Source organism: Oncorhynchus kisutch, linkage group LG12 (assembly GCF_002021735.2).
Source record: "Oncorhynchus kisutch isolate 150728-3 linkage group LG12, Okis_V2, whole genome shotgun sequence".
Classification (NCBI taxonomy): domain Eukaryota; kingdom Metazoa; phylum Chordata; class Actinopteri; order Salmoniformes; family Salmonidae; genus Oncorhynchus; species Oncorhynchus kisutch.
In genome coordinates, this window is record NC_034185.2 from 30,745,906 (window position 1) to 30,890,084 (window position 144,179).

The following is a 144,179-nucleotide window of genomic DNA, read 5'->3' on the forward strand; positions in this document are numbered from 1 at the left end:
CAGACAGTCCTAGCAAAATTCTTGCTTGACAAACAAATTGGTCTTTGCAAAAATGTTCTTATATATATTTTAATTTGTTATTTTTCTATTACATTCAAAACCATCACAGTAAGGTATTTAATTGGTTCCCAGAAATGATTAGATATTGAGATACAATTGTCTGCATTGGACATTTAACCATGGTTTGAAGCTATACAACGTTTGTTTATAATTTAATTGTTGAAGAAACAATGGAGCAAAATGAGCTTATATTTTTGGGTTTTGATGGGGCACGACTGTTAAACTAAGCACATGAAGCATTTGTAAATTATATTCTTAAAGAATCAATGGCTATTTATCATTCATTGCAGTCCACAAATGGATGTACCAATCACGTACCCCTTTAAGTAACACCCACACCCCCAAAAACTCTGGTCAAGAGTCAAGTGTAAAGTATTTGTGTTAAGACAAACTCAACGTTGAACTCACCGTCAGAGAATCTCCCAGGGCAGCAATGACTTTAATGTCCGCTGCCTTTACCAACTCAACTAAAGAGCAAGAAGAGAGACAAAGTCAGAGAGAGAGATAGATTTATAATGACCGGCCATAATGCACAAGTTGCTGACCCAGGTGGCCTCCTACACTGTCCACATATCATGTTAAGTTGTAGAGGGCTAATATAAGAGGTGTGTCACTGTGCTTGCCTCCTTTCTTGTCCCTCGCTGGGATTGGACCAGGGACCATGCTTGACAAGCGGTCACGTCTTTGTTTATTACACTAGAAAAGCTAGCGATACAATAGCGTGATTCGATTTCAAGCTAGCGATTCGATTTACAGCTGGGGAGGGAGGTTATGAATCCAACATCATTACACTAACAACATTGATTCAATTGTTCAACTCCCACAAGGAAAACATACACCAGGGTTCCCCAACTGGCGGCCCGCGGATGATTTTATTTGGCCCCCCGAGTTTACTGTGCAAAAACAATAATAATAATACAAAATATATATATTAAAATATTGCTTCACGCAAAAGACTAAAACTCCAGCAAATAACCTCCAAGTGATTCAAATTTTGGAATCTGTTCCAAAGTATTCCCAAGTATACATGCATAGCAGAGAGATATACAGTGCATTCGGAAAGTATTCAGACCCCTTGAATTTTTCCATATTTTGTTACGTTACAGCCTTATTCTAAAATGTATTAAATTGTTTTTGTCATCTCATCAATCTACACACAACACCCCATAATGACAAAACAAAAACAGTTTTTTATAAATTTTGTAAATGTATAAAAAAAAATTTTTTTAAATAAATATCACATTTACCTAAGTATTCAGATCCTTTACTCAGTACTTTGTTGAAGCACCTTTGTCAGTTATTACATCCTTGAGTCTTCTTGGCACACCTGTATTTGGTCTGAATACTTTCCGAATGCACTATACGTGATCATATACAAATGCAAGCAAGGTTTGAAATTATAAAATTTTTGTCAAATATAATATCTGTTGGGCGTCTTTGCAACCAATTTAGTCTACAAATTATTTGTAATTATGTTCCGGGCCCCTGACCATCCACTCAAGAAAATCTAGTTGATGATCTCTAACATACAGTATTTACTCAGAGAGAAGGCAGTTGAAGATGTCTCTAAGGACTGGTCTAGGATCTGCCCCCAAAACCCTAGCATTGCAATGCTGCCTGATTCCACATGCTTACAAGTTAGAGAATTAGACTGGCCTGGGATCAGTTCACATATTGACTTTCTAAATCAACTCTAATGGATGGTCCCATCTTACCTGATGAGGGGATAGCGGGCGAGCGACTCATGTCAGGACATTGAAAAGGAGAATGTGTGAAGTTCACCGGTCTGGTTTTCTCTGGAAACTCCTGAAACAAGAATGAGCGTGAAGGAGAGAAAAGAATAGATACACAGATAGAAAGTAGAACGCAGTAAATATGTCTGTACATATTTCTGATTATAATGGGGGAAACGATGGTCCCCTGGTACCAATACGAGTTGCAAGGGAACAAGAATCCACATCAGACCAGAAAGATGTTCCAACCTCTAAGATACAACTGTATGTGTGTGTGTGTGTGCATGTGTGCACGTGTGTGTGTGTGCGTCAAATGCTATCAATACCGAACAAACATCTACAAACATTCAGATAACCTGACATGACACTGAATATTAACTTGAATAACAAACAACCAAGGTCATGTAGTCATAGCAGAATCAGTCAGTCATGTCATTAAAGAGATAGTTCACCCAAATTACAAAATTGGTTTTCCTAACCTGTAAGCAGTCTATGTACAAGTTATGACAGCAATCCATGCTTTGGTGTAGTTTCCCTGGCAGTGGCTGGCACTGTTACCAAATGCTAATGTTTTAGCATGTGGCAAAAATCCCATTCAAGTCATGGGACAAAAATGAGCATTTTTCACACATCATGTTCAAATCATGCTAATATTGGTCCAATGACTTAAATGTGATTTTTGGCACAAATGCTAAAATGTAAGCATGTGGAAACAGTGCCAAGGAAACAAACCAAAGCATGGATTGCTGTCATACCTTGTCCATAGACCGCTTACAGGGAAAGGAAACCGATATGTCATTTTGCAATTTGGGGTGAACTATCCCTTTAACTGTAGCATGATGTACAACACATACCAATGTGTAAGTGATGTACACAAAGACCAATGAAGTATCTTCAGGTAATTCAAGTCAGGTAACAAATGCTTAATTAACATACTGTAGATCAATATCTAGCATAGGTCTCCTTGATGTGAGATGACATAACACACTTATAAGCACTAAATAACCATTCAATCAAAATGCCATTGATGAAAGAGAATTTAAACTTGTTACATTCATTGCTATGAATGTGTTTTGAAGGCCTTTACATTACCAAAGGTAACCGAAGGCGCATACTGAAAATAAAAGCTCTGGGGTGAAGTTTCCCCTAGGTACAAATCTAGGATCAGCTTCCCCGCCCCCAATCCTAACCTTAACCATTAGTTATGTAAATGTAAACTGCTCCAACATCAGCGTCTAGGGGCAACTTCACCCTAGACCAATCCTACACCAAGATGATAAAAGGGTCAAATGGGACAGTACCTTGTGGAGAGCCTCCTGGCTGTAGTGTCGTATGCCTTCCTCATACTGCCACCACCACTTGTTGCCTTAGAAGGAGACAGTATCCATGAAGGGGTGTCTTCCCAGCAGGCAAAACCGGTTGGAATGATGTCATTACAACAACCAGAAACAGATTGAAATGACATCATTATGATGTCATTACAAACAGTTTTGCCTGCTGAGTTTGTCCTGGTGCTTACATAACCCAGCCAATACAAAGACCAAGTGAAACTGAAGTCAGGTTATGAGGAAAGCATATTTTATCTGTTGTGATTACGATCTACTTCTGTAGTCTTCATCATCACCGCTGCGGGCTGCCAAACTTTTATATGTCTAACTTTTGAAACCAAAAATCCCTGATGTTCCTTTTTAAACAGGTCCTCCATTATCTAAACCAACATCGACCTACCCAAGCCAGGCCCCTCTTTCAGAAAAAACTGCTCGCCCCAACAATGTGGCCACAGTAACTGACATGTGTGTGGAATGTGTGTGGAATGTGTGTGTGTGTGTGTGTGTGTGTGTGTGTGTGTGTGTGTGTGTGTGTGTGTGTGTGTGTGTGTGTGTGTGTGTGTGTGTGTGTGTGTGTGTGTGTGTGTGTGTGTGTGTGTGTGTGTGTGTGTGTGTGTGTAAAATGTGAAATATGCACAGATAGGGACTCTGTGCATGCTGTTCTCCTGCTGGTTCCAGCACTTACCTTTGGCCGAGGAGACTAGCGCACAGGTTGCCACGGCAATCAAAAGCCACCCCATAGTGGCGTGTGGTGTGTGGGGACAGCACAATGTGATGCACGGCCAGAGGGCACGGCCATTATATGAGGCCAACCTTATCTCCCCCACCCAAAACAGCTGAGTGACAAAGTCCGGGCCCAGTTATACAGAAAGCATAAAGGATCGGTCATAGAGCTAGTAGCACAAGGGAACTGACCTCCACACACAGCCAATTAGCCATTATTATAGACAGGACCGGCTTTAGTCTTTTGGGGGCCCTTAGCGTAATTTGGTTGCGAGGCCACCCCACCAAGTGGATACATTATTATTATTTTTTTTACATTTCCTGCAATTCTACACATTTTTGCCATGGGGTGTAAAGAAAATGTTGCACTGTTAAAGCAAGCTTTCTGCAGTTCTACGCATTTTGCCATTGGGCGGAGAGACAATTTGGGAATTTTTTAACAAATGTCATGGAATTCTACTCAATTCTACTCACACAGAGACATTTTTGCAGTTTTAAAGCAAATTTCATGCAATTCTACACATTTTCCAACATATCCCATGATATGCTACAACAAAGATCATGTTATATGATCCCATGACATTTGGTTTGAAAAACTGGGCCCAGGTTATACAGTGTCTAGGATAAAGCTGGGGGAGTACCATTTCTACAGGTACGGGTACTGACATGGACTACGAGACCGCTGTCATCCACTATAGGCTGGCCTCGGAGCAGCAGCACAGCGCTCAGGCCATGTTCAACTTGGGCTACATGCACGAGAAAGGCCTGGGCATCAAACAGGTGGGCACACGCACATAAACAAACTCATTCATACACACATGCAACCCTATAAGTCTAACCCCTTACTTTCCCCCCTCCTGTAGGATATCCACCTGGCCAAGCGTTTCTACAACATGGCTGCTGAGGCTAGTCCCGAAGCTCAGGTGCCCGTATTCCTGGCTCTGTGTAAACTGGGCCTGGTCTACACCCTGCAATACCTGCACGACCTTAACGTGAGTATACAGTACAGAGCACTTCCTGGACCCAGTGCCTCTGGGAGTTTAATTTCCCTGGTCGTTTCGATTTCAACTCATGGGGGCCAGGCTCAATGTTTGAGGCTAACTTAATTTATTACATTTGTACAGGATTCATGGGATTGTTTGGTCAATGTAGTCAATGCTCTCTCTCTTTCTGCTCCCTCCGACCGACCCTCTCTCTTTCTCCCCTCCCACCCTGTATCATCTCTCTCCCCCCTCCACCAGATGAGTGAGGTGGTCAGTCAGGTGGACCTGGACCAGCTCCTGGGCCCTGAGTGGGACCACTACCTAAATTTTTTCCGCTTTTCCTTTTCAGATTTGATGTACGAGTTTAAGGTTACAACTCTACTTATCGGAAAATAAGATTCCAGATGTCTACATAAACCTTGCAATACCAACATATTCGTCAGGTGGCAGCAATCAGAACTGGGCATGTGAAATCATCTTCATCTCCTTGTCTTTAGTGAAATATTTTTCACAAATACTCTTTGTTAGGAACATGTTTTGTAAGCATGTTCTGTTCATAAACAATGATTCTTTATAAAGCTAGTGTTTTCCAGCATGCTTTTGTCAGCACATTTGCTTGATTAGCAAGCGTTAAAACTTTTTTTGATCAAATATTTTTTTAGCAAACATGCATTGTTTGTCTTTAAATGTAGACGTTTTCTTCAGGATCTTATTTTGCTAGCGAATATCCTTAGTTAGCACAAATGTTGAACTAATGAAGTAAACATAAACGTGCTCATTTATTTGACATCCAGTTCAAAATCTTTCAGTACGTAGCTGAACTTTGGTCAACTTACTTGTTTGAGTGGACCAAGTAATGAAAGATATTGTTGTCAGTCATTTCAGCTCTGCTATGGTATGGTCAAGGATCAGAATGAAGAATAGAGAATCCTTTGCTACCCCTTCACTAGCTACCCCATTTCCTTCCTCATTGCAGCGCATGATTCTGTGTCTCAGATAAAGTTTGATTCTTGATATATTATCCATATAGCCTAATACAGATTATATCCTTATGATTATATTATAGGGATATTGTAGAATGCTGATCCCCACCATAGATGCTCCCTTACACCAAAATCCTGAGTGAATGCTAAGTTGAAGAAATCTGTTAAAGAAAACTTCAGTCTCTACACCGTATGTGCCTGATAGTGGTGCACACTGCTAAACTCTTAAAGGTACACTTAGCAAGATGACATCATCATTAGACAATGGCAACAACAGAATTCAAATCTGCCAAGAATACAGTTATTAAACCTATGTAACAATCTAGGATCAGTTTAGCCTTTTAGATCATAATGAATAAGACTATTATGAACAGGAGGGATCTGATCCTAGATCAGCAATCCTACTCTAAGAATCTTAACATATATGGCCTCAGATCTTCGTATTTGAGTATATGGTGGCAATGGGAAATGCTGTGTGCCAAGGTAAAAAACAATAGAGTACTTTCAGCAAGATGAGGTATAATACCACTGAGAGAAAGAGAACATTTTCACCATGCATGTACTATTTCCAATGGAATATGACCCCTATTTTATTGCCTACGGAGGATCTACCCTTTGCATAATGTACAGAGAAATACACATGTTTATTAGCAATACATAACATTCAATGTATGAACTTATATAAGATGTAAAGAGAATGATTCTGATTTTTAATGAGAAGATGTTTCAAGTAAGATCACTCACCATAACATACCAATGATGTTCTCCATGCTCAGTTTGGTTTGAATAGAATATCAACACAAGGTACGATATAATAAGTCACACACTATTTCCTTGTCTGCAATTAAACATTGTCCCCTGTCATCGAAAGACTACAATGGGGATCGTAATAAATACCAAAACTCCCCACTGTACACAAAACATTAAGAAACCTGCTCTTTCCATGACAGACTGACCAGGTTAAAGCAATGATGCTTTATTAATGTCACTTGTTAAATCCACTTCAATCAGCGTAGATGATGGGGATGAGACGGGTTAAAGAAGTTTTCTTGAGCCTTGAGACAACTGAGACAAGGATTGTGTATAATGTGCCATTCAGAGGGTAAATGTGCAAGACAAAATATTTAAGTGCCTTCCAACAGGGTATGACAGTAGGTGCCAGGCGCACAGGTTTGTTTCAAGAACTGCAGTGCTGCTGGGTTTTTCACGCTCAACAGTTTCCTGTGTGTATCAAGAACGGTCCACCACCGAAAGGACATCCAGCCACCTTGACACAACTCTGTGAAGCATTGTAGTCAACATGGGCCAGTATCCCCGTGGAACGCTTTCAACACCTTGTAGAGTCCATGTCCTGACGAATTGAAGCTGTTCTGAGGGCAAAGGGGGGAGTGCAACTCAATATTAGGAAGGTGTTCTTAATGTTTTGTACACTCAGTGTATGTTATGGTTACAGTGACTTTTAACTTGACTTTTCTGTCTTGGCTGACATAGCACTGTCATAATAATGACAGTACAGGTTATAAACGCATTGGGAAGTTGATGACAACTGACTATACAGCTGTTACAGAAACCAATTTAGGAAAATGTGTTTGTTTTTGGTATTCCTTCGCCATCTACTTAAGTGTAATGTCCAGGGCATTTGGTATTTATTTTTCAACAAGGAGTTTTCTATTCCTGAATTAAATTCCAATCCACTCCCTGAATTGAAAGAAGTGAAATAAATTGAGCCCCCAACCCTAGGTATGTAAGGGTATGTAAGGACAATGGTAAAGTCAGCTGTTGGAATTCTGCTATGTCATGCTCATGATATTAGGGGTAGACCTGAGGACATTGGTGTCAGGTGACTTATTTTTGGACAGTGTATAAGGAAGTTATTTACTTCATTTCATATTAATAATATTTGAATTTAGTATACATTTTTGTTAAGGTTTAAACAGTTGTGAATGAAATTGACATACTGTACTTCTTAAACATATGGACTGAACAATGATTCAACCCCCCAGACATATGTCCATTACTTTATAATCAGGCATAAGTGGTCACTTAGGGCCCCTGGCCGCTATGGGGCCCCCGACCAGTCGGGGTCTCAACTTACTTAGGATAGTATAATACACAAGATGCAAGTTCAAAATTTGGTTGTGCATCAGCAGCTTTTCTCTTCTTTTGTCTGCCCCTCCCCCTGTAATTCACCACAAGATGTCACCCAATTATTTTCCCAACATTTCCCTAACATTTCCCTAGCTGCCACTGCTCTTGCTAAAAAACAAATTCCTCTGTGTCATCACAACTGTGAAGGTGAGTTAAAAAGAGGGACACATTAAATCTCCCCATAGTGCAGATATTAATGGTGACATGTGCAACACCATTGCCCCCCATATTTTATTTCAATAATTACAACTTCCCCAGTAATTTTTAAAAACACTCCTTTTCTAAAAACAACATTTCATGAAACACCTATAACATGTGCATCAAATGTTGCTTTTTTTGTGTCAGCAATTAGACATTGTTCTTAGGAGGGGCTAGTTACCCCCTAGTACCCTACAGACAGAATTATGTTATTTCCATCCTCACTATGTAAACAAGGCTGATTTCAGTAAAAATGTCTCCATTTAAACAAGTTTTGTTTAGCTAATAAGATGCTAAACAGGGTTAAGACACTTTTTTGTCAGAGGGGCACTATTTGGCATGACAGGTCATAAAAAAAAATGTAAGAAATATTTCTGGATCATTAAATATCCATTATCCATTGATAATTTTGAGTTAAGGATTATATTAATTTATAAGGCAGTTTTATACAACAGGTGTAAACCTTACAGTGAAATGCTTGCTTACCTTATACAACAATGCAGTTAAATAAATATTTACTAAATAAACAAAAGTAAAGAATAAAATAAAAGTAGTGGAATAAATAACAATAATGAGGCTATATACAGGGGGGCTGTAGCTGTCACGACTTCCGCCACATTCGGGTCCTCTCCTTGTTTGGGCGGCGGTCGGCGTCGCCGGTCTTCTAGCCATCATCGATCCACTTTTCATTTTCCATGTGTTTTGTCTTGTTTTTCCTCACACCTGGTTTCAATTCCCTCAATCACTTGTTGTGTATTTAACCCTCTGTTCCCCCCATGTCTTTGTGTGGTATTGTTTATTGTAAGTGCTTGTGGACATGTTTATTGACGGGTTTTTGTACCCAATATCTTGTTATTTTTATGCCGTTCCGGCTATTACCAAGTTCTGCTCTCCTGCGTCTGACTTCCCTGCCACCGGTTACGCACCCCTTACAGTACCGAGTCAATGTGCAGGTGTAATTTGTACATGTAGGTAGGGGTATAGTAACAGCGAGTGGCAGCAGTAGAAAAACAAAGACATGTGCGGGGGGGGGGGGGGGGGGGCACTCCGGTACTCCGGTACCACTAGCCATATCGTTTTAGTCTCCTAAGGGGGAAAAGGTGTTGTCATGCCCTCTTCTCGGCTGTCTTGGTGTGTTTGGACCATGATAGTTTGTTGGTGATGTGGACACCAAGGAACTTGAAACTCTCGACCCGCTCCAGTACAGCACCGTCGATGTTAATGGGGGGCCTGTTCGGCCCTCCTTTTCCTGTTATCCATGATCAGCTCCTTTTTCTTGTTCACATTGAGGGAGAGGTTGTTGTCCTGGCATCACACTGTCAGGTTTCTGACCTTCTCCCTATAGGCCGTCTCATCATTGTCGGCGATCAGGCCTACTGTTGTGTTGTCAGCTAACTTAATGATGGTGTTAGAGTCGTGTTTGGCCACGCAGTCGTGGGTGAACAGGGAGTACAGGAGAGGACTAAGTACACACCCTGAGGTGCCCCAGTGATGAAGATCAGTGTGTCAGATGTGTTGTTGCCTACCCTTACCACCTGGGGTAAGAAGAAGAAGTTCAGGATCCAGTTGCAGAGGGAGGTGTTTAGTCCCAGGGTCATTAGCTTAGTGATGAGCTTTGTGGGCATTATGGTGTTGAATGCTGAGCTGAAGTCATTGAACAGTATTCTCACATATGTGTTCATTTTGTCCAGGTGGGAAAGGGCAGTATAGAGTGTGCTTGAAATTGCGTCATCTGTGGATCTGTTGGGGCGGTATGCGAATTGGAGTGGGTCTAGGGTTTCCAGGATGATGGTGTTGATGTTAGCCATGGCCAGCCTTTTAAAGCACTTCATGGCTACCAACATGAGTGCTATGGGGCGGTAGTCATTTTGGCTGGTTCTTTGCTTTCTTGGGCACAGGGACTATGGTGGTCTGCTTGAAACATGTTGCTATTACAGACTCGGTCAGGGAGAGGTTGAAAATGTCAGTGAAGACACTTGCCAGTTGGTCCGTGCATACTCTGAGTACACGTCCTGGTAATACGTCTCGTCTGGCCCCGCGGTCTTGTGAATGTTGACCTGTGTAAAGGTCTTGACCTCATAGGGAGGATCTACTCCAGGGATCATCAACTAGATTAAGCTGTGGGTATGGATGTTGATTTGATGGATTTTCAAGGGGCCGGAACATTATTACAAATCATTTGTCGACTGCAAATTGACTGCAAGAAGCCCAAAGACATATAATCACATTCTCTCTCTATTATACGTGGGAATACTTTGGAACAGATTTCCTCAAATAAAATCAGATTTACTAGTGGGAGGGTTTTTCTGAGAAAACATGGGGGGGGAGCAAATAAAGTCACCCGCTGGCCGCGAGTTGAGGAACCCTGATCTACTCGTTGCTACCGAGTTTGTATGCTATCTTGGTAGCTAGCTCAAGTTGGCTAACAATAGCCACACCTCATGTACAAGGTAATATTACTTTTATATTGGATATTTGGTGGATATTCTGTTTTCAATCTTCAATAGCTCTTACGCAAAGCGTGCCATGACTATGAAGACACTATACTCTGAGTTAGGGGAGGATGAACAAAAATCCACAGCTTTCTTTTTTGTTATATATATTTTGATGTTTTGTTGTTGCTTTAAATCTTCAACAGCTCTTACACAGAGTGCATCACTATGAAAATTATATATTCAGGGGGGGTGGCACTGGATTTTTGACCATACTTATCTAAATCAGCAGGCGGAAGACAATTAAGTGGTAATGTCCGAGAAGCCGGTGTTTGGATAATGTATTGGCATGGGTGTTGTTAGCCCGGGGAAGATGTATTGGCATGGGGGTTGTTAGGCCTGAGAAGAAGTCGAGGGCCAGAAAACCGTGTCAAGATATCCTCCAAGCACTGTCTTCGAGGGCACTATCACTTTTATACAATGGGTTACCAACATATTCAAATAATGATTGACATATTTCCTGTAAAACTTTACTTTCGTGTATTTATTCATACTATTTCATCCTTCCTCAAGATATAGTCCCAACACAAATCTAGGGTTGCTACCCAAGCCGGCTGGTCATTCGTTCTATCGGTTCGGTTGCCAGACACGATCCAGTTGTTCAGTCTTTTTGTTCTGTATCTATGGACGCAACCCAGTTGTTCATTTGAAATGTTCCTTTGCAATAATGGCTGGCAACTGTCACACTGGTATAAATTATTCAGGAGACAGGCGCAGGGAAACCGTAATAGTTTTTTTTATTACGCCCAAAATTACGGCGTGCCGTGTAAAGGCACGGGGACAAAGACCAAACAAACACAAAAACACAGGGTTGAAATCCAAACAAAAGGGCGAGGAGAACCTTGAATAAATAACACTAGCGCACAATGATTATCACACGGGATGAGACCCGTAATCATCTGCGCAATCCACAAGGGTACGAAAGCCCAAAACACACAGCACAGGTACTTACACGCACTAAAGGACATAGTAACAATAATCGACAGCACCACGGTGAACCAAGGGCACATATATACAAATACAATCAGTGGGAATAGGGGCCAGGTTTGCGCAATGAAAGTTCCAGAGGAATCCGTGACAGCAACGTTCATGTCCCTTGCTTACAGTCAGAATAACAAGTAGCTGCATTTGCATTTGTTTAAGTTGTTTTCTAGTGACATTTATTTGGATACATCCATAACAATGACCTAATGAGGCGTGATTTCGCCTGGCATAGAAAATGTGCTCACTTGTCAGGACACTGTTGTTCAGAGAAGCTAGTCAACAACACACTAACACAATCACTTCAAACTGAAGCTGGAAGACTGCAAACTAGCTGCACTTCCTTTTGTTTGACCTTTTTTCAATGATGCCAGCTGATTCATGATTTCGACTGGCTGAGAAACGCTGCCTGTCTGTCTTGTCCCGACTCCTGACACGTTCATTACTATGGGACAGCTGAAGATCGAATTTGAATATCGAAACAATGTTGAAAATGTCAGAGAGACAGACAGGTTTATACAAATCTCCGCCTTTGAAAACGAAATGTTAGTCGAAAAGAAATGTGAAATAATGTCTAGATGCTTTTTATAGTGGTTATAAGATGGAACAGAGTAAATAGGCATTTTAACGTCATGGATTTAGCCGGTGGTAACTTGTGGAATAGACATCGGCTGGAATGCGGGTTTAACCATATTCTAGAATATCACACAATGTCTTGCAGACAAACTGCTTGCAATTCCGAAAAAATTATTACATGTTTTCTATGTTGCTGCAGTCCTATGTAAATACAGTGAAACAACGTAACATACATTACCATCCCCTGGGAAAATCATTATATTAGGTCATACATCACATGCACCCAGTCATTTATTCAGTTATTAACAATATACAGTACAACTGAAAGCAAATAACAGTTCAAATGCAATAGATTTTAAATATAACTCAAAGTAGTGTCTTTACAAATCCAAGCAGCTGCCAGTCTAAATTCTCGTTAACCCTTATTGTAGTTAGGCAAAACCACGTAACTCATGTGGAGTCAGAGCAAAGACTAGTATGGCATTGTCACTCTTTTTTTTTAAACATTTGTTTATTAACAACAAATCAATACATGAAGCACATGAGGGAACACAAGCATACATAGATTACAAACAATAGACAATCGAGCTAGGGGGTACAATATCACATTACAATTACACAAGGACCTTAAGGGACATGCATATACTTGCAATTCTAACAACTTTTTTGTTAGTAGAGCATTTAACCGTCTTAAAATACGGTTCAATTTCTTTTTGTAGGGTATGAAAATGTGGTTTTCAAATGTACATTTGTGTATATGAAATTTGGCCAAAAGAATAATGAAATTAATTACATAAAAATGTTTCCGCTTATTTCTATTGTATGTAAAGAATCCAAACAGTACATCTCTCCACAATAGTGTAAAATCTTCATAAATGTGTTCAATTATAAACCTACTGATGTCTTGCCACAGTTTTCTTACATGCATACAATGCCAAAAAAGATGCAAAACTGTTTCTGGGTGGTCATTACAAAAGGAGCAATTTGAGTTGATGTTTTCCTTAAACTTCTTCATATAGTGCTTGGCAGGATAATATTTATGAATAATTTTAAAGGAAACTTCCTTAATTTTGTTAACAAGTAGCTATGTGTGTGGCAACATCCAAACTTTTTTCCAACAGATATTATCAATAAATTCATTCCAATAAGGCATGACATAAGGTATAGATACAACATCCTGCTGAAACAAGGATCGTATCGCTCTGTTGTTGAATGGACCAAAAGAGAAACAAACCTTTCCTACTGATGAGTCAACAGGGTCAATAGAAGGTAGGCTCTGAGGGTCAGGTCTTGACACATTCCTGAATAACATAGCAACACCTGAGGGAATGGCATCTAAAACAATTGCAAAATCTTTAGGTGTTACAGGAACCTTGTAAAGTGATAAGAATTTTTTATAACTGAGTAAAAGACCCTCTGCATTTACCAGTTGGCTCACCAATAGGATATTATTTCGGAACCAATATTCTAAAAACAGAGAGGTATTTTTATACAATATATCCCGATTATTCCATATATAATATCTGTGTGGAGAAAAATTGTGTTTATAAATTAAGGACCATGACAAGAAAACCTGCCTATGAAAAGCAGAAAGTTTCACTGGAACTTTGTCAATATTATAATTGCAAAACAACATGAAGTTAAGGCCACCAAAAGTAGAGAAGACATGATGAGGAATAAAATTCCAGATAGAAGTGGGTCTTCTTAGGAATTGTTTTATCCAATTGATCTTAAAAGTATTATTTAAAGTAGTAAAGTCCAGAAAATTCAGTCCACCATTTTTTTAAATAAAAGGGTTAAAATTTTGTAAGCCTCTAGACGTCTGATCCTTTGTAATGGTTATGCCTAAATATGTAAGTTCTTCTTTTACTGGAATACCATAATATGAAGGTGTCACACAATCTTTGACAGCTATGAGTTCACATTTATTAATGTTAAGATATAGACCAGATGCTTTGGAAAAGGATTGTATCACATTGATCGATATGGGAATTTGGTTAGCGTCTTTCAGAAAAAGTGTAGTATCGTCAGCCAGCTGGCTTATAATACTTTCTTTACCAGCTATGGAAATACCTTGTACAGGACTATTATTTAAAGAATTTGCAAGAAGTTGGGTGATTAATAAAAACAGGTATGGAGAGATAGGACAACCTTGCCTAATTCCTCTCTTTAAATCTAGGTGAGGTGCCATATTTCAATTTGATAGAGGTATGGCATTGTCACTCTTCATCTAGAGTTGAAGCTCACTGACGTCACTGGTACGTCATTTCCGGTCACAACTTGCAGACTTGTTTACGTGTTGCTCCGCGTTTTGTTGCCAACCTACTTTGCTACCTAACAACTTTACGGTTTTTACTTTTTAATTACCGTTTATATTTTTGTTTTTTCCCTCAACTTTTTCACTCCGGACGATTTATCTGGACATGGTTCGTCAGGACCTCCAACAGCCGAAGCTAAGTAGTTACATTAACATGATGCCTTCTAATTGCAGTCGCTGTACTCATAATACACAGGCGAACGATCGCCTTATGGCGAGGATAGCTGTGCTACAAGCCCAGCTTCGGACGCAATCGTTAGGCAAGGGTAATTTCAGTGTAGGAAAGGATGAAACAGCGTCTGTGCCACCAGTAAGTACAGATAGTAACGTTAGTATAAATCCCCTTGCACGGTCCCCGCAGCCGGACAACTTTCTCACGATTTCTGGAAGGAAATGCTGTAGGAATGCTCAACCGGTGTCGCTCATTCAGCTGACAGAAACTTTCAACCGGTTTTCCGAGTCGGAGTCAGCGAGTCGGAGTCAGAGGCCGAGCCTTCTCTTGTCTCTACTCCTCCCGTTACGGGGTCTGAGACGCCGAAGCTTCCTACCATTAGCTCTGACAAAACTCTAGTCATTGGCGACTCCATTACCCGCAGTATTAGACTTAAAACAAATCATCCAGCGATCATACACTGTTTCCAGGGGGCAGGGCTACCGACGTTAAGGCTAATCTGAAGATGGTGCTGGCTAAAGCTAAAACTGGCGAGTGTAGAGAGTATAGAGATATTGTTATCCACGTTGGCACCAACGATGTTAGGATGAAACAGTCAGAGATCACCAAGCGCAACATAGCTTGATCTGTCGGCATCGAGTAATTGTCTCTGGCCCCCTCCCAGTTAGGGGGAGTGATGAGCTCTACAGCAGTCTCACAACTCAATCGCTGGTTGAAAACTGTTTTCTGCCCCTCCCAAAAGATAGAATTTGTAGATAATTGGCCCTCATTCTGGGACTCACCCACAAACAGGACCAAGCCTGACCTGCTGAGGAGTGACGGACTCCATCCTAGCTGGAGGGGTGCTCTCATCTTATCTACCAACATAGACAGGGCTCTAACTCCTCTAGCTCCACAATGAAATAGGGTGCAGGCCAGGCAGCAGGCTGTTAGCCAGCCTGCCAGCATAGTGGAGTCTGCCACTAGCACAGTCAGTGTAGGCAGCTCAGCTATCCCCATTGAGACCGTGTCTGTGCCTCGACCTAGGTTGGGCAAAACTAAACATGGCGGTGTTCGCCTGAGCAATCTCACTAGGATAAAGACCTCCTCCATTCCTGTCATAATTGAAAGAGATCATGATACCTCACATCTCAAAATAGGGCTACTTAATGTTAGATCCCTTAATTATAGTCAATGAACTAATCACTGATCATAATCTTGATGTGATTTGCCTGACTGAAACATGGCTTAAGCCTGATGAATTTACTGTGTTAAATGAGGCCTCACCCCCTGGCTACACTAGTGACCATATCCCCCGTGCATCACGCAAAGGCGGAGGTGTTGCTAACATTGACGATAGCAAATTTCAATTTACAAAAAAAAAAGATGTTTTCGTCTTTTGAGCTTCTAGACATGAAATCTATGCAGCCTACTCAATCACTTTTTATAGCTACTGTTTACAGGCCTCCTGGGCCATATACAGCGTTCCTCATTGAGTTCCCTGAATTCCTATCGGACCTTGTAGTCATAGCAGATAATATTCTAATCTTTGGTGACTTTAATATTCACATGGAAAAGTCCACAGACCCACTCCAAAAGGCTTTCAGAGCCATCATCGACTCAGTGAGTTTTGTCCAACATGTCTCTGGACCCACTCACTGTCACAGTCATACTCTGGACCTAGTTTTGTCCCATGGAATAAATGTTGTGGATCTTAATGTTTTTCCTCATAATCCTGGACTATCGGACCACCATTTTATTATGTTTGCAATTGCAACAAATTATCTGCTCAGTCCCCAACCAAGGAACATCAAAAGTCATGCTATTTTTTAACCTTTATTTAACTAGGAAAGTCAGTTAAGAACAAATTCTTATTTTCAATGACGGCCTAGGAACAGTGGGTTAACTGCCTGTTCAGGGGCAGAACGACAGATTTGTACCTTGTCAGCTCGGGGGTTTGAACTTGCAACGTTTCGGTTACTAGTCCAACACTCTAACCACTAGGCTACCCTAGTGGTTAGATTCATAGACAACACAACACTTCAACTTCCTTGAAGTTCTGGCCTGGTTTAGATCTTATCTGTCAGAAAGATATCAGTTTGTCTCTGTGAATGGTTTGTCCTTACGGTGTTCCTCAAGGTTCCGTTTTAGTACCACTATTGTTTTCACTATATATTTTACCTCTTGGGGATGTCATTCGAAAACATAATGTTAACTTTCACTGCTATGCAGATGACACACAGCTGTACATTTCACACAGCTGTACATTTCAATGAAGACATTTCAACTTTCTACTTTTAAACTCGGACAAAACAGAGATGCTTCTTCTAGGTCCCAAGAAACAAAGAGATCTTCTGTGGAATCTGACAATTAATCTTAATGGTTGTACAGTCGTCTCAAATAAAACTGTGAAGGACCTCGGCGTTACTCTGGACCCTGATCTCTCTTTTGAAGAACATATCAAGACCATTTCAATGACAGCTTTTTCCATCTACGTAACATTGCAAAACTCAGAAACTTTCTGTCCAAAAATTATGCAGAAAAATTAATCTGTGCTTTTGTTAGGTTTGACTACTGCAATGCTCTACTTTCCGGCTACCCGGATAAAGCACTAAATAAACTTCAGTTAGTGCTAAATACGGCTGCTAGAATCCTGACTAGAACCAAAAGATTTGATCATATTACTCCAGTGCTAGCCTCCCTACACTGGCTTCCTGTCAAGGCAAGGGCTGATTTCAAGGTTTTACTGCTAACCTACAAAGCATTACATGGGCTTGCTCCTACCTATCTCTCTGATTTGGTCCTGCCGTACATACCTACACATACGCTACGGTCACAAGACGCAGGCCTCCTAATTGTCCCTAGAATTTCTAAGCAAACAGCTGGAGGCAGGGCTTTCTCCTATAGAGCTCAATTTTTATGGAATGGTCTGCCTACCCATGTAAGAGACGCAAACTCGGTCTCAACCTTTAAGTCTTTACTGAAGACTCATCTCTTCAGTGGGTCATATGATTGAGTGTAGTCTGGCCCAGGAGTGTGAAGGTGAACGGAAAGGCTCTGGAGCAACAAACCACCCTTGCTGTCTCTGCCTGACCGGTTCCCCTCTTTCCACTAGGATTCTCTGCCTCTAACCCTATTACAGGGGCTGAGTCACTGGCTTACTGGGGCTCTTTCATACCGTCCCTAGGAGGGGTCCGTCACTTGAGTGGGTTGAGTCACTGATGTGATCTTCCTGTCTGGGTTGGCGCCCCCCCCCATGGGTTGTGCCATGGCGGAGATCTTTGTGGGCTATACTCGGCCTTGTCTCAGGATGGTAAGTTGGTGGTTGAAGATATCCCTCTAGTGGTGTGGGGGCTGTGCTTTGGCAAAGTGGGTGGGGTTATATCCTTCCTGTTTGGCCCTGTCCGGGGGTGTCCTTGGATGGGGCCACAGTGTCTCCTGACCCCTCCTGTCTCAGCCTCCAGTATTTATGCTGCAGTAGTTTATGTGTCGGGGGGCTAGGGTCAGTTTGTTATATCTGGAGTACTTCTCCTGTCCTATTCGGTGACCTGTGTGAATTTAAGTGTGCTCTCTCAAATTCTCTCTTTCTTTCTCTCTCTTGGAGGACCTGAGCCCTAGGACCATGCCTCAGCACTACCTGACATGATGACTCCTTGCTGTCCCCAGTCCACCTGGCCGTGCTGCTGCTCCAGTTTCAACTGTTCTGCCTTATTATTATTGGACCATGCTGGTCATTTATGAAGATTTGAACATCTTGGCCATGTTCTGTTATAATCTCCACCCGGCACAGCCAGAAGAGGACTGGCCACCCCACATAGCCTGGTTCCTCTCTAGGTTTCTTCCTAGGTTTTGGCCTTTCTAGGGAGTTTTTCCTAGCCACAGTGCTTCTACACCTGCATTGCTTGCTGTTTGGGGTTTTAGGCTGGGTTTCTGTACAGCACTTTGAGATATCAGCTGATGTACGAAGGGCTATATAAATAAATTTGATTTGATTTGGTCATCTGAAAAAGTATTTTTTGCAATGCTCTGACGATAACTCTACTCCCTTCCAAGATTAAGAAAGTTCAGGAATGAGGCCTCCAAAACTGGGCCAACAAGGAGGAGGAGAGCAAGGCCAAGGGCGACTCTCCCACGCACCACAACTTTCTGTATTGGAATCATAGAGTCCAATGTGCAGAAGGGGTCATGATGAAGAGGTAACTTTCCCTTAAAACAACACAGAACATGCCTACTGTCCTCGTACGACAATATTCTCCCAGGAAAACCTATTTTTTTAATCAATTCATTTCTGCCTCTTACTGGTTGACCATAATAAAGGTCATACCCACTCCACATATTTATATATATATTTTATATAATTGTCAGATATTCTATTAGTTAATACACTTTTACAACATTTCTGAAAAGTTAGATTTTTGGCATTATGAGGCTACTCATACAATTGACGTCACATTGATATCAAATTTCTAGCGCTTGTAAGGATCTGTCCTTCAAAAGTGGGTAAATCTTTTTTTATTGGACTGTTTACCGATCTGTACATACAAACACATTCTGTGATAGCAAATCTAGTCTCAAAATTATCAAATGGCCAGGTTCAGTTGTTTGGATGATTTCAAAACTATGTAGAGTTTCAAACAAAGCAAAGAAACGGAATGAAAATGTGATTAATATGACAACAGAATATTCCAGCTACAGTCCCAGAGGGTGGCTTGTCACTAAATCTGGACTGTCATGTGTGTGCATTGTACAATCACAACCTTTCTTTCACAGATCCCTTTTAATTCATTCCATGCTTACTTTGCAACTCCTTTACTCCACATGTTTTACCTTATTATATAGTTTCCTTATGTCATTTCCTTATTTGTTGTTATTCATCTGTATTTCTATCATTTCAGATTCCTTTGGAGTATGTGACATGGTTGTTTTACCGTGCAACTTGGGGGAAGAGGATTTTATAAAAAATATAAAGAGAAACATTTCCACAAATACAGGGCAAGCCGTTCGAGCTTTGTCAGGCAGATTGCCATCACAGGGTGTATGCCCTGACATTACCACAGATGTGCCCACAGGCGATCAGAGACAGCCAGCAGCTGAATAGGTCAACGCTCTACGTCCGTGTGATGGTAAATGTAGTAGCATAACTTAACCTAACAAGAGACCATGTTCCTATAGACCCGGGGTTCTCAAATTAGGGTGTGAGGTACTGCAGGGGGTCTGAGGCCAGATCTCAAAATATATAGTATACCTTGTTTTTGTACGTCATTTTTTTTAAGGAATATTACTGATTACAGATCAAACACATTTTTGCCAAGGGATCCGAGGAATAAGTTTAGAGGGTGTAATACAAAACAATGTAATATTACTAATCTACCATTTAATTGATGTGCTTAACCCTGGCCAACATGGGCCTGGGAGGCTCACAGGGATATTGGATTCCTCAGTACTCCACTGATTATCAATTATTTCAACTCAACACAATTTAGTAAAACAATTAAATCACTGGTAATTTAAGCTTTAAAACTGCTAAGTTTGCTCTCTCCCTTGTGGAACAATGTGCAGGAAATTAGCTTTAAAAAGCTACCTTTGAAATATTTCAATGTATGCTCATTTTATTTCAGTATAGTTGTGTTCAGATTATGAGGGGGTCTCTCGTAACATACTTCATAAACAACAGGTGCTGACTAACAGCGAAATGCTTACGCGCTGGCCCTTCTCAACAATGCAGAGATAAATCAAATAAAGGAGATAATGGAACATTTAAAAAAGGAATGATAAAAGTAATAATAAATACACAATGGGGAACAATAACTTGGCTGTATACACATTGATGTGCAATTGAGGTAGATACAGTTTAAGTTGGAAGTGTTCATACACTTAGGTTGGAGTCATTAAAACTTGTTTTTCAAACACACCACAAATTCCTTGTTAACAAACTATAGTTTTGGCAAGTTGGTTAGGACATCTACTTTGTGCATGACACAAGTCATTTTTCTACCAATTGTTTACAGACAGATTATTTCACTTATAATTCACTGTATCACAATTCCAGTGGGTCAGAAGTTTACATACACTAAGTTGACTGTGCCTTTAAACAGCTTGAAAAATTCCAGAAAATGAATTCATGTCTTTAGAAGCTTCTGATAGGCTAATTGACATAATTTGAGTCAATTGGAGGTGTACCTGTGGATGTATTTCAAGGCCTACTTCAAACTCAGTGCCCCTTTGCTTGACATCATGGGGAAATCAAACGAAATCAGCCAAGACCTCAGAAAAACAATTGTAGACTGGTTCATCCTTGGGAGCAATTTCCAAATGCCTGAAGGTACCACGTTCATCTGTATAAACAATAGTAGGCAAGTATAAACACCATGGGACCACACAGCCATCACACCGCTCAGGAAGGAGACGAGTTCTGTCTCCTATAGATGAACGTACTTTGGTGCAAAAAGTGCAAATCAATCCCAGAACAACAGCAAAGGACCTTGTGAAGATGCTGGAGGAAACAGATACATAAGTATCTATATCCACAGTAAACCAAGTCCTATATCGACATAAACTGAAAGGCCGCTCAGCAAGGAAGAAGCCACTGCTCCAAAACCACCATAATAAAGCCAGACTACGGTTTGCAACTGCACATGGGGAGAAAGATCGTACTTTTTGGAGAAATGTCCTCTGGTCTGATGGAACAAAAATAGAACTGTTTGGCCATAATGACCATCGTTATGTTTGGAGGAAAAAGGGGGAGGCTTGCAAGCCGAAGAACACCATCCCAACCGTGAAGCATGGGAGTGGCAGCATCATGTTGTGGGGGTGCTTTGCTGCAGGAGGGACTGGTGCACTTCACAAAATAGATGGCATCATGAGGTAGGATAATTATGTTGATGTATTGAAGCAACATCTCAAGATGTCAGTCAGGAAGTTAAAGCTTGGTCACAAATGGGTCTTCCAAATGAACAATGACCCCAAGCATACTTCCAAAGTTGTGGCAAAATGGTTTAAGGACAACAAAGTCAAGGTATTGGAGTAGCCATCACAAAGCCCTGACCTCAATCCCATAGAAAATTTGTGGGCAAACTGAAAAAGCGTGTGCGAGCAAGGAGGCCTACAAACCTGACTCAGTTACATCAGCTCTGTCAGGAGGAATGGGCCAAAATTCACCCAACGTATTGTGGGAAGCTTGTGGAAGGCTACCCAAAACGTTTGACCCAAGTTAAACAATTTAAAGGCAAAGCTACCAAATACTAATTGTGTATGTACATTTCTGACCCACTGGAAATGTGATGAAATAAATAAAAGCTGAACTAAATCATTCTCTCTACTATTATTCTGACATTTCATATTCTTAAAATAAAGTGGTGATCCTAACTGACATAAGACAGGGAATCTTTACTTTGATTAAATGTCAGGAATTGTGAAAAACTGAGTTTACATGTAAACTTCCGACTTCAACTGTATGTACATATAACTAGGAATAAATTGACAGATAATAAACACATTTTTGGTGCAAAAAAGGTCAATGCAGGTAGTCTGGGTGGCTATTTAGCTAGCTATTTAACTAACTATTTAGAGGTCATGTCTTGTGGCTCAAGTCTTTGACAATATTTACGACCTTCCTCTGACACCACCTTGTATAGAGGTCCTGGATGGCAGGGAGCCGTATGCACTACCCTATGTAGTGCCTTGTGTCAGATGCCAAGCAGTTGCCATACCAAGTGTTGTGTTCGATGGAGCGACCTTCCGTTTCCTGTAGTCCACAATCAGCTCCTTTGTCTTGCTGATGTTGAGGGTGAGGTCGTTGTCCTGGCAGTCTTGACCTCCTCCCTATAGGGTGTTTCATCATCGTCAGTGATCAGGCCTACCACCGTCGTGTCGTCTGCAAACTTAATAATGGTGTTGGAGTCATGCAGGGCCACGCAATTGAGGGGGAACGGGGAGTACACGAGGGGACTAAGCACACATGTGTTGAGGGTCAGCGTGCTGGGTGTGTTGTTGCCTGCCCTCACCACCTGGGGGCGGCCCAACTGGAAGTCCAGGATCCAGTTGCAGAGGAAGGTTTTCAGTCCCAGGATCCTTAGCTTAGTGATGAGCTTGGAGGGCACTATGGTGTTGAACGCTGAGCTGTAGTCAATGAACAGCATTTCCACATAAGTTTTCCTCTTGTCCATGTGGGAGAGAGCAGTGTGGAATGCAATAGAGATTGCTGTTGGGTCAGTATGCGAATTGGAGTGCATCCAGGGTGTCTGAGATGATGGTGTTGATGTAAGCCATGACCAGCCTTTCAAGCATTTCATGTCTAGAGATGTGAGTGCTACAGGGTGATAGTCATTTGGACAGGTAACCTTGGTGTTCTTGGGCACAGAGACTATGGTGGTCTGCTTGAAACATGTAGGTATTACAGACTGGGAGAGGTTGAAAATGAAAACACTTGCCAGCTGGTCAGCACATGCTCTGAGTACACGTCCTGGTAATCTGGCTGGCATTCGGCCTTGTGAAGGTTAACCTGTTTAAAGGTCTTACTCACATCGGCTACGAAGTGAGTGATCACACAGTGTTGCTTGCCTCAAAGTAAGCTTAGAGGACATTTAGCTTGTCTGGTAGGCTCGCATCACAGGGCAGCTTGCGGCTGGGTTTCCATTTGTAATCCATGGTAGTTTGCAAACCCTGCCACATCCGATGAGCATCAGAGCTGGTGTAGTAGGATTTGATTTTAGTCCTGTATTGACACTATGCCTGTCTGATGTTTTGTCGGAGGGCTTAGCGTGATTTCTTATAAACGTCGGGATTAGTGTCCCACTCATTTTGAGTGCTTTTGCCGGGACTAAGGAAATGGCCAGCAAGATGTTCTCCCTCCAGTGCCAATTTTTAAGCAACCTTGGAGGGGAGCATAGCTCGAAATGGACTGACCCAAGCCTGCACTATATATGTGTTGTGGTCAGGGGGGGAAGTAGAGGTGAGTGAATGACACTTTCCATCATGTGTTTTCCATCCAGAGGTCATATACGGTCATGTTATTAACACAAACCTGTACTGTCTTATGTGTTTCATGAAATTAGTGCATCTACTATGTCAGCTCCATCCCACAGACACTCTACAGCCCGCAGCATATCTCACTCAACGTGCAGTCACTCTCCCCCTGCCAGTAGGCCCTCTCCAGCACCCAGTCGCCATCCGCCTGCCTGCAGGCCCTCTCCAGCACGCAGGCCCTCTCCCCCTGCCAGCAGGCCCTCTCCAGCACGCAGGCCCTCTCCAGCACCGAGGCCCTCTCCAGCACGCAGGCCCTCTCCAGCACGCAGGCCCTCTCCAGCACGCAGGCCCTCTCCCCCCTGCAAGCAGGCCGTCTCCAGCACGCAGGCCCTCTCCCCCTGCAAGCAGGCCGTCTCCAGCACCCAGTCGCCATCCACCTGCCTGCAGGCCCTCTCCAGCACGCAGGCCCTCTCCCCCTGCAGCAGGCCCTCTCCTGCACGCAGGCCCTCTCCCCCTGCCAGCAGGCCCTCTCCAGCACCGAGGCCCTCTCCCCCTGCCAGCAGGCCCTCTCCAGCCCCAGTTGCCATCCGCCTGCCTGCAGGCCCTCTCCAGCACGCAGGCCCTCTCCCCTGCCAGCAGGCCCTCTCCAGCACGCAGGCCCTCTCCAGCACGCAGGCCCTCTCCAGCACGCAGGCCCTCTCCAGCACCGAGGCCCTCTCCAGCACGCAGGCCCTCTCCAGCACGCGGCCCTCTCCCCCTGCCAGCAGGCCCTCTCCAGCACCCAGTCGCCATCCGCCTGCCTGCAGGCCCTCTCCAGCACGCAGGCCCTCTCCCCCTGCAGCAGGCCCCTCTCCAGCACCGAGGCCCTCTCCCCCTGCCGCAGGCCCTCTCCAGCACCCAGTCGCCATCCGCCTGCCTGCAGGCCCTCTCCAGCACGCAGGCCCTCTCCCCCTGCCAGCAGGCCCTCTCCAGCACCCAGTCGCCATCCGCCTGCCTGCAGGCCCTCTCCAGCACGCAGGCCCTCTCCCCCTGCCAGCAGGCCCTCTCCAGCACCGAGGCCCTCTCCCCCTGCCAGCAGGCCCTCTCCAGCACCCAGTTGCCATCCGCCTGCCTGCAGGCCCTCTCCAGCACGCAGGCCCTCTCCCCCTGCCAGCAGGCCCTCTCCAGCACGCAGGCCCTCTCCAGCACCGAGGCCCTCTCCAGCACGCAGGCCCTCTCCAGCACGCAGGCCCTCTCCAGCACGCAGGCCCTCTCCCCCTGCCAGCAGGCCCTCTCCAGCACCCAGTCGCCATCCGCCTGCCTGCAGGCCCTCTCCAGCACGCAGGCCCTCTCCCCCTGCCAGCAGGCCTTCTCCTGCACGCAGGCCCTCTCCCCCTGCCAGCAGGCCCTCTCCAGCCCCGAGGCCCTCTCCCCCTGCCAACGGCCCTCTCCAGCACGCAGGCCCTCTCCCCCTGAGGAAGAGTATGTTTTGGGGGAATTTTTGTTACATTTAAATACAATACTAGGTTAGTCAGATGATAAATCACACTTATGGTGTAGCATGTATTTTTGTGCCCTCTTTAGCAAGTTGAAAAATAGCATTCAGCAGTCAGTTAGTCCTTGCATCCAGAGCTACATAAATGGATTTGTGTGATACAATTTCTCAAAACCCAAGTTTTGGTACTATGTATGACGGGACTGGAATTATTTAACGTTACGATTAAGGATTGTAACTTTATAAATATACAAAACCAGTCATCTTGTTGACAGAACTGTGATGCTTTTGTTTCAAACCAGACCTGAAGGATTTGCTGATGGCCCTGAGGTCAAAAGTAGATTTCAACAAAGAGGCACCTGTCGGCAATGTTGTCAATGTGGTCAGGGCAATGGTGCTGGAAAGTGCTAAACGGACTTTCAACTGGCGCACATTCGACCCCTGCAGGAAGCTAAATGTTATTCTTGTAGACACGTGTGGAAAGGGTGAAGGAGCAATGGAGGCTGGTGGGCCGTCCCGTAAATTCGTCAGGCTTCTTATTAAAGCCATTCTGAATCCATTTTTTATGTTGGACCAGAGGACCAGAAAAGCCTGGCACTTGACTCCATAGTTATGGTCATCATCATCTGTCGAAATGTTGGACATAAATATTTTTGCATCTGAGCTCCTAGCGTGTGCGTCTCTCCTTTATTTTTTTAGGGGTGGGGCCATGCGCCTTCTCCGATCGACTCTTCTGCCAGTTATCAGAACTGACCCCACCGTGCACACTGGCAGAAGTGGATGATGAGGAGCTGCGTGCAATCTATATGGGTATGTATGACGGTGCCCACTGCTGTTTGAAGTGTTGTACTAAAACATGCTCTTCATTGGCAGCCTCTAACTCTATTGGTGATGCATTGTGTGACAGATGCCAAGCCCAGAAGCGGCACCTTCAATCTTAGCGTCAGTTTCATATCAACATGGCCCAAGCAGTGGCGAGGCAGCAATGTTTGTATTCTGTTGATTTTGGATAGCAATTGGCTGTCTTTGTATTGTAAAATGTCACACTTAACAGTGATTCTGCTTTGTTAACATGCAATATGGTTGAGGTGACTAAGTTCCATTTAGAATCACATTTTGAATATCAAATTCCTAATTGTACTTCTCAATCACAGTTCAAACGGACTAAATGACTCAGTGGTGGATCATAGTGTAATCTCAGGTATTTGTGGAGAATTGCATTCTGCAATTTGTCATCTATGCTAATGATCACATTTGCTCTTTTAAAAAGGTTTAAAGAGGGTCTAATGACCCTTAGTGTCCTCGATACGTTACAGTCCAGCACCTCCGCAATGAGGAAAGAAGAGGAGTTGGTGGTGGGCTTCTGGAAGGACTGGCTGATCGATGTCGAAGGTGAGTTTACCTAGAAGTAGTTGAAGTAGTAGGTTTAATTGGCAATTTCGCTGTCAGACATCATTCTACGCCAATTTACAATCATAGATAATAGCGAAATAGTAAAATTGTACACTACCACAAATCTTGTAAAGAGATTCTATGGGAGTTTGGCGACTACCTAAGTATTTTTTTTTAACTCCCACTTTGGGTTGGATGTGCAAATGTGTAGTTCATACATGCATAATCTATGCGCATAATGACTGTTTTACCTCAGTTGGCCACAAAATCCCAAGTTTTAAAGGAACTACTTTCTGAAAGATGTGCAGCGCAATTTTCAGTACATTTTCCCATCGTAGGCCAGGCCCCTAGCAATTCAAGTTCCTTCCAATGGGCTTCAGCCCCACGCCATTTGAGTGACAGTTAGTTTATTTTTATTTTTTTTTAAATTTTTTATATTTTTTTTATTTTATTTTTATTTTTTATTAACAACAAATCAATACATAAAGCACATGAGGGAACACAAGCATACATAGATTACAAATAATAGACAATCGAGCTAGGGGGTACAATATCACATTACAATTACACAAGGACCTTAAGGGACATGCATATACTTACAATTCTAACAGCTTTTTTGTTAGTAGAGCATTTAACCGTCTTAAAATACAGTTCAATTTCTTTTTGTAGGGTACGAAAATGTGGTTTTCTGTTTGTAAATTTACATTTGTGTATATGAAATTTGGCCAAAAGAATAATGAAATTAATTACATAAAAATGATTCCGCTTATTTCTATTGTATGTAAAGAATCCAAACAGTACATCTCTCCACAATAGTGTAAAATCTTCATAAATGTGTTCAATTCTAAACCTACTGATGTCTTGCCACAGTTTTCTTACATGCATACAATGCCAAAAAAGATGCACAACTGTTTCTGGGTGGTCATTACAAAAGGAGCAATTTGAGTTGATGTTTTCCTTAAACTTCTTCATATAGTGGTTGGCAGGATAATATTTATGAATAATTTTAAAGGAAATTTCCTTAATTTTGTTAACAAGTAGGTATGTTTGTGGCAACATCCAAACTTTTTTCCAACAGATATTATCAATAAATCCATTCCAATAAGGCATGACATAAGGTATAGATACAACATCCTGCTGAAACAAGGATCGTATCGCTCTGTTGTTGAATGGACCAAAAGAGAAACAAATCTTTCCTACTGATGAGTCAACAGGGTCAATAGAAGGTAGGCTCTGAGGGTCAGGTCTTGACATGTTCCTGAATAACATAGCAACACCTGAGGGAATGGCATCTAAAACAATTGCAAAATCTTTAGGTGTTACAGGGACCTTGTAAAGTGATAAGAATTCTTTATAACTGAGTAAAAAACCCTCTGCATTTACCAGTTGGCTCACCAATAGGATATTATTTCTGAACCAATATTCTAAAAACAGAGAGGTATTTTTATACAATATATCCCGATTATTCCATATATAATATCTGTGTGGAGAAAAATTGTGTTTATAAATTAAGGACCATGACAAGAAAACCTGCCGATGAAAAGCAGAAAGTTTCACTGGAACTTTGTCAATATTATAATTGCAAAACAACATGAAGTTAAGGCCACCAAAAGTAGAGAAGACATGATGAGGAATAAAATTCCAGATAGAAGTGGGTCTTCTTAGGAATTGTTTTATCCAAATGATCTTGAAAGTATTATTTAAAGTAGTAAAATCCAGAAAATTCAGTCCACCATTCTCATAAGTGTTCATTACAACAGTTTTCCTAATGTAATGGGTACGGTTTCTCCAAAGAAAGTTGAAAAGCATCTGGTCTATCTCCTTGCTTATTTTACGGTCAAGATATAAAGATAGAGCACCATATGTTAGTCTAGAGATACCTTCAGCCTTGGTTATCAGGACTCTACCTTTTAAAGATAAGTCCCTCTGTAGCCATTGATTTAGTTTCTTCTGGGTTTTTTTAATAAGAGGGTTAAAATTTAGTAAGCCTCTAGACTTCTGATCCTTTGTAATGGTTATGCCTAAATATGTAAGTTCTTCTTTTACTGGAATACCATAATATGAAGGTGTCACACAATCTTTGACAGCCATGAGTTCACATTTCTTAATGTTAAGATATAGACCAGACGCTTTGGAAAAGGATTGTATCACATTGATCGATATGGGAATTTGGTTAGCGTCTTTCAGAAAAAGTGTAGTATCGTCAGCCAGCTGGCTTATAATAATTTCTTTACCAGCTATGGAAATACCTTGTACAGGACTATTATTTAAAGAATTTGCAAGAAGTTGGGTGATTAATAAAAACAGGTATGGAGAGATAGGACAACCTTGCCTAATTCCTCTCTTTAACTCAAATCTAGGTGAGGTGCCATATTTCAATTTGATAGAGCTGTTACCATTTGCATAGAGAGTCTTAATAGCCTTACAGAAAAAATCCCCAAAGCCAAGTCTCTCAAGGGAGTGGAAGAGAAACTGATGCTCTACTGTGTCAAATGCTTTATAAAAATCTAAAAATAATATGAAGCTATCCTCAGTTATTAGGTCTGAGTAGTCAAGTACGTCTAATACTAGTCTGACATTGTTAGAAATATGTCTGTTCCTCATGAAGCCAGACTGTGTTTCATCAATAATTGCATCCAGAACTTCTTTAATTCTTTTTGCAAGTAGTGAGGCTAATATCTTATAGTCATTATTAAGAAGACAAATTGGACGCCAGTTATCGTTGAGCAGCACTTCTTTTTTAGGTTTAGGTATCAGTGTTATTAACCCCTGACTCATTGTAGGAGGGAGAACATTGTTTTTAATACTCTCTAAAAAGACTTCAAATAGGAAGGGAGCTACTTGTTCAGAAAATAATTTGTAAAATTCTGATGTAATTCCATCAACACCTGGTGATTTATTGTTCTTTAGATGTTTGATAGACTCTATAATCTCTTCAACTTTGATGGGTTCATCACACTGTTTAGATTCTATATCACTGATAGAGTGAACATTATTCAGTGAGTTAAAAAACATATCTGTGGATTCCTGACAGTACGTAGAGCTATACAATTTTCTGTAAAAATTGCTGCAGTATTTAGCGATTAATTTTTGGTCATCTGTAATAACACCATCAATGTTTAACTTATGGATAGTGTTATTTTTAGAGTGAAATTTCTCAAGTCTAAAGAAATAGGATGAATTCTGTTCTCCCTCCTCAATCCATTTTTTCCTAGATCTAATAAAGGCTCCTTCTGCTTTTAATTTATATATATTATCCAGTTTATTTTGTAACTCAATTAGTTCCATCTTCTCCTCCCCCAAGAGGTCAGCTGGGGACCTCTGAGAAAGGGATGAGTGACAGTTAGTAAGATGCACACACACCAGAGCAATGACGTCCTGCACATATCTGCACAGATTAGGCGTAATACGCCATTTTCGGGGACTAATTTAGGCTCTTGGGCACTACTTTCAGAACTACAGGCAAAATAAGTATGCAAATCTGACAGAGAATCTCTTAATATAATGTAGTTTAAAATAAGTAATATATACAAAACAACAAAGTTTGGAAAATGCAATAGTACTTTGGTAGACATTAACCTTACATTGTCATTTAGCAGACACTCTTATCCAGAGCAATTTACAGGAGTAATTAGGTTTAACTGCTTTGCTCAAGGGCACCCATTTGATTTCCCACCTTGTTGGCTCAGGGAATTGAACCGACAACCTTTCTGTTACTGGCCCAACGCTCGGCTACCTGTAAGGCTTAAGCCCCTGTGGTAAATGGTGTGTGCATTGATTCGTTTAGTGATAGCAGCCTGTCCAGATACCTTGGCTGGTTGGAAGAAGCCAGTCTACAAACTGGGAGCTATGCAGGGACTTAGCTCACAAGGGACATGATTGGGTTTCGAGGGCTTCACGATAGCTAGTGTATGACACGCCTACGATTATTATTCTGGTCCCGTTGAGCAGTCAAGGTTTGAGTGAGGCCATTTAATTAATTTAATTTAATTAAAACAAATCTGGCTCACATTATGGTTTGGAGTTGTCACAGCCATGAGGCATGTGATTATAATTGAGATACTGACGATAAGCAGAGTGTTAAAAAAATATATATCTCAGCACTTTAAAATGGTGGCTTTAAAACAGCCGTGTTTAAGACATGTATAGGCATTAATCTAGGTTGTTTAGTTGGCGCATTTAAAAGTAAAAATGGCTTCATTTCTAATGTTTTATTTCGTAGGGAGAGATGCATTCATCGAGCCAGAGGAGGGGGGAGAAACTATCCCTCTAACTCTTGAAGATGTACTGGTTTTTGCCACTGGGACATCAAAGATCCCACCATTTGGTTTTGATGACAAGCCAACCATTGAGTTCCTACACTAAAGTGCTGCAGGAACAAAAAAGGATCTTCCCAGAGGCCAACACATGTGCGTTAAAGTTGTGGCTCCCTGTGCATGCCACTTTTGAGTACTTTATGAAGTGGATAACCTCCAGTATCCAACAGTCACCAACCTTTGGAAAGGCCTGAAAGAGGCACAGACAATCTGGGCAGGAGTTGCTGTGTGTCTTTCAATATCTGGAAATGTTGTTCCAAAAACAGACAGCAGAGGGAGTTATTTGCTTGTATCTACATCTGTTGTTTTGTTGATGGGAAAAATAGCAGAATGAATAATATGTGAATGCTTGGTCGAATAGAAACGTGAAGAAAAATGCACTAAGGAACATAATATACACTGTGTACAAAACAAGGACACCTTCCTATTATTGAGTTGCACACCCCTTTGCCCTCAGAACAGCCAAAACAGCATCATCACGGACAGCAGAAGTCTTCGCATCGACCATTCTGGAATCACGCACCGAGAAGACACTTGTTTTTCCTTATGTCTTGAAGATATGTTGTATCCTGTGATTACACTAACAGATGTGCCACTCTATGTCATTGTTGTGTCACTAAGATATCCTGGCATTTCCAACCTGTAGTGCGTGATCTTCTTTGAAATCTTAAAAAGAAACAGGATATAAAAAAAATGAATTTGTTATTCCACAACGAAATATGGGGTATGTTCAACCCATCATTTCACAATAATGAAGGAGTTCAGCACTGATTATGTCTGTGGTTATGTTGACCCATATACCCACACTGCAGACAAGAATGTTTTTGCTTGGTCATTTGTCTGCTTGGAGGGGAATAGAGATGTCTGCCAAGTGAATGTTGCTAAAGTAAGAAATATTGATGCCGTTTATCTTTAAGGAAGGGAGTCGATCAGCAGCCTCCTGTCCCTACACCCTTTACAGAACTGTTACGTAACGGTCTTAAATTGTTGTGTTTAGTCCTTGTTATTGCTAGAAGGGATACATTTGGAGATCAAATGGTACAATGTTTATAATGAACCACTATGGAATTTATGCATGTCCACAGAAGTGATATTTCCTTTTGCCGTAGCTCTTTGCCTTAGCTAAAAAAATGGTCCTGCTTCACAACAAAAGCTATGTTGTTGTATCTGTAAATATAGTACAGATACAAGTTCTGTTTGAGGAGTTAAAGTTTGCAAAAGTAAAAAAAAAAGTTTGAACAAACATTGAAGTATTATTACAAAAAGGTAACATGTATGCAGTAAGATGTTTCCTTTGGTTTTTGTTCATACCACAAAAAAGGTCACTATTACAGTTGTAATGTTGTAAACATACTGTAATCCAGGCCTTGTATTTGTACAGAAATACTCAAATTGCATGTTTCACTAGGGACATATAAATTGTGCTTGGAAGCCCTGTGAACAACCATTGTAATGCCAGCATACCCAGAGTATTTCAACTAAAGTATGTCAGACCTCAGTTCTTATAAGCATAAGTAATCAAACATAAAGACGGATGTTACAACAGTGAGGAATGATATTCAATGCACAAATGTGAAGAGAGCTACATTTCTAGAACATAGTTGAGGGAAGCCAATTCTTTGTCAGATTGGTGCCAGAGCTGACATGTCCACTAATCCCGAGCAGGATCAATCTAATCCCAGAGAATGAGTTCACACCCTTGACAGAGCACTAGAAAACACACCAACCCTCCTGAATTGTCACAGTACTGAACAAGGATGCTGTACTGTTATCTTACCACTGTTTCTGCCCCCCCCCCCTACCTCTAGTTGTCTTTCTCTTCCCTCAGATTCCCTGTAGAGGGGAGGGAGGGAGGGAGAGAGGCAGCAGCTGGCAAATGTAAACCATTCCCACTGAGGGTAGCTACATGTTCTACTGAATGCATCATCCTCCACCCAGGTCACCGCTACATTATCCACTGTATTGTGTTTTGGCACTTTACCTTTTCCACTTTGATAAAATAGATTATCTCTTTCTCTCCAACTGATGTCTGATGAATTCTCTGGCTCTAAATGGTATTACATATTACCCAGGTGGGCGCTACGCATTGGTGGTGAAAGCGGAGAGTTTATGCTGCATGCGACGTAAAAACCCTTTGAGCACCTGGTGAAAGACCAGTATGTAAATCCAATCCATTATTGACGGAATGTTTAGGAAGTGTAACTCTAAAATGCACTACAACACCACCACTTGGCCTACCGGTATATTGAGCTAAATTACAGAAAAGCATTTATTTGAATAATTCAGTTTTATTTAGTGGCTATTATTAGACCATGCTTCTTGATTTTTTTTTTACAGAAAATTGCTTCTGAAAGGAAACACTGGCTAAACCTTTTACTGGTGAGAGAATTTCTAAATCGTTGATGAAGGCCTGTGTGTGACTGTCAGATTATTTATGGCAGGGGTACTCAAGTACTATTTAAGAAGGTCCGGTCACACAAATTTCCTAGGTTGCAAAAAGGTGTCAATTATCGGCATAGTAACAACCCCCACCCACCTCACAATTCATGCGACCCGAAACTTCACACCCTTCGTTGGCGAATAAAACATTTAGCAGTTGTAAAGCTAATTTCCGGTAATCTACACACCCATGTCATGTGTGTTCATTTGATACCAGGGGTCGAAGCTCTACCGAGTTCAATATTGACCCCGTTCTGGGTCCGCGCTCCTTATTGACCCCGTTCTGGGTCCAGACCACGGTCGGCCAGTTGAGTATGGGGGGGATTTATGGTAGATCTTATTTAGTTTATTATTTATTTGGAGGCCGCAAAACACTCCGAGGCCCATTCTTTGCCCTCTTTCACACAACCGAGCAATGCTCGTTTTTTTTAAAAGATCCAATACAAATGGATTTACTCCCTTCACAGCAGAAATAAGTGCCTCATTGAATTGTTTTACAAACAAGGATACTGATTCCTCGTCTCATAGAGCATCATTATTTTCATAGGAGCCTTGCTTGGGAGAGATAGTGGTGGAGTAGTTGTTGTGATGGCCAAATATCAACCGAACACGTGCTATGATTAGTACAAGTTTTAATAACTGGCTAGAATAATTTACCAAACTAAAAATTGTTAGCTGACATGGGTAATTGAGTGACTGACAAAATAAACTGCTGATGCACAACCACATTTTGAACTTGCACCTCGTGTACCATTCTAACTTAACGGTAAATTGAGACTGGTCGGGCCCCCCATAGCATGACATAAAATAATTCTCATGTCCAACAGCTGACTTTACCATTGGGCGCTACGCAGGGTGGATTGGAAATCAATCTTTTTGGAAAAAATAATAATAATGGTGTCCCACCAAATCTGGTCATGTTCATTACACTTAAGCAGATGGCTAAGGAATACCAAAAACAAACACATTTTCCTAAATTGGTTTCTGTAACAGCTGTATAGTCAGTTATCAATTGCCCAATGCGTTTATAACCTGTACCTTCATTATTATGACAGAAAAGTCAAGAGTCACTATAACATACACTGAGTGTACAAACCATTAAGAACACCTTAATATTGAGTTGCACTCCCCCTTTTGCCCTCAGAACAGCCTCAATTCACTTGGCCTCTAAAAAGGTGTCGAAAGCATGCCACAGGGATACTGGCTCATGTTGACAACAACGCTTCAGTTGTGTCAAGTTGGCTGGATGTCCTCTCGGTGGTGGACCATTCTTGATACAGAGGAAACTGTTGAGCGTGAAAAACCCAGCACCGTTACAGTTCATGACACAAAGCAGTGTCTTGCCCATTGCATAAATACACAATCTGGTAATCCTTCCGAGAATTGAGAAATATGTGTAAAACTTATTTGAAAATATAATAGAATCAGATTTCACTTAACACTAGCTGACTGTACAGGATATCCATAGAAATGCTGGAAAACTGAAATCATTAAAAGGGTTGTACTTCCACTACTCTTCCCTTACAAATAAATGTAGAGTCTGGCCCTATTACTGATAACATTGATAGAATGAATTTAATCACCATTTTATTTCTGCAGGTTCTCTGTGTCTCCCTCACTGTGAAAATGTACTAGATGTTAATGGGGGAATTTTACAGAATCATTTTGGCAACTGACAATGAAGTCCTTGATGTGCTGTTGACATAAGACATGAAGAAACATACAGGGGCCGACCATTTGGATCCAGGTCTGCTCAAGTGTACAGCGTCCCTCATTGTGGGCTCAATAACCCACATCTTTAATTTAACACTTATCAGGAAATCTTCCTAAAGTGTGGAAATCAGCTTATGTGATGCCACTACATAAGGGAGGCGATTGCTGTGATATTGACAACTTAAAGCCTGAGCCGAGGGAACCAGAAGCTGGAGAAGCAAAGACCTGCTCCATAGGGGGGGGGGGGTCGGGCCAATAGTCACACCCCTGAGTGGAACCATGTATAACAAAGTCAAATAGTCAGTGCTTTCTCCTAATGAGTCTTGACAAAAAGGCTGTGCATGAAATCTCTTCCTGTTGCAGTTCAACTTATCAAACCAAACCGTTTAAAAAGGATTAAAAATGAAACATGGTTCCACAAACTATCAATTACTAATAGATGGAACAAGCGTCAATGCATTCACTCAGGATGTTGGTGTAAGGGAGCATCTATGGTGGGGATCAGCATTCTACAATATTATTTAAAGGATATTCTCTGTATTAGGCTATATGGATAATATATCAAGAATCAAAACTTCTGAGACACAGAATCATGCGCTGCAATGAGGAAGGAAATGGGGTAGCTAGTGAAGGGGTAGCAAAGGATTCTCTATCCTTCATTCTGATCCTTGACCATACCATAGCAGAGCTGAAATGACTGACAACAATATCTTTCATTACTTGGTCCACTCAAACAAGTAAGTTGACCAAAGTTCAGCTACGTACTGAAAGATTTTGAACTGGATGTCAAATAAATGAGCACGTTTATGTTTACTTCATTAGTTCAACATTTGTGCTAACTAAGGATATTCGCTAACAAAATAAGTTGCTGAAGAAAACGTCTGCATTGAAACAACTCATGTTTGCTAAAGAAATATTTGCACACAAATAGCTTTAACGCTTGCTAATCAAGCAAATGTGCTGACAAAAGCATGCTGGAAAAAAACTAGCTTGATAAAGAATCATTGTTTATGAACAGAACATGCTTACAAAATGTGTTCTTAACAAAACTTATTTGTGAAAAATATTTCGCTAAAGACAAGGAGATGAAGATGACTTCACATGCCCAGTTCTGATTGCTGCCACCTGACGAATATGTTGGTATTGCAAGGTTTATGTAGACATCTGGAATCTTATTTTCCGATAAGTAGAGTTGTAACCTTAAACTCGTACATCAAATCTGAAAAGGAAAAGCGGAAAAAAAATCTGGCCATTGTTTCCGAAGCCCAATCGCTACTAGAGCGCACAAAACAAGACAGTTTCATTCCCAGATCGGACGATAATTAAGAAGATGCCTCGATCGCCCCACCTGGCTAGTTCTGAGAAGTGATTCTGCTGCCGGTACCCTGAGTCACACTCTAAGAGGTTTCGAGTCTATATTGTCTTTTCTACAACCTCTGTTCCATGGCCTTGTCCATCAACCTACTCCACTCTCCCCCTCACCGATTCCTTTCTTCATTCTTCAACTTGGAAGGTCTGAGAGCATTGACAGAGACAGAGAGTTAAGTAGGGCGAGTCTGGCCTGTTCAGTAGCCTACAGTCTGTGGTCAACATGCCGGAGTCAGGAGGGAAAAGGTGGTGCCCAAGATGGGAGCATGTTAGTCTGCCTTTACCCACCCCACCAACCCCCCCAGAGAAGAGGGTATGGGTCAGGATATCACCTTCCCTTTCCCTCTTCCCACTCCATCTCTATCGCTCACTGCTGCGCCTCTTCGGCCTCAGGCTGGGCCTGGGCCTCAGGTTGGGCCTCCGGCTGGGCCTGCTCCTGAGCAGGCCTGGCTGGGGGAGGAGGGGGCTGCGGGGGCATTGCCTGGTGTTGTCTCTGGCGGTAGGCGATGACGGTGCCTAGCAGCAGGGCGATTACCGTCATTAGGTAGAGGTCCCACTCAGGGCCCAGGAGCTGGTCCAGGTCCACCTGACTGACCACCTCACTCATCTGGTGGAGGGGGGAGAGAGATGATACAGGGTGGGAGGGGAGAAAGAGAGAGGGTCGGTCAGAGGGAGCAGAAAGAGAGAGAGAGCATTGACTACATTGAACAAACATAGTACAATCCCATGAATCCTGTACAAATGTAATAAATTAAGTTAGCCTCAAACATTGAGCCTGGCCCCCATGAGTTGAAATTCGAAACGACCAGGGAAATGAAACGGCCACAGGCACCGGGTCCAGGAAGTGCTCTGTACTGTACACTCACGTTGAGGTCGTGCAGGTACTGCAGGGTGTAGACCAGGCCCAGTTTACACAGAGCCAGGAAGACAGGCACCTGAGCTTCGGGACTAGCCTCAGCAGCCATGTCGTAGAAACGCTTGGCCAGGTGGATATCCTACAGGAGGGGGGAAAGTAAGGGGTTAAACTTATAGGTTTGCATGTGTGTATGAATGAGTTTGTTTATGTGCGTGTGCCCACCTGTTTGATGCCCAGGCCTTTCTCGTGCATGTAGCCCAAGTTGAACATGGCCTGAGCGCTGTGCTGCTGCTCCGAGGCCAGCCTATAGTGGATGACAGCGGTCTCGTAGTCCACGTCAGTACCATAACCATAGAAGTGGTAGTCCCCCAGCTTTATCCTAGCCACTGTATAACCTGGGTAACAAAGTTGAACATACAGTACACACGTTAGTACCAGTGGTGTAAAGTACTTAAGTAGTACTTTAAAGTATTTTTACTTAAGTAGTTTTTGGGGGTATCTGTACTATTTCTATTTTTTTACAACTTTTACTTTACTACATTCCTAAAGAAAATACTGTACTTTGTACTCCATAAATTTCCCCACACAACCCAAAGTACTCGTTACACTTTGAATGCTTAGCAGAACAGGACAATTGTGAAATTCACACACTTATCAAGAGAACACATGGTCATCCCTACTGCTTATGTTCTGGCAGACTCACTAAACACAAATGGATATTTTGTGCACACTCAGACATGATTCACATGGCTATCCTTACATTTTTTTAAAAGAAGGGCACTGTCTATATTAAACCCTTTGCTTAATATAAGGAATTTGAAAGTATTTGTAATTTTACTTTTGATACCGAAGTATATTTTAGCAATTACATTTACTTTTGATAGTTAAGTATATTTAAAACCAAATACTTAGACTTATCAAGTAGTATTTTACTGGGTGACTGTCACTTGAGTAACTTTCTATTAAAAAAGGTGTCAATACTTTTTCTCAAGTATGACAATTGGGTACTTTTCCCACCACCATAACTGTAGAAGTGGTAGTCCCCAAGCTTTATCCTAGCCACTATATAAACCGGGCCCAGTTTTTCAAACCAAATATCATGGGCTCATATACCGTGATCTTTGTTTTAGCATATAATGGGATCCTTCCATTTGGTCTTAAAACTGCATCTAAAAATGAGGGACCACATCTGAAGGGGAAGCAGAATTTAACACAACTCAGGATCATTTGGATTTGGATGAAATGTTTTGAAAAGCTTGGCCCTGGGCAACACAGTTGAAGATACAGTCTCCCCAAGCTTCATCCAACTGTCCTCCCCTACAATTACTGAAGGGTACAAAGACCAGCTCAGTACAGCAAAAATATGGAAGGGTGATTTATGAAGGAGGCTCAACCAACCCTGTGCTGCTGCTCTGGTCCAATGGAGGAGGGCTCGAGGGTATGTCTCGTTCTCGTTGAAGATCTGCGCCTCCTCTACTTAAAACGAAACACGCACGCACACACAGTTCAAATACAAAATGGCACCAACCGGTTTAACATCATCGTAAGTGCTTATTAAATGCATTCACAAAGGTCATGTCTGTAAATAGATATCAGAAGGGCTGCACAAAGAAATGGATTGTTTTGGCATGGTGTCGCAATTTCTTCATATCTAAACAACCACAGGGGATTCATTGCCTTCCAGTGATTAGCATTCTGAACACATTACAACAGATGGCGGGCCACAGACAGTCCCCAGGCCATATGCTTGGTCCACATGTTACAGGGTCACAGTGCTCTCTGGAGACAGAAGTAAGTGGAAGCACTGGTGTCTGTCTTACCAATGTACATAGAAACAAATGTCATCCCGGAGCGTGTAGTTGTTCCCCTCTCCTCATTCATTTAAAAAGGAAGGATCATGGCTCCCTTATGCCCATGCTTATCGCAATCCAAATGCTTTTGAAGCCTTGCAGGGGAGTGAACAAGTGCACAGTTCAGGGAGAAGGGGGAGAAATAGAACTGGGCTGAGGTTCTAAGATGGTTGCTGCTAAACAGAACAGAACTCAAAACTGTTCCCCTGTCAGCTATCTAGGGGATTCTTATGACAAATATTGTGTATTTGTTCTTACTCTGGTCCAGGATGAAGGCCACGTTGCTCTGCGCCACTTCGTAGCCCTGCTCGGCCAGCAGCAGGTACTGCACCAGTGCCCCATCCATGTCGCTGTCCTTGAAGTTGCCGTAGGCTGCCATCAGCCTGTCCGACCAGCGCCCACGCTCACACACATTCTTGAAGAGCTGCCCGCAGACATACATATGAAGACACAGAGACAGATGCAGTTAGAAACACAGAGAGACAAGAACAAAAGGCAATTTGAGGTGGAAATTGCACATAATCACAGATCTAGGATCTGATTACACAACGCCTGATTTGAACTTTTACCATTGGGAGGATAAAAATTAACCCAAACCTGGTTGTGGATCAATGGCTAAAGAATGGGTAAGTAGGTTTTGGATAGACAATGACTGACACAGAGTAGCAAATGGCTAAATAATTAACTAATGGATGACAGCTAATGGAGGACAAATAGCTAAACAGGTGGCTAATTGGTTCATGCCTAGCTAGAGGACGGATTAATGCATTGATCTAATGGATAAAGGTTAACAGATGGCTTATTTAAGCAATAAGGCCCAAGGGGGTGTGGTATCTGGCCAATATACCACGGCAAAGGGCTGTTCTTAGGGACGACGCAATGCGGAGTGCCTGGATACAGCCCTTAGCTGTGATATATTGGCAATATACCACAAACCCTGGGATGCCTTATTGCTATTATAAACTGGTTACCAATCAAATCAAATCAATTTATATAGCCCTTCGTACATCAGCTGATATCTCAAAGTGCTGTACAGAAACCCAGCCTAAAACCCCAAACAGCAAGCAATGCAGGTGTAGAAGCACGGTGGCTAGGAAAAACTCCCTAGAAAGGCCAAAACCTAGGAAGAAACCTAGAGAGGAACCAGGCTATGTGGGGTGGCCAGTCCTCTTCTGGCTGTGCCGGGTGGAGATTATAACAGAACATGGCCAAGATGTTCAAATGTTCATAAATGACCAGCATGGTCGTATAATAATAAGGCAGAACAGTTGAAACTGGAGCAGCAGCACAGTCAGATACCAATGTATTTAGAGCAGTAAAAACAAATGTTGTCATACCCATGATATATGGTCTGAAATACCATGGCTATCAGCATGCAGGGCTCGAAACACCCAGTTTATAATGACGATTAATACACAGCTAACGAAAAGCTAATTAACTGTGAAAGGCTAGCTAACGGCTAGCTCCAAGGTGGCTAGTGTAGCAGGGTTGCTTGATACTTATTGGCTAATTAACTGAAGCACTGGGAGTGTGAACTAGCTAGCTAATTGCTAATCCTACAGCTTTCCAATTATAGAGTGCTATCTAAATGGCTAGTTAATGGCTAATGCTGTAGCTAGCCAATTACAGTGCATTCTGAAAGTATTCAGACCCCTTGACTTTTTCCACATTTTGTGGTTACAACATTATTCTAAAATTGATCAAATATTGTTTTCCTCAATATCTACAAATGTATTAAAAATAAAACAAATACCTTATTTACATAATTATTCAGACCCTTTCCTATGACACTCAAAATTGAGCTCAGGTGCATCCTGTTTCCATTGATCATCCTTGAGATGTTAATACAATTTGATTGGAGTCCACCTGTGGTAAATTCAATTGATTGGACATGATTTGGAAAGGCACTCACTTGTCTAAATAAGGTCCCACAGTTGACAGTGCATGTCAGAGTAAAAACCAAGCCATGAGGACGAAGGAATTGTCCATAGAGCTCCGAGACAGGATTGTGTCGAGGCACAGGGTACCAAACAAACGGCATTGAAGGTCCACAAGAACACAGTGGCCTCCTTCACTCTTACATGGAAGAAGTTTGGAACCAGCTCTTCCTACAGCTGGCCACCTGGACAAACTGAGCAATCGGGGGAGAATGGCCTTGGTCAGGGAGGTGACAAAAAACCCGATGGCCACTCTTACAGAGCTCAAGAGTTTCTCTGTGGAGATGGGAGAACCTTCCAGAAAAACAACCATCTCTGCAGCACTCCACCAATCAGGCCTTTATGGTGACGGAAGCCACTCCTCAGTAAAAGGCACATGACAGCGCCCTTGGAGTTTGCCAAAAGTCACCTAAAGACTCTCAGTGAGAAACAAGATTGAATGCCAAGCATCACGTCTGGAGGAAATCTGGCACCATCCCTACGGTAAAGCATGGTGGTGGCAGCGTGGGGATGTTTTTCAGCGGCAGGGACTGGGAGACTAGTCAGGATCAAGGAAACGATGACCGGAGAGAGATCCTTGATGGAAAACTGTTCAGGACCTCAGACTGGAGCGAAGAATCACCTTCCAACAGGACAACGACCGTAAGCACACGGCCAAGACAACGCAGGAGTGGCTTCGGGACAAGTCTCAACATCCATGAGTGGCCCAGCCAGAGCCCGGACTTGAAACCGATCTAACATCTCTGGAGAGACCTGAAAATAGCTGTGCAGCAACACTCCCCATCCATCCTGACAGAGCTTGAGAGGATCTGCAGAGAAGAATGGGAAAAACTCCCCAAATACAGTGGTGACAAGCTTGTAGTGTCATACCCAAGAAGAATCAAGTCTGTAATTGGTTCTAAAGGTGCTTCAACAAAGTACTGAGTAACGGGTCTGAATACTTATGTAAATGAAATATTTCTGTTTATCAAATTTGCCAAAATGTCTAAAAAAACAAATTTTTGCTTTGTCATTATTGGGTATTGTGTGTAGCTTGATTAGGGGGGAAAAATCTATTGAATACATTTTAGAATAAGGCTGTAATGTGAAAAGGGGTCTGAATACTTTCTGAATGCACTGTTAGTACAGCAGCTAGCTAATGGCTAGCTAGCTCACCTCCACGGCAGTGTGGCAGGAACGCAACACGCCGGTGCCTGTGGCGTGCATCTGGGCCAGGTTGTAGAATGCCAGAATGTGCCCTGCCTGCGAGGCCAGATTGAAGAACTTGAAGGCCTGCTTGTAGTCACGCTTCACCCCGATGCCATCTGGTGAGGAAGAGGAGGAATGGATAGACAAAAGTGAGTGAGATACCCAACAAAGAAAAATGGTGTGCAAGAGGAGAAAAATAGCATTTCTAGGATTTTGTTTATGGGGTGGCCAAGGGGGGGACCAAAACCAGTCATGGGTGGCCATGAGAATTCAGCTAATTGTATCACAAATAGCATTGAAAATTGGCTTAAACTACAATGCATTTTATTTAATAGTCTAGGTGCCTACTTTGTTTCATGTTTAACAAAAGGCTGCCCAACAAATTTAAGCTCACAGATCAAATACAGGGCCAGAGAAAACATGTCAAATGGGGGTATGTACTGGTTAAAAAAAGAAAGACTTAGCTGTTTAATGTTGTTACTGTATGTCTCAACTCTCATTAGAAAAGGGAATAACACCCTGCTGAGACAGGAGCAAAACGGTGAACAGTGCTATTGACGAGAAAGGCATCCGATACAGTAGTGCGAGTCGCGGCTCATAATGGAGAACACATGATTTATTTTAGAAAATGACCTCGCAACTCAAGTAGACAATTGACAATGACTGCATATCATCAGCAATAATTTCTGTAAATCAGCTGTTAACGATGATGTGCGGAGCGCTTTATATCCGTAGAAAATCATTTATGCCTGTACTAGACTATGGGGATATTTTATCTATGAATGCTTCCACTCAGTGTTTGAGATCAATTGACACCCTTTACCATGGCACTTTGAGATTTATTTTAAACTGCAAAACACTTACGCACCACTGCACTTTGTATACCAGGGTTGGCTGGCCTTCTCTAGGTCACTCGTAGGCTCAGGCACTGGTATACTTTTATTTACAAAACCATTTTGGGTTTACTACCTTTTTATTTGGGCATTTTTATTGTTCAGAAATGTGGTGAGTACTCTCTTCGTTCGCTGGATTTTATCCTGCTAACTGTTCCAAATGTCCCAACTGAATTTGGTAAAAGGGCTTTTATGTACTTTTATGAACTTGTCCCGATTGGTATTTTTAAATCACTGATGAATGATGTTGAGACTGATTCCCTGACCTGTCAATGTTTTTAAATGGGCTGTTATTGATTTTGTTATACTCTTGTGAATTCTGTGGTTTTTATTAGATTACTTGTAGTTTTTCATGTTGTTTGTCTGTAATGTTTGTAATGCCTTGGTGCTGCCCATCTTGGCCAGGACGCTCTTGAAAAATATATTTTAAATCTCAATGAGCCCTTCCTGGTTAAATAAATATATTTGAAAAGGTGTATATCCCATCTTACTAACTTCACAGCATTGTTGCGTTAGACAGGCGTATTTGTTCAAATGTTTTCACTTTGATGATTAGGACCTGTTAGTGGTAGTTTTGTGAAGAGAAAAACAAGACATCGTTTTCCAGTGAGGGAATTTTTTCTGAAACAGATTGACAGCACTCTGACCCAATGAGAATGGGGTGGCACTAAGGGTGGCCAATCATATTTCATGAGTAGCCGTTGACACCCCGCTGATAACACCCCTGCTGCAAAGAGTGCAGAGTTGGGAGCAGAACGTTGGTGGGCAACTAACATTGCACTTCCAGGAAACCAAAAGGGGTAAGGCTGCTTTATACAACAACAGAAATAAAGGGGTGGTCTATACACACAAACACACAGTCCCACACTCACTGTAGTACATGGTGCCCAGCTGAAGCTGTCCATCCACCCAGCCCTGCTCTGCTGCTTTCTGGAAGTACTTCAGTGCCAACTCGTAATTCTGGAGGATGGACACACACACAAGACTGTGTAAATCACACAGGAAATACCGACGTACAGTGCATTCTGACGCCTTCACCTTTTCCACATTTTGTTACGTTACAACCTTATTCGAAAATGTATTCAATTGTCCTCCCCGCCCTCATCTATCTATATACAAAATACCCCATAATGACAAAGCAAAAACAGGTTAAGAAATTTTATATAGACTGATGTATACCAATAAAAAAAAAAAAGGAAATATCACATTTCCATAAGTATTCAGACCATTTACTCAGGACTTTGTTGAAACACCTTTGGCACCAATTACGGCCTCAAGTCTTCTTGGGTATGACGCTACAAGCTTGGCACACCTGTATTTGGGGATTTCTCCCATTCTTCTCTGCAGATCCTCTCAAGCTCTATCAGGTTGGATGTGGAGCGTCGCTACACAGCTATTTTCAGTTCTCTCCAGAGATGTTCGATCGGTTTCAAGTACGGGCTCTTGCTGGGCCACTCAAGGACATTCAGAGACTTGTCCCGAAGCCACTCCCGCGTTGTCTTGGCTGTGTGCCTACGGTCGTTGTCCTGTTGGAAGGTGAACCCTCACCTCAGTCTGAGGTCCTGGAGCAGGTTTTCATCATGAGCTTGCTGTACTTTGCTCATCTTTTCCTCGTCCTGACTAGTCTCCCAGTCCCTGAAAAACATTCCCACAGCATGATGCTGCCACCACCACGCTTCACCATAGGGATGGTATTAGCCAGGTGATGAGCGGTGCCAGGTTTCTTCGACGTAACGCTTGGCATTTAGCCAAATGAGTTGGCATTTAGCCAAACTTTGGTTTCATCAGACCAGAGAATATTTTTTCTCATGGTCAGAGTCCTTTAGGTGCCTTTTCGCAAACTCCAAGCGGGCTGTCGTGTGCCTCTTACTGAGGAGTGGCTTCCGTCTGGCCACTCTACCATAAAGGCCTGATTGGTGGAGTGCTGTAGAGATGCTTGTCCTTCTGGAAGGTTTTCCCATCTCCACAGAGGAACTCTGGAGCTCTGTCAGTGCCCATTGGGTTCTTGGTCACCTGCCTGACCAAGGCCCTTCACCCCCAATTGCTCAGTTTGGCTGGGCAGCCAGCTCTAGGAAGAGTCTTGGTGGTTCCAAACGCCTTCCATTTAAGAATGATTGAGGCCAGTGTGTTCTTGTGGACCGTCAATGCTGCAGAAATCCCGTCTCGGCGCTCTACAAAAATTCCTTTGACCTCATGGCTTGGTTTTTGCTCTGACATTCACTGTCAACTGTGGGACCTTATATAGACCGGTGTGTTCCTTTCCAAATCATGTCCAATCAATTGAATTTACCACAGGTGGACTCCAATCAAGTTGTAGAAACATCTCAAGGATGATCAATGGAAACAGGATGCACCTGAGCTAAAATTTCAAGTCTCGTAGCAAAGGGTCTGAATACTTTCCAAATGCACTGTAAACCTAAAGTACACGGCTGCTGGATTCTATTGCCTATGCCAAGGTCTACAAAAGCTCAATTTAGGAATGTAACCACAGTGCAAAACAGGGACAGGCAACTGGCGGATCGATCAATTCCACCCCCCCAAAAAATGTAAAATTAAAGTGGGGGTCTCAACCTTACTGTTGAGAGTTACAATAGTAAAATATTTAAAAAAGTGCAAATTTGGTTGTGCATCAGCAGTTCTCTATGTCAGTCAGTAGGCAGGTTTCCATTGCTTGTGTCAAAATAAACCTGGGTCAATGTCACAAAAATAATAATTGCATCATGGTAACAGCAGACATAGGAGAAAGTTTGTAAAGATCAACAGCATTTTTATTCATTTGACAGGGGTGTACTTTTCTTTTGTTAAACTTGCGACAAATGGAAACTGTTTATCGAATAAATATTTGCTGAATACTTTAAGGTACGTGATATCACGTGATATCATTTAACTGTAAGCTACACTCCACATTTCCTTCCAAATGCCTACTGCTTGCAAAATAAAATGTAACTATAAAAATAATGTTTCTTTGCAGGACGAGGACTTTCAAGAATGCCTGAATTGCTTTGCTTTTCTGGTTGGCTGAATGAAAGTTTCACCATCCAATTATTACAGATCTACGATACGTTGCCACATGATAATTATTAGAATATGGCAAATATTGGTCAATTATAGTATTCTATCCATGCTGGCTCTCGCAGGTTACCTGAGACATGAAAGATCGGTGGGAGGGCACACAGGCAGTCGCCAATTTATTAATACGCAATTTGACTAAACGGGTAATGGCAAACACTTCAACTACTCCATTTTTATTTGTTTTTGCGTGTGACGTTATTACGTCCAGTTGTTTTTATCAACACAACATAGTTCAAATGGAAACGCACCCTAACAGGCAATTGTCGCCTATATTCTCTATGCCAATGTTCTAAGTGTCTACAAAAACAAACACACATATATATATATATATATACACACAGGTTCATGGAAACATGGCTACTGACAGCTAATATTTTTTAGATTGGTTAAGTTAGTCTAGCGGCCAGCTATATAAACTTGAAGTAATCATAGTCGAAATACCAACCGGGGGCCCCGATTGATTTTGTTTGTCACTCTCACGCAGATATCATATTAAAAACTGCAAACATTTGTCTCCACCCCATAGCAAAATGTGTAGAATTGCAGAGGGAGAGCGGTCACTCACCACTGGCACACCTCTCCCATACAGGTACGCCATGCCCAGCCCACTCTGCCCAACAGGGTTACCCTGGGGGACAAGAACAGCGACATCACAAAGAGACAGAAACCACCCAAGACACAACAATAAGTATTGAAAATAATAGTGCACTCTTGTAAAATCCATATATATAAACCTGTTAAAATGTACTATTAATATAACAGATTGATCCTGAAATAGCATGTACAGTATAGGAATGTTTCTGTCCAACAGTTTGACCACGATAAGTAGTGGATTGTTACATTCAGTACAGGCACTGTGGGCTATGTGCAAGATATCCATAGGAGTGAATGGTTTGATATTAGTAAAAAGGAACCAAACAGAGCTATATAGATATTATTATGGATGCCTAACAATCCATGGTTGGACCACAGATATAGAATGTCAATTCTAGTCAAGGTTTGGTTACTCACCAGGTCAGAGGCCTTCTTGAAGTACTGCAGGGCCGTCTCATTGTTCTGAGACAAGTACTCACTGCCCTCCGAGTACATCTGAAAGAAAGAGAGAAAAAGAGAGTGAAGAGAACAAATGAAAACAGAGTAAGAGAAACCACTGAACGGTAGCACAGCCACAGAGTAAGGTAGAGTTACTTGCTTATTTCTCCACAGTGCTACAGGCCTATAAGATCATGTAATAATCTTACCTTCCCAAGGAAGGCCATGGCGTGCGTGTTCCCAGCATTTGCGGCCTGGTTGAAGTAATCGTAGGCCCGCTGTCGACAAAATAAAAACATCTCCACACATGAACTTCACACTAAATACAGGAGTCAGCATAACAGAGCTACAAATGTAGGAAAATAATTATAACGGTTTTTTAGGGTTGATACATTTTTTGTTAGGGAAAATCAAGTCTGAATTTTTTTAAGTGGATATGACAAACTTCAGAAGCCTTTTTAAACTTCAAATACACTACAAGTTCTACATTTCCTGCACAGGGTGATCAAATTAAGATCCTACACATGTAGTGTTTGAACAAGGTTGAAAATGGGTCAGGGAAAGGTTACCTGGTGGTTCTGCTCCACCCCCCGACCACCGTGCAGATGCAGCTGGCCCAGTCCCACCTGTTGGGAGCAAAGCATGGGGTCATAGCACAAAACACCACGTCGGAGTACCAAATGGCCCCCTAAACCCTACATGGTGTACCACTTTTGACCAAGGCCCAGCTTTTCAATCATTACCCGCTAACTCATTATCATGCTATATTCATGCAATCACCAGAGAAACTTTCAAATTAGATAATTAGAATATTTCCATCAACTCCCACGAGGAACGGCATAATGCCTTGCTGCCAAATATACTCCTGAACTCATCATTTACAGAATTTTTCATTCTCCCTGACTGTCTAGCTCACATGTCTCAGCCTCCAGTATTTATGCTGCAGTAGTTTGTGTGTCGGGGGGCTGGGGTCAGTTTGTTATATCTGGAGTACTTCTCCTGTCCTATTCGGTGTCCTGTGTGAATCTAAGTGTGCGTTCTCTAATTCTCTCCTTCTCTCTTTCTTTCTCTCTCTCGGAGGACCTGAGCCCTAGGACCATGCCCCAGGACTACCTGACATGATGACTCCTTGCTGTCCCCAGTCCACCTGGCCATGCTGCTGTTCCAGTTTCAACTGACCTGAGCCCTAGGACCATGCCCCAGGACTACCTGACATGATGACTCCTTGCTGTCCCCAGTCCACCTGGCCATGCTGCTGCTCCAGTTTCAACTTCCACCTGACTGTGCTGCTGCTCCAGTTTCAACTGTTCTGCCTTATTATTATTCGACCATGCTGGTCATTTATGAACATTTGAACATCTTGGCCATGTTCTGTTATAATCTCCACCCGGCACAGCCAGAAGAGGACTGGCCACCCCACATAGCCTGGTTCCTCTCTAGGTTTCTTCCTAGGTATTGGCCTTTCTAGGGAGTTTTTCCTAGCCACCGTGCTTCTACACCTGCATTGCTTGCTGTTTGGGGTTTTAGGCTGGGTTTCTGTACAGCACTTTGAGATATCAGCTGATGTACGAAGGGCTATATAAATACATTTGATTTGATGTCAGACACAAGGCCCACGGGCCATCTGGCTAGTGACATTTATATATCATTGCGCAGGCTGGATTTGGGTTGTCAATTCATTTTGGCCCACTTACATACAGCCACCAACACACTGTACTACAAGTTCCAGCAAGCACTGCCAACATGCTGCGCACCAAATGGAAGTGTATTGACACATACCCCTCGTCCCAGACCCACCCACCTACGAGCCAGCCAGTACGCGTTCATATTGTACGTTTATAAGTGGACATTATGAAGAACCATTTATTTATTTTTAAGTCCAGTTTTGGTGGCATTTATATGCATGTTGTTTTTCCCCCAATATGGCCCGTGCTGCGATTGAATTCGACACCCCTGTCCTGGCTTTTATTTTATATAGTTAGTTCTTAAATATCACATCATAAGAAAAAATATATATTAGGTCCATTAACTTTTTCTACATACTTTATACTTAGTTTTAGTCATTCAAGTTGACAAGGAATGCCTTTTCCATCGCAAAGAATCCCCCCAAAAATTCCTTTGCAGAAAAAGAAAAAACCTCATAAGAGCAGTATGCCCCATCTGAACCCTAACCTGGGCCTGGACATCTCCCTTCTCAGCCAGGAACTGGTAGTATTGGATCAGGTCTTCCTCCAGCATGCCGCTGGTAGAGCCCGGGTTCTCCACCTCGTCCAGCAGACGCACCCTCTGCACCGCACTGCCCCCAGTCAGGGACACGTCACTGGCCACTGGAGGTTAAGGAGAGAAAGAATGAAAAAAAAAAAAAAAAAAAAAAATTTAAAACTCACTGCGCTTTGCATAACGCCTAAGGAAAGCCTCAGGACTCAAATCTTGCTGCCATAAACTTGCACTGTGAATCAAAAAGTTACTTTTTTTGAATGCAGCCTTTCCTTTCCTTTCGTCAGTTTGCAGCACCTACAATGTAGGGCTTTTCAAATGCAGGTCTTCTCAATTCAAAACACTAACCAGGTTTCCATCCAACCTTTTTATGCGAGTCAAGTACATGTCAGATAAAACATTTCACAACAGGCCTGATGGAAACAGCAAATTTGTCAGTAAACACTCCAAATGTCAACAAAATGCTTTAGACAAGATGGGATCTTTTTTTGTGTCTGTAAAATGTATCATGCTAAGTAAACTTGGAGTCATGCGATGATATGCTGCGTGGTTCTCCCACTACGACTCTGGAAAGGATGTAGTTTATTAGGCAAACAGAGGAAATAAAATTACGAGAAAGTCACAGGGTGGTAAAAATGCACCGTGATGAGCTTGACAATAAATAGGTTATTATTCTGGTGACATGATGATCAATGCTTGCCTGCAATTTCATAAAAATAATCTTGCTCTTTTTTTCATAATCTCATCATCCGCACTGTATCCATGAGCTGTTGGCTAGAGCACACGTGCCAAGACCATAGTGAGCACATTTGCTAAATTACACAACATTTTTGGTGGCAGAACCATCAGTAGAGTTGAAAATGCGATGGGAATTTAACCGCAACAGTAAAAAAAAATGTATGCACTTCGTTTCATCCGCAACAAGGCAATATGATGAAAATATTTAGAATATTCACATGAAAATCTTTCACCTATTGTATAGAAACCTAGCTACTGAGACAAACTCATCTGAGACAGTGAAAGACGTTCATTGGTTGAGAGGGGGTGGCCTCCTACCGTGATTGGCCACCAGTCTGTAGTGCGTCAGTGCTGATTCGCAGCTCTGGGGTACGCCCACACCACCCCAGTATCGGTATCCCTAAAGAGAGAACGGTAGCATTGGACAGAAAGGTCAATCATTATATCCAGAAGGAAGAACAAGAGACATTATAAGGCTTCTCTACTCAAAGATACAAAGAGCAAAAGTAGCTCACCAGAATCATATGAGCCACCAGGTTTCCGCCCAAAGCCCCAAAGGTATAGTAAACCAACGCCTGAAACAGAGTTGGAGGGTTATGCTTTACATTCCAGGCTTAGCAGCCAACTTTGACATTATCTAGGAAATAGAGCTGGGACGATAAACCAAAGATAATCAACACCAACCAAACTGACAACTTATTGTGGACTTTCTGCTGATATCATTCATTACGATAAATAACCTATCGGGCCCTACTAGAGTAATATGAAGTAAGTTTGCTAATATCAGTAATTGTTAAATGGGACAATTGATAGCTACAACATTTAAAATAGTAGTAATAGTTAGGGGTTATATTTAAGTTATAGTTAAGGGTTATATAAAAACAAGTAAAAGAAATTGTGGTGCACTGTAATGTTATAAACTCATAGTTGTACTTATTATAATTCAGTCAATTTATTGTAATATGGATGAGTGTCTATGTTGCTTTGCTCTACTACAAAAGCTACCTCTGAACAAACAGAGCTTTTGATCAGTATATAGGCTACGTGGAAAAAGGAGAGTTTTGGGGAGAGAAAGTAGAGAGGCTGGGTGTTGGTACCTTTGCTTGACTGGAGTTCACGCCTAACCCAGCAGCGTACAAGAAGCCAAGTGCCTATAGGAAGTACAGGGTGGAGCGTTAGGTTACCTACAACCACACAGAGACGCATGAACACGAATTAAATCATATATGCATTCATCAATTGTCCGTTTTTGTCCGTCAAAAGTTCAATTCAAGTCTGTCGACTTCTTTTAAGCGAGTTGCATAGGTAAAAAGACTAATTGTGCATTATTTGATGGGCTATCAACTCTGTTGTTCATCAATGAATGACTCCCATTGAAAAACCAAGGTCAAATCAGTAATTTTAACAAAATCTACATGCCGGTAGCCTTAAGTAGCTACAGAGAATGTGTAAATGGCCCAATAGGACTACAGTTGTAGGGATAGTGCGAGATTTGGGCAATTAATTAAAATGGTAGGAAGCATGAGATTTTACTCACCAAAGTAACAGTGTGGTCAAACACTCAGTAACTTAGTCGTAGTCACGATCTGGTTACCTATAACTTTTTTTATTTTTTTAATATTTATTTTTAAATGTGTATATTTGTTTCCGGACACCTTCTAAACTACCCATAATGCACTATTTCTCAACGTCATATGGAGAATCTACTCTGTATTAGCTAGCCATGCAGACCAATTGTTGGCAGTGGTGAGCTACAAGCGACCAAATCACGTGGTGGTGGGATGTAAACAACAAATCAGATCCCCCACACGTGAGGGACGCATGATCTAGCGTTACACAATGACTGGAAGTCAATGGGATCAGCTAGCTGATTGCGTCAACGCTATCTTATCTGTAGACTTCCAGTCATTGTGCCAATGCTTGTTAGCAATCGCCACAGAAACTACCTTCAAACTGCATGAGACTAAAAATGGTATATTCAAGTGTTCATCTGACTGTGGATAAGTAGAAAATAATTGCCCCAGTCTCGCACTATCCCTTAAAAAAAAGGGGCATGTTGACATCTTAGACAATTCCTGGAGACAACCTGAAACTCCATTGTCTCAATGACCACGTTTAAATGCAGACCAATATCCTCTTATTGTGATGATGTTTTCATCTTTGTCAAACAAATCACTAAAGAAAGTAGGCGACTTGCGCAGTTCGGTCCACCAGAATTCCATAATATATTTTGCTCATGCTCCATACAGCCTACTTTCACCCCTAATTTAGACAACTTATGATTTCCGACATTTGGTAGGCCATATTATATTTTCTGGTATTTGGTAAGGCCATTCGTTTGTCAACTACAGTTAGATACATGCAGCTTCTCTTCTGTCATAACTTGTTGTCCTAGAAGACTAAATAAAGTAGTGCTCACCAGAATGTCTTACATTGATAGAATGAATGCATTAGTAACCTATTTAACACAGCTAAATTTGGCTTTTTCATTGAGGGACCAGGGAGTCCAAAACAATTTCTCAAGTGACGCTAAATGGGGGGGGGGGAACATTTATCTTCTGTAGTATCATTTTACTGCAAGTAATATATAATTCTGCAGGAGTTAATATTATATAACGCAACATTTTTCAGTAACTATTCCATTTAACCCATATGAACATCAATTAGGAATATTCTGTTTATTCATGGATACTTGAACAGCTTATTCCCGAATAAGACATTAAGCGGGATATGAGTTATAACCCGGAATACGATGCACATGTAAAGTGGTCAATGAGACTACCCTGGATCCAAGTTTAAATAGGAATGTTCCATTACCATCTGAGCTTTGGGGGAGCCCTCCAGGGCCAGTTTCTCAAACAGCTCCTTGGCCTTAGGGATGTTCTGGGCCAAGTAGTCCCCAAACAGCATGGCGTAGGCCACCTTCTCCATGGCCTTGTGGTGGCCCTTGCCGGCAACCTTCAATAGCTTCTCATACAACCTGGTGAGGAATGAGATGAAGAATAGGAGGAAGGTTGTATTACAGTCTGAAATTAAAATATATTAAATTGGCATTTTGTGTCACTGGACAGATAGACACAACACCCCATAATGTTAGTGGAATTATGTTTTTAGACATTAAAAATGAAAAGCTGAAATGTCTAGAGTCAGTAAATATTCAACACGTTTATGGCAATCCTAAATATATTGAACAAAGATATAAACTAAACATGTCAAATGTTGGTCCCATGTTTCATGAGCTGAAATAAGAGATCCCAGAAATGTTTCACATGCACAAAGGCACCAATTTGCTTACATCCCTGTTGGTGAGCATTTCTCCTTTTTCAAGATAAATCCATCCACCTGACATGTGTGGGATATCAAGAAGCTGATTAAACAGCATGATCATTACACAGGTGCACCTTGTGCTAGGGACAATAAAAGGACACTAAAATGTGCAGTTGTCACCACACAATGGCCACAGATATCTCAAGCTGGGGGAGCGTGCAATTGGCATGCTGACTGCAGAGATGTCCAACAGAGCCGTTTTCAGAGAATTTAATGTTAATTTCTCTACCATAAGCTGCCTCCATCGTCATTTTGGAGTATTTGGCAGTATGTCCAACCGGCCTCACAACCGCAGACCATGTGTAACCACGCCATTTCAACTGTGCTGGGCAGACTGCGTGTAATGGTGTCGTGAGGGCGCGCGGTTTGCTGATGTCAACGTTGTAAACAGTGTCCCATGGTGGCAGTGGGGTTATGGTATGGGCAGGCATAAGCTATGGACAACGAACACAATTGCATTTTATTGATGGGAATTTGAATGCAAAGAGATACCGGGACGAGATCCTGAGGCCCATTGTCGTGCCATTCACCTGCCGCCATCACCTCATGTTTCAGCATGATAATCCACGGCCCCATCGTCGCTTGGATGGGTACACAATTCCTGGAAGCTGAAAATGTCCCAGTTCTTCCATGGCCTGCATACTCACCAGACATGTCACCCATTGAGCATGTTTGGGATGCTCTGGATCGACGTGCACGACAGCGTGTTTCAGTTCCCACCAATATCCAGCAACTTTGCATAGTCACTGAAGAGCGGGACAACATTCCCATAGGCCACAACCAACAGCCTGATCAACTCTTTGCGAAGGAGATGTGTCGCGTTGCATGAGGCAAATGGTGGTCACACCAGATGGTTCTGATCCACAGCCCTTACCCTTTATTTTAAAAGGTATCTGTGACCAACAGTTGCATATCTGTATTCGCAGTCACGTGAAATCCATAGATTAGGACCTAATGACACTAACCTGCAAAAAAAAGAAAGTCATAGCTGTATTGAAATGGGGTGTTTTTAGTGAATCTCTTAAGCAAGAGGAAGAACGATAAGACTACCGTAATTTCCGGACTATAAGCCGCTACTTTATTCCCACACTTTGAACCTCGCGGTTTATACAATGACGCGGCTAATTTATGGATTTTTCCCACTTTCACAAGATTCATGTCGCCAAAAAACTGAGCACCGTCACATAATGTGACAAGCGCGCTCAAACTTCCCATCATTCTGATTACGGTAGTAATTTTGTCACCCTCATCATGGCAAAGACACGGAGAAATGCATATGATGCAGCTTTCAAGTTGAAGGCGATCGATCTGGCTGTTGGAAAAGGAAATCGAGCAGCTGCATGGGAGCTTGGCCTTAATGAGTTGATTATAAGACTTTGTAAACAGCAGCGTGAGGAACTGACTCAGTGCAAAAAGACAAACCTTTCAGAGGGAAGAAAAGCAGATGGCCCAAAGTATTTGCAGCCACTCGACATCAGTGTAAATCGTGCATTTAAGGTGGCGCTCCATGTTCAGTGGGAGGCTTGGATGACAAGTGGGGAGAAATCCTTCACTAAAACGGGCCGCATGTGAAGAGCAACTTATGGTCAAGTCTGCCAGTGGGTCCTGACAGCGTGGAGCATTGTCAAAAAATCCACTATCAACGGGTTTCGAAAGGCTGGACTGCTGCGTGTTGAAGGGGCAGCATGAGCTCAGCGGGGTATTTGCCTCCGGATGAAAGTGACGAGAGCGACAATGAAAACGATCCAACATCGGATGAAGCAATTCTGAGGCTATTCAACTCCGACACCGAAGGAGATGACTTCAGTGGTTTCAGTGCACAGGAGGAGGAAGATAGTGACCAATGACTTTCTTGGTAGGCTACTGTTTTAATTTTTGTTACAAGCCGTGTTTCGTTAAAGCCTATTTATTTTTGTTACAAGCCGTGTTTCGTTTAAAGGCTGTGTAAAGTTCATTTGTTTCAATGTACCGGTAGGCACCTGCGGCTTATAGACATGTGCGGCTTATTTATGTACAAAATACATATTTTTTTATAATTCAGTGGGTGCGGTTTATATTCAGGTGTGCTTAATAGTCCAGCAATTACGGTATGTGAGATTTCTAGAGTGTTCTTGCTGTCAGCAAGCACACTCATGAACATTAAAGGTGAACACTGTAGACGAGACAATGAAGAGGAGAAGAGGGAGAGCTCACTCTTTCTTCTGGCTCTTCCGGTTGGTTCCGTTGATCATGCGGAGGGCTGTCTGGTACTCCTTTTCGGTCTCCTCCGCTAGATGCCTCTGCTCCACCTGCTCTTCCGCTACAATATACAACACAACTAGAGTTGTAAAGAGGGTACATTTCTGGTAACTTCCTAAGTTTACCAGTAAACTACCAGATTTTTGTGTAACTTTCAAGGTTTTTGGGGGAATTTTATCAAATGGCATCTAGTGGCCTTTTTTGGTACTTCAAATTATCACAAGTATCTTATTTCCAGCCCTCTATGTGGCCTTATCACATGCAAAATATAAAATAAAATGATTCTTAAAAAATAGAATGGCAAAGCTGTAAAACATCCTAAATATACCATTGGTGTTGAATATGAAGGTTTCATTATGAAATATCCCTTATAATTACACACTTATTTTACTATGTACAAATGTCTTTGTAAATGTTTTGGCGCCAAATTGGTGGCAGTTATGAAAAATTACAATAGCTGGAAGAGTTGCTTAATTGAAAAGTGAATAGAAAATAATTCGGCTATTTACTCTTTAAGAATAAGGTATTTCCACTAGAAACTCAAGACAATATGGACAGATATAAAAAATGAACACACAAATGCATAATTTTAAAAAAGGTATTCAACTATAAAATCACCAAATGTATAAAGATTCTAGTAACTTTGGTAAATTGCAGGTATTTTTGCAACCCTAAACACAAAGCAACTTTATTCATCCGCCAAGAACAATTTGTTTCAGCCATGTAAGTAGTGTGTCCATGTCTGATTCCCTCTAAGACAGAGAAACAGGAAAAACATAATTTATTTTTATTTTTACACATGTATGCTTTAAGGGAGACTTACTCTCACAGAAGCCCCATCTCTTGTCCCTGTCGTAGTCGTAGGTGGTGGCGCACCACAGGCGGTCGTCCCCCCGGCCATCGGTGGTACAGTCCACATACTCCTTCCCCAGGAAGAGGAAGGGGAAGAGACAGGGCTTACCATTGGCTGTGCCGCCATTCACCACAGGAACTGCATCAACCAAAAATCACAGGGGCAGGGTGGTATGTTTAAGCAAAAACACTGACAGGAAGCAGATGGCTGGTGATTAACATGTGGCAAACATCAACAAATTGAAGCTCAAATCTGTTTTAAGTTAAGCTAAAGACTGAACCAGTCTGGTTAAATTATGAAAGAAACCCTACAGTGCAGTGGCCAAATGGTGCATATACCCTTCACCAGAGTTCTTTGAGAGACGTCACAGGTGCAAGCGTGTTTTAATTTCCCATGAGGGCCAACAGTTTCACTGAGTGCAAGTTCAAAAAGACACCGCATTGTTGCCATGCTCAAGGCCAGGTGTCAGCAAAGCTTAGTTTGTCCCAGTTTCTCAAAATGCTTCCTCAATGTTCTCAGCCAAGATGTTGTCACTACAAACATGTTCCCAGTTCTAGAGGTATAAATGTGGGGTAGCTGAAATCTATGGAGTGAAACTGTCAGTGGATTGCAGACAAATATAATTAATTACTACATAGATATGAAACATCTCCATGTAACATTCCACAATTACTTTATTAGTCAAGACAGACATGTCATAGAAATCAAACTGCAATGGCCACTAGTGACACCTGGCCAATAAAGGCTATCTTACGGATCCTTACCCTCTTTAGGCCTTTCCTCGATGGGAGGAGGTTGAGTGGGCAAGTCCTCCTTCTCTTCCCCCTCCAGCCCACCTTCCTGGACCCCACCATCGGGTCTTCTCTCCCCCTCGGCCTCCCTGGGGGCAGTCACCATTCCTGCTACAATCCTGGCACCTACTGGGACCTCATCCTCCTCAGAGTTGGGCTCATGGTAAGACTAGAAGGGGAAAACAAGCAATATGAGAGGATTGAGGGGTTACATGATGTAATTACTTATTATATTGTCATTAGCTTGAAGGTTAGTGGATTTGAGTGAGTTTAAGGCTATACACGTGTTTTCTTATGGTTGGTTCTTCGCAAAGCAAATCTGCTTTTGCCATTTATAAAGCTAACCTATACTTTTGCTTGCATGATACCAAACAGCTTCTTATATAAAATTTGAAAAACCTAGGTAGGCCTACTTTCACGTCTAAATGCAATAGAAAAGGGCACAGCAGGTTCATTTTTAAGTTACTGCTAGTTACCTTCAATTCAGGAGCATGATCATTATTCCCCTCTGGCTCTTCATCTGCAGAAAGACAACATCAAAGAAAAAAGTAATTGATTAGGTATTGTGCATCAGCTGACAAACAATATTCATCTAAAGAACAAGACTACGTAGAATAAAGCACTTTCCTGCTGACAGTAATGATAACTGACGTTAGTGCCTCAGAAAATGACAAGCTTGCTAGCTAATGCAATGCTAGCCAGCACTAGCGTTACACAATCTGTCAAATAGTTAATGTTGACATCTACCGGGCTGACTTTTTTAATTTTTTACTTACCAGCTGTTGTTCCGTGTGAGAAAACTATTAGGAGAATCACCATAGGCAAAATCATCCTTGTATTATTTAATGACCCTTTCGACAACAAGCTAACGATTGCTAGCCAGCTAATTAACCAAATTAGCTCCGTGGCTAATGTTAAACATTAAATTACAGGATTATTCTTCTCGTGCATACGCTTCTAACTAACATTCATTAGGACAAAGCCCACGAAATGAGGATAAAGCCCACAAAATAAATAATAATTGAAAGGAAGGTGCAGCTTAAAAAATATATATATAATGATTTCTAACAGCTAAAGTTAACATGCTAGCTAAACAAAAGCTATAACGTTAACGCCGGTAGGCTTCACTATGCTTTGATATAAATATTTCTTCAGCTAGTTATATGTACGTGTTCCTGGTCTTTGAAGCTTGTTAATAAATAGCAACGATCAGCTGTACTTAGCTAATATCGTTCGCAGTTTAAGACAACAGCTAGCAACCCCTGACCCTTGAACACCACTTCCTAATCCCTCCGATAGACCAATCCTAGACCACGATGACTGACATTGACCAATCGTTGATGGTAGAGGACATGTCATCCAATCGGGTGTGCACACACACGTTTCTTGCTTGTACAGTAGACAGATTCGTCCACGACAGTCGAAACACCTTCTGACACATATCGGGATCTTCTCTCATGCAAATGTGTGTGGCAGGCAATACAATGTACTTGGGAGCCCCCAAAGAGCAAATACTGAAGAACTACTAGCAAATTTTAGCATAATGTGTATAGTAAGCTACTGTTATCTGCCAAAATTAAGGAAACACTTAAGTAAATGAGGGATACAAAGTATATTTAAAGCAGGTGCTTTCATCCACACAGGTGTGGTTCCTGGGTTAATTAAGCAATTAACATCCGATCATGCTTAGGGACATTGCTGTACAACAGGATCTTGTTGCCATCTAATGCACTGTCCTATGCCATGCCTTGGTGTTATTACTGTTGATGATATCTGGAAATGTGCATGTACACATTTGTTAACACTAGAATATTATTACCTAAAATGGATCAATTGAAAGTGTGGGTTCACAGCTCCAATCCAGATGTGTTGGTCATTACTGAGATGTGGTTAAGGAAGAGTGTTTTGAATACTGATGTTAACCTTTCCGGTTATAACCTTTTTCAGCAAGACAGATCTTCCAAAGGTAGGGGAGTGGCAATCTTTACCAAGCAACACCTTCAGTGCTCGGTTGTCTCCACCAAGTTTGTCCCCAAACAATTTGATTTGCTGGTTCTAAGTATTCAACTTTCAAATAGCACTTTGTTGCCTGTTGCAAGGTGCTATCGTCCTCCATCAGCACCGGCCTGTACCCTACCTGCCCTAAGCTCTCTCCTGGCCCCTTACACTAAGTCTGAATTTGTCCTGCTAGGTGACCTATACTGGGACATGCTTCAACCACCTGACCAAGTCCTAAAGCAATGGGACTCCCTAAATCTTTCTCAGATTATTACCAATCCCACAAGGTATGGCTCCAAACACCCAGAAAAGTCAGAAAATCATCAAAAGTAAGTGAATATTTATAATGTTATTTCTGACTTCTGTTGACTCCACAACATGGCGGATATCTGTATGGCTTGATTTGTTGTCTGAGCGCTGTACTCAGATTATTGCATGGTGTGCTTTTTCGGTAAAGCTTTTTTTAAATCTGACACAGCGTTTGCATTAAGGAGAAGTGTTTCTATAATTCCATGCATAATAGTTGTATATTTTATAAATTTCTATTATGAGTATTTCTGTAAATTGATGTGGCTCTCTGCAAAATCACCGGATGTTTTGGAACTACCAAGCAAAATGTGCCAATATAAACTCAGATATTTGTATATAAACTTTATCAAACATAACATACAGTGGGGAGAACAAGTATTTGATACACTGCCGATTTTGCAGTGGTTTGCCTACTTACAAAGCATGTAGAGGTCTGTAATTTTTATCATAGGTACACTTTAACTGTGAGAGACGAAATCTATAACAAAAATCCAGAAAATCACATATGAATTTTAAGTAATTAATAAAATGTTATTGCATGACATAAGTATTTGATCTCCTACCAACCAGTATGAATTCCGGCTCTCACAGACCTGTTAGTTTTTCTTTAAGAAGCCCTCCTGTTCTCCACTCATTACCTGTATTAACTGCACCTGTTTGAACTTGTTACCTGTATTAAAGACACCTGTCCACACACTCAATCAAACAGACTCCAACCTCTCCACAATGGCCAAGACCAGAGAGCTGTGTAAGGACATCAGGGATAGAATTGTAGACCTGCACAAGGCTGGAATGGGCTACAGGACAATAGACAAGCAGCTTGGTGAGAAGGCAACAACTGTTGGCGCAATTATTAGAAAATGGAAGAAGTTCAAGATGACGGTCAATCACCCTCGGTCTGGGGCTCCATGCAAGATCTCACCTCATGGGGCATCAATGATCATGAGGAAGGTGAGGGATCAGCCCAGAACTACACGGCAGGACCTGGTCAATGACCTGAAAAGAGCTGGGACCACAGTCTCAAAGAAAACCATTAGTAGCACCCTATGCCGTCATGGATTATAATCCTGCAGCGCACGCAAGGTCCCCCTGCCCAAGCCAGCTCATGTCCAGGCCCGTCTGAAGTTTGCCAATGACCATCTGGATGATCCAGAGGAGGAATGGGAAAAGGTCATGTGGTCTGATGAGACAAAAATAGAGCTTTTTGGTCTAAACTCCACTCGCGTGTTTGGAGGAAGAGGAAGGATGAGTACAACCCCAAGAACACCATCCCAACCGTGAAACATCATTCTTTGGGGATGCTTTTCTGCAAATGGGACAGGATGACTGCACCGTATTGAGGGGAGGATGGATGGGGCCATGTATCGCGAGATCTTGGCCAACAACCTCCTTCCCTCAGTAAGAGCATTGAAGATGGGTCGTGGCTGGGTCTTCCAGCATGACAACGACCCGAAACACACAGCCAGGGCAACTAAGTAGTGGCTCCGTAAGAAGCATCTCAAGGTCCTGGAGTGGCCTAGCCAGTCTCCAGACCTGAACCCAATAGAAAATCTTTGGAGGGAGCTGAAAGTCCGTATTGCCCAGCGATAGCCCCGAAACCTGAAGGATCTGTAGGAGGTCTGTATGGAGGAGTGGGCCAAAATCCCTGCTGCAGTGTGTGCAAACCTGGTCAAGAACTACAGGAAACGTATGATCTCTGTAATTGCAAACAAAGGTTTCTGTACCAAATATTAAGTTCTGCTTTTCTGATGTATCAAATACTTATGTCATGCAATAAAATGCAAATACATTTCTTAAAAATCATACAATGTGATTTTATGGATTTTTGTTTTAGATTCCGTCTCTCACAGTTGAAGTGTACCTATGATACAAATTACAGACCTCTACATGCTTTGTAAGTAGGAAAACCTGCAAAATCGGCAGTGTATCAAATACATTTAAACTCCGTTTTTCACAATTCCTGACATTTAATCCTAGTAAGAATTCCCTGTCTTATGTCAGTTAAGATCACCACTTTATTTTATGTGAAATGTCTGAATAATAGTTGAGAGAATGATTTCTTTCAGCTTTTATTTCTTTCATCACATTCCCAGTGAGTCAGAAGTTAACTTACACTCAAATAGTATTTGGTAGCATTGCCATTAAATTGTTTAACTTGGATCAAACATTTTGGGTTTCCACAAGCTTCCCACAATAAGTTGGGTGAATTTTGGCCCATTCCTCCTGACAGAGCTGGTGTAACTGAGTCAGGTTTGTAGGCCTCCTTGCTCGCACACGCTTTTTCAGTTCTGCCCACAAATGTTATATGGGATTGAGGTCAGGGCTTTGTGATGGCCACTCCAATACCTTGACTTTGATGTCCTTAAGCCATTTTGCCGCAACTTTGGAAATATGCTTGGGGTCATTGTTCATTTGGAAGACCCATTTGCGAACAAGCTTAAACTTCCTGACTGATGTCTTGAGATATTGCTTCAATATATCCACATAATGTCCTTCCTCACGCTGCCATCTATTTTGTGAAGTGCACCAGTCCCTCCTCCAGCAAAGCACCCCCACAACATGATGCTGCCACCCCGTGCTTCATGGTTGGGATGGTGTTCTTGCAAGCCTCCCCCTTTTTCCTCCAAACATAATGATGGTCATTATGGCCAAACAGTTCTATTTTTGTTTCATCAGACCAGAGGACATTTATCCAAAAAGTACGATCTTTGTCCCCATGTGCAGTTGCAAACCGTAGACCGTAACTTTTTTATGGTGGTTTTGGAGCAGTGACTTCTTCCTTGCTGAGTGGCCTTTCAGGTTATTTCAATATAGGACTCGTTTTACAGTGGAAATAGATACTTTTGTTCCTGTTCCCACCAGATTTTTCACAAGGTCCTTTGCTGTTGTTCTGGGATTGATTTGCACTTTTCGCACCAAAGTACGTTCATCTCTAGGAGACAGAACACTTCTCCTTCATGAGCGGTATGACGGCTGAGTAGCCCCATGATGTTTATACTTGCCTACTATTGTTTGTACAGAGGAACGTGGTACCTTCAGGCGTTTGGAAATTGCTCCCAAGGATGAACCAGACTTCTGAAGGTCTACAATTGTTTTTCTGAGGTCTTGGCTGATTACTTTTGATTTTCCCATGATGTCAAGCAAAGAGGCACTGAGTTTGAAGGTAGGCCTTGAAAAACATCCACAGGTACACCTCCAAATGACTCAAATTATGTCAATTCAGAAGCTTCTGAAGCCATGACATAATTTTCTGGAATTTTCCAAGCTGTTTAAAGGCACTGTGTTTGTTTGTAAACTTCTCACCCACTGGAATTGTGATACAGTGAAATAATCTGTCTGTAAACAACAGTTGGAAAAATTACTTGTGTCATGCACAAAGTCGATGTCCTAACCGAGTTGCCAAAACTATAGTTTGTTAAGAAATTTGTTGAGGTTGAAAAACAAGTTAATGACTCCAACCTATGTAGACTTGCGACTTCAACTGTATAAAATCAGAAAATCTGCTGTCTCACCAAGGGAGTATCCCAAGGCTCAATCCTAGGCTCCACGCTCTTCTCAATTTAAATCAACAACATAGCTCAGGCAGTAGGAAGCTCTCTCATCCATTTATATGCAGATAAGTCTCAAACTCAGCTGGCCCCTCCCTGGATTTTGTGTTAAATGCTCTACAACAAAGCTTTCTTAGTGTTCAACAAGCTTTCTCTGCCCTTAACCTTGTTCTGAACACCTCCAAAACAAAAGTCATGTGGTTTGGTAAGAAGAATTACCCCTCTCCCCACAGGTGTCATTGCTACCTTTGAGGGTTTAGAGCTTGAGGTAATCACCTCATACAAGTACTTGGGAGTATGGCTAGACGGTACACTGTCCTTCTCTCAGCACATTTCAAAGCTGCAGGCAAAAGTTAAATCTAGACTTGATTTTATCTATCGTAATCGCTCCTTTTCCACACCAGCTGCCAATTAACCCCCCGATTCCGATGACCGTCCTACCCATGCTAGATTACCGAGACATAATTTATAGATCGGCAGGTAATGGTGCGCTTGAGAGGCTAGATGTTCTTTTCCATTCGGCCATCAGATTTGCCACCAATGCTCCTTATAGGATACATCACTGCGCTCTATCCTCCTCTGTAAACTGGTCATCTCTGTATACCCGTCGCAAGACCTACTGGATTATACTTATTTATAAAACCCTCTTAGGCCTCACTCCCTGCCTGAGAAACCTACTGCAGCCTTCATCCTCCACATACAACAGCTGTTCTGCCAGTCACATTATGTTAAAGGTTCCCAAAGCACACACATCCGTGTCGCTCGTCTTTTCAGCTCACTGCAGCTAGCAACTGGAACGAGCTGCAACAAACACTCAAATGGACAGTTTTCTCAATCTCTTCATTCAAAGAATCAATCATAGACACTGACAGTTGTGGCTGCATTGTGTGATGTATTGTTCTCTGTGCACTGTTTATCCCATGTTGCTGCCTTGCTATGTTGTCATCTTATGTAGTGTTGTCTCTAGTCGTGATGTTTTTTGTCCTATATTTATATATTTTTTAATCCCAGCCACAGGAGGAGCCTTTTGGTAGTCCAGTGTTTTCCACCACCATCGACAAATCAATTTATAAAATTTCTCATAGAAGAACGTTGTCGCATCCCTCCGATAAAGTTCCAGACACTTGTAGAATCTAGGCATTGAAGCTGTTCTGGCTCGTGGTGGCCCAACACCCTATTAAGACGCTTTATGTTGGAGTTTCCTTTATTTTGTCAGTTACTTGTATATCCAGTGGGATAATATATCCCCATCCATCCGTCTAGATCTTGTACGATTGTATCCAAAGGACTGTCTTCTGGATGTGTTAGCTGAACTATATTATTGATGCCAAAACCTTTTGTAATTAAATGTATCCCTTGCTGTCCATTTTTTCATGTGTAATGCGAATTGTTTGACATCTTAATTTTGTTAAAATATGCATGCTTTTTATTTATTCAGACTAAGATTATCAGGCTTGAGAGCAACCATGTTTCCATACAATTTTTTCCAGAGAAACATCACCGGACATAGGGTAGCCATCGAGCAACAGTATTAACAAGCATTCTTTTAATCATTTGTCTTGCAGTTAGTCGTCATTAAACCCCCAAAACATAATTCAGTAAAAATGTCATTTATTTCAGCATGACACACTTCAAATGTGCAGAATTGGAGATTGAGAATGCTAATAGTTAATTCCAAATATACTGTCAATCGAGTAATTGTTTCTACATCTCATTTTGCCTATAGACTCAGTAAAGTAAGCACAGACATCAAAGAAAGCCTTGAACCAATGACCCTTACACGGACTGCCAGTCTTCCAAGTGGAAAAGGCACCGTTTGTCTACGCACGATGTAGGGCTGGTGCTACCAGAGACTGCACTAAAGAGAGTATTCATCTACATTAAATAATCAGGTTTTTTTTTTCTCTTTTTTTTTTAAAGACATTCAGTAGAGTCGGGCCCCGAATCCAAAAGTCTGTTTGATGGCTTCAAAGTAGTGTCTCTTCCAACCCTCTTTTGTCCGATCCTCCTCTACCGTCGGGACTCCTTTAAATTCTACCTTCAGCTCAGTCTCATTGCCTCGATCCTTCATGTTCAGGGTAATAGTTGCATAGTGCTCTGGAAAAGGGAAATCAGAGCCAGTTTTAGAATCACTTGTTGCTAAAACAATAATATATCCAAGCCAGTTATGTTACTATCCAAGGTTTCTCAAGTCCAGTTGTGGGCACCCAACAGGGTATGCACGGTTCTGCCAAGTAGCAACACACTGGATCCAACTAATCATCATGCCTGTAATTAGTTGAGTCAGGTGTGTTCATTGTAGGATGGACCAAATCCTATATACCCTGAGGGTGCCCAGGAGCAGAGTGGAGAAAGCAGCTAAGAATTGTAGAAATGACCCGGATAAAAAAAAAGACCTAAGTAGAGAAATGCTGAAAGTTGCCCAGGAACACACACAAATCAAGGGCCCCACTGGGCAAGGTGGGGAAACCTACCACATGGCCAGGTCTTGAACCTCCATTTCATAACTATCTTTTCATCTGGGACCTAAGAAGTGGAAACCAAAACCAGTTAGATTTGGTATTTCTCCACCAATGGGTCATGATCAACAGAACATGAGCTCAAGCAGATGCATGTCCTCACCAGCTCCAGAAACTCTCCGTTGACGCTTCCCTCTAGCAGCTGAAACTTCCCTCCTTTGTCTCCGTCGACCACTGCTGCAGCATGGGTGAATGCCTGGACCATCTGCATTACGAGAGAGGAGACCATAGATTAGTCAAATCAGCACTGATTCCTATGCCCTCAGCCAATTGTAGGCATGATTCAAAAGAGTTATGGGACGACAATTTAAAAAGTAGGTAGGCGTTATATTATAATAGGCAACATTTTTAAAGCGGAAGTAATCCACTGAGTTAAAGTCTAGTCTATTGAGGTTGGTCTTCAATCCCTATTAAAACCAACAGATACAGTAAAATCCAACATAAGGGTATTGGAGTGAATAAAAAAAAATTTGCGCTGAAAATTATTTGCAGTGGTGAAATTATTTGCACTAGTGAAGTACAGGAGAAAAACAATAGCAAATCAATTCTATCAAAACCTTGATAGAATACTTTCCATTGAAGGCAAACAAACACATGCACTCAAATATATACTTACTGGTTTTCTGTGCAAATTGTATTTATGCAAATTGTGTCAATTCAGCTTTGTTGCTATTGATACTTTAATGTCAAATTTGTGAATTAAACCATTCTCTACCGACTAGGGAAAGTACTGGAGTGTATTCATTAGTGCACACCGTAGAAAAACCTTTCGCAACGGTAATGTTTTGCAATGAAAACCAAATTAAAAGTTTATTTCAAATGCTATTAAACTTGTTTTTCATCAGAAATGATTGCCTATGGGTACCTTCATGTGTGTTAAATATTACACATCTCATTTATAGATTTTAGATATTAATTAAAGAATTGTTTTTGGAAAACGCTGTATTATGGTTAGCTGGAATGGAATGTTTGTATCCTGTATATTTGACTCCTGATATGTGGTGGTCTCACCTAGCGATCGTAAGATGAATGCACTAAGCTAAGTCGCTCTGGATAAAAGCATCTGCTAAATGACAAATGTGAAATGTAAATGTTTTATATACAGATCTCATATGACAGTATTTCATTATGTTTTATGTCACAAAGCTGTATTTGTTATGTTTGACTGTAAAACCTGAGGCGGATATACAGCGGCTTGCTAAAAATCCTGATTTGTCTCTCTGAAATGAAAACATTAAGTGGTAGATCTTAAACAAATAGATGTCTGTCATTACACAACCCAATGCCATGATTAGATTGTGAAAAAAAACTTGTACATTCTTGAAACAATAAATGTTAATTTACCAACATTTCTGAAAATGGATATAGCTTTTTGAATATAAACTCTTCCAAGTGTTTATTGGACAAGTTCAGGTTAGTCCCTCCAGTTTCTGCCCTTACGCGTTTGTTTGGTTCCTTGTGAATTCATCCCTGAATTGGTTTCCAAGCATATTACTTCAGCCTGTCATATCTGGCCCAATCAGTGATGTTGGAGGAAAGGACAAGGAAGGGAAGCTAGTATTTGACTACTTTACTACTCACGTCCTGGTTGATGAAGGTTCTGTACAGCTCGTCAGGTGAGGTGAGGAAGGTCTCCTTGAGACTAAACTTGCAGGTGGGGATCTTGACCCCTGTGCTAGGAGAGGGGGCTGATACGGAGGAGCCAATCTGGGGACATAGACAAGCGTGATCATCCTGTTATTCAGAAATTCTGATTATGAATACTTAAAATCCAGAACGTGGGAAGTTCAGTAGATGGATTACGTATTGGATTCATTATGTGGCGCTTTACATCAATAAGGGGGATGGGGAAATCACTTAATTCACTACCCATGTTGGAATTCTACTTGAATGGACACTTATCAGTTGAATTCTTGTCAATAAAAAAAGCATTCCAATTTCTTTTTTCTTCAACATACAACATGTATGAAACATTTCCTACACGGTTTGTTATTGCTAGTAGGGTTTTAATCATGCTCATTAGCCCCTTGATACAGGGGTTCTTTGTCTCAATTCTTCCCCCTTCTCCTTTTGTGTATGGGATTGAAGTAAATATTAGCTGGAGAGAGTTTCCACCATTGTTAAATCCATGACGGATGTGAAATAGAAAGGAGAAAGGTAGATAATGGGGACGTAAGGTGAGAAGGCAACTGCCACCCACCTGGGTTTTGTCCACTTTGACCTTTGTCTGCGTTGGCTGTGGCTTGCTCGCCACTCCATTCGCCGTTGGGAGGATCATGCCCTGAGTGAACTCTGCATTCATCGGAAAAGTTCAATTTCAATCAGTATCAAGCTCAACTATTAATATCTGTTTAAACAGGCACAAGGGTTAAATTGACTTTAATAAATAAAGACCTCACCGGATTTGAGGTGGTCCACATAGCTCCCCAGGGCAGCGCGCACTTTCTTCGCTCCCTCCTTCTTCATGAGTTCGGTGAGGGTTGTGTTGGGTTCATCTTTGCAAAGTGACACACTGATCTGTGCCCGGGGGGGGGGGGCAAAGATAATACCCAATGTTAGGTGTGGTCTTGTTCTTTTTACCATTACAAAAGTAACGCAAAGAAATAACATTACAACCAATAGCCTTCAGCGGTCGATGTGCAAATTAGCATTCTGTCATAACCTACATCTAGGTCGTCCATGTCATTTTCATCGGAGAGGTTGGGAACTTCGATGTTCCCTTTGTACTTGATTCCGGTTTTTGATGTTCCTGGGACAGAGCGAGAGAGAAAGAGATGTCATGAAACCTACTTTGAAGAGACACTATGACAACCCACCCACTTCTCACTGAACCCCTGGGGCTTTGTGTGCTGGAGAATATAATTACAGTCTCATTGCCATGGAAACAAGGGCTATGCTGCTCTTTAGTAGGCAAAACCCTCTGCTTCAAACAAAATGTAGGATACATTTCGTAGAAAATACACTGTCAGAAAACCTATGTTCAACATGAGTTCCATATAGAGTGATGTGTGTGTGTGTGTCTGCTAGTGGTCACGAGGCCAAGTATCATGATACCACGGTAGGAAAAAAAATTGCCTAGCCGTCCCCTTTGCCTTGTCCCCCGGATGCTTGTTCCTGTTTTCTTAATCTTCTGAGCATGTGCTACGCAAAAACCTGTCAATTAAATTCACACTTCCACTCAATACAATTCACACTTCTACTTGTATAGAATACGGCATAGATCGGTTGATTTACTCATATTTGCAAAGGCCTACCTTTGGCTGCAGGAATATACGGGCGTGAGCTGCATGTCATTGTGGCAGGCTTCAGTTAACACACCTCCCTCCTTCACACGGTCTCCCCCAAACACACCACTCTCTCTCCCACAAACACTGCTCCCAACTTTCAAAACACTAAGCACCAAACAGAACTTAAGGAGCACCAGAAAGAGATCAGTTTTTGATGTATTTTAGGCTTCCGTTAGGCCTATATGAATCACATCTCATGAGTAGCAGACCCTTTTCCTTTCTTCCTGTGCCAATCAAATTTACCTAAACCAACTTTTAAGGTTGTTAGCTAGCTAGGGTACATGACTGAACACTGTTATCAAACCAATAATTAGCGACCCGGGATTAGTTTAAAACGGCCTGCGACATGGTTTGTGAAACGATATAAAATGCACGCGAATACCGATAGAAAGAATAAAAGGAATCTCTGGTAATATGGGTCTTATTTGAACCGTTTAGGCTAGAGACAAGGGGTTTTCTTTGCTGTAAAGCTGCACGCATGCTTGTCAATTTCCCCTCTCTGGCACTCACGAGGCTGCGTGATAGCGAACTGGCAGTCTACTCAGACTGGCCTGTGCTTATGGCTTGTAACAGCCGACTAAATGAAACAATGTATCAAATCTTGCGCACTGCTCCAATTGAACAAATCTACAACCATAACAGAAGACTCATCAGGGCCTGTGCACCCCCACCACGTCTAAATGATATATTTTTTTAACTGATGGAGGAATAGATGTGCATGAAGAGTGGACAGAGAGAAGCGGTGAGTGAGGGCTGGAAGAGGATGTGGTTGGCTGATTACAGCTACCACAAGTGATATGCGCATACAAGTGAAGTGGATATTATTGAACCGGAGCTTACTTGTGGCCGTTGCTTAAATTCCACTGAATGTATTAACAAACTAGGCGCCAGCAGGTTCATTTGATCGGTAAGGCCGAAATATTCAGTAGTATTATATGAAACGGTACTACGGTATTCTAAAAAGTTGGCATCCGTATCATGACATTTTAGTGCCGTTATACCGTATAATTATTATAATTATACCGTTCAACACTAGTATCTGCTGCACTCACCAGTCCACGTCGCCTTGACGTTCCACTCGTAGAAGTAGATGAGCTTCCCCTTGCGGTTGTTGATGGATGCCTCACCATCCAGATTGGGGATGTCAGTGACCTCGCAGCTCCCCTCTGGGCCCTCCACGCGCAGCCCCAATAGAAGCTCCTTCAGCTTGTCTGTTGACCAGCCGGTCACATCTCGTTCGGTCCTGTAGGGACAAACAATGAACATATTCAACTGGGTCGCGTTCATTGGGAAACAGTCACTAACAAAGCATTCTGTAACAGAATCAAGCATTTGCTATTGGAGGATTTCCCCATTTCAAGGGCTTTTTCTAGAGGGACTCAAAAGTCAAGCTCCTTTAATAACATTCATACGCAAGTGAATTGTTTCCTGTAAAAATATAGTTCAGTTGTAGTTAAGGGGATTCGTTGACAGTGTTTACTTAGCTCGCACCATGATCACAGTGAGGCAGACCATTATGTAATTTCCCCTTAATAAAAGTAATGATCAGGTAGAGAAAACATTTCACTCTCACACTCGTAGCTCTTTTCAGTTCAGAGGGTTGTGATCATTGCTACCGTTTGGTGTCAAGTGTTATAAATATCCCCCATCTGCACCACAGTTGTACCCTGTCCCCGGTGCTCCAGAAATAGCTTTGCTTAAAACCCTTCAGTCAGTGCCACCAACTAGAACATTCCAGAGGCTTCTCGACAGACCATAGGGGAAGAAAACCAAAAAACCTGGGAGCCTAACACTCCATACGTTTTGATAACCGTGTGAATCTCTCTGACAAGGTGACTTATCAATATAGCGTGCTCTATTTACCCAGATTTGAAAATGATAATTACCATCAAAGTAGCTATCATGCAAGACCCTGCACATCATCTCTAGCTGACACCGTCACTACTTTAAAAAAAAGTGTATTTACTGTTCTATATCTTACTGAACTAATATTTGTTTATGCATTTGGTCTTGTATAGAACACTATCCTAGTAGCAGTCTAGTATTTATAACATGCCATGAATACTAAGATTCTCTGCAAAAAAGAACTAGCTATCTAGTTGATATTAGCCTAATAACCTTATTTCAGCTAACCAGATCCTCTTCTCCTTCAGCCAGTGTCAGTCTTTCCTTAACTATATGAAATCTATTTCAATTCATGGTGTCAGAATGCACTGCTGTATGAAAATAAATTCAGAACTAACTTGTTGACATGTTCTGTTGCAGAATCAAACCCAGATCAACTCATTGCAGAATGTATCCATTATGGATAAGTGTATTTGACAATGCACCTCGTCACCCATCAAATGACGTCAAACACCTGAAGTCCAACAATTACATCGTTTAAGAAATCAAAATAGTAAACAATGCATACATATAAACCTCTGAATTTAAGCCAACATTAAAATGATTTAGTCAATGTCACAAACCTGGAACGTCAAAGAGCACCATATGAACTATTATCATCATCATCCGAGAGCGCACAGATTCTGCTTTTCCATTTTAGGAATTAGACCGGCACAAATAAGTGTAAAACAGAATATTGTGATTTTGGTAGGCAAGTTACAAATTGAAATTTGATATTTTTTATCAAAGCTAGCCAACTCCAGGAAAATGAGAAACACACATACTCAAAACAAGGAAGCAATGCCTAATCGCAGCTATATCAACACACTTCTTGTCAATTTAACAGGTCCATGTTGCTGCTGTCAATTGTGAGCAGATTATTTACCACTGCATTCAGTCTGAACCCCAGAATAAGCAGCAGGAGGACAACATTACACAGATTAAAAAAAGGTAGCAAAAACAATACACCACAACACTTAAACATGTTACTGAGTCTAGATGTTATCAAATCAGGAGAAGAACAAGTGAAGGAAGCAGCATAGGGAAAATGGGCGAAGGTAGGGTGGGTTTATAGAGATCAGATTTAAACTTGAAGTGTTGAAAGACCATAAAAGGGTATAGTGTGGAGTAATGGTTAACTAGAGAGATGGTTGACCATGGAATAAACATAAAATGGGGTGCTTGTGTGCTTCTGCAGCACTTTTAGGCCCATGTCCAGTCATACTCTGGGTCTCAGTATGTGTCCCTTGACGTCATTCCATCTCAGTTGCAGCATTCAATTCATGGTCATCGTGTGCCTATGAATCACAACATTAAAGACAATGAGTGATCACAGCATTTCCACATATTGAGCCATAGGCAATACAACTTCAGCATTGAGGACAGCATTTTGTTGACAACATGGTGGTTTACGCTGTCTACTGTGTGTAAATGATGGCAGAATCTTACAATCAAATGGACCTACAGCTGGTGTATGTGCTTCCTTAGGCCTGCACATCAACCAGTACCGGGAACACTGTAGACTTGGAATGCTTGCTCTCAAAGTGCTGCTTGAACGTCTTCGGGTCTGCATCTATAAACATCAAGTACAAAATGGAGAAAGTTCATCTGTGGCTTAGATTGAAATCAGAAATTGACGAATTATAAACTAAGCAATACGATGCAAAAAACAACTACCCATATGAAAAGACTGTACCACAAAGGCCAGTACAATAGTCTACACATGGAGAGAAACCTAAAGGCACGCACGGTACTAACCAATACTACTCAACCGACAGACAGGGAAGGTGTGGACCTGAGCTGCAGTCTTCTGGTTCGCAGCTGCTGCCGTCTTAGCAGCCACCGCCATGGCATCAGTCACCAAGTTCAACTTGAGAGTGGAGCATGCGTTATATATCAATAAACCCATGCAACGTCTTCCTGCCATGTCAGAAACAGACCAAAGCAGGAGAATAGTGGTCCAGGTTGAAACAGCTTACCTAGTTGAGAGGTGGCAAGACTCAGGCACACCCACTGGTTCTGGAATAAAGAAGGTGCAAATAAGGTTTGCAATTTGGCATCAATAACATGACAGTAATTCTACCTCAAATAAACATGCGAGTACCAATTACTTTAAAACCCACCATAGTAGGAAGGACTAAATAAGGTTACATAACATTGCATACTAGCTATACTAATGATCTGTCCAGACTATAACAGCAAACAATGTTTTCCCACAGTAAATTAAGCACACTGTTGACTCAAGAGGATGCTAATCAGTCCATCTCTGAAACCTCCCAAAAAGCAAGACTAAAATAATACAGCTAGCTAGGGTAGCTATAAGTCAAGTAGGCTACCCACCCCTCACCCACAAACACACAAAGAATGCCTAGCCCTAGCTTCACCATCTAAGTTAAGTAGCAAGCTAGACTTAGTTTATAAAGCCAAAGACAACTAAACTTGTTTTAATTCATGTATAATTAATTTAAATGGCTAGAGAAACAAACGGTTAATATAGCCACCTAGCCAGGCTAATGTTGCTAACTAGATAGGCTATTTCAATTTAAAACTTGCCCAAGACAGTTAACAATTGTCAATTTCTGATTGACTAAATGAGGCTAACATTAGATAGCTAATCCAGAGATTCTTACCTTTGCCTCAATTTGACAGTATCGTCCAGATCTTCAAGGCCCTCGTGAGTGTCGTTAAGCTTGAGACAGGCATTTGTAGTTCTAGATGATATCCGCATTAACAGCTAATTAGCATAGTTATCAAAACGTACCGGCAGGGTAAACCTACATGAAAACACAGCCCTTAATTGAAGCGTTTCTAAAATCCACAATGGCTCAAACGAACGGTGGAAAAACGATTGGAACCATTTCTGTGTTTGACCGCTAGGTTTTATATGTATTACGACTAATACTGACGAAGACTATAAGTAAGTGGATCGTCCACCAAAGTCACAGAGTTACAGATCTTTCACTCTCATTGAAAGCAAGTCTAAAAAGCAGTAGATATGTTCTATATGCAGTATTTCTATTGCTTCCATTCCTTAGATTTCGTTTTTGTATCTTTTACTTTTGGTAACGTTATTGTACACCAGCTATATTTTTGGTCATGGGAAATATTTCATAGCGGTTTAGAAAGTACAATTATTCTCTACACTATACTTGCTTGTTTTGTCAGATTAACTGAAATGAGGCTAACTATTACAATTTTAGCAACCAAGAAATGGCGGAGCTGTTTCTGCATAGTGCATCTTTAAAACGCAGAAATAGTCTAGGGTAGAGAGCTACGGAACGCTCAACTCCGATCTCATTAAAAAACGTAGATGAACGTTTCGTTCTCATAAGAGAACGTAGGTGAGCGTTCCTCGGCTTATGGACAGTACAGCTCAGATGCTGCTGTAGCCTCTCTCAACCCCTCACTTGATAACGACCTGCCGACAAGCACCCTCATAAGAACAGAAACGGAGGTGCAGGTTATGCAATGTATACGACAGCATAATCGAATCCCACAAAACATGCGATATTTGAAAAAGGCCTTTTGCCGAGGTCTGCTGAGACAGCCCATCTAGCTGAAGAAAGCACACTAACGTTACTCACCAATGCCAGTTATTGACGTTTGTTGCATCGGCTCTCTCCTCCACGATCCAGCGTGGATCCCCTTCTCCCCATTTCGCCATGATGACAGCGGTGTCTAGTTAATGGGTTAGCTACAGTAGCTAATGTTATTTGCTAGCTACTACCAAAAAAAAACTGTTCAAAATGATTTCCTAAAGCTGGCTAACGTCAGCTAACTAACTAGTTAAATGAATTACAAATGCTTATAACCAAAAAGGATGAAACGTGACGAAAAGCTACGTTAGCTACACAGCTAGCCACAGGCTAACGTTGGTAATATCAACCTAGATGGCAAAGTGTAGCTACTATGTATGTATTTTTAACTGACAAATTCGATTAATCGCTAACCAAAACATTAACTTTAGCTAAATCGACTGTAAATCCTTTGTATTTCATCTATCTAAAACTGCGTTATGGCCGTAGAAATGTACCTGAGCGCCGGTGTGCTTGGTTTTAGGACCCTGGTTTTTCTCGAAAACTCGTTTTGAAATGCAAGGAGCTTGCGCACTCGCCGTAGAAATTACTAGAAGCGGACTAGAAATGACTGGAAGGGGAAAAGAAGCGGATGTAGCTACATGCGGAAGTTCCTGTCAAAAGGAAATGGTCGTCACTAGTTCCCAAAGCCACACACCTTGCCTATTTCTACCATTTATCTTCTTTAACATTATGCCTTACCTTCAATTAAGACAAAAATAATAGTTTTTTTTCATGAATTATTACGATATAGCGTCTTTGTGGCAACCAGTTTATTTATTTTTACATTTAAAAACAAATAAAGCCTATATTACAGTACTAACAGTATTTGATATCAAGACACGTCTTAATACTAAACATATTGCTTTGTTTGGGAAAATGTGTGACAGGAAAGTGATTCCCCTCAGTCTCTCTACGATCCATTGGTTCCACAATAGGATGTTATTAAGAAATCATAACATTGTCCCTATTTGGACGTTTTAATTAAAATTAGTTATTGTGAATGATTCAAATGACAATATCAGGTTGGCAGTAAAAACAATATTACTCGTGAATAAAAACAACCAATTTAGGGGACACGGAAGTAAAACAATTGAGGATACATGAAGATATTACGTTTGTAGTCTTTTTGTGGTTGTCCTTAATTCTTTGAGGCATATGGTAAATCACAAGCGCACTACATTTCCCATCAAAAGTTAAGGCAGATTGACCAAGAGACGTCTACTGCTACCGACCAGCTGTATAGCTACATTTCTGAAGGTAATTATTCGTTTATGATCTTTTAGATCCATCATTTACTAATTATCCTTCACTCTTCCACAGCCCTGAAATATGTCGATATTTCCTGACATGGTGATGTCATGATAGAACATTTTCCTTTCCCTCTCTGCCTCCATCAAAAATACCTGCCATCAATTACCACAATCATAGCCTAGCTACAGGCTCACAAGAATAATACTTACCTGTTGTCTAGCAATCGAAAACCCTACTCTCCATAGGGTTTTTAGCGGTTAGCTTCCACACAGCTGGCCATCAAAAATCAATAATACTCGCTTGTGAAACGGTTTTTAGAAACATGTGGCCCCTGTCTTCCATATTAGCGAGAAATAATCTCTCTTTTTTTTAAACGACACACTTACTATAACTAGCATATTTGCACAGATCCATACTCTGTGTCTGCCTCCAGTTGACAAACTACATTTCATCCCCAGTTAAGTTTACAGGAAACATACACAGAGGTGTTCGACGCAAGCTAGATAGCTAATTAGAACAGGTCTTCCGTAAACAAGCACTGAGACATGGCTGTGTGGGAACACTAACCCTAAAAAGGTGTGTAGTAATTTAACTTTAGTTTTTTGTTTTTATTATTTCTAGCTGAGATGAAAGATAAGTTCCTTATTTCCAAAACCAAACCGCAAACAACGCGTTTTAACGTTTAGAACAAGCTTCGAGGCTATTAACAAAACTTCCCGGACAGAATATACTATTATCAATAAGCGCTTAAGGTAGTTTGTGTCTGATTGGGCTATCTGTTGACAGAATTGCTTGCAATATATATATATATATATTTTATACCATGTTAGTCATGAGTGTGCAAATCTAACAATCGTGTCAGAAGCAAAAGTAGCAGGGGAAAACATATCCCAATATATTAGACCTCCGATTATTTAATGAATTAATAAGACAAGGTCTAAGGGAATTCCATAGCGACTGCGGTCGAAATAACTAATAGTCCAATGACTGTACCTGCTAGCAGCATGTGTCCAAAGCTACATACATAATCTATAGATGGTTCTGATTGTTTTTAGATGTACCCCCACCCACCCAAATCAAAATATACACCAAACAAAAATATTAACGCAACACAAATATATTTTATTTCACATTTTGTACACACATTTGTTTACATCTCTGTTAGTGAGCATTTCTCCTTTGTCAAGATAATCCATCCACCTGACAAGTGTGGAATATCAAGAAACTGATTATACAGCACGGTCATTGCACTCTAAAATGTGCAGATTTGTCACACAACGCAATGCCACAGATGTCTCAAGTTTTGAGGGTGCGTGCAATTGGTAAGCTGACTGCAGGAATGTCCACCAGAGCTGTTGCCATATAATTGAATGTTAATTTCTCTACCATAAGCTGTCTCAAACATCGTTTTAGAGAATTTGTTTTCGAAAATTTGTCACTACGTCCAACCGGATTCACAACCGCAGACCATATGTATTGTGTCGTGTGGGCGAGCGATTTGCTGATGCCAAAGTTGTAAACCGAGTGCCCCATGGTGACAGTGGGGTTATGGTATGGGCAGGTATAAGCTACGGACAACGAACACAATTGCATTTTATTGATGGCAATTTGAATGCACAGAGATACCGTGACAAGATTCTGAGACCCATTGTCGTGCCATTAATTCATCGCTATCACCTCATGTTTCAGCATGATAATGCACAGCATAATGACACAAGGATCTGAACACAATTCCTGGAAACTGAAAATGTCCCAGTTCTTCCATGGCCTGCATACTCAGACATGTCACCCATTGAGCATGTTTGGGATGCTTTGGATCAATGTGTACGACAGCGTGTTCCAGTTCCCACCAATATCCAGCAACTTCACACAGCCATTGAAGAGGAGTGGAACAACATTCCACAGGCCACAATGAACAGCCTGATCAACTCTATGCGAAGGAGATTTGTCACGCTGTATGAGGCAAATGGTGGTGACACCAGATACTGACTGGTTTTCTGGTCCACTCCTCTACCTTTTTTAAAGTGACCAACAGATTCATATTTGTATTCCCAGTCATGTGAAATCCATAGATTAGGGCCTAATGAATTTATTTCAATTGACTGATTTAACTGTAACTCATTCAAATCTTTCAAAATGTTGCATTTATATTTTTGTTTAGTACAATATGGATGCCAATGTTTTGTTTTTGCTTTGTGCGCACACCTGTCTGGTTCACACCTGTTTCTTGTTAGCTAATGAGTCCCCCAAAGCAGGCAGGTCCTGCCCCAGAAGGGTAGTAAAGGAAACGTGTGCGCATTGGTATTCATATTTGATTTTGATTTGCGGAGGGGGGTATCATCTAAAAACTGGACTTAAGTTTCTTGTTCACTGCTCGGCAACGTAAACATGGTTCTGATTGGAGAATCTATCTACCAATTATGGATGTGGCTTCAGACGCGGGACACAAGCAGCTAGCAAGTAGTCATTGGACCAAGGATAAAATTGAATGGAATTCTATAATGTGAATGGAAATCTACAGTTTTTCATTTAAATGTTTATAGGACAAAGTTACATTTATTTAAGTATGTTTTTGTTGTAATGGGGACAGTAACGTAAAAAAGCTCACATAATATGATTTAAAAGTATGGATTAAGGTGTCTGTCTACATTTGTTTTTGGCAAATGTATTATATTACATTCATAAATGCCTTTCTATAGCTTTTTTACAACGGTAGGGGCGTGCCAAGATGGAGGTACGGTGGCTTCAAAACAGTGTCCACCGGTAGTCATCTAGTGTACATATAAATCATTGCATTAGACCATGAGTTATCTGGAACGCAGTCGCTATGAAATGCCCTTAGACCTTGTCTTATTAATTAATTAATTAATTAAATAATTAGTCAAGAGGTCTAATATATTGGGCTAGGGGAAACAAAGTGTACAGTACATGCTGACACTGACCAAGTGTGTCAGCTACAATCTCAAGAAGCATTTCAGTTAGGCCTCCAGCAGGGGGAGGCAACCCTGTTCCTGGAGTGCCATATATACTGCAGGATTTTGTTCCGACTAGGCACAACACTTGACCAACTGAGCTTTTGATCAGTTCAATGATTGTCTAAATTCAACACACCTGGTCTTCCAGGTTGGTAAAATCAAAAACACGAAGTACCTGTGGCACTCCAGGACCAGGGTTGTCTACCCCTGACCTACAGGCTAGTGAAAAGACTATATTTGAATATTATATGACAATTTGGATACAGTAGTGAATTCTGGAGGAAGCACGGCTGGGACTTGAACCAGCAAGCCTAGCTTCTGTTTGTCCTTATACAACATAGTCATCGACATGGCCACAGTGGAGAAAGTCAAATGCTTCAAGTTCCTTAAATGGTCCCTTCACACCAACATTGTGGCAAATAAGGAGCAGCAGCGCCTCTTCAACCTCAGAAGGCTGAAGGAATTTGTCTTGGCCCCTAAGACCCGCACAAACTTCATCAAAGCTGGAACCGAGAGACTGAAAAACAGCTTTTATGTCCATCACTAGCTGGCCTCCGCCCAGTACCCTGCCCTGCACCTTAGACACTGTCACTAGCCAGCTAAAACCCGTTATCCTACCCTGTACCTTAGACTGCTGCCCTATGTACATAGTCATTTACTATTTTAGTGATGTTTATTGTTCTGAAATCATTTCTGTAGTTAGAAACCGATAAGATTAGCATTCCTGCAGCATTATTTTGTATACATTTTGATTTGATCTCTGAGAAATTAAGCTAAATGTTTACTAATTTTATATATACATACTGTATTCTCGGCATACAGTAGCTCATCCTATATAACTACTGCTGGGCATACCTTTTCCTACTTATACAGTGCATTTAAAAAGTATTCAGAACCCTTTACTTTTTCCATGTTTTGTTAAGTTACTGCCTTATTCTAAAATAAAAAAAATCCTCAGCAATCTACACACTACCACATAATGACAAGTGAAAACAGATTTTTAGAAATGTTTGTACTTATGGAAAAACCAAGCCATGAGGTTGAAGAAATTGTCCGTATAGCTCCGAGACAGGATTGTGTCGAGGCACAGATCTTTTTAAATGGAAGAAGTTTGGAACCACAAAGACTCTTCCTAGAGCTGGCTGCCCGGCCACACTGAGCAATCGGGGGAGAAGGGCCTTGGTCAGGGAGGTGACCAAGAACACGATGATCACTCTGACAGAGCTCCAGAGTTCCTCTGTGGATATGGGAGAACCGTCCTGAAGGACAACCATCTCTGCAGCACTCCACCAATTAGGCCTTTATGGTAGAGTGGGCAGACGGAAACCACTCCTCAGTAAAAGGCACATGACAGCCTGCTTGGAGTTTGCCAAAAGGCACCTAAAGACTCTCAGACCATGAGATACAAGATTCTCTTGTCTGATGAAACCAAGAGTGAACTCTTTGGCCTGAATGCCAAGAGTCACGTCTGGAGGAAACCAGGCACCATCCCTACGGTGAAGCATGGTGGTGGCAGCATCATGCTGTGGAGATGCTTTTCAGTGGCAGGGACTGGGAGACTAGTCAGGATCGAGGGAAAGATGAACGGAGCAAAGTACAGCGAGATCCTTGATGAAAACCTGCTCCTTCCACCTCACCTTCCAATAGGACAACGACCTTAAGCACACAGCCAAGACAACACAGGAGTGGCTTCGGGACAAGTCTTTGAATGTCCTTGAGTGGCCCAGCCAGAGCCTGGTCTTGAACCCTATCGAACATCTCTGGAGAGACTTAAAAATAGCTGTGCAGCGATGCTCCCTATCCAACCTGACAAAGTTTGAGAGGATCTGCAGAGAAGAATGGGAGAAACTCCTCAAATACAGGTGTGCCAAGCTTGTAGCATCATACCCAAGAAGACTCAAGGCTGTAATTGCTGCCAAAGGTGCTTCAATAAAGTACTAAGTAAAGGGTCTGAATACTTATGTTAATGTGATATTTCATTATTTTTTTAATTAGACACTTATTGCACTGCTGAAGCTTGAAACATAAGCATTTCATTGCACCTGCTTTAATGTCTGCTAATCTGTGTAATGCAACAAATGAACTTTGATTTGATAGCCATTAGGCTATGCCAAGAAGTCACAACTTTCTGATAACATTCCTGGTGTTGTAAATGCACGCCTCTTTATAACTACCTCATGGATCCAAATTATGTTTCCACTGATCTCACTGTAGCACCATCCCACTTCTGAGACTAATGTAGCAAATTCTGGAGGACTCAAACCTGCAGCCTTATGTCTGAAACCGCTTGATGATGTTGCTGTTGTTGTACAAAGGACGCTGCCGCAATGGTTGTATAAACAATAGAGTTATGATATATCCTTCTGTGGTATAAACCATGTGCAGTAAATTTAACTAACTCTGTTCCAGATGATAAGGGGTAAACCAGATGAGGATGACTACTGGAACAATTCGAAGTTCAAAGCTTTCACATTTGATGATGAAGATGATGACTTTACCAGGGTAAATAACTTGAAAGTCTTAGGGGTGTCCCAAATGGCACCCTATTCCATATATAATTCCCTACAAGCTTTTTATAGTAAACTGAAACTAAAACCCATGAAATAAAATAATTCACAAACCGGTTTGAACTTTTAAGTTAGCTGACTTAATTTTTTTTACATTCTAAAGTTAACAATCGACCACAGCGGGGCCATGTGTACAGCTGTCCCGATGCTCTGTCTAACTCTTAATAATCACTGTGCAATACAGTTATGGAACCTCAGAAATTCTACTTTTATATCACCCCAAATAGATTTTACAACTACAAAAGATACATGAAATCTCTGGTAAAACCGCTAACAGTAAGTGTATCTTTTGTATTTGTCAAGTCATTTTTGTATGATAATTAAGTTGTGTTCAAGGTTTCCAATGGCAATCAAAGATCAATTGTTTCTAGATAGTGTTTCCCACTTTACCAAATCACCTCAGCTAATCAAAAGGGATGTGGAATTAGTCATGAGAAGGGCTTTCCTAACCTATGACCTGACCCACTGTTAAGGCACCATGAATTGATGAGGAATTGGAAAACTGTATGGTTGAAAGAGATGGGGCAAAAGGAGTGCCTAAAAAGTCTGGCTGCACATCTGACTGGCTGACCTATTTCAAATTGAGAAATGATGTGACTAAACTCAACAAAAATGTAACTGTATTATGAATCCAAGATCTATGACATAAAGAACTTTGGAGTACTTTAAATGGAATTATGGGCAGAAAGACATTCAACTCCCATCTTTCATCGAATAAAATTGTATTTGTCACATGCGCCAAATACTACAGGTGAAATGCTTACTTACAAACCCCTAACCAATAATGCAGTTTAAAATATACAAATAAAAGTTACAAGTAATTAAAGAGCAGCAGTAAAATAACACTAGCGAGATTATATACACTGGGTACCGGTACAGAGTCAATGTTAGTCGAGGTAATATGTACATGTAGGTAGAGTTATTAAAGTGACTATGCATAGATAATAACAGAGAGTAGCAGAGGCGTAAAAGGGGGGATGCAAATAGTCTGGGTAGCCATTTGATTAGATGTTCAGGAGTCTTATGGCTTGGGGGTAGAAGCTGTCTTGGTGTGCTTGGACCATGTTAGTTTGTTGGTGATGTGGACACCAAGGAACTTGAAGCTCTCAACCTGTTCCACTACAGCCCCGTCAATGAGAATTGGGGTGTGCTCGGTCCTCCTTTTCCTGTAGTCTACAATCATATCCTTTGTTTTGATCACGTTGAAGGAGAGGTTGTTGTCCTGGCACCACGCAGCCAGGTCTTTAACCTCCTTCCTATAGGCTGTCTCGTTGTTGTCGGTGATAAGGCCTACCACTGCTGTGTCATTGGCAAACTTAATGATGGTGTTGAAGTCGTGCCTGGCCGTGCAGTCATGAGTTAACAGGGAGTACAGGAGGGGACTGAGCATGCACCCCTGAGGGGCCCTGTGTTGAGAATCAGCGTGGCGGATGTGTTGTTACCTACTCTTACCTCCTGGGGGCGGCCCGTCAGGAAGTCCAGGATCCAGTCGCAGAGGGAGGTGTTTAGTCCCAGGGTCCTTCGCTTATTGATGAGCTTTGAGGGCACTATGGTGTTGAACACTGAGCTGTAGTCAATGAATAGCATTCTCACATAGGTGTTCCTTTTGTCCAGGTGGGAAAGGGCAGTGGAGTACAATAGAGAGTGCATCATCTGTGGATCTGTTAGGGCGGTATGCAAATTGAAGTGGGTCTAGGGTTTCTGGGATAATGGTGTTGATATGAGCCATGACCAGCCTTTCAAAGCACTTCATGGCTACAGACGTGAGTGCTATGGGTTGGTAGTCATTTAGGCGGGTTACCTTCGCGTTCTTGGGCACAGGGACTGCTTGAAACATGTTGGTATTACAGACTCGGACAGGGAGAGGTTGAAATTGTCAGTGAAGACACTTTCCAGTTGGTCAGTGCCTGCTCTGAGTACACTTCCTGGTAATCCGTCTGGCCCTGAATGTTGACCTGTTTAAAGGTCTTACTCACATCGGCTGCAGAGAGCGTGATCACATAGTCGTTCGGAACAGCTGGTGCTCTCATGCATGTTTCAGTGTTATTTGCCTCAAAGCGAGCATAGAAGTAGTTTAGCTCATCTGGTAGGCTTGTGTCACTGGGCAGCGCTCGGCTGTGCTTCCCTTTGTAGTCTGTAATAGTTTTCAAGCCCTGCCACATCCGATGGGTGTCAGAGCCGGTGTAGTACGATTCGATCTTAGTCCTGTATTGATGCTTTGCCTGATGATGATGGTTCGTCGAAGGGCATAGCGGTATTTCTTATAAGCTTCTGGGTTAGACTCCCACTCCTTGAAAACGGCAGCTCCGCCTTTAGCTCAGTGTGGATGTAATCCATGGCTTCTGGTTGGGGTATGTACGTATGGTCACTGTGGGGACAACATCATTGATGCACTTGTTGATGAAGCCAATGACTGATGTGGTGTACTCTTTAATGCCATCGGAATAACCCCGGAACATATTCCAGTCTGTGCTTGCAAAACAGTCCTGTAGCTTAGCATCTGCTTCATCTGACCACTTTTATATTGACCGAGTCACTGGTGCTTCCTGCTTAAATTTTTTGCTTGTAAGCAGGAATCAGGAGGATAGAATTATGGTTAGATTTGCCAAATGGAGAGCAAGGGAGAGCTTTGTACGCATCTCTGTGTGTGGAGTAAAGGTGTTCTAGACTCCCCCCCCCCCCCCCCCCCAGCCTCAGTCTGTGGTGTTATGTAGACAGCTACGAAAAATACAGATGAGAACTTTCTAGGTAGATGGTGTGGTCTACAGCTGGTCTATCAGCCACGACTCCGTGAAGCATAAGATATTACTGTTTTTAATGTCCCGTTGGTAGTTTAATCTTCCTCGTAGGTCATCAATTTTATTTTCCAATGATTGCAAGTTAGCTAGTAGATCGGAAGGCAGCGGGGGTTTATTCGATCGCCTACATATTCTCAGAAGGCAGCCCAGCCTCCGCCCTATTTATCTCCATCTTTTTAACACACGAATGACGGGGATTTGGGCCTGTTCCCGAGAAAGCAGTATGTCCTTCACGTCGGACTCATTAAAGGAAAAAAAATCGTGCTGAGTAATCGCTGTTCTGATGTCCAGAAGTTCTTTTTGGTCATAAGAGACGGTAGCAGCAACATTATGTTCAAAATAAGTTACAAACAACGCAAAAGAAAAAGCAAAAAAAAACAGTTGGTTAGGAGCATCTTCTCGGGCACCATGCTATATCATCACAAAACCATTTGATGTTACCAATTATTTTAATAATTACTTCATTGGCAAAGTGGGCAAACTTAGACAGGAAATGCCAACAATGAACAGTGAGCCATCGTACTCTGCATGAAAAAACAAATAATGAAAGAAAAGCATTGTCGTAAGTTTGAATTTTGTCGAGTTAGTGTGGGAGAGGTGAAAAAATAATTGTTATAGATCAACAATTATCAACAGTATTGACAACTTAGATGGAAAGCTACTGAGGATGGTAGCTGACTATAGCCACTCCTATCTGTCATATCTTTAATCTGAGCCTAGAGGAAAGTATTTGTCCTCAGGCCTGGAGGGAAGCCAAAGTCATTCCGGTACCCAAGATTAGCAAAGCAGCCTTTACTAGTTCTAACAGCAGACCTATCAGCTTGCTGCCAGCTCTTAGTAAACTGTTGGAAAAAATGTATTGACCAAATACAATGCTATTTCTCTGTAAACAAATTAATAACTGACTTTCAGTATGCTTCGAGAGAAGGGCACTCAACATGTACTGCACTGACACAAATGACTGACTAGTTGAAATAAATTGATAATAATAAGATTGTGGGAGCTGTACTGTTAGATTTCAATGCAGCCTTTGATATTATTGATCATAACCTGTTGTTGAGAACATATGTGTTATGGCTTTTCAACCTCTACCATATCGTGGATTCAGAGCTATCTATCAAATAGAACTCTGAGGGTTTTCTTTAATGGAAGCTTCTCTGATGTAAAGTGTGGTGTGCCGCAGGGCAGTTTTCAATTTTTACCAATGACTTGCCACTTGCATTAAACAAAGCATGTGTGTCCATGTATGCTGATGATTAAACCATATACACATCAGCTAATGTAGTCACTGAAACCCTAACAGATTTGCAGTCAGTTTTGGAATGGGTGACCTGTAATAAACTGATTCTGAACATCTCTAAATAGAAGAGTATTGTATTTGGTATAAGTTCTAGACCTCAGCTGAATCTGGTAATGAATGGTGTGGCTGTTGAACAAGTTGAGGAGACTAAATGACTTGGTGTTACCTTAGATTGTAAACTGTCATGGTCAAAACATATAGATTCAATGGTTGTAAAGATGGGGATATATTAATACTATGCATGTCAGTCTCTCTTGGTGAAGAGTTGAGGAAAGACTGACTGCGTCACTAGTTTTTATTATAAACATTGTGTTGACGTTCCAAATTGTTTGCATAGTCAACTTACACACAGCACTGACACACACACACTTACCTCAACAGACATGCCACCAGGGGTCTTTTCACAGTCCCCAGGTCCAGGAAAAATGTATGGAAACGTACAGTATTACACAGAGACATGATTGCGATGGAACTCCCTTCCATGTTATATAGCACAAGTGAACAGCAAATCAGGTTTTACAAAATCGAATAAAGCAACACCTCACGGCACAAGGCCTCTCCCCCATGTGACCTACTCCACCATGTGACATTTGTACTGACATGTATGTGTAACTCTCTCACACACACACTACATGTTAATGTTTCTAAATGTATGTCAATTGTGAAGTCTTTTGTCAGTAATGCCTTTTTAGGTTTTGTGTCAGACCCCAGCAAGACTAGCTTTCTCCATTGGCATCGATCGGCTAATGGGGATCCTAATAAATCAAATCCATTACCTTATGTATTACTGGTCCCCAGTTACAAGAACTGACATCCCTAAAAACCAAACAATATAACCCAAATGGCTCCTTGCCTCCCACGCACGCTTTAATACTATAATAAAATATAGAAATAATATAACTACATAAAAAAACTAAAATGCAAATCAGGTTTGAAAACGAACTGAATTGCATATTGTTTGTGTGGAAAAACTCATAGAAATATAGAAATAAAACACTAAACCATATAAACCTTGATGCACTACTTTTTACCAGGGCCCATAGGGGTGGTACTATGTAGGGCAGTGTTACCCATCTCCGGTCCTCGAGTATCTCCAACAGTACATGGTTTTTTTAGTGGCCCCAGGCCGACAACAAAAATATGGGCTGTTGGGAGTACTCCGGGGCCTGATTTGGGAAACACTGATGTAGGGAAGGGCTCTCCAAACCTGTTTCTGGAGAGCTAACCTATAGGGTTTCGCTCCAACCCTAGTTGTAACTAACCTGATTCAGCTGATCAACCAGCTAATTATTAGAATCGGGTGCGCTAGATTAGGGTTGGAGTGAACCTACAAGAACTTAGCTCTCCAGGAACAGGGTTGGAGGGCCCGATGTAGGGAATACGATGCCATTTGGGACACAATACTTTTATGCCAGGCGGTTGGCCAATCCTCTTCCTGTTAAACTACTGAGTATGCAGGTTTTTGCTCCAGCACACTTGATTCTATTAATCAGCTGCACATCAAACCGGTGTGTTTGAGCAGGGCTTGAGCAGAAGCCTACATACCCTAAATATCTTCAAGAGGAGGGTTGGCCACCTCTTATGTATGTTACATTTGGATACTTTAACTAGCTTACCCTATCACACAAGGGTAGGACACCAAAGAAAGACAATGGTGGAAACGTTTAGCAAATGTCAACAGCGGCTGGGTATGTGGCATCTGAAGTTTGGAAACATACTTGCTCACATTGGACTGTCAAGGTACAGAAATGTGGCGTGAACATAAACATGTTTTTTCTATTTCGAATGTATTTAAGCTAAAGGAATCCAAGCGGGCTGTGAACAGTATCCGCAGCCTGGTAGAGGAAGAGGATGAAGAAGATGATGTGGAGAAGGTCAGCTGGAGTGGAGAGCCTGTTGGAAGTAAGAGAACTGTCCATCATATGATGCAAAACACATCATCATCAGTTTTTTTCTCTGTACTGAAAGTGCACTATAATGAAAACTTGACTACTGAGATTGTATTAACCTTAGACTAATGAACAAAATATTAAAAGCTTTTCAAGTGAACTATTCTTTTAAAAAGGTGCAGTCTGTATGTTCTCTTTCCTGTAAAAAAAAAAGTGGTGAGCTGACAATTAATGAGTGCCAAGATGAGGTTGGTGCAGTCATTGGTGTAAACCGAACAATGTAAAGTGCTACAATAGAAATATACATTGAGTGTATACAAAACATTATGAACACCTGCTCTTTCCATTATACAGACTGACCTGGTGAATCCAGGTGAACGCTATGATCCATTATTAATGCCCTTCAATCAGTGTAAATGAAGGGGGAGGAGACACGTTAAATAAGGATGTTTAAGCCTTGAGACAATTGAGACATGGATTGTGTATGCAACTCAATGTTTTGAGGCGTCCTTAATGTTTTGAACTTAATGTATTTTCCTAAATGAAGCCACAGACACTGTGTGTTTATAATTTAGGTTGATTCTTTGTAATTTGGATCGTTGCCACAAGGGAAACAGAAAACGTATGGTCTGTGCCTTTTTAAGTTTTGTGATAAGTTCACTTAGGACCAGTACGTTTGCTAGTAACTTGAATGGTTCTGGGCCTAAATGTTGTACGTTGTGGCCCTAAATGTTGGTGTTCCCTCAGGCATCTCGTGGTCGGTCAAGGAGACAGAATCCAGCATTCGCTCCACAGGAGAGGTGCGGGACCAGAGCTTCCCCAAAATCCACACTGCCCCTTCGTTGCCCAAGAATAGTTCTGGCTACTCCTTAAGCTCCTTATTCAAAGGTACAACTCAGTCCACCTCTTGACAGGTTTTTAAGGCCATTTCCGTTGGGTGTATTTAGATTGGAAGTGTTGTGTTGTGGGTCGATTTTTGAGTTTGGGATAACCGATCTTGTGACCTTTGCATTCGACCCAATCAAAATGGGTTCGCTTCATTCTGTCAAACAGATTTGCCCTCGGTACAGTTTTGAATCTATATAAGAAACACCAATGAGCTCTAGCTATACACTAACCATTGTCCATAGTTTTGCACATTCTCAATGCGAATACTAATGTCAACATAAGTATTTCCTTATCAATTAATAACACACACTCTCTCATTTCTTTAGGAAAGGCCAAAACTGGGAGCTTCCAGTCCTTCTCTGAGTGTGGGTAACATTTTAGCTAGAGATGTTACTCCATTTTTGCCATATGTGTGTGAAAATTGCTATTTTGAAATGTGCGGTTCTCAACTCCTCTACTATTTTATAGCTTTCGGTGATCCATCCATCCGAAATTATGCCCCGGAGCTTCGGAAACCGAAATCTGAATACAAGGTAAGATATGTTTTATGTTACACATAATCCGTATATTTCAGAGCACTCTGAAAAGTTATTAACATCACTAATACTTTATTTACTGGACTGCCGTTGGTCTGTTCATGATGACGTCATCTTGTTGTGGCAGGACTACGTCAGTGACTGGACCCCTGAGGAGACTGTGAAGAGGATGCAGCAGGGAAAGGTAGGATCAATGGTGTAAAATCCACATTTATTTGTCTTCAAACTGACTGTAAATTGCAAGCTGACTGTTGTTATGCCTACTGTTAGTCACTTTGGATAAAAGTGTCTGCTAAATGGCAGCTTATTAGGTTGTTATTATCATCTGTTTTCTAATGCTCCAGCAATTACTCTGCTTTATGTATTTTACAATTCTATGGACTGTGATGTAATATTAATATTGTATTATTCTAACTCTGTCCATGATTGTATTTTCTCATAGGTCTACTCTTTGGAGAAGTTCCGCTCCTTACAGGACAAACTGCTGCTATTGGACGAGGCTGTGAATGCACATGATGGAAACGTCATCACTGCGGTACAATTTGATTTGACTCTAGTTGAAAAATTAAAAAAATTATTACAATGAACAAAAATATAAACGCAACATGCAACAATTTCAAAGATTTTACCGACTTACAGTTAATTTAAGGAAATCAGTCAATAGAAATACATTCATTAAGCCCTAATCTATGGATTTCACATGACTGGGAACACAGATATACATCTGTTGGTCACAGATACTTTTTTTTTTTAAGTTATGGGCGTTGATCAGAAAACCAGTCCGTATCTGGAGTGACCACCTTTTGCCTCATGCAGCGCGACACATCTCCTTTGCATAGAGTTGATCAGGCTGTTGATTGTGGACTGTGAAATGTTGTCCCACTCCTCTTCAATGGCTGTGTGAAGTTGCTGGATGTTGGCGGGAACTGGAACACACTGTTGTACACGTCGATCCAGAGCATCCCAAACATGCTCAATGGGTGACATGTCTGGTGAGTATGTAGGCCATGGAAGAACTGGGACATTTTCAGCTTCAAAGAATTGTGTACAAATCCTTTCGACATGGGGCAGTGCATTATCATGCTGAAACATGAGGTGATGGCGGCAGATGAATTGCACGACAATGGGCCTCAGGATCTTTTCACGTTATCTCCGTGCATTCAAATCGCCATTGATAAAATGCAATTGGGTTTGTTGTCCGTAACTTATGCCTGCCCATACCATTACCCCACCACCACCTTGGGGCACTCTGATCACAACGTTGACATCAGCAAACTGCTCTCCCACGGACAGTTGTGAAGCCAGTTGGACGTACTGCCATATTCTCTAAAATTATGTTGGAAATGGCTTATGGTAGAGGAATGAATATTCAATTCTCTGGCAACAGTTCTGATTGACATTCCTGCAGTCAGCATGCCAATTGCAAGCCCCTTCAACTTGAGACATATGTGGCATTGTGTTGTGTGATAAAACTGCACATTTTAGAGTAGCCTTTTATTGTACCCAGCACAAGGTGCACCTGTGTAATGATCATGCTGATTAAACAGCATGATCATTTTCTCGATATGCCACACCTGTCAGGTGGATTGATTATTTTGGCAAAAGAGAAATGCTCACTATCAGGGATGTAAATAAATTGGTGCACCACATTTTAGAGAAAGCTCATGAAACATGGGACCAACACTTTACATGTTGCGCTTATATTTTTGTTCAGTATACTTATACTGTTCTGTAACCTCTCATTGCAGGTTTTAATATATTTAAAGAAGTCATTAAGTAAAGGTAAGGCTTTTAATCTGTTTTTTTTTGTCCATTAGGTTGAACTTTTTTTTGTATACCTTATTCTATTCTGGTTGAGTTACCAGGAATTTACACCAGTGCAAATGTTGCACCTTTTATTTTTCTATTTTCTTCGTCTTCTACATTTAGTTCTACCTTTTTCATTTATTATTCCCAGGTGTTGAAAATGTATGCATGCTGACAAAAGCATCTGCTAAATGGCATATATTATTCCTTTAGAACAATAACAGTTGCAAACTTTGGATGTTGCAAAAGTTAAGTGCACATGGCAAATATTCTGCAAATAATGACAGTTCACTGTGTTTCTGTGCAGAGATTCTCTTCCGGGAGTTGATAACAAGAGAAATAGCTCTTAGGCATTATATCCACTACCTGAAGGAAATAGGAGAACAGAAGCTTTTGGTGGAGCTTTTCAAGTGAGTAACAATTCACTAAAATACAGTGCATTCGGGAAGTCTTCAGACCCCTTGACTTTTTCCACATTTTGTTACGTTACAGCCTTATTCTAAAATTAATTCATTCTTTTTTTCTCATCAATCTACACACAATACCCCACAATGAGAAAGTAATAATAATATACATTTTTGCAAATGTATTAAAAGCAAAAACAGAAATATCGAGACAGGATTGTGTCGAGGCACAGATCTGGGGAATGGTACCAAAAAATGTCTCCAACATTGAAGGTCCCCAAGAACCCAGTGGCCTCCATCATTCTTAAATGGAAGAAGTTTGGAACCACCAAGACTCTTCCTAGAGCTGACCACCCGGCCAAAGTGAGCAATTGGGGGAGAAGGGCCTTGGTCAGGGAGGTGACCAAGAACCTGATGGTCAGTCTGACAGAGCTCTAGAGTCCTTTCTGGTAGAGTGGTCAGACGGAAGCCACTCCTCAGTAAAAGGCACATGACAGCCCGCTTGGAATTTGCCAAAAGGCACCTAAAGACTTTCAGACCATGAGAAACAAGATTCTCTGGTCTGATGAAACCAAGATTGATCTCTTTGGCCTGAATGCCAAGCGCCACGTCTGGAGGAAACCTGGCACCATACCTACGGTGAAGCATGGGGGTAGCAGCATCATGCTGTGGGGATGTATTTCAGCGGCAGGGACTGGGAGACTAGTCAGGATCAAGGTAAAGATGAACGGAGCAAAGTATAGAGAGATCCTTGATGAAAACCTGCTCCAGAGCGCCCCAAACGGTGGTGAAGGCCAAGACAACGCAGGAGTGGCTTCGGGACAAGTCTCTGAATGTCCTTGAGTGGCCCATTCAAAGCCCGGATTTGAACCCATCTCTGGAGAGAACTGAAAATAGCTGTGCAGTGACGCTCCTCATCCAACCTGACGGAGCTTGGGAGGATCTGCAGAGAAAAATGGGAGAAACTCCCCAAATACAGTTGTGCCAAGTTTGTAGCGTCATACCCATGACTCAAGGCTGTAATCGCAGCCAAAGATGCTTCAACAAAGTACTGAGTAAAGGGTCTGAATACTTATGTAAATGTGATATTGAAAAAAATATATATTATATATACATTTGCAAACATTTCTAAAAACCAAAAGGCCGTTTTTGCTTTGTCATTATGGGTTATTGTGTGTAGATTCATGAGTGGGAAAAAAACTATTTGAGTCCATTTTAGAATAAGGCTGTAATGGTAACAAAATGTGGAAAAAGTCAATGGGTATGAATACTTTCCGAATGCACTGTATCCTTTAAGCCATAAGATTGTATCAATGGAGTTGTCATGTAACCTTGTTGGACTGGTTTTCACCGCTGCTGTTCAAGTGTAGCATCTGAGTTGTGTTTATAAGGCGCCAAAGGAAATACAACAGACTGAAACAGGGAGGGACTGTCAGGATTGGTCCATTTTAAGAATTATTTTGTAAAAGATTTTAAATATTTTCCATTGCTTACCCAAATGATGGTACTGTCTGGTCAACTTGCTACTTGTATGCAGGCATCCTGATCAGTCCTCTTTTCTCTCGTGTCATCAAGGTCCATGGACAGAACAGAAGACATGGCGGTATGTACTTCCTATGAACTGCCAAGCCATTCTGGGGGGGACAGTTACCTCAAAAGTCTAATTCAGTTACATTTCAGTCCATCCTAAAATGTGTCAAACAAGTGCAGGGGCAGCACTTTTGAGTTGAAATAACCTAATGTAGCAGGTGTCAAATAAATGCATGAGCAGGGTCTCCACGTCTGGTTTTCAGGGGAAAAGGAAGCTCTGTTGAAGATACTGTATCCCTGAAAACTGTCTGACACCGCTGACGGTGGAGTTGAAATGAACATTACAGATTGTGCCTTTAATGCTCTGCACTCATTGGTTGTTGATGGTTTTAAATCTCAATGCACCTTCCTCTGTTTCCATGTCCATATTCAGCTCATGCAGTACAGAGATCACCTCAATGTCAGAGACGAGAACAAGAGGAGGGACTTTCTGAAGAACTGCCTCAGGTAAAGATCCACTCCACATTACCTCACGTCTCAGGGTCGTGTTCATTAGGCACAAAACGGAAGAAATCGTGCAGACACAGGAAGGCACCACATGAACGCGTCCAAAAAGAAGTGCTGATTTCTGTTTTCTGTTGCAAAATGTTTTCCGTTGCGTACCCTAAGGAACAGAACCAAGGTAAAGAATCGTGAACAGCATCTTTTTCTTTTCCCATTTTCCTGACACATTTTGATATTGTTGACTGAGGTGTTTTTAAATCCTCCAAGGTCGTACAAACCTTTTCCTGAAGTAAGGTCATTTAACACATTTGAATGTTACCTACTCCTGGAGTCAGAGATACTACATAGCAGTATTAGCTTTGGAGAACAGGACTAAGGACTAATTAGCACCATGGACTTTGTTGCAGTTTCCCCTTCTCACCAGACGATGCCACTCACGTTCAAGACCACTACACACTCCTGGAAAGGCAGATTATCATCGAGGTGAGAAACCGCTGCTATTTTTGAAACATACTCGACTGAAGAACACCAATGTCTGAATCTCGCTCATGGTACAGTAGTAACATTTTATTTTGAGCTTTAAATAAAATCTTGTTTGAAATCTGTTAAAAAGCATGGCGCACTAACATGGTCTCCATAAGGTTTCTATGTGTAATTTGGGGGAACAGTTTTGTCACAGATACCTACGCTATGACATATTTTGTCATATACTCGATCATTGCATAATATGTCAAATCCTATGTCATGTTTGACATGTTTATGTAGGCTTTAAAACCAAACATTCCAAACCTTCCCTTCTCTGTTTCTTCAGGCTGACCCTATGTCATATCAAGCCATAAGTCATGCTTATGACAGCCTTATGTAGGTTTTAAAACCATAAAATTCCATCCCCCGTTCAGGCGAACGACAAACAGGTGGAGAGTAGCGGCCAGGCGGACATCTTTAAGAAATACCCGCGGAAAGCCTCCATCCTCAACATGCCCATCATCACTACTCTCTACTACTCCTGCTTCTACCATTATGGGGAGTCTGATGTGAGTTCTGGAACTGAAGTGGCCCTCAAACCTGGTCCTGGAGAACCACAGGGTGCGCAGGCTTTTGTTCCAGTACGAGCAAGTGACCCAGATTTGGCATGATGATAAGTTGATCAGGTGAATGTGGTGTTAGTCCTGTTAGGGCTGGACTGGAGCCAGAGCCAGCACACCCTGTAGCTCTCAGGTTTGATGACCACTGTGCTACGGAGAGTTTTTTTCTAACTGTAATTCACTATTGCAACCACAAGATGGAGACAGAGATTGTCAGTTACCTGGCTGTAGTAGGGAACCTAGTGTTAATCAGTGTGACGTAAAAATGCATTCATCTGTGCATTTATCTATCAATCTTTTATATTATAAATACTGCCATTATATCCAAACTTAATAATTAGTCTTGTTGTTTATTGAAATAACATTATGGTTGGAGTTGATTAAGGTCTGTTTGTGCGTGTTTGCCTGTATGTGTGTGTGTCTGTATCTGTAACTGTGCACAACATCAACTAACTAGCCCAGTCTCTCCCACAGGGCACATTCAGCAGTCCCGCCAACATACGGAAGACCTTCAGGGTAAGAGAGGGAGAGAGAAGCTCGGACTACACATGAGTATTTGTTTGTCCATTTTGTTTTTGAATTAACTGGGCCTTGACTTTATTACTAGGTAAATGTGTCTGGCTTGAGTCACTGTTGTGAATCTTTTCGCTCAACAATATTCTGGCTCCGTTTGCAATGAGACCATATGTATATTTTCGTTATTCATGCCAATCCATCTGTCCAACTATTTTAAAAGCTTGAGCTGAAGTCGTCAGAAAGACATCGATTTGCCTTCAACCCTATTTCCCAACAGAGTTAAGGAAAATGTGTGTTTCCAGGTTAAACAACATTCAATGATTGTAATAACTCCCAAGTTTTGTCATCATCCAGATTTCAGATAAACAGTTTCTCCTCACATGTCTGGGTGCGAGGGCGAAGCTGAAAGCCTGGTTCGATGTGGATGCTCTGTTCACCACCAAGAACTGGCTGGGCTACACCAAGAAGAGGTCTCCCATTGGCTTCCATAGAATAGTGGACATCCTTCAGAAAAACAACGCACCAGTACAGGTAGGTAGGACAACTCCAGCTGCATTTCCCCAGTCTGAACACCAGGTGGTACTGTGTTTTTAAAATCACCTGAGTGCTGGTCTCTATTCCCATTGTTTTCAGTATTCTGCAGATATATTGGGTGTGGCACATTACATGCAATGCAGTTGAATTGGACAATTCAAAATTCCATAAGCATAATAGCTCAAATTAAACCATAAAATGGCACTAAATATAATTTTATTTCATAGCTAGATGCTGTGTGTTTTAATTTCTAGGGATTACACTGACTGTTATGCCACATCATGTAGATGTGTTGCCACATTTATTTTAGTCGCTCATCCCTTCCTCATCTTTCTGTCCCTCTTCTCCTTTCTACTCCTAGGTGTTGCAGGATTACGTCAACCTGGTTGAAGACGTGGAGCAGAAGATCAGTTTGGCGCAGAAGTATAAGTGTCACGACGTCATCATCAATGTGAGAGATCTGACAGACACACATGTTATAGCTCAATGTAGGAGTCACCCCTAACCACAGATCTTGGATCAGATAATGCAATCCCAAATCCTAACCTTAACCCTTAGAGGCATAGAAAAATGGTCTGACCCTGGATCAGTGGTTAGAGGTAACTTCTACTAACTTCCATGTTTTAAAGCACTATAATAAGTATTGATTATCTATTTAATTTTTATTTCAACCATTTTTTTTAACCAGGCAAGTCAAATTCTTATGTAGAACTACATCCTATGTCTCTAGCACTACTGTTACAGTATTTTGACATAACTTACATTGGTAACAGTACTGCAGTTTAATACTATGCCTACAATGCCTAGTGCGCAAGAACTCGAACAATTGTGGCAAATGATATCATTGACAGTACTGATAACATTTAATCTCTTATCCTGGCATCACATGTGATTTATCATTATGTGGCATGACGATTGATTGGCGGTTCTTTTGCCCAATCAGACGTACAGGGACCTGAAGGACCGGCAGCAGTTGATTGTGTACCGGGGGAAGGTGGAGAGAAGCTCATCCGAGTACAGGAAGATCGAGGAAATCCTCAGCAACTCGGTAAGGCTCTGGGGTGAAGTTTCCCCGAGGTACAGATCTAGGATCTGCTTCCCCTCCTCCAAACTTAACCTTAACCACTAGTGTGGGAAATGCACCCTACACTGTAAGATAGTGTCACCACAAGTCGGCTTCAGTGTGTGCAGGCTTTTGCTCCAGCCCATCACTAACACACTTGAGTTTACAAATCGGTTACTCAAAAAAACTCAATGAGGTCAATCAGTGGTATAAGTGTCCGAGTTGAAAGAAAAAGCCATACACCCTTTAGGTCTCCAGGGGTCAATGACCAATGAGTTAACCTGTACACTGGAGGACAGACGTGTGTGCCGGCTTTTGTTCCAGCCCTGCACCCCCGATTCGGCTAATTAAAGTCTTGATTAGCAGTTCGTATCAGGTGGTAGAGGGCGAAGCTGGAAAGTACAGCCTTTACGTATAGTGACCCTCCCAGGTCCAGAAGTGAATAACACTTATAGGCGTTTTTACAACACAAATACAACACAATTTGGCCCTAAGGAGACAGAAAATTTGATTGTAAAGCGCGAGGACATTAAGCAAAATGACGCCTTTCAACACCCAACAGTACAAGACTCCTTTGCATCAAATGGTTTCTTGAGAACAATATTGTGCAGTAGATTGCCTAAGTATGTGCAACAGACTGCGTTCCCCATGTGAACTGGGTCATTTTCATTGTGGCGCACAACGGAAATGTTTTTTAAACATTTTGCAATACAAAAATGTCCAGGTAGCCCCTCCCTGTTTCAGTCTGTTTTTCTTCCATTTGGTGCCTAATGAAAACAAACCTGTCTGAAAGTGTCACGTTTCATCTAGCAAGACGGGAAGTCTTGCTTGTGTAAGGAAGTGGTGAGGATCAGATAAGGTGAACATTTAGTCTCTCGCCTGTTCCTCTTGTAATGATAAATATGACAATCATAAGAGGATGGCTCATAATAAGACACTGTGATGATGTCTCTACTTCACCTGAAGTGGCTGGTCATTGTCAGTTTTAAGTGGAAGGCTAAAATTGACAGCCCTATTTTCTTATGGGGCATGCACTGTTGTGTTAACACAATCTGTTTTCTCAGTCTGGTTGTGTTTTTATGGAAAGACAGTAGTTCCTCTTCAAACTTGGTTCCTTTCTGTGTTGATACTCATGACCAGACAATGTATTTAACCTTCAAAAACACTTCCACTTCTCTTTTGTACATCTCAACAGAACTACACTTGTGCATTGTAAAATCAGAGTTACGTAATCAGATTAGTCAAGTCGAAGGGACATTTTCACACACCCATATTCTCCAGCCTATTCTAAACTGCATTATAGTCAAGACCAAACTTTAGACAGGCAGCCCAATTCTGATCTGTTTCCACTAATTGGTCAAAATACCAATCACATCAGATCATTTCACATCAGATATTTTGCAAAGATGTATGTATGTATGTATTACGTAGTAATAAAGTAACTATCTTCAAAGTGTTTTCATTTCTTAATGATAAAACCGATATGTATGAAATTACCCTCAAATGAAAGGTGACATTCTGTCGCCTCATAAAAATGTTGATCTCAAATCCAAAATGTTGGAGTATAGAGCCAAATTAAAAGTTTAAGCTTCACTGTCCAAATAAATACGTAGGGGAGTGTATATATTTCAAAAATAAGTTTGAGTCACAGAGTGACTTCTGGCGATGCAATGGAGGACTAGTTTGTCGCTCAGATGCACTGTGTGAACTTTTTGCATTTATTTGTCAAATTATCCTCTAAAACTGTGTTAACCCACTTTGAAAAGTGAACTAAACCCTTGGTCTGAGCAAACTGGTCTGAGCTTGGCAGGTAAACTTCGAAGACAAAAGAAGTTCGAGTCACAGTATTTAGTCCCAGCTCTAGTCCAGAACAATTCATCCAAGGGTAATCAACTTTGAGGAAATCACATTTTTACTTCTCCATTAAATAATTAGATCTGCCTTTGGATTTATTCAATCAGAATCTGTGGAACAATTAGATAGTTGTTTGATATCAAATCATAATTCAAAATGGTTAAAGTCAGAGTTGAATCATCACTAACAGGACTTTGGCTCTTTTCTTGCAGCAACTCCGATGGAAAAACTGACATCCATTTCTAGAAGACTATGACAACACTGCTTCAAATGGACATTTGTTTCAGATGAGACATGATGTGTGGGAGAAATTATTTTTAAGTAACGGCTGCTGGAGCAAAGATGCAGTTGACGGTTTGACTGCAAGACGAAGTTCACCTTCCATACTATGTTAGCTCTGGTCCATGGGCATTAGTTTGCATTCCTCCACTAACCATTAGTAGAGGAACACACACTAATGCCCTGGACAAGAGCTAGCTTTAAGTGTGACAGCAGAGGAGAGAGCAAGTGGCCATGCGAATGAATGAGCCAAAACCTTCAATTTTCATGACTTTTTTTTTGTTGGTTTGCAGTCTTGTGTAATGCTTGCTCGACGTGCGTATCCATCTTTTCGCCAACCCTGTTAGCTGTGCTCTTTACACAAGCCGAAGCAGAAGGTGCAACAGTGGTAGTAAAAGTCTGAACAACAGTATATAGACATGTATTCCTCTGACCCCCTGATCTAATTTATGTTTTTATAAACATGAAAATAAAACTTTAATAAGAACGGCTGAAACACGTTCTTGACTTGCAACTGTGGTGGTACCTACAATTTAGAGCTCATTTACCTTTTTGGTGTACCATTTTTTTATTTATAATTTTTTTATCTAATTTGTTATTTTTTTCAAAATGAGATATTTCAACAGATGGTTACCAAATTATTTACAAAATGGTGAGTTGCAGTCAGATTGTTGCAGTCAACATCAAATTCATCATCTCCAGCTCGACTGCTACAATATGTCAACATATGTGAAAATGACAAGTTTCTAATATTGTAGTAAAAAAGCTAGAAGATAAGGGACAGTTGGAAATGTACTGGGGTGGGGGGGTTGTCAAAAAACATTTTTGAGAGAGGGTAGTGTTTTTTTTTTACTGCTTTACTTTCAGCCTTTTGCAGGTTTTACTATATCATTTATCCAACCTAGCCACATTTCCTCAGCTGCTTGCATGTGCACCCCTATATCAAGGTGTTTTGGTACTTCCCTTATGCACTACGCTTTGCCGCACACTAACATGCTGACCAGACCAGACACGTCGCGTGCGCGAGCGTTGCAAAATAAAATTAGAAATCGCATGTTATTAAATTATTGCACTCACACTGCTCGTGCGCGCCAACGAGCGTCTGCGTTGCCAAAGGCTAAATAGTCATTCCTATTTCTGACGCAGATCGTGCTGCAACTCCTGCCTCCCCCATCTCCTCATTGGTTTATAGAAGCAGGTACCCACGTGCCATCTCCTCATTGGTTATATCCACGTGGGTGATTGAAAGACGAACTGTTTTGCCGGTCGTTGTGGTACTACTATGAAATTTTAGATGCGTTCAAAGATGAAAAAGCCTGGAAGGAGGAGAGATGACTAGAAACGATTCGGTTGACCTTTTCATGTGTGGATTAATTGTCGGAGTAGAGGACCTTGTGTATTTCAGGTAAAATAACAACTCAATGTTTATATATATCAGGACAAATTAGCTAGCAACAGCAAGCTAGCTAGCTAAATTGTCATACATGTTTAATGCTTTTTGACCTGTCCCCAAATTAATGTAATTGGTTCAGAGTTTGTTTTGATATTTTAACCTGCGTGTCGTAATCCCGTTTGGTGTGGGGGTACAAAATAAACGTATGCACGATGGGGCACGCTCGCAGCCGGTTAGGGTTCCGTGTAACTATACCACAGGTCAATATAGTCTACCTGTCTGTCTATCCTGACCTCTTTCCACCATTCATAGTGACAATAGTGATAGGTGGATCATTTGTCCACATCTGCAATAGGCTAACTAGCAATCACACCGCACATAAAATCATTCAAAGCTGCACCAATTTTATACATAAGCGTAGAGGCCAGGTGCATCATTGTGCATGAAAGGACAGTGAAGACATGAGACACACAGCTCAAAAGCTCCCCTATTGATCTTGTTCAGGTACAATACAATTATCCTACCTAGGCCTACAACACCAGCATGCAATCAATAATTAATTGACGACGCGACGGTGATAGGCCTGATCACCGGCGACGATGAGTCTACAGGGAGGAGGTCAGTGACCTGGCAGTGTGGTGCCGAGACAGCAACCTCTCCCTCAATGTCAGTGAGACCAAGGAGCTTATTGTCGACTACAGGAAATGGGGGGGGGGCGAGTATGCCCCTATCCACATCAACGGGGCTACAGTGGAGCGGGTCGAGAGCTTCCTTGGTGTCCAAATCACTAAGGACTTAAAATGGTCCACTCACGCCCACAGTCATGAAGAAGGCACGAAGGTGCCTCTTCCCCCACGGGAAATTGGAAAGGTTTGGCATGGTCCTTCAAATTCTCAAAAAGTTATAAAGATACACCATTAAGAGCATCTTGACTGGCTGCATCACTGCTTGGTTTTGCAACAGCACCGCCCTCGATCACAAGGCGCTACAGAGTGTGGTATGGACAACCCAGTACCATCCAGGACCTCTATATCATCCCGCAAAACACCAGTCTCAACGTCAACAGTGAAGAGGTGACTCCAGGATGCTGGCCTTCTAGGCATTGTTCCTCTGTCCAGTGTCTGTATTCTTTTGCCCATCTTAATCTTTCCTTTTTATTGGCCAGTCTGAGATATGGCTTTTTCTTTGCAACTCTGCCTAGAAGGCCAGCATCCCAGAGTCACCTCTTCACTGTTGCTGTTGAGACTGGTGTTTTGCGGGTACTATTTAGTGAAGCTGCCAGGTAAGGACTTGTGAGGCGTCTGTTTCTCAAACTAGACAATCTAATGTACTTGTCCTCTTGCTCAGTTGTGCACCGCGGCCTCCCACTCCTCTTTCTATTCTGGTTAGAGCCAGTTTGCTCTGTACTGTTAAGGGAGTAGTACACAGCGTTGTACAAGATCTTCAGTTTCTTGGTAACTTCTCGCATGGAAAAACATCAATTTCTCAGAACAAGAATAGAGTGACGAATTTCAGAAGAAAGTCATTTGTTTCTGGCCATTTTGAGCTTGTAATCGAACCCACAAATGCTGATGCTCCAGATACTCAACTAGTCTAAAGAAGGCCCGTTTTATTGCTTCTTTAATCAGGACAACAGGTTGCAGCTGTGCTAACATAATTGCAAAAGCGTTTTCTAATGATCAATTAGCCTTTTAAAATTATAAACTTAGATTAACTAACACAACGTGCCATTGAAACACAGGAGTGATTGTTACTGATAATGGGCCTCTGTACGCCTATGTAGATATTCCATTAAAAAATCTACTGTTTCCAGCTACGATAGTCATTTACAACATCAACAATGTCTACACTGTATTTCTGATCAATTTAATGTTATTTTAATGGATACATTTATTTTGTATTTTTTCACAAACAAAGTCATTTCTGACCCCAAACTTTTGAACGGTAGTGTATGTTTTTCCAGCAACAGACAATAGCAATAATGTCAAAAGCCACACTGGAGTCTAACAAAACAGCACCCACAATCTTTTTATCATCAATTTCTCTCAGCCAATCATTAGTCATTTGTGTAAGTGCTGTGCTTGTTGAATGTCCTTCCCTATAAGCGTGCTGAAAGTCTGTTGTCAATTAGTTTACTGTAAAAAAGCATTGTATCTGGTCAAACACCATTTTTTCCAAAAGTTAGTAACAGGGTTGGTAACAGGCTGATTGGTCGCCTATTTGAGCCAGTAAAGAGGGCTTTACTGTTCTTAGGTAACGGAATAACTTTTGCTTCCCGCCAGGCCTGGGGGCACACACTTTCTAGCATATATTTTATTGAATTATAAATAATGCATAAAATTATGAGAATCTGATTTCTACCTAGCTGAGCATTGTCTGCAGCCGGCTCTGATTTGTAATGTAGCCTAATGAAGCAGGCAGGGAGCGTTATCTTGTCTGTGGTGGTCGGCGAACCCTCAACCTTCTGGCCTGTAGCCCTGCTTGGCATCGACTGCGCCACAAAAGCATGCTGAAGTGGCAAAATCGATATCCACGTTTATAAACACAGTGTCGCTACAGTTATTGTTATTTGTGGTTGTAAACATTCATTTTGAGTCAATTCTATGAGTATGGGGGTGGAGCTTCTTTTTTTTTTACCCCACACATACAGCTGAAGTTGGAAGTTTTCATACACCTTAACCAAATACATTTTAAAATTCCCTGTCTTAGGTCAGTTAGGATCACCACTTTATATTAAGAATGTGAAATGTCAGAATAATAGTAGAGAGAATGATTCATTACAGCTTTTAGTTCTTTCATCACATTCCCAGTGGGTCAGAAGTTTACAAACACTCAATTAGTATTTGGTAGCATTGCCGTTAAATTGTTTAACTTGGGTCAAAAGTTTTGGGTAGTCTTCCACAAGCTTCCCACAATAAGTTGGGTGAATTTTGGCCCATTCCTCCTGACAGAGCTGGTGTATCTGAGTCAGGTTTGTAGGCCTCCGCTCGCACACGCATTTTCAGTTCTGCCCACAAATGTGTTCTATAGGATTGAGGTCAGGGCTTTGTGATGGCCATTCGAATAACTTCACTTTGTTGTCCTTAAACCATTTTGCCACAACTTTGGAAGTATGCTTGGGGACATTGTCCATTTGGAAGACCCATTTGCGACCAAACTTTAACTTCTTGACTGATGTCTTGAGATGTTGCTTCAATAAATCCACATAAATTTCCTACCTGATGATGCCATCTATTTTGTGAAGTGCACCAGTCCCTCCTGCAGCAAAGCACCCCCACAACATGATGCTGCCACCCCGTGCTTCACGGTTGGGATGGTGTTCTTTGGCTTGCAAGCCTCCGCCTTTTTCCTCCAAACATAACAATTGTCATTATGGCCAAACAGTTCTATTTTTGTTTCATCAGCTCAGAGGACATTTCTCCAGAAAGTCTTTGTCCCCATGTACAGTTGCAAACCGTTGTCTGGCTTTTTTATTGTGGTTTTGGAGCAGTGGCTTCTTCCTTGCTGAGCGGCCTTTTAGGTTATGTCGATATAGGACTTGTTTTTACTGTGGATATAGATCCTTTCGTACATGTTTCCTCCTGACTTGTGGAGGTCTACAATTTTTTTCTGAGGTCTTGGCTGAATCCTTTTGATTTTCCCATGATGTCAAGAAAAGATGCATTGAGTTTAAAGGTAGGCCTTGAAATACATTCACGGGTACACTTCCAATTGACTCAAATTATGTCAATTAGCCTATCAGAAGCCTCTAAATCCATGACATAATTTTCTGGAATTTCCAAGCTGTTTAAAGGCACAGTCAACTCAGTGTATGTAAACTTCTGACCCACTGGAACAATGAATTATAAGTGCAATTATCTGTCTAAACAATTGTTGGAGAAAATTACTTGTCATGCACAAAGTAGATGTCCTAACCGACTTGCCAAAACAAAACGTTGTTAACAATAAATTTGTGGAGTGGTTGAAAAAATTTTTTTATTGACTCCAACCTAAGTGTATGTAAACTTCCGACTTCAACTGTACAATTATCTGTAAGATCCCTCAGTCGAGAAGTGAATTTCAAAAACAGATTCAACCACAAAGACCAGGGAGGTTACCCAATGCCTCGCAAAGAAGGGCACCTATTGGTAGATGGGTCAAATTTAATAAAACAGACATTGAATATCCCTTTGAGCATGGTGAAGTTATTAATTACACTTTGGAATGTGTATCAATACACCCAGTCACTACAAAGATAAAGTTGTCTTTCCTAACTCAGTTGCCGGAGAGGAAGGAAACTACTCAGGGATTTCACCATGAGGCCAATGGTGACTTTAAAACAGTTAGAGTTTAATAGCTGTGATGGGAGAATACTGAGGTTTGATCAATAACATTGTAGTCACCCCACAATACTAACCTAATTGGCAGAGTGAAAAGAAGGGAGCCTGTACAGTATAAAAATGATTCCAAAACATGCATCCTGTTTGCAATAAGGCACAAAAGTAATACTCCAAAGTAATTAACTTTTTTCCTGAATACAAAGTGTTATGTTTGGGGCAAATCCAATACATTACTGAGTACTACTGTCCATATTTTCAAGCATATGGTGGCTGCATCATGTTATGGGTATGCTTGTAATCCGTTAAGGACTTTTTTTCAGGATAAAAACATAACTGAAGGGAGCTAAGCACAAGCAAAATCCTCAAGGAACACTTGGTTCAGTTTGCTTTCCACCAGACACTAGGATCTGAATTCACCTTTCAGCAGGACAATAACCTAAAACCCAAGGCCAAATCTACATTGGAGTTTCCTACCAAGAAGACAGTGAATGGCTGATTAAAAAAAAATATTTTAACTTAAATCTGCTTGAAAATCTATGGCAAGATTTAAATGGTTGTCTAGCAATGATCAACAACCAACTTTGACAGAGCTTGAATCATTTTGAGAAGAATAATGGGCAAATATTGTACAATCCAGATGTGCAAAGCTCTTAGAGGCTTACCCAGAAAGACTCACAGCTGTAATATCTGCCATAGGTGATTCTAATATGTATTGACTCAGGGGTGTTAATACTTATGTAAATGAAATATCTGCATTTCAAAACTGTAAATAAAAATAAAAAAAATCAATTTTGAATTTGGGCCGTAGCATAACAAAATGTGGAATAAGTTTAAGGGTATGAATCTGGTGCCCGATGACACTGTCAATGACATGGCATTGGTTGATGATGCAACGCAGGGGAACACAACCACTGATGACATCTAGTGTGCATCATGTGATTTTAAACAAAAAAGCTCATTTTAAACAAATCACATGATGCACACCAGATGATGTCATCAGAAACTTTTCTTCTTCCCTATAATGCTAGAGACGTGGTTTTGTTTATCAGATACTGTAGCTCAGGGTTTCCCAAACTCGGTCCACAGCTGATTCAAATGTAAATGTTTGAAATATTAACCTTTTATTTAACTAGGCAAGTCAGTTAAGTTCTTATTTACAATGACAGCCTACCGGGAAACAGTGGGTTAACTGCCTTGTTCAGGGGCAGAACAAAAGATTTTTACCTTGTCAGCTCGGGGATTCAATCCTTTCGGTTACTGGCCCAATGCTCTAACCATTAGGATACCTGCTGCCCCATAATGAAAGCTTGATGATGAGTTGATTATTTTAATCATCTGTGTAGTGCTAGGGCAAAAAACTAAACGTGCACCCAGGGGGGGCCCCAGCACCGAGTTTGTGACACTGCTGTAGGTCACCAGAAAATTCTGAAGTAACAACAGGTTTGAAACCACTGATGTACAGCCCTGACAAGAACCCTTAGGCTCACCGCTTCCCCCTAGGCAATTGTGTTCAACTGAAAGAATTTGATAGGCAATTTCAATTTAGTACTAGCTCCATCTTTTCCCCAAATTAGTTAGAATTTTGTCATAGTTCCTCACATCTATCCAGTTATCTCAGATCTCCAAAATTTCCCAGGGAAGTTCCACACCCACAGTTTTGGGTCAACAAGGGCAAAGGGAAGCTGGGTCGTGTTCAGTAGTGCATGCAACAAAAACCTTTTCAAACTTTTTGAAACGTAAAAAGTAAATTAGTATTTATTAGTGATCACCGTAGCAAACATTTTGCAATGAAAATGAGCTTATTTTTGGACATGTTTAGGCATTCCCTCCCCATTTTGGTCAGTTATTTTCTATTGAATACAACTCTGGTCTCCCCTGTCCAGAGGGAAGATGAGAGAGAAGAAAGCTATGGTTCTAAAATATGACAACTACACCCCTGAAACTATCACCTCACCTGAAGTCCCCCTTTTTTAGGGGGATTTGGATTCTGATATCCTCATGATTATATTGATATTTTTTTTTATTTAACCTTTATTTAACTAGGCAAGTCAGTTAAGAACAAATTCTTATTTACAATGACGGCCTACCAAAAGGCAAAAGGCCTCCTGTGGGGAAGGGGGCCTGGGATTAAAAAATTATAATAAATACAATATAAATATAGGACTTAACACACATCACAACAAGAGAGACAACACTACATAAAGAGAGACCTAAGACAACAACATAGCAAGGCAGCAACACATGACAACACAGCATGGTAGCAACACAACATGGTAACAACACAAAACAAACATTATTGGGCACAGACTACAGCACAAAGGGCAAGAAGGTAGGGACAACTATACATCACACAAAGCAGCCATAACTGTCAGTAAAAGTGTCAATGATTGAGTCTTTGAATGAAGAGATTGAGATAAAACTGTCCAGTTTGAGTGTTTGTTGCAGCTCGTTCTAGTCACTAGCTGCAGCGAACTGAAAAGACGAGCGACACAGGGATGTGTGTGCTTTGGGGACTGACAGAATGTGACTGACAGAACGGGTGTTGTATGTGGAGGATGAGGGCTGCAGTAGATATCTCAGATAGGGGGGAGTAAGGCCTAAGAGGGTTTTATAAATAAGCATCAACCAGTGGGTCTTGTGACAGGTATACAGAGATGACCAGTGATGTGTTAAGGAGCATTGGTGGCACATCTGATGGCTGAATGGTAAAGAATATCTAGCCGCTCGAGAGCACCCTTACCTGCCGATCTATAAGTTACGTCTCGGTAATCTAGCATGGGTAGGATGGTCATCTGAATCAGGATTAGTTTGCCAGCTGGTGTGAAAGAGGAGCGATTACGATAGATAAAACCAAGTCTAGATTTAACTTTAGCTTGCAGCTTTGATATGTGCTGAGAGAAGGACAGTGCACCGTCTAGCCATACTCCCAAGTACTTGTATGAGGTGACTACCTCAAGCTCTAAACCCTCAAAGGTAGCAATAACACCTGTGGGAAGAAGGGCATTCTTCTTACCAAACCACATTACCTTTTTCTGGAGGTGTTCCGAACAAGGTTAAGCACAGAGAAAGCTTGTTGAACACTAAGAAAGCTTTGTTGTAGAGCATTTAACACAAATTCTGGGGAGGGGCCAGCTGAGTACAAAACTGTATAATCTGCATATAAAATGGATGAGAGAGCTTCCTACTGGCTGAGCTATGTTGTTGATGTAAATTGAGAAGAGTGACAGGCCTAGGATCGAGCCTTGGGGTGCTCCGTTGGTGACAGGCAGTGACTTTATACACTGCCCTCTTTGAGAGAGGTAGTTAGGAAACCAGGCCAAAGACCCCTCAGAGACACCAATATCCCTTAGCCGGCCCAAAAGAATGGAATGGTCTACCGTATCAAAAGCTTTGGCCAAGTCAATAAAAATAGCAGCACAATAATGCTTAGAATCGAGGGCAATGGTGACATCAGTGAGGACCTTAAAGGTTGCAGTGACACATCCATAACCTGAGCAGAAACCAGATTGCATATCCGAGAGAATAATATAGACATCAAGAAAGCCAGTCAGTTGATTATTGACTAGTTTTTCCAACACCTTTGATAAACAGGATGATAAAGGATGAACTGTGGCTGCCTTCCAAGCAATGGGAACCTCCCCAGAAAGGAGAGACAGGTTAAAAAGGTTGAAGATAGGCTTGGCGATGATAGGGGCAGCAACCTTAAAGAAGAAAGGGTCTAAACCATCTGACCCAGATGTTTTTTGGGGGTCAAGTTTAAGGAGCTCCTTTAGCACCTCGGACTCAGTGACTGGCTGCAGGGAGAAACTTTGTATCGGGTCAGGGGGAAAAAGAGGGAGAAGCATCAGGGATAGTCACATTAGAAATAGTGAGAGATGAGGAAATGTTGGACGGGCAAGGAGGCATGGCTGAGTCAAATAGGAATCCTGACTTAATCAAGTGGTGATTAAAGAGCTCAGCCATGTGCTTCTTGTCGGTAACAACCACATCATCAACATTAAGGGACAATGGCAGCTGTGAGGAGGGTTTATTCTCCAGGTCTTTAACTGTTTTCCAGAACTTCTTGGGATTAGACCCACAGAGAGAGAACTGCTCCTTAAAGTAACTATCTTTGGCCTTCCAGATAGCCTGAGTGCACTTATTTCTCATTTGCCTGAACGATAGCCAGTCAGCCTGAGTATGCGTGTGCAGAGCCTTTCCCCAAATGCAATTCTTGAGGTGGAGTAACTCTGCAAGATCACGGTCAAACCAAGGGCTGAACCTGTTTTTAATTCTCATCTTCTTTATGGGGGTGTGTTTACAATACCACTGAAAATATCAAACATTTTACAGAGGCCAGTTCATGAAGGAAGGCTTGCTCATTCAGGTTTTTTATCAAGCGTCTATGACAAATCAGGACAGGTCGTTTAACTGAACAGCCATTACAAACACAGGCTGTAAAACAGTGATCATTAAGGTCATTACAGAAAATACCAGACTGATACCTATCAGGATTATTTGTGAGGATAACATCAAGGAGAGTAACCTTTTCTGGGTGTTTGAAGTCATGCCTTGTGGAATTGGTAATAATCTGAGAAAGATTTAGGGAGTCCCATTGCTTTAGGACTTGGTCAGGTGGTTTAAGCATGTCACAGTTTAGGTCACCTAGCAGGACAAATTCAGACTTAGTGTAAGGGGCCAGGAGAGTGGTTAGGGCAGGTAGGGTACAGGCCGGTGCTGATGGAGGACGATAGCATCGAGCAACAGTCAACAAAGAGCTATTTGAAAGTTTAACGCTTACCAGAAAATCAAATTGTTTGGGGATAGACTTGGTGGAGACCACCGAGCACTGAAGGTGATCGTTGGTAAAGATTGCCACCCCCAACTTTGGAAGGTCTGTCTTGCCGAAAAAGGTTATAACCAGGAAGGTTAACGTCAGAATTCAAAACACTCTTCCTTAACCACATCTCAGTAATGACCAACACAGAAGTCTTTCTTTCGCCTTTTATCCTTTCAGTTTCTCTAGAGTTTAGGTTTTGAAAACATGGCTCAGGGTGGTCTTGTTTTTGGCCACGTTTTGTGCAATTCAGAACATCCCTAGCAGCTTTCCCACTAATCATTGCTATAGCATAAAGGCTATGGAATTACTCAATGTCATGGCTTTGGCTAAATGTTAGCATTGTTGCCAATTATGACTGTGCTGGCTTACTCATTGTATTCCCTTCTGTTTTTACACAGAAGATTTAGTAAATGAATCATCAACAGATTACATTTTTTTTTAAGTATTTTAAAAATGGTTTGTTTTTATATATATATATATATATATATCTCCTGCTCATGTGTGTCTTTTTCAAGAAGTCAGTGCAATATATTTTTTAAGGTGGTAAGAGTACACTGGAGCAATACATCAATGATTTGTCACTTGTGGTATTACTATATTCTAACCACGTGACATTTCAGAGCGGGATCTTCCCCTGCGCACGTACTACAATCGTAGCGGATGTTTAAACAGCACTTTAACAGTATGCTTATGAATGTAGAATGAATGACAAAGGTGGAAGAAGCATGCTCTCTTTCAGGCAGTAATGAATGAAGACTGTTTACGGATTTCGAGAGATGTTACAGCAAAACGGTGAGTTTCTCTGACAAATGCTGAAATGTGTGATTGAGATAATTGTAACTTTTAAGAAATTATTGATTTAGCTAGCATTTTGCTCTGGTCCAGGTCCTTAGTGCGCCTTCCTCCGTAGTGAAAGGATACGCACTAACCGCCCTGATCCAGAGCTGTCATGCAGCGTGCACTTCTGGATATTATTATTTGATATTATTATTTGACTGATATTATTATTTGCAACTTAGTTATCAGTTCAGTTTTATGGTATATCGTGCAGTGATTGGAAGTGTCGTTTTATATTTTGGTGATCGACTAATGAGAAAAACTCTCTAAAAATGTTGTGATTTTTTTTTTGTCTTAGAGGATCATGCGGGGAAATGTAGGTACATTTATAGGTCACCTCAGTTACTGGTAGTTTGCTGTTATTGTAGCCTACATTTGCGTAAGGACATGAAATAAAATTGTGAGTTTATTGTTGGTTATTTGTTATTTATATTTTATTATAATAATATTTCAAAGCAACTGTGATGAATCATTCCTGACGGCTATGCATTATTAAGTGTTCAATAAGCAAAGCATAGCTGTTCACCTTGTTCGACTCGGTGGGTAGTTAAATGTTGTATACATTTTTTTTTGTAAACAACGAGATGATCAATATTGAATGAATAGTTTAAATGGTGAAAATTTTAAAATATTTTCATGAGCGCTCACGCACACTCAGCCGGTTATATCTCAACCTTATTCTCAGAATATTGTGTGTAGGCTACGCTAGCCTAGACATAATAATAAGATAGTGTAGCACAACACGACCCACTTAGGTTTCCCATACAAACTGTCAAGTGAGTTGAAAGAGACGCCTCCTCAAAAGTCCCCTGAGCACCGAGATTAACAGGGGTGAAATGAATGTGCGCTACCGTCACTAATTGCAGGCGACACATAGGGCAAATGTTTCATTTTCTCGTAAAGTCATCGTGTTCATCCTTAACATAAATGTGTGTCAGGAAAGAGGGCATGTGACACAATGAAGACAAAGCCTTACAGCAGGCGGAGGAGCCAGGAGGAGCCAGCCCCTCTTTCAATATCGATCAAAAGTGTCTAGTCGGGTGGTAGATTCCCTTTCAGCACACAAACTCAGTTTCAGAGAAAATGGTCCAATATATATATATATATGTGTGTGTGTGTGTAGTCTATGCACTTACTGAACCAGTATTTGCATTTGTTTTATATAGCCTATCTCCTAGTCTCGTTTGTCAGGCAGCAGTTCCCTGATGCCTATTTTCCCAACCTGGTTTCATAGACTAGACGAACATAGTAGACGACACATGGTAAATGTAAATCTGAGATACTCAATCTCATGACTGACAATTTTAGCATTTTAGCTAATAAGCAACTTTTCAACTGCTTACTGTTTTTGGGCTACTTTGCAACTACTTAGCATGTTAGCTAACCCTTCTCCTAACCCTAATTTGTTACACTATAATACAGCATTTAATTTGTAACATATCATACCAAATGGGTGATGGACATCCAAAAAGTAATACATACCATACGAAACACAACATATCATATTAAATGGAGTGTCTTGGATTTACGTACAGAATAATACGGAATGCTCTGAGACCAGGTTGATTTTCCCAGTGCTCTAGTGATCCATTCATTCACCCCTCTCATCATAAATGTGACCAACCAGCTTGATTCGGTCTTATGTAGCAAAATGTGAAATTGTGTTTTTACATTGGATAAAAGTAGAGACTCAGAGCTAGAAAATTGTATATCATACACTACAGTTAAGGAACAATGGGAAAGTAATTATGCTTTGAAAGTTGATGAACTTGTAACCCCTTAAATATTTTGGTGCTCCTACTGGAGTGCTCTTCTTTGTCTACACACATTCAAATCAAAATCAAATCAAATCTAATTGTATTGGTCACATGCACCGAATACAACAGGTGTAGACCTTACAGTGAAATGCTTACTTACGAGCCCCTAACCAACAATGCAGTTTTAAAAAGTATGGATAAGAATAAGAAATAAAAGTAGCAAGTAATTAAAGAGCAGTAGTAAAATAACAATAGCGAGACTATATACATGGGGGGTACAGGTACGGATTCAATGTGTGGGGGCACTGGTTAGTTGAGGTAATATGTACATGAAGGTAGAGTTATTAAAGTGACTATGCATAGATAATAACAACAGAGTAGCAGTGGTGTAAAAGAAGGGGAGAGTGTGGGGGCCCCAATGCAAATAGTCTGGGTAGCCATTTGATTAGGTGTTCAGGAGTCTTATGGCTTGGGGGTAGAAGCTGTTTACAAGCTTCTTGGACCTAGACTTGGTACTCCGGTACTGCTTGCCGTGCAGTGACAGAGAGAACTTTGACAATTTTTAGGGCCTTCCTCTGACACTGCCTGGTATAGAGGTCCTGGATGGCAGGAAGCTTGGCCCCAGTGATGTACTGAGCCGTTCACACTACCCTCTGTAGTGCCTTGCGGTCGGAGGGCGAGCAGTTGCCATACCAGGCAGTGTTGTAACCAGTCAGGATGCTCTTGATGGTGCAGCTGTAGAACCTTTTGAGGATCTGAGTACCAATGCCAAATATTTCTCCTGTCTCCTGAGGGGGAATAGATTTTGTTGTGCACTCTGCACGACTGTCTTGGTGTGCTTGGACCATGTTAGTTTGTTGGTGATGTGGACACCAAGGTACTTGAAGCTCTCAACCTGCTCCACTACAGCCCCGTCGATGAGAATGGGGGCGTGCTCGGTCCTCTTTTTCCTGTAGTCTACAATCATCTCCTTTGTTTTGATCACGTTGAGGGAGAGGTTGTTGTCCTGGCACCACACGACCAGGTCTATGACATCCTCCCTATAGGCTGCCTCGTCGTTGTCACTGATCAGGCCTACCACTGTTGTGTCATCGGCAAACTTAATGATGGTGTTGGAGTCATGCCTGGCCATGCAGTCATGAGTGAACAGTACAGGAGGGGACTGAGCACGCACCCCTGAGGGGCCCCAGTGTTGAGGATCAGCGCGGCGGATGTGTTGTTACCGACACCTACCACCTGGGGGCGGCCAGTCAGGAAGTTCAGGATCCAGTCGCAGAGGGAGGTGTTTAGTCCCAGGGTCCTTAACTTATTGATGAGCTTTGAGGGCACTATGGTGTTGAACGCTGAGCTGTAGTCAATGAACAGCATTCTCACATAGGTGTTCCTTTTGTCCAGGTGGGAAAGGGCAGTGTGGAGTGCAATTGCATCATCTGTGGATCTGTTGGGGCGGTATGCAAATTGGAGTGGGTCTAGGGTTTCTGGGTTAATGGTGTTGATGTGAGCCATGACCAGCCTTTCAAAGCACTTCATGAGTACAGACATGAGTGCTACGGGTCGGTAGTCATTTAGGCAGGTTAACTTTGTGTTCTTGGGCACAGGCACTATGGTGGTCTGCTTTAAAACATGTCGGTATTACAGACTCGGACAGGGAGAGGTTAAAAATGTCAGTGAAGACACCTGCCAGTTGTTCAGCGCATGCTCGCAGTACTCATCCTGGTAATCCGTCTGGCCCTGCGGCCTTGTGAATGTTGACCTGTTTAAAGGTCTTACTCACATCGGTTGCGGAGAGCGTGATCACACAGTCTTCCAGAACAGCTGGTGCTCTCATGCATGTTTCAGTGTTATTTGCATCGAAGCGAGCATAGAAGTAGTTTAGCTCGTCTGGTAGGCTCGTGTCACTGGGCAGCTCTCGGCAATGCTTCCATTTGTAGTCTGTAATGGTTTGCAAGCCCTGCCACATCCAACGAGCGTCAGAGCTTGTGTAGTACGATTCGATAATGCAAGAATGGAGTCGACAGAGATGGTTGCCTCGCTTCACTTTCTTAGGAAACTATGCAGTATTTTGTTTTTTAATGTATTATTTCTCACATTGCTACCCCAGGAAATCTTAAGTCTTATTACATACAGCCGGGAAGAACTATTGGATATAAGAGCAACGTCAACTTACCAACATTACGACCAGGAATATGACTTTCCCGAAGTGGATCCTGTTTGGACCACCACCCAGGACAATGGATCGGATCTCAGTAGACGACCCAAAACAACGACGCCGCAGATGGAGTGGTCTTCTGGTCAGGCTCCATAGACAGGCTCATCATTCATTGCTCCCGATTATACTACTTCCCAATATCCAGTCTCTTGACAACAAGGTAGATGAAATTCGAGCAAGGGTTGCCTTCCAGAGAGACATCAGAGATTGTAACATTCTCTGTTTCACAGAAACATGGCTCACTCCGGATATGTTATCAGAGTCGGTACAGCCACCCGGTTTCTTCATGCATCGCGCCGACAGAAACAAACATCTCTCTGCTAAGAAGAAAGGCGAGAGAGTATGCCTTATGATTAACGAGTCGTGGTGTGATCATGACAACATACAGGAACTCAAGTCCTTTTGTTCACCTGACCTAGAATTATTTACAATCAAATGCTGACTGCATTATCTACCAAGAGAGTTCTCTTCGATTATAATCATAGCCGTGTATATCCCCCCCCCAAGAAGACACCTTGACCACCCTGAAATAACTTCATTGGACTCTACTTAAACTGGAAACCATATATCCTGAGGCGCATTGATTGTAGCTGGGGATTTTAACAAAGCTAATCTGAAAACAAGGCTCCCTAAATTTTATCAGCATTTCGAATGTGCGACACAGGCTGGCAATATTCTGGATCGTTGCTACTCTAACTTCAGCGACGCATACAAAGCCCTCCCTCACCCTCCTTTCGGCAAATCTGACCACGAATCCAATTTGTTGCTCCCAGCCTATAGACAGAAACTGTTCCGGATAGCCTCAGACAACAACATTGATGTATATGCTGATTCGATGAGCGAGTTTATTAGCGAGTGCATCGGTGATGTTGTACCCACGGTGACTATTAAAACCTTCCCCAACCAGAAACCGTGGATTGACGGCAGCATTCGAGCAAAACTGAAGTGCGAACCACTGCTTTTAATCATGGCAAGGCAACCGGAAACATGACCAAATACAAACAGTGTAGCTATTCCCTTCGCAAGGCAATCAAACAAGCTAAGCATCAGTATGGATACAAAGTAGAGTTGCAATTCAATGGCTCAGACACGAGACTTATGTGGCAGGGTCTACAGTCAATCACGGATTACAGAAAGAAAACCAGCCCCATCGCGGATACCGACGTCTTGCTCCCAGACAAATGAAACAACTTCTTTGCTCAATTTGAGGACAATACAGTGCCACTGACACGGCCCGCTACCAAAACCTGCGGGCTCTCCTTCACCGCGGCCAACATGAGTAAAATATTTAAACTTGTTAACCCTCGGAAGGCTGCCGGCCCAGACGGCATCCCTAGCCGCGTCCTCAGAGCATGCACAGACCAGCTGGCTGGTGTGTTTACGGACATATTCAATCAATCCCTATCCCAGTCTGCTCTTCCCACATGCTTCAAGAGGGCCAACAACATCTCCACCCCACTGATCCTCAACACTGGGGCCCCACAAGGGTGTGTTCTCAGCCCTCTCCTGTACTCCCTGTTCACCCATGACTGTGTGGCCATGCACACCTCCAACTCAGTCATCAAGTTTGCAGACGACACTACAGTGGTAGGCTTGATGACCAACAATGGCGAGACGGCCTACAAGGAGGAGGTGAGGGCCCTCGGAGTGTGGTCTCAGGAAAATAACCTCAGACTCAATGTCAACAAAACAAAGGAAATGATCGTGGACTTCAGGAAACAGCAGAGGGAGCACCCCCATATCCACATTGACGGGACAGTAGTGGAGAAGGTGGAAAGTTTTTAAGTTCCTCGGCGTAAACATCACGGACAAACAGAAATGGACCACCCACACAGACAGCGTGGTGAAGAAGGCGCAACAGTGCCCCTTCAACCTCAGGAGGCTGAGGAAATTTGGCTTGTCACCGAAAACACTCACAAACTTTTACAGATGAACAATCGAGAGCATCCTGTCGGGCTGTATCACCGCCTGGTACAGGAACTGCTCCGGCCACAACCGTAAGGCTCTCCAGAGGGTAGTCAGGTCTGCACATCGCATCACCGGGGGCAAACTACCTGCCCTCCAGGACACCTACACCACCGATGTCACAGAAAGGCCAAAAAGATCATCAAGGACAACAACCACCCGAGCAACTGCCTGTTCACCCCGCTATCATCCAGAAGGCGAGGTCAGTACAGGTGCATCAAAGCTGGAATCGAGACTGAAAAACAGCTTCTATCTCAAGGACATCAGACTGTTAGACAGCCTTCACTAACATTGCGTGGCTGCTCCCAACATGTTGAAAAAAGGATTCTGACAGTCAGTGGTGAGTAATCGCGGTCCAGATATCCAGAAGTTATTTTCGGTCATTAGAGACGGTAGCGGCAACATTATGTACAAAATAAGTTAAAAAACAAGTTACAAACAAAAAAACAATCAGTTGGGGGCACGTGAAACGTCTGCCTTCTTTTCTGGTGCCATTTTAGTGAAGGTAGCTATGATATGGTCATTCAGCATTGTTCACACCCTCTTAAACCTTAGCCCCAGCCATCTCTTTAAGGATTCACATATGAGGCCATGTGCTAAACAGAGTGAATACGGTAATGTACTAAACAACCAACGATGTCAAGACTAAAGGCTGGTTTATACTACCTATCGACATGTCTGTAGAGGGTTGTCGCAGTGACATCATGAACATTCTATTGTCATCTGACATCAAACTTGTTGTTATGAAAAAGTATTAACACAAAATGACAGGCAGTCTGTTGGTTCAAAATAGCATAATTGGTGTATTTTAACACCAATAAACCTATCGTTTAAAATTGAGTTTAGTATATGTCAATCTAGCAAACCAGGCAACTAAAATAAACTTTCTAAACAAGGTTTTGGTTAGTTTCTAGTTTGTTAGTCAGTTCAAATAATGACCATATCATATCTGACAATGTCTTAACTATAACATATTTTTATAAATTATTACAGTAAAATAAACTCACAACAAGTTAATGGCGAGCTAATTATAGAAAATAACTTACGGCTGTGAGTGTGACGAAATAAAAGCAGGTCATTTTACTGGAGCATTTTAGAACTTGGACACTGTCTAGTTGTCCTAACATTATATCCCAATTTGACTTTGGTGCAGATCATGATTTTCTTCACATTACTGTCTCTGGTAAACACATACTATATCAAATAAAATACATGTTTATTTGTCACATGCACAGGATACAGAAGGTGTAAACGCTACAGTGAAATGGTTACTTGCATAGTGGAGCCTTTTGTTTAGACATGCAGGTAGGTAGCTAGCTAGCTATCCCAACTCATAATGTTACTTCCATGGATGAATCTGCAGGTAGCTAAAGCTAACCAACTATGTTCAATGTTAGCTAGCTGGCTAACATTGGGCTATAAACTAGTAATGCAAATGGCTTTCTGAGATACAAATAATATTACTAACATTAGCTAGCTACCTAACAGTATTCTTTAACTTGCAATGTAAACATCTTTCTGAGAAAATTAGAAATGTATAATATCTGAAAATGTATGTAGCTAGACTCTCTTACCTTTTTTAAAAAAATAAATCAATTTGACCTTTATTTAACTAGGCAAGTCAGTTAAAAACAAATTCTTATTTTCAATGACTGCCTAGGAACAGTGGGTTAACTGCCTGTTCAGGGGCAGAATGACAGATTTGTACCTTGTCAGCTCAGGGGTTTGAACTTGCAACCTTCCGGTTACTAGTCCAACACTATACACACTACCTGTGTGTATAGAAAGTGAACACCCCCTTTTAAAAATGTTTTGTTGCCTTACAACCTGAAATGGAAAAACATAGAATCAGACTTTATTTACACACGGATAACCTACAATGTCCAAGTGAATTTTTTTCTCTCAAAAAATCTCTCTAATAAACAGTAAAATACCCTATTTGGATAGGTGAATACCCCCCAGAGTTAATACTTGGTGGAACCACCTTTTGCTTGAATTATAGCCACGAGTCTCTTTGAATACGTCTCTACTAACTTTGCAGACCTAGACTGTGCAATATTTGCCCATTCTTCTTTGCAGAATTGTTTAAGCTCAGTCAAATTGCATGGTAACAGCTCATGGACTGCACCCTTCAAGTCCTTCCACAGATTCTCAATAGGATTTAGGTCGGGGCTCTGACTAGGCCACTCAAGGACTTTCGCATTATTTTCCTTCAGCCACTGTACAGTTGCTTTGGCAGTGTGCTTTGTTTCATTGTCATGTTGAAACGTGAACCATCTTCCCATTTTTAACTTCCTGGCAGAGGGCTGCAGGTACTCCTCAAGAATCTGTCGGTATTTTGCACTGTCCATTTTCCTTTCTATCCTGACAAGCGCTCCAGTCCCTGCTGAAGAGAACCACCCCCACAACAGGATGCTGCCACCACCGTGCTGTACTGTTGGCATGGTGTTCTTTGAGTGGGAAGATTTATTGGGTTTTTGCCAGACATATCATTTTGCTTTCTGACCACAGCACCTTTTGCCACTTAGCCTCGGAATCTACAATGTGCATTTTGGCAAAGTTCAAACAAGACTTGATGTGGCTTTTTTTGAGGACAGTTTTTTTTCTTGCCACCCTCCCATGGAGGTCAGATTTGTGGAGCGCTTGTGATATTGTGGTCACATACACACATTGACCAGTCTTTGCCATAAAGGCCTGAAGCTCCTTCAAAGTCTCTATTGGCTTCTTGGTAGCCTCTGTGATCAGTCCCCTCCTTGCCGGTCATCCAGTTTGGAAGGACGGCCTGAACTATCCAGGGTCTGGGCGTCGCCATATGCCTTCCATTTCTTAATAATGGTCTTAACTGTGCTCCGAGGGATAGACAACGCCTTTTAAATGGTTTTATTTCCATCCCCTGACTTGTGCCTTTCCACAACTTTATCTCGTAGATCTTTTGAAAGTACCTTTCCGCCCGTAGTGGATTCTTTGCTTTGAATTGCACTACTAAGCAGTGGAGTCCTCTATGAACAACGGCTTTTATTCTGAACTAATCAAAGTCACTACAATTGATCACAGATGGAAGTAAATTAGATTGATTTGTTATCTGGAAGGTGTTTGGTTATACCTCAGAAAATTTGAAATCGCAATTCTAATTCTTATTCAAGTAGGGTATTTTACTGTTTTACTTTTAATACATTTAAATATTTATTTTTCTCCGCTTGGATATTGTGGGTTACTGTGTGTAAATAAAGCCTGAAATGTTGTGTTTTCATTTCAGGCTCTAAGGCAACAAAACATTTTGAAAGGGGGTGGTGACTTTCTATACCCACTGTACATGGATGACCGCTTCTCCCTCTCTTTCACGGATGCCATGGTTGCCCTTAGTTTGAAGATGTAATCCGGAGACAGGTGTTTTATACAACAGCCTTCTGTGTGTTCTATTTTCAACTCCTTCCGCATATTTGCAATCAAACGGCAGAATTTTCTCCATCTCTTTAGCTGTCATGCTCTGCTTCCACTGGGAAGAAAAGAAAAAGAAAAGTTTCTTGTCTTTTTCTGTGGTCAAACCAACAAGGCTCATAATTGAACAATTTTATTCGTTTTTACAGATGGCAATGAAAGTTCACATGTTCCAGAAGGCATTTCTGCCAAAAAACACATTTTAATAAAAATACATTTATGTTAGTGAAATGCCTGTCCTGTGAAGTAGTGACGTGCAACATACACCTAATTTCCTGAAACGAGTCACAAATGTAACTGGGAAATTAACAATTTTATTATTTAAGCATCCATCTTGAACAGCCATAGGGTAAAAATTCTGCTCTGCCACACAGGAGAGTGTTGCTTTAGTGTTGCTCTTGTAAAAATGTAATTGGTTTAACAAGGCTTCTTGACCCACACTCATTTCAGAAGTATTTTTTGATCAAGTAAGGACTGGGCTGGTCCAATTTGTTAATTTCTCCTCTGCACATCACAGGGACTGAGTCAACTCTGTAGCTGCAGGGTTAAATCTTTTTCAGTTAAAAAGACAAAAGCAAGATGTAACACACTCTTTGGCTGAGTCTTTGCCTTAAAAGTGCAGTTTAATTATATAACTGCTTTGACACAATCACTCAACAATTCCACTGTATAGAATTACACAAGTCACTCACTAATATTAAGGAAGTCTCGGGTTCTGCTCACCTGAGTTAGAATACCTCATGATAAGCTGTAGACCACACTATTTACCAAGATAATTTTTATGTATATTTTTGTAGTATTTACCACCACAAACTGATGCTGGCATTAAGACCGCACTCAACGGGCTTTATAGGGCCATAAGCAAAAAATAAATAAATGCTCACCAAGAGGCAACGCTCCTAGTGGCCGGTGACTTTATGTGGTCTGATGAAGCGGATGCTAAACTACACGCCTGTTTCGCTAGACCAGACAGGAAAATGTTCTGAGATTCATCCGATGGCATTGAAGAGTTTAGCACATCGGTCACTGGTTTCATTAAGTGCATCAACGACGTTGTCCCCACATTGACCAAACATACATATCCCAACCAGAAGCCATGGATTACAGGCAACATCCGCACTGAGCTAAGCTAACGCTGCCGCTTTCAATGAGTGGGACACTAATCTAGACCCTTATAAGAAATCCTTCTACGCCCTCCAACGAACCATCAATACAGGACCAAGATCGAATCCTACTACACTGGCTCTGATGCTCGTCGGATGTGGCAGGGTTTGCAAACTATCACAGATTACAAAAGGAAAACCAGCCGCAAGCTATCCAATGGCATGAGCCTACCAGACAAGCAAAATATGTGTACCTTCTAAGCACGCTTCGAGGCTAGCAACACTGAACTATGCATGAGAGCACCAACCGTTCCGGACGACTGTGTGATCACGCTCTCCGTAGCCAGTGTAAATAAGACCTTTAAACAGGTTAACATTCACAAGGCAGCAGGGCCAGACGGATTACCAGGACACATACTCAGAGCATACGCTGACCAGTTGGCAAGTGTCTTCACTGACATTTTCAACCTCTCCCTGACCCAGTCTGTAATACCTATATGTTTTAAGCAGACCACCATAGTCCCTGTGCCCAAGAAAGCCAAGGTAACTTATCTAAATGACTATCGCCCCGTAGCAATAATAGCCATGAAATGTTTGAAAGTCTGGTCATGGCTCACATCAACACCATCATCCAAGACACCCTGGACCCACTCCAACTCGCATATCACCCCAACAGATCCACAGATAACGCAATCTATATTGCACTCCACACTGCCCTTTCCCACCTGGACAATAGGATCACCTATGTGAGAATGCTGTTAATTGACTACAGCTCAGCGTTCAACACCATTGTGCGCCACAAGCTCATCATTGAGCTAAGGACCCTGGGATTAAACACCTCCCTCTACATCTGCATCTTGGACTTCCTGAAGGGCCGACACCGGGTGGTGAAGGTAGGCATCCACACATCCGCCACGCTGACCCTCAACACGGAGGCCCCTCAGGGGTGCATGCTTTGTCCCCTCCTGTACTCCCTGTTCACCCACGTCTGAATGGCTGCGCATGACTCCAACACATTAAGTTTGCAGACGACAAAACAGTGGTATGCCTGATCACCAACAACGATGAGACAGCCTATAGGGAGGAGGTCAGAGACCTGGCAGTGTGGTGCCAGGACAACAACCTCTCCCTCAAATTCAGCAAGACAAAGGAGCTGATTGTGGACTACAGGTTTTCGGTTCTGTTCCCTGTACTGGTTTTAACCCCTGATCTAATCCAATATATTTGATGAGATTTTAGGCAACAACACAACGGGCACAATCTTACAGTTCACAGAATATCCTACTTTAACCTACCTCACATGCATGTGTAGCCTAGTTTAAATACAACCAATGAAGACATAGGAATACAACCTAGCAATCTTACAGCATTTATCTGACACCCTGTGTTCATGGAGGGAGTCCGTACGAGGCCTGGCAGGGAATTATAAAAGTAGTTTGCGACGTCATCACAGGAATCTTCTCCTTATTATGGCTAATTAAATGTTCATTAACAGTGTCATTTCTTATCCTTGCCATATGTATTGTCAATCAACTAACTAGTCCACGACTTTAGATGTCCTCTTCTTTCAGGACATTAACAGAAAGTCCAATTACTTCCACAGGAAACTTTTGTACGTCACTTCAACTCACAGCTCTCTTTTGATGTTGGCAACAACTGTTCGATCACTCCAGCGTGTAGCTAGCTAGCATCACTCTGGCTGGTAGCCAGCTTGTTCGATTGAACTTCACAGCAATCCAAATGGAGAAATGACAGTCAATATGTGTGTGAGGTAGAACCTCCAGAATAAGAAAGCCTGTGGTTTTACTGACGCCTATCTCCCATTAGAAAGACAAGGCAACCTCCAGAGTATTCCAAACAGGACTTTATTGCCATATTATAGATGGGAATGGTCTAAAACGGAATGAAGGTATGCGAATACAATAAGTACAGTATAATGTAAGAAGACAATAGCAGTAGGCAGTAACAATAACGAGGAGAGCAAAGGGACTGAATAAATACACTGCAACAGTGAATGGCAGGCTATTACATAGTAACAGGCAATAACAAAGGACAGTATGAAATGAATAACAAATGGATAATAGGAAATACTGGCTAATTGCTACTGACAATAATATAAGTAATACCACAATAGTAATAAGAAGGAGAAACGAAGCAACACCAACTGTACTAGCACACAATGCAACAGTAACCACAATAAAGAACAAATAACAAACTTACATTCTTTCACACACCCCAAAGCCATCAATCCAACCACGTTCTCTCACAAGGAATTTACACTTGGAAGGAAAAAGGGATTTACTTATACCCTTGTGAGAGCATGGGCTGGGCTGGCTGTGCAATCACAATCCCAAAGGATGGGTGAGATCTAGACAACTCGGCACCAGCCAAGTGAGGTCAAAGAAAAGTAGTAATTTATCCTAACGTCCAACGGAATTCTTTACAATGAGGTATGAAACAATCCTCTTCCAGAACAAGCACATCCTCTTTCTCCAACGATACTACGGTTCGGCTCCTCTCCAGTCTTTGCCGCTCTCTCACTTTTTCCTCCTGTTGCATTCACACACACACCTGCACACTCACTCGAGCCCTCTTTCTTTGGTCCTCGCACCAGAGCCGTGGCGTCACTGCTAATAGAGTAAGTGAGTCACATCTCTCAACTCCACCACATTACCCTCTGCAAAACCCTGCCAAGTCTGAGTACCTAGGCAATGTACCCCTAGAGCTCCTCTGAGATCGCCAGGGACCCTCCCAATGCCGTCTCTTTATGCCTGCGGCCTTTCCCCTCTGGGCTAGTTGCCTTTCCCCCCCGACCTCAACAGATTTGTCTACTGCAGCTTGCAGCACTCTTGCTGGGCCATCCTGCTGACTGTCCGACTGCAAGACCCACATGGAATCGTATTTTTTTTGTGCACAATCTTCTCACTCCACAGAGGGACGGTGACCTTCCTTCTTCCCACAACCTTTGTTGGACCCACATAACTGGTCTGCCTCCCAATGTTCACCCTGACACGCTTCAGCGGGGCTTCCTCTTCAGTGGCGGTGGCGGTCCCACTTTGTCACAACTTCCTGGTTGGTGAAGAGTAGTCCTTGAAGGTCCTACGTGACATTCATTCCCACGATGACGGACAATTGTTATGTTTCCCTACTCCCTGACGGAGGATGTTTCAAGACGAAGACACACTTCCCATGTAGTTTTCTTCCCATGCACTTAATGTCTGTCTCCAGACAGACAAAAACAGGAATATCCAGCCCTTTGGTGGCTGTGAAACGCACCCACCTTGCACATGACAGTTCTAGATCACCAGATAGCTAGAACAACTCCAAAGTGCTTTTAAAAAAAAAAAGTTTTCTTGTTTTTCAATCAACCAACAAAACACATTCCACATTCACAGATGTGACAGGCTTAAAAAAAAGAGAAAAAGAGGTAAAAAATAAGAGAGAAAAAATAAGAAATGGCTAATAAGAACCTTGATAGTGTTGCTGCAAGTTTTATATATGTTTTTAAAATTTTTAAATGTATTTTATTCTTTGTGAGTACGTGTAGGTAGGTATGTAGGATATGTGTGTGTGTATGGGTGTGAATGTATGTATGTATATGTGTACGTATTTGTATGTGTGTGTATATATAGATATGGGTATATATGTGTATGTATATATATACAGTGGAGCAAAAAGGTATTTAGTCAGCCACCAATTGTGCAAGTTCTCCCACTTAAAAAGATGAGAGAGGCCTGTAATTTTCATCATAGGTACACTTCAACTAGGACAGACAAAATGAGAAAAAAATCATGAAAATCACATTGTAGGATTTATAATGAATTTATTTGCAAATTATGGTGGAAAATAAGTATTTGGTCAATAACAAAAGTTTATCTCAATACTTTGTTATATACACTTTGTTGGCAATGACAGAGGTCAAACGTTTTCTGTAGGTCTTCTCAAGGTTTTCACACACTGTTGCTGATATTTTGGCCCATTCCTCCATGCAGATCTCCTCCAGAGCAGTGATATTTTGGGGCTGTTGCTGGGCAACACGGACTTTCAACTCCCTCCAAAGACTTTCTATGGGGTTAAGATCTGGAGACTGGCTAGGCCACTCCAGGACCTTGAAATGCTTCTTACGAAGCCACTCCTTCGTTGCCCGGGCGGTGTGTTTGGGATCATTGTCATGCTGAAAGACCCAGCCACGTTTCATCTTCAATGCCCTTGCTGATGGAAGGAGGTTTTCACTCAAAATCTCACGATACATGGCCCCATTCATTCTTTCCTTTACACGGATCAGTCGTCCTGGTCCCTTTGCAGAAAAACAGCCCCAAAGCATGATGTTTCCACCCCCATGCTTCACAGTAGGTATGGTGTTCTTTGGATGCAACTCAGCATTCTTTGTTCTCCAAACACGACGAGTTGTGTTTTTACCAAAAAGTTATATTTTGTTTTCATCTGACCATATGACATTCTCCCAATCTTCTTCTGGATCATCCAAATGCTCTCTAGCAAACTTCAGACGGGCCTGGACATGTACTGACTTAAGCAGGGGGTCACGTCTGGCACTGCAGGATTTGAGTCCCTGGCGGCGTAGTGTGTTACTGATGGTAGGCTTTGTTACTTTGGTCCCAGCTCTCTGCAGGTCATTCACTAGGTCCCCCCGTGTGGTTCTGGAATTTTTCTGATCATTTTGACCCCACGGGGTGAGATCTTGCGTGGAACCCCAGATCGAGGGAGATTATCAGTGGTCTTGTATGTCTTCCATTTCCTAATAATTGCTCCCACAGTTGATTTCTTCAAACCAAGCTGCTTACCTATTGCAGATTCAGTCTTCCCAGCCTGGTGCAGGTCTACAATTTTGTTTCTGGTGTCCTTTGACAGCTCTTTGGTCTTGGCCATAGTGGAGTTTGGAGTGTGACTGTTTGAGGTTGTGGACAGGTGTCTTTTATACTGATAACAAGTTCAAACAGGTGCCATTAATACAGGTAACGAGTGGAGGACAGAGGAGCCTCTTAAAGAAGTTACAGGTCTGTGAGAGCCAGAAATCTTGCTTGTTTGTAGGTGACCAAATACTTATTTTCCACCATAATTTACAAATAAATTCATAAAAAATCCTACAATGTGATTTTCTGGATTTTTTTTCTCATTTTGTCTGTCATAGTTGAAGTGTACCTATGATGAAAATTACAGGCCTCTCTCATCTTTTTAAGTGGGAGAACTTAAACAATTGGTGGCTGACTAAATACTTTTTTGCCCCACTGTAGGTTCCACTTTCAGAGGTACATCTTTTACAGTTAGGAGACAGAAACCCAATCCTGTGGTTCATTATCTGAATCCACGTTGACTCTTGTCTGTTTGTGATCCATGTTAGCATGTTGCGGATTTGGGCAGACCAGTAGTACAATTGAAGGGAGGGAAGGACAAGACCACCCTTAGATTCAGGTTTCGATAGAGTGGAAAACTTGATCCTAGGTTTTTTATTGCCCCATATACATTTGGTGATGCTTTGGTTAGTTGTTTTGAAAAGGGAAACTGGGAGATAGCATGGGAGCATCTGAAATAAATAGTTCAGTCTAAGGGAGGACGTTCATACGGATGACATTAATTCTTCCTACTAAGCTAATTGGGAGAGATCGTTCTTGATTCGATCCAGGAGTGGAAGATAATTTTCAGATCTGGTGTTATGAAGATCCCGAGGTATTGAAACCCCTGTGTTTTCCATTGGAAAGGACATAGTGACTTCATAGAGCTGGTGAGTGTAATATTGAGAGGGCAGACAGTGGATTTGTTCAAATTGATCTTATAACCTGAAAACTTGCCATACTGAGCAATTGCGTCTAAAATGAGAGGGGGGGATTTCTCAGGGTTGGATATGTAAAGCAAGATATAATCCGCGTAAAGCGAAATCTTGTGCTGCAGGCCGCCTGCAGAAACACCCATAATACTTGGATTGCTCGTTATCAGCTCTGCCAGAGGCTCCGCCCCCAACAAGTAGAGCAGGGAGGACAGCGAGCGCCCTTGTCTTGTGCCCCGTTCCAGAGGGAATCTGTCAGAGTTCAGTCCGTTAGTAGTCACCATGGCATTTGGATGAGAGTATAGTGATTTGATCCATTTAATAAAATTTGGGCCCATATTGAACTTTTCTAAGACTGAAAACAGAAAGCTCCACTCCATCCTGTCAAACCCCTTCTCAGCATCCAGTGAAGCCAGCAGGACAGGGGTCTTCTGTGTGTTTACTTGATCAATAATATCAAAAAGACGGCAAATGTTATCAGAAGAGTGTCTGTCTCTAATAAATCCAGTTTGGTCCGCTTGTATTATTTTGGGAAGAAGAGTGTTTAGTCTTTTGGCGAGCAATTTGGTAATTATTTCGTAGTCGAAATCCAACAAGCTTATGGGCCGGAAGGACGAGCAGGATAGGCGGTCCTTGTCCTTTTTTAGCAACACTGTAATGCGAGCTGTGTGCATTGAGCCTGGGAGAACTCCATTTTTGCAAAAATCCTCCAGCATTGGCATGAAGATGGGGCTGAGCTGGGGCCAAAAAGCTTTGTAGAACTCTCTGGGGAATCCATCTGGGCCTGGGGACTTATTAGGTGGCATGGAGGTAATTGCCTCCAGGATCTCCTCAGGAGTGAAGGGGGAGTTGAGATCTTCTTGGTCGGTCTCTGATAGTTTAGGTAGCGAGATTCCCTCTAGGAAAGAGTGGAGTTCTGCCTCCGTGTGTTTTCTCTCAGAGGTATATAGTTTGCAGTAAAAATCATGAAAAGTTAAATTGATATTTTTTGGGTCGTATGTGACCTCGTCCTCTGCTGTTCGGATAGCCATGATTGTACGCTCTGACTGCTCCTTTTTTAAATTGGTAAGCAAGCAATCTACTGGGCCTATTGCTATACTCATGGTATTTCTGTTTAGTAAAGATAACTTTTTTTTATCTCCCGAGTGTAGTCCAAATTCAGTTTGGCTTTGGCTGCTTTAAGATGACTCCAGGAGGTGCTGTCTGGGATTGTTTATGTATTTTTTCACAGCATTCCAGCTCCCTCTCAAGATCTAGCCTGTGTGCTTCCATTGCTTTTTTCTTAGAGGAAGCATATGCAATTAGATGGCCTCTTAGTGTGGCTTTAGCAGCGTCCCACATTGTGGCCGGAGAAACAGGAGAATCCTTGTTGTCTTGTGTGTAGTTGTCTATCCATGTAGTTACCAATGTATGGAACGCTTCGTTTGATAGCATGGAGGTGTTGAATTTCCAGCTCTTTGACCTCGGGATGTTTTTGCAGAGGTCAAAGCGGAGGTGGACAAAGGCGTGATCTGAAAGTGCTATTGGTCCGATTGTACATGTGGCTGAATTTATGAAACTCTTTGGGATACAAATGTAATCTATACGGGAGTAGGTGTTATGGACATTAGAGTAGTATGTATAGTCCATAGATGAGCTATTAGTCTCTCCCCAGATGTCTATCAGTCCCATCTCTTTAGTAAGAGAGTTCAACATCTTTGCAGATCTAGAATTTGTGGTGGGGACTTGAGATGATTTGTCTAGGGTTGGGTTGAACCCTAGACAATTGTTTTGTACAATTAAAATCTCCAGCCACCACGCCAAAGGAAACACAATGCTCATTGAACAGGGTTATCATTTTTGACATGAAGGCAGGAGTATCTGTGTTAGGGGCGTATATGTTTAAGAAAGTAATTGGTTGACCATATAGTGACCCAGTTATCAAAATAAATCTCCCCTCCGGATCCGATATGTTTTTGTCAATTATGAATGGAACATTCTTATGGATAAGTATGGCTGTGCCTCTACTGTTTGATTTGAAAGATGAGAAATGCACCTGTCCCACCCAAGCTCTGCGGAGTTTGGCATGTTCGGCATCTCTTGTAATAGCACGATGTCTGCTTTTTCCTTTTTTAGAGCACATAGTATCTTTTTCCGGTTTATTGCATGCCCTAGACCATGGCAGTTCCATGTCAATAGATTTAAGGTACTAGTCATCGTCATCGAACAGTAATCAAACTTTAGTGCAAGTCATCGCTGGGTAAAAGTGGATAGTAGTTACAGCCACGTTCACATAAAAGGAAAATAAATGGTCTACATAAAATAATAATCTCTGAACACCCCAGGCGAGTTCCCAAACAACTCGACACATCCCGTTGGATCTATTACTTGGTGAAGAATCCTGAGCTCGTTTGGGTATTTGAATCCCCTGAAGATGCCTCGGTCAATGGAGTATTTCTTCACTTCTTCAAACTCTCGGCGCTTTCGGCGTATTCCAGCTGACAGGTCCTGGTGTAAAGTGAGTTTGGCATTTCCCACTGTGATGGTGTTGTTTTTCGCCGCCTGTAGGACTCGTTCCTTATCAGTGAATCTCAGGAAACGTATGGTGATTGGGCGCAGTGGTTGTCTGGCTGCTGGTGGGGGCCTCAGTGCTCGGTGAGCTCTCTCGAGTTCTATGGGCCTGTCGGTGGACAAGTGGAGCCACTCGGGAAGTTTGTCTTGCAGGTAGCGGATCAGTGGCATGTTTCCCTCTTCTTTTTCGCCCAGATTGAATAGAACACAATTATTCCTTCGCCCCCTGTTTTCCAGGTCCTCTGTTTTCTCTTCCAGATGATCTATTTTCTTTTTAGCATATGCTATTGTTTCCATGGCATCTGTCAATAAGTTTTCCATGGATAGGATTCGCCCCTCTGCCTCGTCCAGGCGCCCCGCGTTTATGGTTATCTTGTTGTTGATGTCAGGCAAAGCGTTTTCCACGATTGTCACCTTGCCCCCTATCGCACTGAGCTGATAATTAATGGCATCTAATTTAGTGTTGAGTTCAGTTTTTTTTCTTTCTTTCGGCATTAGTCACATCATGCAGCATGAGAATGAATTAAAAATCAAAACATATGGCCAAACGTTTGTATCACAACTAAAGTTACATAAATAAGTCTAAATGAAGCATTTTGGAGGACCTGTTTCTTTTGTGAACCCCTCAACACAGAATAGAAACACGTGCTCAATCCGTCGGAAATCATTTAGAGAAAATATCCTTTCTATTTTATTCAGCTATGTTCAATTGTATTTTTAATAATATAAAATAATTTAATATCTTACCTTTATTTAACTAGGCAAGTCAGTTAAGAACACATTCTTATTTACAATGACGGCCTACCCTGGCCCATTGTACACCGCCCTATGGGACTCCCAATCACGGCCAGACTGCAGTAATGCCTCTTGCACTGAGATGCAATGCCTTAGACCACTGCACCACCTGGGGGCATCATCATCATTATCATAATAATGCCATGGAATTCTCTGAAAATCTTGTCTGCTAAATTAATTAGCATAGCCCACAGCAATATGGCATAGCCATAATAGGGCCTAACATAAGGACAACTCAGAGTATGCTATTCTGTTCTTCTGAAATAGAAAACATTTTCTTCATATCATGTTTCTTTAGACCTGTCTAAAATAAATTATGGATTCATTGTGATGGTGTAGACTATATTACAGTGATTTATTATCATTTTTAAATGCAGATGTTAGAAAGGTCTACATCAGTGGCTTGTAGGCGATGCGTGGAAGCCAGGAGATGCTAAATGTGTTTATGTTAATTAACGGTCAATTATCATGAGACCAGCAGTTATTTGCTTGACAATCACCGGCTGACAAAATTTCATGACCCCCATACATCGATCTCCATCTTAGACTGGGACCCCTTTTTAGTTTAGTTTATCTAAAATGGGTCACAGAATAGTTCACAAAATAGCATACTGTAACCCACCTCACGTGCACATGTAGCCTAGTTTAAAGCCAACCAATGAAAACGTACCAATACAACCTAGAAGTCTTAGAGCATTTATATCAGATAGCTCAATATCAAAACAAACAAGTTATATCAAATCAAATCAAATTTATTTATATAGCCCTTCGTACATCAGCTGATATCTCAAAGTGCTGTACAGAAACCCAGCCTAAAACCCCAAACAGCAAGCAATGCAGGTGTAGAAGCACGGGAAGTTATAGGGAAAGCCACATCTCTCAACTCCACCACACATATCTATAGACGCCTTTACAGGGTGGGTTCCAGCGTGTTTTCCCATTGAGAGACTTCGGAGTTGTTGCAGGTACATGATATTCATTACTCACAAATGATTGTCTGGGTTGTCACACAGTTCCAGGCTGATAAATGGAAAAACAAAACAATATAGTCCGGGTGTTCTAACAGGTTCCAAAATGGTAATGATGTAAAAAAAAAAAAAAGGTAAACCCATGAATGTCAGAAAATAATGCAAGATAAATTCAATTGGTTTACACGGTTGAAAGCGGTTTCTCTTTGGCATCTTACATACAGGCCTCCTACACTTCTTCCAATTATACTGAGGCCATCTTTACCCATAATCCTTTTATGCTGTCCAACAGGCCATTAGGTGTCACAATAGTCATAAAGTTGGGTTTCTGTACATACAATAAACAGTTGTCATACAATTCTATATTCAATAACAAATCAACCAAAATATATTTTATACTGTACATTTTCTTTATGTACCAAAATGGGTCTAACAATGACCATCAAGGTTGATGACTAGATGAGTCGTCAAGGTTAGTCAACAGAGAGTCGTTTTCAGTTGAGATGCACCAACTAGGACTTGTGGTATTACTTGTCTATCGTGTGGTTTTTGGTTGCTTGCTAATCGATTCTCAGCAAAGAAGCACTTTAACCTGCAAATGACTGAACATGCTCAGTGTCACGTTCGTTGTATGGATGAGACCAAGGCGCAGCGTGATTTGAATACATCTTCTTTAATGAAGGAAGAACACTGAACGAACTATAAAGAAACAACAAAAACGACCGTGAAGCTATATAGAATAAGTGCAGACACAGGCAACTAATACATAGACAATCACCCACAAATTACCCAAGGAATATGGCTGCCTAAATATGGTTCCCAATTAGAGATGACGATAAACAGCTGCCTCTAATTGAGAACCAGTCTAGGCAACCAAAGACATACAAAACACCTAGACTAGTTAACAACCCCATAAACATACAAAAACCCTAGACAGGGAAAACACAACAAACCACCCCTTGACACACCCTGACCAAACCAAAATAATAAAGAAAACAAAGATAGATAACTAAGGTCAGTGCGTGACACTAAGGGCCTTGACAAATCAGATGTACATTTCCATAAAGCCGCACATAGCCGCACATAGTCATGTATGTGTGACTCACTATGCACATAACTCAGCTTCTGTGTCCTTCCAGCAACTCACTCACTCATTCTTCCTTTAGTGGCCACTAAGGGTTTTTCTGTGAATTATGTAATTATGTTTCTGTCTCTGTATGTGTGTGTGTGTGTGTCAGTAAGGTAAAGTCTATCACATTAGACTACAGTGGCTGTAGAGTAGACAAACCACGAGAAGGAATGGATGTGGCTTACATATTAGGGGGCTAATGTAGGTCTAGAATTTTGTAAAACAGAAAACTGTGAAACAAGCCAGAAAAACGCCTTTTGCGACATGGGGAGGCAGGGTAGCCTAGTGGTTAGAGTGTTGGACTAGTAACCGGAAGGCTGCAAGTTAAAACCCCCGAGCTGACAAGGTACAAATCTATCATTCTGCCTCTATCATTCTAGGCCGTCATTGAAAATAAGAATTTGTTCTTAACTGACTTGCCTAGTTAAATAAAGGTTAAAAAAACATGTAAATGTCTGTGGACAAATGCTCTGCAAATAGAGTCATTTAGAGTTAATCTTGTGATTTCTTCATTTGTGTTTGCATACATTCAAAGGTTTTATATATCACACAACCACACAACAAAATAGGAAATGTGACCTCGCTTGTTCTCTCTTTCCCTCTCTCTCTCTACCCTCCAGATACTATGCATGAGACGACCATGACTCAGATCAGCGTGGCGGCCACCAACTGCAACCTGACCTACTTTGATGACCGCGTGCCCCTGGTCGTGCTTTACAGTGTGGTACTGATTATCGGGCTGCCCGCCAATATCGTTACTGTCTACCTGACCTTCCTCCAGGTGCGCCGCAAAAACGTCCTGGGCATCTATCTGTTGAGCCTGTCCGTGTGCGACCTCATCTACCTCTGCACCCTGCCCATGTGGGCCGACTACGCGAACATGGGCCACCAGTGGCGCTGGAGCTCCATGGCTTGCAAGGTGACGGGCTACTTCTTCTTCAACAACATGTACATCAGCATCTTCCTGCTGTGCTGTGTCTCCAGCGACCGATATGTGGCCGTGGTCTACGCCGTGGAGTCGCGCGGCCTTCGCCAGCAGAGGCTGGCAGTTGCGGTTACCATAGTAATCGTCTTGGTGGTGTTCATGGGCCACGTGCCAGTTTTTACCATGATGGAGGGCAACGTGGTAGAGAAGAAATGCTTCGAGCCGGGCCAGAGCACACTCACAGTGACGGGTTTCAACTACGCACGCTTCATCATTGGCTTCTTGGCCCCGCTGGTCGTGCTGGTGGTCACCAACCGTGCCATCCTGGCCAGCGTGCAGGCCAGCACGGGGCTGCAGCCGTGCCAGAAGGAGCGGGTGCGCTACTTGGCGATTGCCGTGGTTATCCTCTTCCTGGTGTGCTTCGCGCCGTACCACATCATCCTGCTGCTACGCGCAGTCACCTTCCACATCCCCAAGCTGCAGAAGACATGCGACTTCGAGGAAAGAATCTACACCCCTTACACTATCTCTTTGGGCCTGTCCACCTTAAACAGCGCCATCAACCCCATCCTCTACGTGCTCTCCAGCGACAACATTCGCAAGGAGCTGCGTCGCGGCCTGAAATACCTCCGGGGGCGGGCCACCCTGCAGCCGCGTTCCACCGACAGTAGCCAGCACAAGATGCACAACTCCAAGAACTCGTCAGAAGTGGCGGCCGCCATACTGGATGTGGCGAAGCATGACAGAGGAAGGGTAGGGGTTTGATATGTGAGCCAGAGTGGAATGCAGATATGACTGCTGAAGGAACTCTGGGATGGTGACTTGCAGGTACTCTGGAATATTAAACAAACTCAGCATATAGCCAGGTGGAACCCCAAACATAGCAAGAGCAATGGGAGACAATGTATTCCAGCCATCCCAGAAACTGACTGGAATGTATATGATTGAAATGTGTCAAGCAGGACTTCAACCCCGCTTTAAGTTAATTTCTGCCTAATGTTTTGCTGTTCGTCTCCGGTTGAAGAAATTGGGTCGTTCCTGCTATGCGGTACCTTTTGGACCTCATAACTTTTGTATTCTATAACAAGGTGGACATGTGGAGCCTATATTAGTCATAGCGCTGGGAGTGAGCAAGATTGAGCTAGCATAATGGTGAACCATTGAACAGGATTTTAAATTCTCTTAGCAAACATATTTTAACATTTTGTAAATGTTTTGATTTGCTCTAATTTAGCCTAACCGGGTGGAAATGTATGAGTGGGACATGCAGACTATGAATATTATTTAGCCGTGCACCATTGTTTTCCCACCAAAGAAATTATGACTCTTCCTAAATATGGTGTCATTGTAGGGAGGGGTTGTTTTCTTAAGTGGAGAATTACGACAAACTAACAGGATGGAAAGTGATATCAGGGACACACAGAAATAAATAAAATGATAATAAATAAAGTAATCATGAAAAAAACGTTATTTTATGAGAGAATTTAACCAGGACTATAAAATAATGAAAACATTTTTTAAATAGTGTATTTTATGGCTAATATTTCTCATGGAAGTTGATGAATAACAACTGGGGACAAAAAATACCTACATCTACTGAAGAAAAGTGTTGAAAATGCATAGAATTCCCTTTCAATATCCTTATGTTTGTGTTTTTAAGGTAAAGGACACCTGACTTTATATTTAAAGCCTTTTAGAATCCACATTTTACACTGAATAAGAAGTAATATACTGAATCCTGGGGACAGAAAAGGCTCCGCATACGGATGTAGGAATTACCCAATTGTCAATGTTTGCCAAATTCAGCATTTATTTGTGTCCATGTGAAAGAAAAGTTTGAAACTTGACTGCTCTGGTGCTAATGTAGAAGTGAGAAACAGATTTTCTATTCATGGAAAAATTGTGTTTTCCTTTGGACAAACAGTAGTTGTTAAAGAAATTGTGCAAAATGTGATACGCTGCAATACATATTATACATATATTGTGTTTGTCTCTAGAAACATAGGTGATTTCACAGTAGATGAGACATAGATCAACAGCATGCTCTTACAGTTTATTTTATTTAGAAAACTAACATGTTTAGTGTTCGTCGTGTTTTTGGTGTTGTGTTTTGCAACATGAAGATATAACCTTTTATATGCGTTTAGTGTTTTTCATCCTATGTTGCAGACCTTTTTAAAAGTTTGTAAAAAGCAAAGGCTTGTTCTTGTTATTGAAACATTTCATCTCGATGAGTATTATTTATACAGTTTTACTGTACATTTTTAAATAAACATTTGAAGTAAAATGTGACATTTCAGTTTCATTATTGAAGTGGAAGTCTGTCCAGATGTATCTTGCTCCTACAGGTGAGATGTGAGTTTCACACTATAACGGGAACAAACAAAGAGTGAGAATGCATAGGCACTTGGAAGTATTGACACAAAAAGAAAGCATAATTAAAGATTTATTTCACTAAATACACTGTCAGTTTTTGTTTTGTTTGCACGCATAGCCTATATTACGTGTGGTTCCAGCGTTGTGACATAGAAAAAAAACAGCATTTGATGTTAAAAGAATCTGAACATGCAGATGAAGGTGTGCTCAGGAACGGTCTCAATAGAAAGAGCATCCGGTAAGCTTGTGGTTTGGAACATTGTTTTTCGCAGCCAAAAACATGCATAAAAGTGTCGCGTCTAGCTGTTCTTGGGCATTGGTTGACACGGTCATGGGTGAAAAGTGCATGAGGTTGAGAGATTGCACAGAAACATGAGAGATGTGGGCCATAAAGTTGCAGGAATTCTTACCATTCTGAACCCATTGAATGTTCTCTTGTGATGCTCTTGTGTGTATGAACATGGTTGCTATTTGACATGCGGGGGTAGCGACACCTGCAAAAACATCTGCTAAATATGTGTATGTGACCAATACAATTTGATTTGATTTAGTTCGCCAAAGGCAAATGCACACAAAGTGGTGACTACCATTGAAGAAATCCCAGCATAGATGGTTCCACATGTAGTCTAAACCAGAGCAAGTTATTATCAATCAATCACATTTATTTATAAAGCCCTTTTTACATAAGTCGATGTCACAAAGTGCTGTACAGAAACCCAGCCTAAAACCCCAAACAGCAAGCTATGCAGATGTAGAAGCACAGTGGCTAGGAAAAACTCCCTAGAAAGGCCGGATCTTAGGAAGAAACCTAGAGAGGAACCAGGCTCTGAGGGGTGGTCAGTCCTCTTCTGGCTGTGCCAGGTGGAGATTATAACAGAACATGGCCAAGATCTTCAAAAGTTCATAGATGACCAGCAGGGTCAGATAATAATAATCACAGTGGTTGTAGAGGATGCAACAGGTCAGCACCTCAGGAGTCAATGTCAGTTGGCTTTTCATAGCCGATCATTCAGAGTTAGAGACAGCAGGTACGGTAGAGAGAGAGTCCAAAAACAGCAGGCCTGGGACAGGTAGCACGTCCAGTGAACAGGTCAGGGTTCCATAGCCACAGGCAGAACAGTTGAAACTGGAGCAGCAGCATGATCAGGTGGACTGGGGACAGCAAGGAGTCATCATGCCAGGTAGTCCTAATAAAGCGTTGTATATCAATCAATTTCTTTTTTTACCTTGATATATGTATAGGGACATGAAAGCTGTTATGAAAACAGACTGCTATATTCAAACAGAGACAGGATGTAGGTGTCGGATGGTGCTGTATACTGTGGCTCTATATAGTCTGTTGCAAATACAAAAAAGTAATTTGCTAATGTTTTTTTTATACAAAAACAATTTAATAGAGTAATATAATATAGTAATATAATAGAACAGTTAACAACAGGGTCTGTTTCCTGTACGTCTACGACATGCCAGGGTAAGATTTTATGTCACACGAGTTCACACTTTGCTGACGTGGAAGAGACAAGCTCGGTGAATACATGGTGTGTGTGTAACTAGAGCTTGTAGTCTCAGTTTTTACAAGTAGCTATCTAGTCAGTATACAGGATGTAAGAAAGTACCTGATTTGCATTGAAGACACAACTTCCTGACATCTAAAGTTTTTTTTCTAAAGTCTTAAAATAAATTTGTGAGGAACTTCAAATTAAATAATTTTAGGCTACTTTACATGAAATATCAAGAGAGAGAAAAAATACATCTACAGAGGAAATAGCAACAACAACAAAAAATCTATCTTTTAATTTTGTCAACCAAGATATCACTGCAACTGCATTTCTCATGGGAAACATGTCGATATTAAATAATGGCGAAATAAACTTCCATTGTGAAAGAAAACTATGCAGCTCTGTGTACTATCCTCCAAAAAGGATAAGCACACGCATCAAAATGAATTAAATATATCTGTTTAAGAGACATCTTTCTCACTTGCATCCTTGTGCCCTGCTTGTGTTGTTGAGCATACATAACACAAGCGCAGTCACTCTGTGAGTTTTCAGACCCTCGCCACGTCAATAAAACATGCCTCACCTCTTTCACTAGCATAACACCCGTTTATACCAGTTATAGCTCAGCCCTGTTGATATAACAGCCAATCCATCCAGGCTAAAAATACATCATTTGTATATGATATGATTTTGACTGACGTTTTTTCTTCAGTTTGCTGATGTTGTTTTATGACCGACAGTTTATTTGTTAGACTGACTGCTATTCTCTGTGGTTTAGTAGATGCACATTAGTGTGAACTTGTGAGCTGTGTTTTTCTGCGTTTTCTATTTGTGCCCATTTCCTCCCACACAAACACAAACACTGTCCAAGCAGCATTAACATAACAGTTAAAGTTATTTTGCTGCGCGGTTGATGGTCTGACTACTCTCACCAAACAGCCTTTCCACCTCGTCAGGCTGATTCCAGTAATAAGCCCTGAATATACTGTACAGTGCTCATAAATAATAGCTTTTAAAATGGAAACCTTGGGGATTCGTTTTTACTGTATCAAACACAATAGGACAAGGAGGCAAAAGGGCAACTCTTATCTATAGCATCTTGCCAACAGGTAAGATCACACAAATGGCTTCGGGTAATTAGAAAAGCAGTCGGTAATGCCATGACACACATAGTCTGGAGAGAGTATTACATAAAAAGACAGATATGACAATAACGATATTCAGAGGGTTGATATCTTTATTTCATGAAGACACATAGTAATCACTGATAGAGCGTGGTCACATATCAGACGATAGAGAATGGCCAATGGGATACAAAAGACCATACCCACCATCACATAAGGGCATATTCAACCTCCCTGTCCCAGTCTGTAATCCCCTCATGCTTCAAGATGTCCACCATTGTCCCTGTACCCAAGCAAGCAAAGGTAACCTGCCTAAATGACTATCGCCCTCCATGTCATCAAATCAAATGTAATTTGTCGCATGCGCCGAATACAACAGGTGTATCCTTACTGTGAAATGCTTACTTACAAGACCTCACGTAGAAATGTCTTGTTTTTGAAAGAAAAGCAAATTTTTTGTCCATTAAAATAAAATACAGTGTAGACATTGTTAATGTTGTAAATGACTATTGTAGCTGGAAACGGTTGAATTTGAATGGTATATCTACATAGGCGTACAGAGGCCCATTATCAGAAACCATCACTCCTGTGTTCCAATGGCACGTTGTGTTAGCTAATCCAAGTTTATCATTTTAAAAGGCTAATTAATAGAAAACCCTTTTGCAATTATGTTACCACAGCTGCAACCTGTTGTCCTGATTAAAGAAGCAATAAAACTTGTCTTCTTTAGACTAGTTGAGTATCTGGAGCATCAGCATTTGTGTTTTCGATTACAGGCTCAAAATGGCCAGAAACAAAGAACTTTCTTCTAAAACTCATCAGTCCATTATTGTTCTGAGAAATGAAGGCTATTCCATGCTAGAAATTGACAAGAAAGTGAAAATCTCATACAATGCTGTGTACTACTCCCTTCACAGAATAGCGCAAACTGGCCCTAACCAGAATAGAAAGAGGAGTGGGAGGCCCGGGTGCACAACTGAGCAAGAGGACAAGTACATTAGAGTGTCTAGTTTGAGAAACAGACGCCTCACAAGTCCTGAACTGGCAGCTTCATTAAAAAGTACCCGCAAAACACCAGTCTCAACGTCAACAGTGAAGAGGCGACTCCGGGATGCTGGCCTTCTAGGCAGAGTGCCTCTGTCCAGTGTCTGTGTTCTTTTGCCCATCTTAATTGTTTATTTTTATTGGCCAGTGTGAGATATTTCTTTCTTTGCAACTCTGCCTAGAAGGCCAGCATCCCGGAGTCGCCTCTTCACTGTTGACGTTGAGACTGGTGTTTTGTGGGTACTATTTAATGAAGTTGCGTGGCAGATGTGTTGTTGCCTACCCTTACCACCTGGGGGCGGCCCATCAGGAAATCCAGGATTCAGCTGCAGAGGGAGGTGTTTAGTCCGAGGTGTCCTTAGCTTAGTGCTTTGAGAGGCTGAATAAGCTCCACCTTACCTGACATCCTGGACCCATTACAATTTGCATACCAACCCAACAGATCCACAGAGGTGTGTTCAGCCCCCTCCTGTACTCCCTGTACAATCACGAATCTGTGGCAACTCATGACTTCAACACCATTATTAAGTTGGCCAAAGAAACGACGGTGGTGGGCCTTATCGCAGACAGCGACAAGACAGCCTACCGGGAGGAGGTTAGAGCCCTGGCAGAGTGATGCCAGGAAAACATAACGTCAGCAAAAACAAGGAGCTGATCGTGGACTACAGGAAACGGGGGTGAGCATGCCTCCATCTGCATCGACAGGGCTGTAGTGGAGAGGGTCAAAATCTTCATGTTCCTCAGTGTGCACGTACATGTAGGAGGATCTGACATGGACCAATCACACCAACACTAGAGTGAAGAATGAGCAACAGCGCATCTCCAACCACAGGCAACTGAAGAAATTGATCCTCAAGAAATTCTACAGCTGCACAATCGAGAGCATCTTGACCGGCTATATCAACACCTGGTATGGCAACTGCACGGCAAGACTCTACAGAGGGTGGTGTGGACTGCCTAATACATCACTGGGGTTGAGCTCCCTGCCCTCCAGGACATTTATGCCAGGCGGTGTCTGAGGAAGGCCCGGAAGATTGACAAGGACTCCAGTCACCTGAACTACGGGCCTACAGGCCCCCGAGATGGCTTCTCCCACCAGGCCATCAGACTGCTGAACAGCAAAAGCATTCTACCTGCGCAGACCTGCACCGTAAAAACTATTTGCACCTTAAAGACTATCTGCACCTGGAGACATATCCAAACCTTACATAAAAGCACACACATACATTACACAAACACACATACAAATATGCACACGCATACTCACACAAACACACACACAGTCAATGCTGCTGTTCTATTATATACTATTTAGTTAAATGTGCGGCCATGTCACTATTCGCTTTACATTTGTAAATACAATCAGACTTGACATAGCACATTCATAATCTATACGGTATATCCTACTGTGTACATATCTGTTTATTACTTTGCATACTTCCATGGCTTCTTCTAATTACTTCATATTTTTTATTTGACTTTTCATTATTGATATTGATTATTGTACTGCGATGTTGAGGGAGCTACCACGCAAGCATTTCACTGCACCTTTCATACACGCTGTAAACTGTGTACGTTTTATTTAATGCTGTAAACAAATCATTTTATTTCATTTGACCACCACAGCACCCTAATAAATTGCAGCAAGATGGGATCCATTTTGGAATAACGACAGAGGTCATACGGCGTGACAGGGACAGTGAGACGGTCATCTGGTGCATCGGCCCTCTCCTTCCACCACACTCTCCTCATTAATAATGAATCCACTCAATGACCAAGGCAGCCTGCTTAATTGGAACTTGATGAATCATTAAGTACCCAGCACCTGGCAAGAACCAATAGGGCCCTCCTCTGCCCAAGGGGTGAGGGGGGAGGGGGGGCAGCACAGCCCCTCCCCTTTGCCACCATTGTCCTTGGCCTGGTTGGTGTTTGTTAATGTACCCGTCTGTCTGAGTCTGAGAGCTGGGTGTCTTCAGCAGTGGCACGGGCAACTGTCGGGACAGCCTAACGGCCTACGGGGCTTTGGGGGTCCTGTTTGTCTGTGGGGCTGATAGGTGACCAGGGCCTCAATCTCGGAAGGTGGCCATTTACGCATCATTCCCCTGACTACACCGTTCAGCCCTGCCCCTCTCTGAACCCTTGTCGGCAGGTGAGATAAAGAGAGAGTGAGATAAACAGAGCAGAGCGGGCTGGAAAAGGTGGTGGCGTGTGGGTGGGTTGGAGAAGAGTGGGGAGGGAGCAGTTGTTGACAAGGTTCGCCTGTCCTGTTTCTAATTTGTTTTAAGGGCTTGTCTGGGTCACGTTCAGTGAGGGTACAACATTATAGAGTTCAGAAGGGTCAGTATGGGCCCTGGTAAAAAGTAGTACACTAAAAGTAGTGCACTCTATAGGGAATAGGGTGCCATTTAGGACACAGACAGCATCTCATCAGACAGTATACGATTCCAAGTATCCCAATCTGAAAGTTGGCCCCATGCCATTGTCTCATCACTTACACCCAATCACAAATCAAGCCCAAATCCACTACCTGGAGCCAGGTTCATAAACCTAGTCCTTGGGATCCACAGGGGTTCACATTTGAGCCTTTTCCCAGCAAGAACTCACCTGATTCAGCTAATCAAATGCTTGAGGAAACTTGTGTAGATCTTAAATTATTTGATAGGTATAGGCAATATTGTCAGAGGCCCTCTAGTTATCTATCAAATTTGTTCAGATGTACACAACAGCCCAGGGCGTGGCTAGGGGTTGTTTCTGGAAAGGACCATAGACACATTCCATTCTGTCTGCTACTGATTTGGCATTACAGCTCTATGCTTAATAAAACAGGGAATCTATGTAACTCATTTCTGAGGTCTGTGTTGTGAAATATTCTGGCTGTGCCAGTGAGAAAAATATCGGTGGGAGTTCTAGGTAAAAAAGAAAAGAAAAAATAATAAATGAATTGAGGCAGAACAAGTTATTTTAATTCATTGTATGGAATTGTTACCGAATAGACAGAAGCAAACCAATACTTCAGAACTTGGTTCTGGAAATTCAAAGTAAAACAAAACGTGTTAATAAGAGGAAGAAGTCTCAACCTGACGGCATGTGAGATACTTAACACCAGACATGTCTCTTCATTGGTTAACCATAAATATTCAACCTCACACCCTTGCATGCCAATGTCTTATAATGGGGCCCAGTAATGTCAATCATGACCACATTTCCATTTTAGTGATTCAGCAGACGTTATTTTCCAGAGCGATTTACAGTAGTGAGTGAATACATTTTCATCCATACTGGTACCCTGTGGGAATCAAACTCACAACCCTGGTATTGCAAGTGCCATGCTCTACCAACAGATCCACACTGGACCACTTGTGAGAGAATTGTCACCAAACACGTCATTTTGTTGCATTTAGGGTCTCACACATTATGCAAAGGTCCACACGTCATTCACCATGTCCCGACATGGGGGAAAACACAGAGTTATCATAAACCGCCAATAAATAAAAAAACATTCATTTACATGTTCAGGCTTGTATGAATGTCTTGCTTAATATAATGTTTTGTGTCGCTGTCGCAAATCAACTGCATTATACTTTTTTTTTTTAACATTTCAATTTCAACCAGTAACATGGCTCTTTGGCTAGCTTTGCTTCGAGTCTATGTCAATGAGCGTTAGCGTTCTACCTATCAACTGCTGCATCCAAAATAAGTATTTTGTAACTAATCACAACCAAATATAAGCTTAGTGACTTTTGAAGCAATAATCAAAACAACATTGTAAACATATGAGAACCCCTAAATAGTTTTCTGTTTCGAAGTAATAACTATGTAAATCTAAGCTATGTTTACTGGGCAGTTGTTTTCCCCCACGGTGACCGTTGTACTTGTTTATGATGTGAATAGTGACTCAAAATATTGGTACATCCAACCTGAAACAACAGTGGCAGGTTGACTGTTTTATTGTTGTCTGAACTGCAGATTGCCCATTTAAAGCCAATTCTGGAAGACTCCAAGCCAAACCGGGAGGATTAGCAACCCTAGTTCCCTGTTCAGAAGGAATATCCTATAGATCACATAGGGCCATACATTTCCCATGAAGAACTACAGGTCAAACTGTATAACCTGGCTTCTTATTTTGAGACTTGTAATTCAAAGGGAACAATTTTCTTTCAACTTCTCACATAACAGTCCATGATGAAGAGTCCAATCTTGGCTTGATCATATTATAATGCATGAATGGTGGAATTGTTAAAGCTGGGTTTCTCTATAGGGACCCACGGGAATGCACGTCTTCCAATGCAGCACTTCGACAGGTCAAGGGCTTGCTTGATGATGGTTCAATAGAATGAAAGTTCATAGACTGATCTGTATGATACAGATGGAAAACATTCAAAAACTCAAAAAATAACCAGTTTCTAAAATAGCTATGTACAGTATGTGGTGTGTTGGGAGGGGTCTTTTTAAGGACCTACCTTGGCATGAAACTCTCTTTAACTCTTCCTCTTCCCACAGAAGGCATCTGCTTGCTTTGCATAGTGGTGACATCTCTCACACGGACCCACTTCTCTGCTGTTTGAGATCAAGTTTGTTAGTTTACCAAGGTGTTTGTTTTACACACTCTCTCTTCCCTACTCCTACTGATCTCTCTTGTCTCTGAGGCTCTTTTGTTCTTTCTGCTGCTTCTCTCTCTCTTTCATGGCACCCTCCATTATGTCTTCCTTTTTCCTCAAAGGCATGCATTTTTAATGCACAAACAAGCGTGGGCTCCCACTGACTTTAGCCCCGGGAAACACAATCTCACTCTCGGATCCTCTGTTATTCCTTGGAAAAAGCTTCCTCCTTTCACAAAAGATGATTCCCCAAATGCACAGGATCTCAGGCAAGCATGAACAACTGTGAAATGAGCATGCAAATGCTACAGATACTATCTGTATGTAAAGATTATGCTTCAGGTACAGTATATCATAGACAGACTATTCAGTCATTGCATAAGGAAACAAGATATTTCAATAATGTCTTTATACTTCTGCTGTTTAACATAAAATAAATAGCTAAAAAAAAGGTCACAAAAACAGGTGTGCTCGATAGAAAGTTTAATATTATAGGTGAAGGAAGGATAGATTGTCAATTGGGGACCGCCGGGACCAACTTGATGTTCCATCTCAGTTTTGCATTTTACGTCCAAGATGTTACAACAAACATCCGCCAACCCAACCCAAATCCCAGATGTGTGCTTATGGGTAAACCTTTCTGTATTGGCTGCATTGTAATGAGAAACAAAGATCACAATAGTCTTTAGGAAGAGAAAATTGGGTCAAACATATTTCTACATTTTGCTATCTTATGGACCTGTTTCTCCCCCTACTGGCTAACCGAGGTACAAGCAGTACCAGTATGTGTTGACAATGACATGTGGTGGTGATAGTCCATCGTTCTTCAGACTGAACCTGGGGAACAATAACAAGGTGTGCAGGTTTTTGTTGCAACCAAGTACTAACACACCTGATTAAACAAATGGAGTAATCATCAACCCCTTAATTAGCTGGTGTGTTAATACTTCTTGACTGGAACAAAAGCGTGCACAACCTACGGGTGACAGGATTGAGGTTGGAGACAGTTACCTCATGAAACGAGAAAAAAAAATCCTTGGCAAAAGAACACACACTGATAAATAAATGGGTGGTTAGATGGACAGATGGATGAGTGGACTGATGGAAAATGGGGAAATTAATAGGTATATATTGTAATTGTATTTATTATCACAGACCTATCATTAGAAAGTACATCAAATACAAACCAATACCTCTGTCCAGCTAGGGTAACGGTTTGTCCTTCATCTGTTCTGAGGTGTTTTGGCTAACAGTATCTGAGTTGAAGAATGTACATGAAGTTGTTATCATGCCACTAGATGGAGACAGAAAACTAA

General features: G+C 41.7%; 5 protein-coding genes across 8 annotated transcripts in view; 2 read left to right on the plus strand and 3 right to left on the minus strand.

Annotated features, from left to right (window-relative positions):
* The window catches only part of si:dkey-177p2.18 (phospholipase B1, membrane-associated), a 26,787-nt gene extending 23,417 nt beyond the window's left edge, over nucleotides 1–3,370 (minus strand). Inside the window, exons 1-3 of the mRNA XM_031836650.1 lie at nucleotides 3,095–3,370; nucleotides 1,776–1,866; nucleotides 469–527 (exon numbers count right to left, since the gene is read on the minus strand). Coding sequence (XP_031692510.1) covers nucleotides 469–527; nucleotides 1,776–1,806 — 90 coding nt within the window. The 5' untranslated portion in view covers nucleotides 1,807–1,866; nucleotides 3,095–3,370. The remainder of the gene's footprint in view (nucleotides 1–468; nucleotides 528–1,775; nucleotides 1,867–3,094) is intronic.
* Nucleotides 3,371–33,873: 30,503 nt separating this feature from the next.
* sel1l (SEL1L adaptor subunit of SYVN1 ubiquitin ligase) lies at nucleotides 33,874–58,644 on the minus strand. Of its 2 annotated transcripts, none has more exons than XM_020496729.2 (21): nucleotides 58,108–58,644; nucleotides 57,808–57,851; nucleotides 57,305–57,500; nucleotides 56,511–56,678; nucleotides 55,643–55,748; nucleotides 52,940–53,102; nucleotides 51,220–51,273; nucleotides 50,638–50,697; nucleotides 50,441–50,522; nucleotides 49,340–49,494; nucleotides 47,737–47,793; nucleotides 47,377–47,445; nucleotides 47,147–47,224; nucleotides 46,701–46,763; nucleotides 43,936–44,023; nucleotides 42,138–42,286; nucleotides 39,304–39,469; nucleotides 38,594–38,668; nucleotides 37,418–37,590; nucleotides 37,206–37,334; nucleotides 33,874–36,946 (listed from the first exon to the last, which is right to left on the minus strand). In XM_020496729.2, the coding sequence occupies exons 1-21, from the start codon at nucleotides 58,160–58,162 to the stop codon at nucleotides 36,707–36,709; spliced, it is 2,370 nt and encodes a 789-aa protein (XP_020352318.2). In that variant the 5' UTR covers nucleotides 58,163–58,644; the 3' UTR covers nucleotides 33,874–36,706. The 2 variants fall into 2 exon arrangements, with proteins under 2 accessions (XP_020352318.2, XP_031693231.1); XM_031837371.1 differs by having other exon boundaries at nucleotides 38,594–38,671; nucleotides 58,108–58,634.
* A 6,136-nt stretch (nucleotides 58,645–64,780) lies between these two features.
* ahsa1a (AHA1, activator of heat shock protein ATPase homolog 1a) lies at nucleotides 64,781–75,331 on the minus strand. 2 transcript variants are annotated; one of them, XM_031837373.1, is made up of 12 exons: nucleotides 73,507–73,740; nucleotides 72,856–72,895; nucleotides 72,635–72,746; nucleotides 72,326–72,449; nucleotides 70,045–72,174; nucleotides 68,372–68,454; nucleotides 68,105–68,222; nucleotides 67,906–67,997; nucleotides 67,287–67,412; nucleotides 65,809–65,910; nucleotides 65,661–65,712; nucleotides 64,781–65,283 (listed from the first exon to the last, which is right to left on the minus strand). In XM_031837373.1, the coding sequence occupies exons 5-12, from the start codon at nucleotides 70,322–70,324 to the stop codon at nucleotides 65,111–65,113; spliced, it is 1,026 nt and encodes a 341-aa protein (XP_031693233.1). In that variant the 5' UTR covers nucleotides 70,325–72,174; nucleotides 72,326–72,449; nucleotides 72,635–72,746; nucleotides 72,856–72,895; nucleotides 73,507–73,740; the 3' UTR covers nucleotides 64,781–65,110. The 2 variants fall into 2 exon arrangements, with proteins under 2 accessions (XP_031693233.1, XP_020352320.1); XM_020496731.2 differs by lacking the exons at nucleotides 72,326–72,449; nucleotides 72,635–72,746; nucleotides 72,856–72,895; nucleotides 73,507–73,740 and adding an exon at nucleotides 74,461–75,331 and having other exon boundaries at nucleotides 70,045–70,235.
* A 249-nt stretch (nucleotides 75,332–75,580) lies between these two features.
* On the plus strand, nucleotides 75,581–98,747 carry vipas39 (VPS33B interacting protein, apical-basolateral polarity regulator, spe-39 homolog). 2 transcript variants are annotated; one of them, XM_020496732.2, is made up of 19 exons: nucleotides 75,581–75,711; nucleotides 81,090–81,182; nucleotides 87,142–87,247; nucleotides 87,982–88,122; nucleotides 88,449–88,487; nucleotides 88,591–88,655; nucleotides 88,786–88,842; nucleotides 89,101–89,193; nucleotides 90,407–90,440; nucleotides 90,772–90,874; nucleotides 92,444–92,471; nucleotides 92,832–92,905; nucleotides 93,310–93,385; nucleotides 93,802–93,936; nucleotides 94,462–94,503; nucleotides 94,858–95,034; nucleotides 95,399–95,488; nucleotides 95,981–96,085; nucleotides 98,167–98,747. In XM_020496732.2, the coding sequence occupies exons 2-19, from the start codon at nucleotides 81,090–81,092 to the stop codon at nucleotides 98,185–98,187; spliced, it is 1,479 nt and encodes a 492-aa protein (XP_020352321.1). In that variant the 5' UTR covers nucleotides 75,581–75,711; the 3' UTR covers nucleotides 98,188–98,747. The 2 variants fall into 2 exon arrangements, with proteins under 2 accessions (XP_020352321.1, XP_031693232.1); XM_031837372.1 differs by lacking the exon at nucleotides 75,581–75,711 and adding an exon at nucleotides 76,167–76,281.
* Nucleotides 98,748–109,444: 10,697 nt separating this feature from the next.
* On the plus strand, nucleotides 109,445–134,514 carry LOC109900869 (probable G-protein coupled receptor 132). The gene is made up of 2 exons (XM_020496733.2): nucleotides 109,445–109,556; nucleotides 131,918–134,514. Exons 1-2 carry the CDS (start codon nucleotides 109,514–109,516, stop codon nucleotides 132,985–132,987), a joined length of 1,113 nt encoding a protein of 370 aa, XP_020352322.1. The 5' UTR covers nucleotides 109,445–109,513; the 3' UTR covers nucleotides 132,988–134,514.
* Nucleotides 134,515–144,179: the final 9,665 nt, after the last annotated feature.

Coding starts and splice junctions, on each gene's coding strand:
- sel1l (XM_031837371.1), bottom strand. CDS start 58,162: ATGATTTTGCCTATGGTGATTCTCCTAATAGTTTTCTCACACGGAACA. Junction 57,501..57,807: donor ATCATGCTCCTGAATTGAAG/GTAACTAGCAGT, acceptor TTCCCCTTCTAG/TCTTACCATGAGCCCAACTC. Junction 56,679..57,304: donor CGAGGAAAGGCCTAAAGAGG/GTAAGGATCCGT, acceptor TGGTTGATGCAG/TTCCTGTGGTGAATGGCGGC.
- ahsa1a (XM_031837373.1), bottom strand. CDS start 70,324: ATGCTTGATTCTGTTACAGAATGCTTTGTTAGTGACTGTTTCCCAATG. Junction 68,223..68,371: donor ATGACATGGACGACCTAGAT/GTAGGTTATGAC, acceptor CCCCGGGCACAG/ATCAGTGTGTCACTTTGCAA. Junction 65,911..67,286: donor GAACCTTCATCAACCAGGAC/GTGAGTAGTAAA, acceptor CTCGTAATGCAG/ATGGTCCAGGCATTCACCCA.
- vipas39 (XM_020496732.2), top strand. CDS start 81,090: ATGATAAGGGGTAAACCAGATGAGGATGACTACTGGAACAATTCGAAG. Junction 90,875..92,443: donor CTTTTGGTGGAGCTTTTCAA/GTGAGTAACAAT, acceptor CGTGTCATCAAG/GTCCATGGACAGAACAGAAG. Junction 96,086..98,166: donor AGGAAATCCTCAGCAACTCG/GTAAGGCTCTGG, acceptor CTTTTCTTGCAG/CAACTCCGATGGAAAAACTG.
- LOC109900869 (XM_020496733.2), top strand. CDS start 109,514: ATGAAGACTGTTTACGGATTTCGAGAGATGTTACAGCAAAACG. Junction 109,557..131,917: donor AGAGATGTTACAGCAAAACG/GTGAGTTTCTCT, acceptor TCTACCCTCCAG/ATACTATGCATGAGACGACC.